At 42.4% G+C, this 116880-nt stretch overlaps 1 protein-coding gene across 1 annotated transcript; it reads right to left on the bottom strand.

Moving 5' to 3' along the window:
- Positions 1 to 1582: 1582 nt before the first annotated feature.
- LOC120032762 (phosphofurin acidic cluster sorting protein 2-like) lies at positions 1583 to 101818 on the bottom strand. The gene is made up of 24 exons (XM_038978945.1): positions 101589 to 101818; positions 49755 to 49842; positions 43817 to 43906; positions 43349 to 43474; positions 39289 to 39451; positions 38012 to 38103; positions 37571 to 37654; positions 34005 to 34064; positions 27974 to 28125; positions 27404 to 27497; positions 24718 to 24807; positions 23642 to 23793; positions 22681 to 22813; positions 22462 to 22566; positions 17493 to 17599; positions 17048 to 17202; positions 16594 to 16704; positions 12565 to 12676; positions 9426 to 9468; positions 6045 to 6087; positions 5556 to 5694; positions 4679 to 4902; positions 4208 to 4321; positions 1583 to 1938 (listed from the first exon to the last, which is right to left on the bottom strand). The coding sequence occupies exons 1-24, from the start codon at positions 101816 to 101818 to the stop codon at positions 1820 to 1822; spliced, it is 2826 nt and encodes a 941-aa protein (XP_038834873.1). The 3' UTR covers positions 1583 to 1819.
- Positions 101819 to 116880: the final 15062 nt, after the last annotated feature.

Below are 116880 nucleotides of genomic sequence, written 5' to 3'. Positions count from 1 at the left end.
TAAAAAAAAGAGAACGAAATACATCTCCATATAGCAAGAGGGGTTCCTCTGCAAATTTCACAGCAATTCCTCTCTTAGCATCCCACCCTTTCCCTTAAAAATCAGTAACACACACTGCCTCCCGGCACACACTGCGAACACACTCCAATGCACCCCTTCAGTCCTCTTGCATTATATACAGGACATTTACCAATATAGGATTTCACAGAAATAATAATACAGTAACAAAACAAAGTGCCAACAAAGCTGCCATTACCGGTGGGCATTATACGTGTCTAACCACAATATACACTATTATACTTAAAAAGGCAGCATACATTTTTTTCCTTCTTTTTTTGCTGGTGTATATAACAGTAACATTTGACGTTGACAACAACATCCATTTTATACTGGGAACACAGGTTTGTAATAGGACAGTTTCCACAGGAAAAGGACTAGGGGGTTTGTTTACGTTTTTTGCTTAGTCAGAGCAACCTCGGCTGGGTTCCAATCTGGTGGATTACTCCCAGCTTTCCCCACTACCTTCTGTAACTTGGAGAGCCCATGGAGAGTTGGATTCATTTCAAACTTAGACTTAGAAATCTATTTCTAATAATTTAATTTTGAAACATTGGGAACCAGCATATAAGGACCTATAATCTTCACTTGATGGAGCTATTACCATATTTATAGCCTCAATATCTAGTAAATACAAATATCAAAGAACAGAAAGGAGGGGAGTGATTTTTCAGAATGGAATCCAGCTTGTCTCTCTCTATGGGAGATAAGGGCTGTTCTGGGGTCAGGGTTTAGAGAGAAGGGAGTAGCTGCATACCAATATGTCGACCGGAGTATGGGCGAGTGGGTGTGTCGAAAGGAAAGTAGTGGGCGTGTGGAAAGGAGTGGGTGTGTCGAAAGCGCTCTGCTATAGGTTAGACCACTGGTTCTCAATCCTGGTCCTGGGGACCCAAAGGGGTGCACATTTAGATTTTTGCTCTAGCATTACAAACCTGATTCAAATCATCAAAGCCTCACGAGTTGATCATCTGAATCAGCTGTGTAGTGCTAGGGAAAAAACTAAAATGTGCAGCCCTTTGGGTCCCCAGAACCAGGATTGAGAACCAGTGGGTTAGACAATTTCTTTTTGTTCCGGTTCTTACCACACAACTATCGTACTGAGAGAGTTTGGACTTGAGTTTGATTCGTATTTCGCTGTTAGTTTTACACAAATAATTGTACCTTTTAAGTTGTAAAACTGACAATTATTATAATTTTTTTTAAATTAAAAGTACTGATGATGGGTGTACTATTGCTTGTATGCGTATGCTCACTGTGACTGTCACCCTGATATTGGCTACTAAATAGCTACTTCTCACGCCGGGACAGTGGTGCTTGGCAAAGCGGGAGCAAGGACACTGTGTCCAGGTGTTGTTGCCCTTCATGCCCTGCTCATTGAGTAGACTGTATGTATGTATCAAATGTGAAATCTCAATAGTTATCAATATTAGTTATTTCTTGTGTAGGCTTCTATCCTATTGGAAACAAAATCAGGGGAGAAAAAAAAAATTGCCATGTTAGCTACCGCTGGCGACAACGTGACACAGTTGCCCAGTGGGAAGCACCTCCGGTCAGCAGGCACCCGATACAAAACCGCTGCAGTGGTCGGTGGCTTATTGACTCGTATCAGCCATGCAAAACGGTCTTGAGTCGCAACAAATCTGCCCAATTAGCTGATTAGCTTTCCATACACCCACTCCTTTCGACACACCCGCTTGCCCATACTCCGGTCGCCATATTGGGCTGCAGCTACCCATACTTGGGTTTAGGTGGCAGTGATATGTCACATGGCAGGCTTGGTGTAGCCGAAGATGCCAACAGGGAAGTGCTTGACGTGAGTGGGCCACTGGGCGGCCAGCTGGAAAAACTTGACGTCATTCCACTCCACACCGTCAATGGACACTATAGAGAGAGAGAGAGAGGAGAGAGATGCAAAAGTGTTCATTTTCAACCACTTGGTGGCAATATTGCACATCTTAAAGACTCAAATTGAATTGAGGCTATTCAGAGTATTCACATGAACCTATGTGTGTGTATGTCGTCAGCACATACTCTACAGTATGTGTATAAACAGAATGAGTATGTAGTGTACATGTATTATTGAACATGTGGGTGCGTGCTTGCGTTGAAGGGATGCAGAGTGGGATGTGTGGGGAGGGCTGTGGCGGTCGTGACATTTCGTCAGCCGTTTATTGTCGAATTACTGTCGGTCTCGCGGTAATTTGCCGTTAATTAACATAAACACGTTCAGCCTCCACGCATACACGCTGCTGATGTGTACCTTTGAAACATCTACATTTAATAGACACACCATCACAATGAATCTATTATTTCTTTTAGGCAGGTCTAAGGAAACATTATTATACAAAGAAAATGTATTTCAGAAGAAGAGATATGTCATCTGGCTATGCTCCGCGCCATAGGCTGTAGGCTAGTTCATTTAGCAGACAAGATATGCTTATAAGTCCCGTGACATTATGATTTTATAATAATAAGAATATCATTTGAATTTAGCTGAATAAAATAGAAAGGATATTTGTCCTATTCCGGTGCGAGTGCACATATGAAGTGGCTTTGTTGAGTGTAAAAGTGATCATTTGAAACAGGTCCTATACGCTAGATTTTGAGTTATTTGATAACTTAAGTTGTGAATGATACAAACCTTAGAATGTCTCAGAAATCCAAACATATATGGGCTGCATGATGCGACGATAGGCTATTGATGATTTGAGAAAGTGGCAAAAAAAAGCTTGCGCTCTGTTCCTTGACTCAGGCTGCACACGCTGCTCTCTCATCAAGTGCACTCAAATAGTAAACGGAGGCCGCTTTCCACGGTTCGTTTTTCAATCACGCCGGGTAGGCTATTCCGGTTTTATAGTGGAGCATGTGCTTAATATGAGCAGCTGAGAAATAAATATAGTAGCAGCTGGGATCCTCCTCTTTTTGGTGGAAACCATAGTAACGTTTTCACAACTAAACATATTTCAGTTATATTGTTGACAGCCCCTCTCTCTGCACGCTGGAGAAAGGAATGAAGGAGAGAGAGGAGGAGATGGAGAAGCATGGTGGTGAGATTCTGTGGCTAAAGGAAATGTCAGCCTATTAGTTGTGGAAATATAAAAAATGACCAGGCTAATCAAATTCAAATAAAAATTCACTATAATTGTAGGCCAACTATGTAAGCCACCCTGCACAATCAATGAACCAACAGCATCGCCTAGGCCTACACGTTCTCTCCCAGACTCATGGATAGAACGTTTGGAGTGTAGCATAAGGTAACCAGTCCATCCAGTATGCTTAATAATACAGTCCACATTCAAAGGCGATTACTAGAACTTGTTTCATTTTGGAGTATAGGCTAGAGTAGACCAATTACTGTTTCTACAACTTAAATTATCTTGTTTTTGTAAGTTTTTATGCCGTGCGTAATAGGCCTATGCGGTAGGCTTTGTATTATATAATGGCACAATCATGATTTGAATTTCAGTTTTTTTTCTCAGACTTGGACTCATATATAGGCCTATGCGTATGCAAACGCTCTAATATGCGTATGGGTGTTTTGAATTAATCATCACCTTAGAAAGTGCTGTCAATTTCGTTATGTTAGGCTTTGAAACAACATCCACAGCGACCATGTTTTCCACTCAGTTTCAACCTACAGTTGAACTTTCTTCAAATTGATCAATCACAGTGAGGTGAGTTTTAAAAGCATCATACTGTTTTGATGAGTGTTTGACGTGATTTTTCGATTCTATTTGCATTGCTGTGAGAGTGGTTAGAGGGACAATAGAGCGCGAGTTGGGTACTACTAACACATGTCCAGAGGAGATTACCGTGACTCAACGGTCACGTGGAATTTGACTGCGGTCATGACTCATGACTGCAGGTGTGGCGGTAATACGGTCAGCAGTACTTGATTTGGACTGAAATAGATGACCGTACTCATTTTGGGTGCAGGTACTGCTTATATTTAGGTGCAGGAGCTCCACAATACTTTGAGCAAATGTTCTATTCGAGGAACAGGAGCTCAAGCAGTAGAATATGTGATGTGCCAGTACTCAGCTCTGGTGAGCTCCTGCCCAAGTCAAGCACTGACGGTCACCGCAACAGCCCTGTGTGTGGGTATGTGTGTATGCTTACGTGTGTGTGTGTGTGTTTGTCAGGCCTGTACCTCTCAGCATGGTGTGCTGGTGTTTGGCAGTGCAGATCAGCCTGCTGATGCCCTCGATCACCTGGCTCTTGGAGTCCACCTCCTTCTCCTTGGGCTTTTTACTCAGGAATATCACTGCTCATCAAAGTGTGAGAAAGTGAAGAGAGAGAGAGGACATCAGTAAAATAAAGAGATCATTTGCCTTACACGGTACAAAATAAAATATTTATTTTACAATTATTATATTTATTTTTACTAAAGATGTAAAGGTAGAAGGTAAAGACGTCTTTTTCATGACGACATAAACACAAAATCTGGTTGTTGCTGTATTTGGCCAGATAACTAGATTACAACCAGAAAAAGACGTCTTCTTCACCAGGCACACATTTTCATAAAGAAAAACCATAACATGCTATGAGTTGTAAGGTCGCATTAACGCTTAACGGGTAATAACGCATTACACTCTTCGGCTCTCAGTGAAGCGACACCCACCTTTCTTGTTCTTCTCCTTCATGACGACCGTCATGGCCATGCTGGGAGGAGGGGTCAGCTCGCCCCCGTTGGGGATGCGGGACACCTGCAGCGAGCGGAAGTTGCTTTTCAGGGTATTCTTGATGCCCACGTCTCGCTTCTCGCCTTCCTTCTTCTTGTCGACGCCGTGACATGCCCAGTAGTCCACCTGGAGCCCCATCACCTCCCCGCCCGTCACCGGAGAGCTGCACGGCGGAGGGATATGGGAGAGAAACGTCACAAGAACGTTTTGTATGCATGAAAGGGAAGAAAAAAGCCCAAACTGCAAGGTAGAGTATCATCTGAACTTGTGTGGGGCTGTAGCCAGTTTAGTTTATTATGTACAACTTACAGGTCAAGTCATAAAAAGGAAGAAGAGAAAGGGTACAGTAGAGCTCCAGTGAAAGACTGGAACACAGAAGACAAGTGGCCGTTCCCCCCTTCCCTCACCCTACCCAATATCTGGTCTCCAAAGAACATCTGGCTGGAGAAAGGTCATTCATCTGGGAGGGGCAGGAAAGTGGGGTGGGGTGTTGAAGGATGGCTATCCTTTGTCACTCACTCCAGATCGGTCCATTTATCTTTTGCCATTTAAATTAATAACATATAGTTTACAAATGCCTCATGAGCATAGTTCAACTGCCCTACCCCATCAGAACCCAAAATATAATAAGAAACTAATTCATGTGGAAGGTGTGGTCTGTACCTTCTGAAATTGTTTTATTGGCTACTGTGGCCAATGGGCCTCTGTCGGGGTTGTAGCCATTGTAGTTATAAGGTTGAACCTTCAGATCAAATAATGGTTATGAGGGAAGGAAAGAGAAATGAATTAACAAGACACCTAGGGTATATAACGTACCCGGCTCCGGCGAGGGTGGCTGAGACGGAGGGGGAGGGGGGCGGGGTGCAGGTCAGGTCCTTCATGTAGGGTGGTCCCGGCTGGGGGGGAGGGGAGGCCAGCATATTGATGCTCCCCATCACAGCATCATCAGAGTCCACTGGGGATTAGGGAGGAGGAGGTTTTGTTAACGTCTTTAAGTAACCAGAAAAATGCATCTTTATCTGGTTTATTCGGGTTATCTAACCAGTTAACAACCAATATGACGTCTTGATCTCGTCATGAAAAAGGCGCAACAGTGGTTGTAAAAGAGTTATATGATGTCTTTTAACCAGAAAACCATTTTACAAGAAAAATATTACATGATTAAGACGTCATGCATACAGTATTTTGCCTGCTGGGCCCCTTCTCTCTCAGTCTTCCCTTCTTCCTCTCATTCGAAACAACGGATTATCAGACAACACAAAGCAAACATAGGGTCAAAGGAAAATAAAGAGTAAGATGTCTTACTTGAGGTCGAAAGGTTGTGCTCAACGATGCCCACTTTCACCAGCTGTGGGGGGACAAAAACCACGATTGAGATTTACATTTTGGTAATTTAACAGACACTCTTACCCAGTCAGTACATTTAACCAAGGTACAATACATGACCAAAAGTGTGTGGACACTTGCTTGTCGAACATCTCACTCGTGCATTAGTGAGGTCGGGCACTGATGTTGTGCGATAAGGCCTGGCTCGCATTTGACGTTCCAATTCATCCCAAAGGTGTTCGATGAGGTTGGGGTCAGGGCTCTGTGCAGGCCAGTCAAGTTCTTCCACACCGATCTCGACAAACCATTTCTGTATGAACCTCGCTTTGTGCACGGGGGCAATGTCATGCTGAAATAGAAAATTAATTAAGCTCCCCACGAAGAGTTATTGTGCTGACGCTGCTACCAGAGGCAGTTTGGAACTCGGTAGTGAGTGTTGCAACAGAGGACGAAAGATTTTACACGGTACATGCTTCAGCACTCGGTTGTACCGTTCTGTGAGCTTGTATGGCCTACCACTTCGCGGCTGAGCCGTTGTTGCTCCTAGACGTTTCCACTTCACAATAACAGCACTTACAGCTGACCAGGGTTAGAAATTGACAAACGGACTCAACGTCAACAGCGAAGAGGCGACTCCGGGATGCTGGCCTTCTAGGCAGAGTTCCTCTGTCCAGTGTCTGTGTTCTTTTGCCCATCTTAATCTTTTCTTTTTATTGGCCAGTCTGAGATATGGCGTTTTCTTTGCAACTCTGCCTAGAAGGCCAGCATCCCGGAGTCGCCTCCTCACTGTTGACGTTGAGACTGGTGTTTGCGTGCACTATTTAATGAAGCTGCCAGTTGAGGACTTGTGAGGCATCTGTTTCTCTAACTAGACACTAATGTACTTGTCCTCTTGCTCAGTTGTGTGCACTGGGGCCTCCCACTCCTCTTTCTACTCTGGTTAGAGTCAGTTTGCGCTGTTCTGTGAAGGGAGTAGTACACAGTGTTGCACGAGATCTTCAGTTTCTTGGCATTTCTCACACAGAATAGCCTTCATTTCACAGAACAAGAATAGACTGACGAGTTTCAGAAGAAAGTATTTGTTTCTGGCCACTTTGAGCCTGTAATCGAACCCACAAATGCTGATGCTGTCACGCCCTGATTTGTTTCACCTGTCCTTGTTATTGTCTCCACCCCCTCCAGGTGTTGCTTATTTTCCCCAGTGTATTCATCCATGTGTTTCCTGTCTCTCTGTGCCAGTTCGCCGTTTCCAAGTCAACCAGCGTTTTCCCATTCTCCTGCTTTTTGCATTCTCCTTTTTCTAGTCCTCACGTTTTTGTCCCTTTCCTATTTCTGGACTTTGTTCCCGCCTGCCTTGACCATGAGCCTGTCTGCCATTCTGTATCTCCTGGACTCTGATCTGGTTTTGACCTTTTTTCCTGTCCACGACCACTCTCTTGCCTACCCCTTTGGATTAATAAATATTGTAAGACTCCAACCATCTGCCTCCTGTGTCTGCATTTGGGTCTCGCCTTGTGCCTTGATAGGCGCTCCAGATACTCAACTAGTCAAAAAAAAGGCCAGTTGTATTGCTTCTTGAATCAGATTTTTTTTAGCACAGTTTTCAGCTGCACTAACATAATTGCAAAAGGGTTTTCTAATGATCAATTACCCTTTTAAAATGATAAACTTGGATTAGCTAACACAACGTGCCATTGGAACACAGTGTGAGGGTTGCTGATAATGGGCCTAGTTGCTGATAATGGGCCTCTGTACGCCTTTTTTAATCTACCGTTTACAGCTACATTAGTCATTTACAACATTAACAATGTCTACACTGTATTTCTGATCAATTTGATGTTATTTTAAATGGTCAAAAAATGTACTTTCCTTTCAAAAACAAGGACATTTCTAAGTGACCCCAAATTAAAATGGAAATATCACATTTACATAAGCATTCAGACCCTTTACTTAGTACTTTGTTGAAGCTCCTTTGGCAGAGACTACAGCATTGAGACTTCTTGGGTATGATGCTACAAGCTTGGCACACCTGCATTTGGGGAGTTTCTCCCATACTTCTCTGCAGATCCTCTCAAGCCCTGTCAGGTTGGATGGTGAGCGTCACTGCACAGCTATTTTCAGGTCTCTCCAGAGATGTTCGATCTGGTTCAAGTCTGGGATCTGGCTGGGCCACTCAAGGACATTCAGAGAATTGTCCAGAAGTTTGTTTGCATAGGGTCGTTGTCCTGTTGGAAGGTGAACCTTCGCCCCAGTCTGAGGTCCTGAGTGCTCTGGAGCAGGTTTTCATCAAGGATATCTCTGTACTTTGCTCCGTTCATCTTTCCCTCAATCTTGACTAGTCTCCCAGTCCCTGCCACTGAAAAACATCCCCACAGCATGATGCTGCCACCACTATGCTTCACGGTAGGGATGATGCCAGGTTTCCTCCTGACGTGACGCTTGGTATTCAGGCCAAAGAGTTCAATCTTGTTTCTCATGGTCTGGTGCCTTTTGGCAAACTCCAAGCAGGCTGTCGTGTGCCTTTTACTGAGGAGTGGCTTCTGTCTGGCCACTCAACCTTAAAGGCCTCCTGGAAGGTTCTCCCATCTCCACAGAGGAACTCTGAAGCTTTGTCAGAGTGACCATCGGGTTCTTGGTCACCTCCCTGACCAAGGCCCTTCTCCCCTGATTGTTCAGTTTGGCCAGGCGGCCAGCTCTAGGAAAAGTCTTGGTGCTTCCAAACTTCTTCCATTTAAGAATAATGGAGGCCACTGTGTTCTTGGGGACCTTCAATGCTGCAAGAATACCCTTTCCCAGAGCTGTGCCAAAACACAATCCATTCTCGGAGCTCTACGGACAATTCATTCAACGTCATGGCTTGGTTTTTTGCTCTGACTTGCACTGTCAACTGTGGGACCTTATATAGACAGGTGTGTGCCTTTCCAAATCATGTCCAATGAATTGAATTTACCACAGGTGGACGGACTCCAATCAAGTTGTACAAACATCTCAATGCTGATAAATGGAAACAGGATGCACCGGAGCCGGATTTCGGATTTCAAAAACCTGTTTTCGCTTTGTCAGTTTGTGGTATTGTGTGGAGATTTAAGAGGAAAATGTTTTATTTAATCCATTTTAGAATGTAACATAAAAAAGTAAAGGGGCTGAATAGTTTACGAATGCACTGTAAGAGTAAAAAACAACCACATATCACAGTCATTGCAAGTAAAACTTTCCTCAAAGCAGCTATCAATAAAAATCTGTTCTCATTGTGTATTATCGTGACAGCTTCAAATAAATGACAGATAATTGCCAGTCTAACTGGAGATGAGCGCTCAAAGATAACACTCAAGTTATTTCGTTGCAAGTGAATATTCTTACCCCAATAAATGGCACAAACTTCTGACAGGAGTCCTCGTCAGGGCTGAGGGAGCGAATGGATAACATATAATAAATGTTAGTTTCGCGTTAACACAACGCTCCAGGATCAACACACTCCCTGTTTGGATGTGGTGGTGTGATGGGTCTGAAGGAAGAATGAGTTTGTGTGTGTGGCTAAGGGATGTCCAATCGGAATCGATGAGACATGGCGCCTCTCAGAAATGGTTTTCCAGTGGTTCTGGAAAACCAGGAAAATTTTGGGAATGAAGGTCACGCCGCGATGAGAATGCCAGGGAACGCTCCTTACAACCGACCCCTAAACGGGTGCGTTGTAAGCCTGCCGTGACGTGAGCAGTGGAGGAGTGAGTGAGGGGGTTAACATTGTTGGTGACATTGAACGTGAACCCAATATACAGGGTGAGTTCTGCAATCCCGCTGGTTTTGGATTCTCAGTACTTAAGAATACTGATTGGCTGAAAAAAAAATCTACATGAAAATCAACAGAACTATGACACTCAAGGACCAGAGCTGTGCACACCCGGTATACAGTGCGAGGCAAATCCTAACTTCCATTTAGGTACATTTTCACTTAGTTATTCATTGATGTCAATGGGAGACCAAGCAAAAAGTTTACTTAAGTAGAAGTTAGAATTCACCCCTGTATTTGTAAAGGGGCCTTTATAGACAGAGGGTTAAAGTATAGTTAGCATATTTCATTTGTTCGGTCCCAGTCGACTACTTCTCTGTGAAGTTGGTAGTGCTGCCGTCGTCTTCCCAAAGCTATCCTTGCCCATTTCTCACAAATCCCACCCAAATTAGCTCAAAAAGCTGGATACAGCTGGTGTAAAACCAAAATAACCTGCAAAATGAGTCCAGAGGGTGTGAATTTTTGGAGCGCATGGTGAAAAGAGCTGTGAGAAAAGCATGTTCGGACAGCAAAGAGGTAGGACAAACAGAGCTTGACAAGTTCATCTCCCTCGTGAAACACACCCGAGAGTAGCATTGACGGTTTTCTAGAGTTTTTAAAGATGGAAAAAGCATCGACTAAAATATGGAGTATACACATCTGAGACTTTGCACCCTTGCTTTTCAAAGAGAAAGACGACAAGTAGGTACAAACGTAGCACATTAAGCAAACTCAGTCGGGCCCTTGGTGTACATACAGTACAGTCTCCCCTGCCTATCTGACCAGAATATTATCTAGGACAGGGCTCTCCAACCCTGTTCCTGGAGAGCTATGATCCTGTAGATTTTCACTAACTCTAATCTAGGGCACCTGATTCTAATAAATAGCCGGTTGATGAATCGGTTTAGTTATAATTGGGGTTGGAGCAAAAACAGTCCAGGAACATTGTTGTAGAGCCCTGATCTAGGATAATCTTCAGGTGTGTCTCAATATTCTAACGCGGCTTCCTCTCCTGGTTTCCTGTTCTTCAATGGCACTGATCTGAAAACACATGATAAATGAAAGCATTACTCCTCTCTGCAGAGTTTGGACTCGATCGGCTCTCGTCATGTTCTGACAATGCTCAGTGGACTCCGTCTCTGTCACCAAGGGGAGACTGGGATTAGCCAACCAAAAGTCACCTTTCAGCACCCCTTTGTTCCTATAATACAGTGCACTGTGACTTTTATACGCCTGGTAATTGTTAAGGTGACCTTTAAATGTTTGAGTGCTCATCCTCCCTGGTGGATATAAAGTGTGTGTGTGTGTGTCATTACACTCTTACAAGGCCAACATTGTTTTCTGAGGTGGGTCAAGAGTGACATCTGAGCAGAGATTTGAAAACAACAGTCACACATGCAGGTGTGTGTGTCGAGTGTGTCACGTGGCTGGTGTTCTCTACCTCCGCACTATGCACTCCTTCCTCCCTCCTTCCCTCCCTCCCTCCTTCCATCGCTTCAAACCACCTAATTAGATCTTCACTGTCACCGCTCCTTCTTTACACTCGTCCTCCTCTCTCTGAGGTAATAGGAAAGAACACATCAATGTCAACCCTTAGATCTCATTGAGTCAACAGCCGTTCCCAACTTTAAAGAGCAATGCATGTGGGAGACCTTAAAAGGTAGAGTCAGCAATGTGACATCGTCAAACACAGCGGGGCGACTTCCCGATTACATATTTCAACAATAACAGGGTTTCAATCCACCAAGATGGCCAGTATTGGCTCTTTCCAATTTGCACGTTCCGCACTCCTTTGAGGCATGCCGACATTGGAAAGATCCAATAATGGCAGCCTTGGCAGATTCGACTTTTGTTGTTGACTTTTGTAAGCAGGAAGTCACCCCGCAGTGTATGATGATGTCATATTGCTGACTGTACCTTTAATGCGGTTGTATATTATCCAAAATCCACATATCCAAACCAAATCCAAACCAAAAGCCAACCGAGCCAGACAAGCAAACAAGTGGTTAAGACAGTAAGACGTGCAAAAACTCAAATCAATTCGGGGGTAGTCGATGCAGACCAGATATGAAGTTAAGACGAACAGCGAGTTATGTGTGGGTGGGTTAGACATTAGACAACAAGGGGTCACAGGTTATATTGGTGGACAAAATGCAACACAGCAGGGGGGGCGGGGTGAAACGGAAGGCTGCGGCCAGGTACCTGATGTAAAAATCAAAATACAAGCTTCTCTTCCTTGAAGGCAAATGAAAGAAAAAGGTAGAATAACTCAGTGTGGTAAAATGGTACGAGTCGTCGTTGGTCTTTCTTCATGAGTTGTGAGTCAACTGTCACAAAATATGTTCTGTCAAAGTGGAGTTGACATGTTGTTATTCTGTCGGTGCTAATTTAAATAAGCGAATGTGGTCGATGAATGTGATTGAATATGGTTGAAATTAGCAATACTAGTGTTGCTTTTTCCAAAGATAAATTAATGAGAATGTAGCCACTAAATTGAAAAATCTGAAATGTAGAGGGAGCACTTGCTACACAATAGATAATCCAAATATAGTTTAATAGCATAATAGAATAATAGCATACAAAAATATCTACATACATAATATCTACATTTTACCAGACATTTCATAAACACATGCACAGGCGTGCATGCGCACACACACACCCTTAAATATCACCCATTCATTCTGCACTCACACGCACGCACACGCTTGCTTGCACACACACACACCTTACCTTTTCTGTTTGTAGGTGAGCATGGCCTCAGAGATGGGACACTGGTGTGAGACGCTGGCCCCAGCCAGGTACTGAGACACGCGGCCTGCTACATCAATGTTGTCTATGGAAACTCAAAGTGGAGGGCACAACCTATCATGTTTTTGTTCTTACACTCTCTTTGTTCTTACACCCTTTTACAATCCCATTTATTATTATTCATGTATTGTATTATCATTCAACACATACAGTAATGCAACAGTAGAAGCATCAAAATATACTAATATTGTGTGGATGCGAGCATATTATACTAAAATAAATATTCTGTAAAACTTCCTGCAATGAATACCCTGTACAATAAATACTAACTTATATATTTTGTAAATGTTTTTAATAATAAATACAATATTAGAATTAACAAACTAGTACATTTTAAGAACAATTATAAAGACTTTAGCAAATTTGAAGAAAATTATGCCGAAATTCTATCAGCATATCGACTGTAGTACTCGCGCTGCTGAAACATTAGACCACTGTTACTCCAACTTCCAGGATACAAGCCCCCCCCCCCCCTCCTTTCGGACAAATCTGAGCACGACTCCATTTTGCTCCTCCCTTCCTATAGGCAGAAACTCAAACAGGAAGTACCTGTGCTAAGGACTATTCAATGCTGGTCTGACCAAATCGGAATCCACGCTTCAAGATTGTTTTAATCACGCAGACTGGGATATGTTTCGGGTAGCTTCCGGGAATAATATTGACGAATATACTGAAACGGTAATTGCCTTTATCAGGAAGTGTATAGGATATGTTGTACCACTGACTATTAAAACCTACCCTAACCAGAAACCATGGAGAGATGGCAGCATTCGTGCAAAACTGAAAGTGCAAACCACCACATTTAAACATAACAAGGTGTCTGGGAATATGGCAGAATACAAACAGAGCAGTCATTCCCTCCGCATGGCAATCAAACAGGCAAAACGTCAGTATAGAAACAAAGTGGAATCGCAATTCAACGGCTCAGGCACGAGACATATGTGTCAGGGTCTACAGACAATCACGGACTACAAAAGGAAAACCAGCCACGTCGCAGCACGCCTTGCTTTCCGGACAAGCTAAACACCTTCTTTGCCCGCTTTGAGGATAACACAGTGCCACCGACGTGACCCGCTACCAAGGACTGTGGGCTCTCCTTCGTTGCCGACGTGAGTAAGACATTTAAAAAGTGGTAACCCTCGCAAGGCTGCCGGCCCAGAAGGCTGGCTGGTGTGTTTATGGACGTATTCAATCTCTCCCTATCCCAGTCTGCTGTCCCCACATGCTTCAAGATGGGCACCATTGTTCCTGTACACAAGAATGGCAAAGATAACTGAACTAAATGACTATCGCCCCGTAGCACTCACCTCTGTCATCATGAAGTGCTTTGAGAGACTTGTCAAGGATCATATCACCTCCACCCTACCTGTCACCCTAGACCCACTTAAATTTGCATACCGCCCCAAAAGGTCAACAGATGATGCAATCGCTATCACACTGCACACTGCCCTATCCCATCTGGACAAGAGGAACACCTATGTAAGAATGCTCTTCATTGACTATAGCTCAGCATTCAACACCATAATACCCTCCAAGCTCATCATTAAGCTCGAGGCCCTGGGTCTGAACCCCGCCCTGTGCAATTGGGTCCTGGACTTCCTGACGGGCCAGCACCATGTGCTGAAGGTAGGAAACAACACCTCCACTTCGCTGATCCTCAACACTGGGGCCCCACAAGGGTGCGTCCTCAGCCCCCTCCTGAAGTCCCTGTTCACCCATGACTGCGTGGCCAAGCATGCTTCCAACTCAATCATCAAGTTTGCAAATGACACAGTAGTAGGCTTGATTACGAACGACGACGAGACAGCCTACAGGGAAGGAGGTGAGGGCACTGGGAGTGTGGTGCCAGGAAAATAACCTCTCACTCAACGTCAACAAAAAAAAGACAATTATTGTGGACTTCAGGAAACAGCAGAGGGAGCATCCCCCCATCCACATCGACGGGACAGTAGTGGAGAAGGTGGAACGTTTTAAGTTCCTCGGCGTACATATCACTGACAAACTGAAATGGTCCACCCACACAGAAAGTATGGTGAAGAAGGTGCAACACCGCCTTTTCAACCTGGTGAGGCTGAAGAAATTTGGCTTGTCACCTAAAACCCTCACAATCTTTTACAGATGCGCAATTGAGAGCATCCTGTTGGGCTGTATCACCACATGGTACGGCAACTGCACCGACCACAACCGCAGGGCTCTCCAGAGGGTGGTGAGGTCTGCACCAACGCATCACCGGGGGCAGACTATCTGCCCTTCAGGACACCTACAGCACCTGATGTCACAGAAAGGCCTAAAATATCATCAAGGACAACAACCACCCGAGCCACTGCCTGTTTCCCCGCTATCATCCAGAAGGCGAGGTCAGCCCAAGTGCATCAAAGCTGCGACCGAGAGATTGAAAAACAGATTCTAACTCAAGGCCATCAGACTGTTAAATAGCCATCACTAGCACAGAGGCTGCTGCCTATATACACAGACTTCAAATCATTGGCCACTTGAATAAATGGAACACTAGTCACTTTAATAATGGTTTACATATCTTGCATTACTCATCTCATATGTAAACTCAGCAAAAAAAGAAACGTCCTCTCAATGTCAACTGCGTTTATTTTCAGCAAACTTAACATGTGTAAATATTTGTATGAGAATAACAAGATTCAATAACTGAGACAAACTGAACAAGTTCCACAGACATGTGACTAACAGAAATGGAATAATGTGAATAATGTGCTGTGACACTCCGCCCCAGACCATGACAGACCCTCCACCTCCAAATCGATCCCACTCCAGAGTACAGGCCTCTGTGTAACGATAAATGCAAATCCAACCATCACCCCGTGTGAGACAAAATCGCGACTCGACAGTGAAGAGCACTTTTTGCCAGTCCTGTCTGGTCCAGCGACAGTGGGTTTGTGCCCATAGGCGACGTTGTTGCCGGTGATGTAAGGCAGATGCTCACCAGACAACAGGCCTACAAGCTCTCAGTCCAGCCTCTCTCAGCCTATTGGAGACAGTCTGAGCACTGATGGAGGGATTGTGCGTTCCTGGTGTAACTAGGGCAGTTGTTGTTGCCATCCTGTACCTGTCCCGCAGGTGTGGTGTTCGGATGTACCGATCCTGTGCAGGTGTTGTTACACGTGGTATGCCACTGCGAGGACCATCAGCCGTCCGTCCCGTCTCCCTGTAGCGCTGTCTTAGGCGTCTCACAGTACGGACATTGCAATTTATTTCCCTGGCCACATCTGCAGTCCTCATGCCTCCTTGCAGCATACCTAAGGCACGTTCACGCAGATGAGCAGGGACCCTGGGCATCTTTCTTTTGGTGTTTTTCAGAGTCAGTAGAAAGGCCTCTTTAGTGTCCTACGTTTTCATAACTGTGACCTTAATTACCTACCGTCTGTAAGCTGTTAGTGTCTTAACGACCGTTCCACAGGTGCATGTCCATTAATTATTTATGGTTCATTGAACAAGCATGGGAAACAGTGTTAAAAACCTTTATTTGAATTTTTACAAACTATATTTGAAAGACAGGGTCCTTTCTTTTTTTGCTGTTTATACACTGTATTCTATACTATTCTACTGCATCCTAGTCTATGCTGCTCTGACATTGCCTGTCCATATATTTATATATTTATCCTTAATTCCATTCTTTACTTAGATTGATGTGTATTGGGTATATGTTGTGAAATTGTTAGATGTTACTTGTTAGATATTGCCGCACTGTCGTAACTAGAAGCACAAGCATTTCGCGAAACCCGCAATAACATCTGCTAGACACGTGTAGGTGATCAATAACATTGTTTTGATGTGACGCATAATGCACCATAATGCTGATAGACGTTCCTAAACATCTGTCACTGCATGAAGCATTATGAGTAGATCCCTATCAGATCCCTATCATGCACGGTACTGTGGCTCATAATAAGCGTTTGCTGCTCCAGCTCTCTGCTGTACCTGATGTTGGGGCCTCCAGTCTGCCGAACAAGTCCCTCCAGCCAGCATCCATGAAGATGTTGTTGAACTTGCTGTCGAACGAAGACATGTGTTTGGCCAGAGGATGAGTGCCTGCAGAGGGAGGAGCAGACTGATTAGAAGGCCACAGGAAAACAAAACGGAGTCCAGCTTTTGTAGTCTGTGTGTTGTTAGCCTGCTATGATACCCAGGGTCCTATATGAGATCTGTTCCTGCAACTAGTGTTTTGTGTGCAGTTTTCCGTTTGACGTCAATGCATGATTTACGGGAGTCTTGCGTTATGCGTGCAGAATTGTAATTGGCCATTCTTTTCTACAGTTTATGGACTTTTCCAATGCATTAATGATATTTTCAAATTATCCCCTAAATCTACTGAATTGAAATGGAATTGACGACTAACCCGAACTCCATTGCGATTGGCTGAATTGCTGCTTACCGACAGGGATGACCAGGAAGCGGATGTAGCTGAGCCAATCAGGCGTCTTGTTGGCCAACTGCTCCACGAAGCACCTGAGGATGGTGCTGAGGTAACTCTGGTCTCCGGCCACCGCCACTTTGATGGTGGGGGGTGTCTGGGCATTGCAGTTACAGCTAGTCAGAGAAGTGGGGGGGAAAACATGAGAAACAGCAACTTGTTTCCACTTTATTCTGCGCTGTAATGGAAAGTGCCACCAAAACGTTTCACATATCAAAAATTACACGGGCCTAATCATGATCATCATAAGATCCACTCGCCTTGGTGACCACGGAATTAAAATTCACATGAAAAAGTCCACAAGAAACATTGACATTTTTACAATGAAGCAAAGACAAAGTGAAATCGATTTGTTCCTCTCAACTACAACCATTGAATTAGAAAGAGGAAGGAAGCGAGTTCTTACAATCTCTGGATCCTGGTGACTATGGTGTTGAAGGCTGCATGGACATCCGCACCAGAGATGGTGCACACGATAGGCTGGCTGTGCTCATGGAGAATCTCAGATAGATACTGCCGGGAGGGAGGGAATGAGAGACAGAGGGCAGAGAGAGAAAGGGGTTGAAAAGGGGTTTCAAGACAGAGGTGAGACGGCGCTTGGGATCAACGGGGCTTGGGATCAACGGGGCTAGTCAATCAGAAGCCGACTCAAAAGGCCTCAGGTCTGTGCATGTGTGAGTGTACAAGCGCGCACGTCTGTGTTTGTGAGCGCACATGCTTCAGAGTTGCATTATGTTTACATAAGCAATGGATTCCACGATTGTTAAGCCTTTCTCCAGCTAGGAGAAAAAAAGAAGAAGAAAAAACCTGATCTTGCACATGTTCAAAAAATGAGGATGTTTATTGAGTGCACAGCTGATGCAAATGCTACTGATTGAGTAGCATAATACACTATATGTACAGTTGAAGTCAGAAGTTTACATAAACAAGTTTTAATGACTCCAACCTAAGTGTATCAACCACTCCACAAATTTCTTGTTAACAAACTATAGTTTTGGCAAGAACATCTACTTTGGGCATGACAAGTAATTTCTCCAACAATTGTTTACAGACAGATTATTTCACTTAGAATTCACTGTATCACAATTCTAGTGGGTCAGAAGTTCACATAAACTAAGTTGACTGTGCCTTTAAACAGCTTGGAAAATTCCAGAAAATGAAGTCATGGCTTTAGAAGCTTCTGATAGACTAATTGACATCATTTGAGTCAATTGGAGGTGTACCTGTGGATGTATTCCAAGGCCTACCTTCAAACTCAGTGCCTCGTTGCTTGACATCATGGGAAAATCAAAAGAAATCAGCCAAGACCTCAGAAAAAAAATTGTAGACCTCCACAATTCTGGTTCATCCTCAGGAGCAAATTCCAAACGCCTGAAGGTACCACGTTCATCTGTACAAACAATAGTATGCAAGTATAAACACCATGAGACCACGAAGTCGTCTTACTGCTCAGGAAGGAGACGCGTTCTGTCTCCTAGAAATGAACATACTTTGGTGCGAAAAGAGCAAATCAATCCCAGAACAACAGCAAAGGACCTTGTGAAGATGCTGGAGGAAACAGGTACAAAAGTATCTATTTCCACAGTAAAACGAGTCCTCTATTGACATAACCTGAAAGGCCGCTCAGCAAGGAAGAATCCACAGGTTTGCAACTGCACATGGGGACAAAGATCGTACTTTTTGGAGAAATGTCCCCTGGTCTGATGAAACAAAAATAGAACGGTTTGGCCATAATGACCATGGTTAATAAAATAATGACCCAGGAATAGATATAGCCCTTGCTTCACTCCAGACCTGACTGCCCTTGACCAGCACAAAAAACATCCTGTGGCGTACTGCATTAGCATCGAATAGCCCCCATGATATGCAACTTTTCAGGGAAGTTAGGAACCAATATACACAGGCAGTTAGGAAAGCTAAGGCTAGCTTTTTCAAACAGAAATTCGCATCCTGTAGCACAAACTCAAAACAAGTTCTGGGACACTAAAGTCCATGGAGAATAAGAGCACCTCCTCCCAGCTGCCCACTGCACTGAGGCTAGGAAACATTGTCACCACCGATAAATCCACCATAATTGAGAATTTCTCTACGGCTGGCCATGCTTTCCACATGGCTACACCCCCCACAGAAACTCGCCCAAGCCTCCCCATGGACCCCTACAAATCAGCCGGTCTATACAAATCTGGACCCTCTCTTTCTGAAATTATCTGCCAAAATTGTTGCAACCCCTATTACTAGCCTGTTCAACCTCTCTTTCGTATCGCCTGAGATTCACAAAGATAGGAAAGCTGCAGCAATCATCCCCCTCTTCAAAGGGGGAGACACTCTAGACCCAAACTTCTACAGACCTATATCTATCCTACCCTGCCTTTCTAAGGTCTTCGAAAGCCAAGTTAACAGATTACTGACCATTTCGAATCGCACAGTACCTTCTCCGCTATGCAATCTGGTTTCAGAGCTGGTCATGGGTGCACCTCAGCCACGCTCAAGGTCCTAAACGATATCATAACCGCCATCGATAAGAGACATTACTGTGCAGCCGTATTCATCGACCTGGCCAAGGCTTTCGACTCTGTCAATCAGCACATTCATATCGGCAAAGCCTTGGTTTCTCAAATGACTGCCTCGCCTGGTTCACCAACTACTTCTCTGATAGAGTTCAGTGTGTCAAATCGGAGGGCCTGTTGTCCGGACCTCTGGCAGTCTCTATGGGGGTGCCACAGGGTTCAATTCTCGGGCCGACTCTTCTCCGTATACATCAATGATGTCGCACTTGCTGCTGGTGATTCTCTGATCCACCTCTATGAAGATGACACCATTCTGTATACTTCTGGCCCTTCTTTGGACACTGTGTTAATAAACCTCCAGACGAGCTTCAATGCCATACAACTCGCCTTCCGTGGCCTTCAACTGCTCTTAAATGCAAGTAAAACGAAATGCATGCTCTTCAACCGATCGCTGCCTGCACCTGCCCGCCCATCCAGCATCATTACTCTGGACGGTTCTGACTTAGAATATGTGGACAACTACAAATAGCTAGGTGTCTGGCTAGACTGTAAACTCTCCTTCCAGACTCACAATAAGCATCTCCAATCCAAAATTAAAATCTAGAATCGGCTTCCTATTTTGCAATAAAGCATCCTTCACTCATGCTGCCAAACTTACCCTCGTAAAACTGACCATCCTACCAATCCTCGACTTCGGCGATGTCATGTACAAAATAGCCTCCAACACTCAACAAATTGGATGCAGTCTCATCCGCTTTGTCACCAAAGCCCCATATACTACCCACCACTTCGACCGGTACGCTCTTGTTGGCTGGCCCTCGCTACATATTCGTTGCCAAACCCACTGGCTCCAGGTCATCTACAAGTTTTTTGCTAGGTAAACCCCCGCTCACTGGTCACCATAGCAGCACCCACAGGTATATCTCACTGGTCACCTCCAAAGCCAATTCCTCCTTTGGCCGCCTTTCCTTCCAGTTCTCTGCTGCCAATGACTGGAACGAACTGCAAAAATCACTGAAGTTGGAGACTCATATCTCCCTCACTAGCTTAAAGCACCAGCTGTCAGAGCATCTCAGAGATCACTGCACCTGTACATAGCCCAACTGTAAATAGCCCATCCAACTACCTCATCCCAATACTGTATTTATTTATTTATTTATCTTGCTCCTTTGCACCCCAGTATCTCTACTTGCACATTCATCTTCTGCACATCTATCACTCCAGTGTTTAATTGGTATATTGTAATTACTTTGCCACCATAGCCTATTTATTGCCTTACCTCCCTTATCCTACCTCATTTGCACACCGACTTTTCTTTTTACCCCCTTTTTCGTGGTATCCAATTGTTAGTAGTTACTGTCTTGTCTCATCGCTACAACTCCCGTACGGACTCGGGAGAGGCGAAGGTCGAGAGCCATGCGTCCTCCGAAACACAACCCAACCAAGCCGCACTGCTTTTTAACACACATCCAACCCGGAAGCCAGCCGCACCAATGTGTTGGAGGAAACACCGAAACACCTAGCGACCTGGTCAGCGTGCACTGTGCCCGGCCCGCCACAGGAGTCACTAGTGCGCGATGAGACAAGGATATCCCTACCGGCCAAACCCTCCCGGACGACGCTAGGCCAATTGTGCGCCGCCCCATGGGCCTCCCGGTCGCGGCCGGCTGCGACAGAGCCTGGACTCAAACCCAGAGTCTCTGGTGGTACAGCTAGCACTGCGATGCAGTGCCTTAGACCACTGCGCCACCCGGGAGGCCCATATATAGACTTTTTCTACTGTATTATTGACTGTATGTTTTGTTTATTCCATGTGTAACTCTGTGTTGTTGTATGTGTCGAACTGCTTTGCATTATCTTTGCCAGGTCGCAGTTGTAAATGAGAGCTTGTTCTCAACTAGCCTACCTGGTTAAATAAATGTGAAATAAATAAATAAAAATAGTTATGCTTGGAGAATAAAGGGGGAGGCTTGAAAGCCGAAGAACACCATCCCAACTGTGAAGCACGGGGGTGGCAACATGATGCTGCTTTGCTGCAGGAGGGACTGGAGCACTTCACAAAATAGATGGCATCCCGAGGTAGGAAAATTATGTGGATATATTGAAGCAACATCTCAAGACATCAGTCAGGAAGTTAAAGCTTGGTCGCAAATGGCTCTTCCAAATGGACAATGACCCCAAGCATACTTCCAAAGTTGTGGCAAAATGGCTTAAGGACAACAAAGTCAAGGTATTGGAGTGGCAATCACAAAAGCCCTGACCTCAATCCTATAGAACATCTGTGGGCAGAACTGAAAAAGCGTGTGCGAGCAAGGAGGCCTACAAACCTGACCCAGTTACACCAGCTCTGTCAGGAGGAATGGGCCAAAATTCACCCAACTTATTGTGGGAAGCTTGTGGAAGGCTGACCCAAGTTAAACAATGTAAAGGCAATGCTACCAAATACTAATTGAGTGTATGTAAACTTCTGACCCACTGGGAATGTGATGAAATAAATAAGGTGAAATAAATCATTCTCTACTATTATTCTGACATTTCACATTCTTAAAATAAAGTGGTGATCCTAACTGACCTAAGACAGGGCATTTTTACCAGGATTAGATAAATGTCAGGAATTGTGAAAAACAGAGTTTAAATGTATTTGGCTAAGATGTATGTAAACTTCAGACTTCAGCTGCATATGGTAAGAGGGTAATTTCATCGTCTTTATACAATACTGTAATGACGATTTTGTAACGTTCCAATTGATTGATTTCCAAAAAAGCGGATACCAACGGTTTTGAATGATTTTATATGACCAGATAGTAGCCTTTGTTTTTTACCACTTAATTAGTCACACTGACCAACACAAACACAAAAGTGGCCTACCTGGCCCTGCCAGTCTGTGGTGTTGATGAGGATGATGCTCTCGGGGAGCTGCTCGTCAGAGACAAGGATCTGGTTTAGCTGGTCGTACACCGACTTCCTGGGGACCTGGCGGAGGAAGAGGCAGAAGTAAAAGACATGATCTATCTGTTATACACATATGTAGATCTTGTACACACACACACTAGCTTACTGCACTATCGTGCACACACTCACACACACCTGGACAGCGATCCTGGATTCCGGGGATGTCTCGCTGTCGATGCTGCTGGTCCTGTCACTCTGGGCCTTGGAGTTCTGCCGGTCCTTCATGGACGTGCTCCTAGGACGCCTCTGCAGCTTGTTCTCGGTTTTACTGTGGACCACAAACAGGCACGGACCCAATGAAGCACTGAGCCAGGTTGAGCCACTGCTGAGAAATCTTAATAATAAAAAAAATACGTTATTCACAAATACTAAGTAGTAGATATGCCTAGAGCAGAATTCAGACAATCCTGGCCATCTAATCCTTCTCGTTGACTCTCCCCAGCAAAAGCTTTTTAAGCTTTTGTTCCGGAAGCATTTTATGAGCACAAAATGGCTGCCACACATTATATATGTGGTTGCTTTGAATTATCCTTGCACAATGGAGAAATGTACAATGACAAATGTGCAATGTCTGTACTGGGCAGATTGCTTATTCAATGGATCTGACTTCGATTCATCAGATGAGTAGAGTCGGTGGAAGTAGTGCTAGGGGACGTCCTTCTGCTGATCAGTTTGTTTATAGACGGGTGTAGCGGGGGAAATCACTGTATTGCGCTGAACAACCAAGACACCAGGTGCTCAATCAGAGAGGTAAACCTGATCTCACCCTCTCTTCCCCCCCCCCACTCTCTCTCTTCCTCCCTCTCTCTCATCAATTTTATTTTGGGCATGTGTCTTATACAACTCACGGCCTGGAGAGCTACTGGGTTTGCAGGCTTTGTTCCAGCCCAGCACTGAGACACCGGTTTCAAATAATTAACTATTCACGGTCAATCTGGATCACAGTTAGTGGTATCAGGTGTATTAGTGCTGGGTTGGAATAAAGCGAGCAGCGGTACTGTGTGTGAGACTGTGTGCGTCTGACTGTTTTTGTGCGTGTGAATGCATAAATGTCATACACACATGCAAGTGAGCGGTTATGCATGTGGGCGGCTACCTCGGCGACATGAGTGTCTGGGACTCGGTCTTGCAGAGTTTGGCCACTGGGCCGGGCAGTTTGTCCGTGCTCAGGTCCCAGCTGATGGGAGTGGGGTTGGGGTTAGCCTCCCCTGGCCCTGTGCCAGCCCTAGTCTCCTCATCCTCCGCGTCCTGTACATAATGGACATAATGGGAGAAATATAGTTCAAAATATATATACCGTTTTCAATATATAGGGATGTACAGTACATACTAGGGTATTTCACTCATTCATTGGATTTCCATCCGCTGCACCGCTGCATCGCGTTCCCGCTGGTTCATTTCTCTCCCTAGAGATTAATTAACACTTTATTTAACAGTCCTTTTCCAGTTGGTATTGTCAGTGGGAATTCACTGACACCAGAGACACGAGTCACGAAGGTTCACCCTGTGCGAGTTGAGAACACCTGTTTTACAGGTGAACTCAATTATCTGCATCCCACCCTATCCCATTTATAGTGCACTACTTTTGACCAGATCCCTATGGGCCCTAAATTAGTACACTACATTGGGAATATGGTGCCATTTGGAACGCAGCCATTGAGATCATTGTTTTCTCAATTGGATCATGCCCAAGAGGTAGCAACCGCAACCAATACGTAATATGATGAAATGCACACAGTACCTAGAAAATCAGTTTTTTATTACTTCCATAAAAATGGGTTGATGGAAACATGGTTAGTGAGAAAGAGAGAGAATGGGTAAAAAAAGACAGGTAGAGAGAACGACAGACATCAAATGAGAGAACATGAGTGAGTTGAGGCAAAGAGACAGGCAAAAAGAGAGACAGTGGAAAGAAAGAGAGAGGTACTAGGAGACAGAGAGACCAGCCCAGCCCTTGATAAAGAGAGAGAACAGCAAGAGAGACAAAGCAAGAGAGAAAGAGCACACAATATGTTAAGCCTACAGGGATCCTCCAGAGGTTGCCCGGTGTAGAATAAAGTTGTCTTTAGACACCGATCTTGGGTCAGTTTCTCCCCACTTATGGTTAAGGCCAGAATTAGGGGAAGGGAAGCTGATCCTAGAGCTGTACCTAGGGGCAGCTTGCCCACTCACCCCTGCAGGAGACTCCAATCCGGCGCTGTCGTCTATATACTTGGTCCCTATTTGGACTTTGGCCCTGTCCGGGGACAGCAGCTCTCCACCCTAAAAGGAACAGAACACAGGACGCAGTTACCAAAACCGTCAGCTAGGGGACACCCTTGAGCATATCCTAATTCCATGTATAGAAATCACATGAACTCTATTCAGTGTGTTTTCATATGCGCCAGCTGCCAGCGAAATAGGTGACTACTAACCCTTAGGTGGCTGGCTACCCCTTAACTATCTACTTTTGTCATGACACAAGCTACATCAGATTTTCAGGAACACACTGCATTCATGACATTTCTATCTGCAACGTTCCAGACGTTTGCTTACTTAAAGCTGTAATCCTTAATGGTGAAACTGTCACGCTCCTTTGTGATATTACAACAACAAAGAAGTAACTGCAAACAACAAAACACTGTTTTCTTCCCTATGACATTGCATGTGGGACAGAACAGCAGAATATTTACCACGCTCCTCACCGCTTCGTCAACAAAGCAAAAACAATAACAACGGCGGTGAGGCGGACAGTGAAACTGTTACCCCTACTGTTGATTCCATCTTTAACGTGCGCCAGGGTCCAACTCTGAAATGCCTTTATCGATACTGTCATAGCTGGTGTCTGCATATTTAGTGAGACGATCAATGTTCTATTTTTGTGGCAATGTTTGATTTGCTTGAACTAACGACAATTCCTCCTCAGTACAAATCATTTCTGCAGGCCTTAGGACAACGTGTGCGCAGAATCGATCGGGCCTTACTCAATATCTGACCCTCACACTAAGAAATCACCCACACAGTTAAAGTGTCTGGTGCAGCAGTACACGGCACTACCATACATACAATTCAGAGAATATCCAAGAATTGCCATCTAAAATTCCTGGCATATGGATGCCACACATAATTGGCTATTTAAAGGGTATAGCTACAAATGTATTAAATCTTAAATGCCTGGCATACGGATGCCAAAAATAATTAACTATTTATAGGGATAGTTCATCCAAGCTACAAATGTACCTAATCTAAAATGCCTGGCATATATATATGGATGCCACTAATCATAACTATTTAAAGGGATAGTTCACCCAAGCTATATATATATATATGGATGCCACTAATCATAACTATTTAAAGGGATAGTTCATCCTTTGAAATGCCTGGGGCTTCATTTATCAATCACGTGTAGCCACAAATCTGTGTGTAAACCATGCGTGCGATCATTTCCACACAAAGTGGGAGATTTATCACAATGAACGTTTGGTTGAGAGTGTGTATATGTATGCACAGCCATGACCATGCTTACGCACAGTGATAAGTGGTGGAATAAGGGAACTGCTTGTCAAGCTTAGAATTGGAAAAACACACCGGGTGTACCAAAACATTAAAACGCATGCCATTCTGGTGCACATTAAAGTGCTATCCACCCTCGTGTTTTTAGCAATGGCCACTTTTCAGCGGGAGCTTGCTGATCGGTATCTCACATCCCTGGATGAGCCAATGTTCTTCGGATGCAATCGCCAGCAAAACAAACCGTAACATACCACTTCCATACACCATCGCACAACAGGTTGAAGTCAAGAGGGGTTTCTTTGCCATCAATGGGTTCCCAAATACGAACGGAGCAATAGACGGCACATACGTCGTCATAAAACATAACCCTAACAAGTTCAAATAAGTGAACAGAAGAGGCTTCCACTCTCAATGTGCAGGCGATGTGACGCGTAAAAACACTGCTGAATTTCGTGGCCAGGTGGAACCCACGACTCGTTCATTCTGCAGAACAGCAATGTTGGCCTATACGTCTACAGGAGGGAACTGTTGAGGACGAATGGCTTATTGGTGAGTGTCGCTTACTCATTTGAAGTATATTTGCCATTGCTAAAGCAACTTGAATTGTCCTCTCTTTGTAGCTATGTTTTCATTTTTACTCGTCAACCCACAACTGAGCAAACCAAATAAAACATTTTGGTTGTACTCTATTTCAGTCTAGAAGCAGTTTTTTTTTCTTCTTTGCTTGTTTTGGTTGCGCCGTTGTAGGCTATTTCATGGTACGGCGTTGTATATTACATACTGGCATTAAAAAGGGATGATTTTTCTCATGTATGGTTAATTAGGGGTGTTTCGAAATGCAAATAGCCAAGGTCGTGCACAAGCACTGACGCTGAGAACATTTGGTATTCATCAACAGTTATCGCCTATGTTTATGACGCTCGTAGAATTGTTTGATAAAACACTTATTTTTCGTAATTGTTTCTATGCAATATTGATAAATGATTCCCCTGGCATATATATGGATGTCCCAAATCACCACTAAAGGGATAGCTCATCCAAGCTACAAATGTTCCTCATCTTATTGATAGCTACATAAAGAGTAAACCTGGAGATCTAAATAGACAATGGATCTGGATAGTCAGCAACCTACCCATGTTTGCATAGCTTTAGAGCATTTGAGCATTATTGGGTCAAAAAAAAACTATGGGAGCGGTAGGACCTATGTTAGCATTAGCATGCTAATCCAAATTATATTAAAAAGCTAGTTCAGCAGAGAAACAAAACAAAAAACTTTTGTGTGTGTGTGTTAGTGTGTGTGGCGGGGCTTGTTGTGGCCTTATGCTCCACTGGTAACAAAGCGGAGTGAGTGCGTGTGTGTACTTACGATGCAGGCCAGGTCCCTGGGCTGGCTCTTCTGACTGTGTAGACTCCCAATCTCAGTCTGGGAGCTCGAATGGGACATTCCCTCAAAGAAGGGCCTGGGTGACAACCACATAAAAAAAAACATATTTGATACTTTCACAAAAAGTACATACTTGAGAGACAATAACTGTGCTGAGGTGGGTAGTAGTGACACTAACTTGTGTACCCATTTAGGTGATGTTTTCATATTAGTCATTCAGCTGCAATTGTTTCTAACGTTTCTCCCCTGCAGCGACTTTCTTTTCTCTCGCGTTGATTTCATGTACAGTAACAATGCACAAATAAACTCCCCTTAAACACTGAGGAACAAATGCGGGGTCTTCACTTTGACTAGAGTGTGAGCATTATATGGGACCCTCTGAGTTTAGCTGTACTCACAACATTTGTGCGGTCATATTTGAGTGTAGGTGTACTGGCGACATGATATGGGGCCCTACTTGAGTTTGGGTTTAGCGGTCTGTATTTGGGACATTTTGTGGGGCCTTACTTCAGATAAGGTGTACAATACCGATAACATTTTGCAGAACCTTACTTGAGTTTGGGTTTGGGCGTGCTGAGGACACTCTCGTTGTCCTCCATCTCAGGGCCGCTGTCACTCTGGTTGTAAACCTCCAGACTATCATAGAGCAGGTCCAGATCCTCCTCCACCTCCTGGGTCTGGTCCACTGGGTCCGAGTCCAGAACCTAGCAACAAACAAATGGACAGTGAAATAATCAGTCAGTTAATCTATCAGTCAATCAATCAAATCAGTCAATCTCTCTATCCATCCATCAACCAATCAAATCACTTCCAAAGAGCAAGTAATAGCACACTGGCAAGGAATAACTCTTCTGGCTGATGGAGTTGGAAGTTCAGAGTAGCATTGGTGACTCAGAAAATACTTGTATACATACACCACCAGCTTATTAAATACACCACCCTGCTCACGAAAATGGTTCGCTCCTACAGACAGTGAGTCACGTGACCATGGTTTGCTATATAAAACAGTCAGACAGGCATCCGGTTACTGTTTGATTGAACGTTAGAATGGGGCAAAACGAGTGATCTTAGCGACTTTGAGCATGGTATGATCTTCGGTGCCAGGCGTGCCGGTTCCAGTGACTCAGAAACGGCCGGCCTCCTTGGCTTGTCACGCACGCCAGTGTCTAGGGTTTACCCGAAAATGAGACAAACAAATAACATCCAGTAAGTGGCAGTCCTGTGGGCGAAAACAGCTCGTTGATGAGAGAGGTCGAAGGAGAATGGCAAGAATCGTGCAAGCTAAGAGGCGGACCGCAAACAGGCAAAATAACGGCGCAGTTCAACAGTGGTGTGCAGAAAGGCATCTCGGAACGCACAACTTATATCGGTCCTTGTCACAGATGGACTTTTGCAGCAGACGACCAAACTGGGTTCTATCAGCTAAACACAAGAAGAAGCGGGTCCAACACTGGACAATTGAGGAGCGGAAAAACAGCACCTGGTCTGATGAATCCCAGTACCTGTTGCATCCTGCTGATGGCAGAGTCAGGATTTGGCGTACGCAGCATGAGTCCGTGGTCCCATCCTGCCTGGTGTCAACGGTACAGGCTGGTGGCGGTGGTGTAATGGTGTGGGGAATGTTTTCCTATCACACGTTATAGGTCCCTTGATACCAATTGAGCAACGCTTAACCTCTAACCGCATGTAGAATCCATGCCACAAAGAATTCAGGGTATTCTGGAGAAACGGGGGTCCGACCCAGTACTAGATAATAACCTGGCCACTGAGTTTATATATCTTTAGCCATACTGCTATTGTAACAACATGATGAATACATTCTCTCTACAATAGCAATTTGTTTTCTTTGGAAACATGACAGGTCTCAAAGGAGGAAATTGGGATTTTTCCATATTTCCCTTTGGAGTTAACAGCTGCCGTTATTTGGAAAACTGTAGTTAGACTTATGAAGCTATGCATACAAACACAGATAATGTTCTTTCAACTCGGAGAGTATTTATATTATTTGTCAATTAGTTCTGAAATGACTTAGAGCACATAAAATTGATTTAGAGGCACAAAACATTTTAATTAATTTCCACAGGCCATACATTACCCGACTTGGTTGCCTCATTGCCTTTTATGAATCATTACCGACCGAGATGAGACCAATTAAAAATATCGAAACATCAATTCAAAACTCACCGCTAAGTGATAATAAAATCAGCGTTCCGCTGTCTATCTTTACATTTTTTGTTGTTGCAGGAAAATGTTTTATTTCCCCTCGTATTCTCACTAGTTGAATATCTACATATATTTTGACTCAAATAGTTTGGGATTGGCTTTTACAAACTATCCCAATGTCTGGATTGGTGCGGTAATAAACTAGTGCGGCCAATCAAGGGTTCCCACACCTCTGCTACTCTCATCAATTCCAAGTGAAGTGACACTCAATGAGTCATTTATGAGTATGTCATTATGATTCAATATATTGGCAGGTGCTGAAGCACAACTTCGGCTTAGGGAAGATGAACAATGTGAAACACCGGCTGTCAAGGACAATACTTTTTCCAACCGTTTTCAATCATTTATTTCGTCCCGACGACAGGATGCATGACAAAGCCGTGACCGGGGTCAACCAATTGGTCCCTAGAACGTCCTGTCAGTAAAATAAATGTGTTGATCCAATACTGCACATAACCAACCATTAATGAACCCAGCCAGCCCTGTACACATTGAACCATGGTGTGTGTCCCAAATGGCACTCTATTCCCTACATGGTGAGAAATGGGCCCTGGTCAAAGTAGTGCACTATATAGGGAATAAGGTGCAATTTAGGACATACCAATGGTACCACAGATGCCTTTCCCATTTAGGTCACTTCCTGTTTGAAGGAGAGGTAATATTGTTAAGGACTTAGGTGATAAAGGATAGTGGCGCTCTCAGGACGAGAGTGGTAGACAACGAGCGAGGTTAGGTTAGAGACTACGGTGGTATTTGGTATTTTATTAGGATCCACATTAGCTGTTGCAAAAGTAGCAGTTACTCTTCCTGGGGTCCACACAAAACATGAAACATAATACAGAATGACATAATACTGAACATCAATAGACAAGAACAGCTCAAGGACAGAACTACATACATTTTTTTTTTTAAAGGCACTCAGCCTACATATCAATGCATACACACAAACTATCTAGGTCAAACAGGGGAGAGGCATTTGCTGTTAATTTGAGCAATATGAGATGTAAGGAAGTTCCATGCAATGAGGGCCCTATACAATACTGTACACTTTCTTGAATTTGTTCTGGATTTGGGGACTGTGAAAAGACCCCTGGTGGCATGTTTGGTGGGGTAAGTGTGTGTGTCAGAGCTGTGTGTAAGTTGACTATGCAAACAATTTGGGATTTTCAAAACATTCATGTTTCGTATAAAAAGAAGTGATGCAGTCAGTCTCTCCTCAACTCTTAGCCAAGAGAGACTGGCATGCATAGTATTTATATCTGATTACAATTAAGAGCAAAATGTGCTGCTCTGTTCTGGGCCAGCTGCAGCTTAACTAGGTCTTTCCTTGCAGCACTGGACCACACGACTGGACAATAATCAAGATTAGACAAAACTAGCGCCTGCAGAACTTGCTTTTTGGAGTGTGGTGTCAAAAAAGCAGAGCATCTCTTTATTACGGCTAGACTTCTCCCCATCTTTACAACCATTGAATCTATATGGTTTTGACCATGACAGTTTACACTCTAAGGTAACGCCAAGTAATTTAGTCTCAACTTGTTCAACAGCCACACCATTCATTACCAGATTCAGCTGAGGTCTAGCACTTAAGGAATGATTTGTGCCAAATACAATGCTCTTAGTTTTAAAGATGTTCAGGAACAGTTTATTACTGGTCACCCATTCCAAAACAGACTGCAACTCTTTGTTAAGGATTTCAGTGACTTCATTAGCTGTGGTTGCTGATGCGTATATGGTTGACTCATCAGCATACATGGACACATATGCTTTGTTTAATGCCAGTGGCAGGTCAGTGGTAAAAATAGAAGAGTAGAGGGCCCAGAGCGCTGCTCTGCGGTACACCACACTTTACATGTTTGACATTAGAGAAGTTTCCATTAAAGAAAACCCTTTGAGTTCTATTAGATATATAGCTCTGAATCCACGATATGGCAGACGTTGAAAAGCAATAGCACATACGTTTTCTCAACAACAGGTTATAGACAATAATATCAAAGGCTGCACTGAAATCTAGCAGTACAGCTCCCACAATCTTCTTATTATCAATTTATTTTCAACCAATCATCAGTCCTTTGTGTCAGTGCAGTACATGTTGAGTGCCCTTCTCTATAAGCATGCTAAAAGTCTGTTGTTAATTTGTTTAGAGAAATAGGACTGTATTTGGTCAAACACAATTTTTTCCAAAAGTTTGCTAAGAGCTGGCAGCAAGCTTATAGGTCTGCTGTTAGAACCAGTAAAGGCCGCTTTACCACTCAAAGACCTTCCTCTAGGCTCAGATAAAAAACATGATAGGAATGGCTATAGAGTCAGCTACCATCCTCAGTAGCCTTCCATCTAAGTTGTCAATGCCAGGAGGTTTGTCATTATTGATCTGTGGGCCTAGCTAACGCACTTAAATCAATTAAATTGATCTGTAAACAGAAAGGGTCAAAGTCAATAAGCTCCATATACAGTGGGGCAAAAAAGTATTTAGTCAGCCACCAATTGTGCAAGTTCTCCCACTTAAAAATATGAGAGAGGCCTGTAAATTTCATCATAGGTACACTTCAACTATGACAGACAAAATGAGAAAAATTCCAGAAAATCACATTGTAGGATTTTTTATGAATTTATTTGCAAATTATGGTGGAAAATAAGTATTTGGTCACCTACAAACAAGCAAGATTTCTGGCTCTCACAGACCTGTAACTTCTTCTTTAAGAGGCTCCTCTGTCCTCCACTCGTTACCTGTATTAATGGCACCTGTTTGAACTTGTTATCAGTATAAAAGACACCTGTCCCCAACCTCAAACAGTCACACTCCAAACTCCACTATGGCCAAGACCAAAGAGCTGACAAAGGAAACCAGAAACAAAATTGTAGACCTGCACCAGGCTGGGAAGACTGAATCTGCAATAGGTAAGCAGCTTGGTTTGAAGAAATCAACTGTGGGAGCAATTATTAGGAAATGGAAGACATACAAGACCACTGATAATCTCCCTCGATCTGGGGCTCCACGCAAGATCTCACCCCGTGGGGTCAAAATGATCACAAGAACGGTGAGCAAAAATCCCAGAACCACACGGGGGGACCTAGTGAATGACCTGCAGAGAGCTGGGACCAAAGTAACAAAGCCTACCATCAGTAACACACTACGCCGCCAGGGACTCAAATCCTGCAGTGCCAGACATGTCCCCCTGCTTAAGCCAGTACATGTCCAGGCCCGTCTGAAGTTTGCTAGAGAGCATTTGGATGATCCAGAAGAAGATTGGGAAAATGTCATATGGTCAGATGAAACCAAAATATAACTTTTTGGTAAAAACTCAACTCGTCGTGTTTGGAGGACAAAGAATGCTGAGTTGCATCCAAAGAACACCATACCTACTGTGAAGCACGGGGGTGGAAACATCATGCTTTGGGGCTGTTTTTCTGCAAAGGGACCAGGACGACTGATCCGTGTAAAGGACAGAATGAATGGGGCCATGTATCGTGAGATTTTGAGTGAAAACCTCCTTCCATCAGCAAGGGCATTGAAGATGAAACGTGGCTGGGTCTTTCAGCACACACACACCGCCCGGGCAACGAAGGAGTGGCTTCATAAGAAGCATTTCAAGGTCCTGGAGTGGCCTAGCCAGTCTCCAGATCTCAACCCTATAGAAAATCTTTGGAGGGAGTTGAAAGTCCGTGTTGCCCAGCAACAGTCCCAAAACATCACTGCTCTAGAGGAGATCTGCATGGAGGAATGGGCCGAAATACCAGCAACAGTGTGTGAAAACCTTGTGAAGACTTACAGAAAACATTTGACCTCTGTCATTGCCAACAAAGGGTATATAACAAAGTATTGAGATAAACTTTTGTTATTGACCAAATACTTATTTTCCACCATAATTTGCAAATAAATTCATTAAAAATCCTACAATGTGATTTTCTGGAATTTTTCTCATTTTGTCTGTCATAGTTGAAGTGTACCTATGATGAAAATTACAGGCCTCATCTTTTTAAGTGGGAGAACTTGCACAATTGGTGGCTGACTAAATACTTTTTTGCCCCACTGTATTTGGGACGTCATTAACAGATATAATGATATATACTTTTCGAAAAAAGAGGCTACCTAGAACAAAGGGTTCTTCAGCTGTCCCAGCACTGTAGTAGGAGAACCCTTTTTGGTTGGTATAACATTTTTCACAAAATGGTTCTTTGAGTGTTCTTCGTTGAGTGAAAGTTCTACCTGAAAACAAGAAATGGTTCTCCGACAGGGACAGATGAAGAACACTTTATGAACCTTGTAGTATTCTACAAGCACTTTGAAGCAGTGGCAGATGAATCCCTTGTAGCTTGTTATTCCTATAAAAACAGAACAGTTGAAGCATGCAATACTAACCTCATCCGTCACTTTGAATCTCTTCAACAGGGCCACAAACTTCTGTTTGAAATTGGGTTGCTGTAAACGGAAGGTGAGATAGAGGGAGAGAGAGAAAGAAAGAGTTGTGTCAACAAGACTACACAAACTACATTTTTTATTATGATCCCCATTAGCTGACGCCATGACATAAGCTAATCTTTCAGAGATGTCAGTGTAACCAACAAAGCTGTTGAGAGCGCAATAAATCACAGTGAAGTTAACACAATATACCTTGAGTCTAGTTTTCACCGCCAAATGTTATTACGCTCCGGAGTGGAGTATCCCCTAGGTAAAGATCTAGGATAAGCTTCCCTTCCTCCAATCCTAACAATATTCATTCATTGGGAAAATGCAAAACTGACCCAAAATGAATGTCTAGGGACAATTTCACCCTACTCCTATTAATATTCTTATCTGAAGAGTGGCAGCATCTCAAGTGTACTTGGCTACACCATTAAAAGTCAGTTAATGTTCACGTGGCTTAGTGGCTTCAACCTCGGTGACCTTATGTGACCGTGGCGTGTTGCATGATTCACCAAAGGCACATTAGGTCATTGGAGAGAGCCAGACGTGTCATTATTAACAACACCAAGGATTATCGTTTGAAGCAAATACCCGGGCCTAGGGAAAAGGATTTGATAGTGTGCGTTATTTGTGATTTATGTTTGTGTGTGTGTGTGTGTGTGTTACCAGCTCCCATGTGCGGGTCTCAGTTTGTGCCTGCTTAATTTGTATCCTTAGTTGGTGTTTTAGTCTGCACAGTGTTTTGGTCTAAAAGTGGATGTTGAACTCATTCCAGGACAACTCTCCTGTCACTACTGCTTAGCAAAGGATTTAGGATTTAGCAGACTGAAGACATCTTCTGTGCCATCCCAGAAAAGAACAAGACTGAGGAGCAGACCTAACACAGACACATCTTAAAGAGATTATAGTCGGCACTTGTTGACTGCACCCATTTGCACTGGCTTGGAACTTTCTAGACAGCACACACACTAAACCTAAGCATGTAGTTATCAGGAGCAAGGAATTGGGACCAAAAAACTGTATTGCATTTAAATGTATTGTACTTACAGTGCCTTCAGAAAGTATTCATACCCCTTGACATTTCCACATTTTGTTGTGCTACAAATTGGGATTCAAATGAAATTAATGGTACTTTTTTATGATCTATACAAAATATTTGGTAATATCAAAGATATATTTTTTAAAGATTCATGAAAAATAAAACTAATATATATTGATTACATAAGTATTCAACCCCCCAGTAAATACATTTTAGAATCACCTTTGGCAGTGATTACAGCTTAGACTGTAAGCAAACAGCGGGAGGCAGGGCTTTCTCCTATAGATCTCCATTTTTATGGAACAGTCTGCCTACCCATGTGAGAGACGCAGACTCGGTCTCAACCTTTAAGTCTTTACTGAAGACTTATCTCTTCAGTAGGTCATATGATTGAGTGTAGTCTGGCCCAGGAGTGTGAAGGTGAACGGAAAGGCTCTGGAGCAACGAACCGCCCTTGCTGTCTCTGCCTGGCCGGTTCCCCTCTCTCCACTGGGATTCTCTGCCTCTAACCCTATTACAGGGGCTGAGTCACTGGCTTACTGGTGCTCTTTCATGCCGTCCCTAGGAGGGGTGCGTCACTTGAGTGGGTTGAGTTACTGACGTGATCTTCCTGTCTGGGTTGGCGCCCCCCCTTGGTTTGTGCTGTGGTGGAGATCTTTGTGGGCTATACTCGGCCTTGTCTCAGGATTGTAAGTTGGTGGTTGAAGATATCCCTCTAGTGGTGCGGGGGCTGTGCTTTGGCAAAGTGGGTGGGGTTATATCCTTCCTGTTTGGCCCTGTCCGGGGGTATCTTCGGATGGGGCCACAGTGTCTCCTGACCGCTCCTGTCTCAGCCTCCAGTATTTATGCTGCAGTAGTTTATGTGTCGGGGGGCTAGGGTCAGTTGGTTATACCTGGAGTACTTCTCCTGTCTTATCCAGTGTCCTGTGTGAATTTAAGTATGCTCTCTCTAATTCTCTCGTTCTCTCTTTCTTTCTCTCTCTGAGAACCTGAGCCCTAGGACCATACGTCAGGACTACCGGGCATGATGACTCCTTGCTGTCCCCAGTCCGCCTGGCCTTGCTGCTATTCCAGTTTCAACTGTTCTGCCTGCGGTTACGGAACCCCTACCTGTCCCAGACCTGCTGTTTTCAACTCTTAATGATCGGCTATGAAAAGCCAACTGACATTTATTCCTGATTATTATTTGACCATGCTTGTCATTTATGAACATTTTGAAAATCTTGGCTCTCTCTAATTTTCTCCTTCTCTCTTTCTTTCTCTCGGAGGACCTGAGCCCTAGGACCATACGTCGGGACTACCGGGCGTGGTGACTCCTTGCTGTCCCCAGTCCGCCTGGCCTTGCTGCTATTCCAGTTTCAACTGTTCTGCCTGCGGTTATGGAACCGCCACCTGTCCCAGACCTGCTGTTTTCAACTCTTAATGATCGGCTATGAAAAGCCAACTGACATTTATTCATGATTATTATTTGACCATGCTTGTCACTTATGAACATTTTTGAACATCTTGGCATAGTTCTGTTATAATCTCCACCCGGCACAGCCAGAAGAGGACTGGCCACCCCTCATAGCCTGGTTCCTCTCTAGGTTTCTTCCTGGGTTTTGGCCTTTCTAGGGAGTTTTTCCTAGCCACCGTGCTTCTACACCTGCATTGCTTGCTGTTTGGGGTTTTAGGCTGGGTTTCTGTACAGCACTTCGAGATATTAGCTGATGTACGAAGGGCTATATAAAATAAACTTGATTGATTGATTGAGACTCTTTTTGGATAATTCTCGAAGAGCTTTGTACAACTGGATTGTACAACATTTGCCTATTATTATTTTTGTCAAGATGGTTGTTGATCATTGCTAGGCAGTCATTTTCAAGTCTTGCCATAGATTTTCATGCCGATTTAAGTCAAAACCAGGCCACTCAGGAACATTCAATGTCGTATTGGTAACTCCAGTGTATATTTGGCGTTGTGTTTTAGGTTATTGTTCTGCTGAAAGGTGAATTTGTCTCCCAGTGTCTGATGGAAAGCAGACTGAACCAGGTTTTCCTCTAAGATTTTGCCTGTGCTTAGCTCTATTCCGTTTCTGCTCGTGGGCTACCCCTGCCAATAGAATTCTACTCCGTTGTGCTCTGGCTCTGCCTAGAACAAAATCACAGACTCAATCTTGCAAAGTTAGATTTGTTTTGGTTTGTTGCATTGAAAAGGGGCTAATATAATGTTGATTCAATCACAGAAAAAGCTTGAATCTATATAACGCAAACGAATGGGACGAACTCAGTGAAGTTCAAATCTCTTACGTCTCTGCGCGGAATGGCATTTCTTCTGAGTGGCATGCATAGAGGAGAAGCGCGGCCACTCAGGGCTCTATGCTGGGGCTATTCTCATTCTAGCACTAAAATAAACTCACAAGCTAGGTTTGATGTGTATTTGAATGAATTTATCCAACCACATTGTAAAGTTGTTGATATAGAGAGGCTCCCCCCATCCTTACTCTTGTCATGGATGTCGTACGAATCATTTTCCTCCGGTTTTTCTTTGGCTTCCTTTGCACATCCTCATCCTCATCGTACAGGTCCTACAAAAGAGAGCGTTTTGTGTCATAGAGAGCAGTGTTTTTACAACCCATGGGAATGTACCTTTTTGTTCCAGCCCAGCACTAACACACCTGATCATCAAGATTAGTGGAATCAGGTATGTTAATGCTGGGCTAGAACAATAAAGTGCAGTTCTGTGAGTTATCGATTGAAAAACACACAGCCAATGACATTTTGGTCTATAACTACAACTAGAACCCAGGAGAAATAGTATGCAGGGATTTACTGTATTGGTATACAGTGTGTATTTTGGGTTGTGTGACTGCAAATATCCATTACAGATATTTAGAACTAGAGATCCATCCCAACAGCAAACTGTAAGATGTACTGTGTCTCACCACTGGTTGAACAGCATCGTCGCTAGCTTCCTGCTCCGAGGAGTAGCTGTCGTCGTCATCCTCGGAGTAGTTGTCCATATCCGGGGAGCGATCTGGGGTGAAAGACAGGAACATAAGCTACATGTCAATTCTCCATTCACTCACTGTTAAACTCTGGCAGCCGCAGGCTGTCAGTTTCAGAGGGAATTCCTTTACATTAGTGCATCTGACATCTGTATCGTTTACTGGGCATCCATTTTGGCTCTGGGAGCACGAGGATCCTAAGGGAACATCAGGTGCCAGGCTGTAAATGCCTTAAGAATCACTGAGATTAATATCCTCCATTTCCCCTCAGTAACATTAGTCCTAATGTACTTAAGCTGTCATGGTTAGGGCTATAGGCCCCGGTAGTAACGGTGGTCTGTGGACACAGGCAAATACACGGGCTATTAGTGGGTCTGTGGTGGGCTTAATGCACTTCAGTAAATAGATTTTTAAGTAGTGAATGTATAGAAATCTCTAGTGACACAAGGATGACTGAAACATTGAGACATTGAAAGGCTACACAAAATACATTTCTTTCAAAATAATTTCTTTTTTAGAAAAGTTAACCTCAGCCATTCTGTGTCATGCCCTTTGTGAAAACGAGTTGTCAATATAGAAACAAATGTCTATTAAAATGTGCAATTGCCTGGGCCTCCTGAGTGGCGCAGCGGTCTAAGGCATCACAGTGCTAGAGGCGTCACTACAGACCTGGGTTCGATCCCGGGCTGCTTCACAACCGGCCGTGATTGGGAGTCCCATAGGGCGGCACACAATTGGCCCAGCGCCGTCCGGGTTAGGGGAGGGGAGCTTTACTTGGCTCATTTATGCTCTAGCGACTCCTTATGGCGGGCCGGGCGCCTACAGGCTAGCCTCGGTCAACAGTTGAATGGTGTTTCCTCCGACAAACTGGTTGTGGCTGGCTTCCTGGTTAAGGAGGCAGGTGTTAAGAAGCGCGGAGGAAATGGTTTCACTCACGCGACTGTCAGGCTAAGTGCAATGTAAATATGCACTTATTATGCCATTAAAAGCCCTGAGATAGACTAGCGTCCAGTCCAGCATCCAGTCCAAGCTGACTCATGCGACAGAAACAAGAGATAGCCAGAACGGCCCTTAGGGCAGGAGACTCGGACAAGGATACTTTATGCAATTAAATAACATTATGGCAAAACCAACTGTTTTTCGGGATGAATAGCTTTCCTCAGCATGTGAGCCAAACACTTGTAATGACAGGCACTGGTTTCAAGGTCCCCCACCTAAGGCTTTGGCCTTGGTCCCTGGCTGCCCGCTGCCGTCCTCATGGTCAATGGGCTGACTGGACAGGGAATACACGCTGAGCTCGGCCGCACGCACCGGCACCTCCTTCACGTTGCTATGGAGACCCAGGATCTGGGCTCCATCTGTCGGATGCTGCATCACCTAAACCCAAATCAGGACAGAGAAGTGTGTGAGCGACATACAAGAGTTTTTGTGTTCATTGAAACAGAACAATGAGTACCTGAGTAAAATACATGGGCTAATGCAGACGCACACACAAACAAACACAAGCCCATGCAGGCACACACACATTCATAAATTTGCAAACACACACGCACACGCACCTTCCAACTGATGCACACAGTTTTTCTTAGAAACGGGGAAACTTAATTTTCTTCCTCATGTCTCACCAAATCGGATTTGTGCCTCTCACCTTGACAGAAACCCCATCACAGCGACGCCTCTACTCCCACCCCACTTCTCTACGTTGGCTCTAAGCTCTAGGCTGTGTACCAAATCGCATACGGTGCCATTTGAGAGGCAGCCCTGGAGTTTCATTAACCATCCATCACTGGGGCAGGTTGCATCGAAAATGAAAGCTCCAAATGTTCTCCAATCCCTGCTGTCATTCAAACCCAAGGCAAAGCCTGACGGCACTTTGTTCACACAGTCACATCTCTACTGAGTATGACATGTTCTCTGTCATTCTCCCCAGCATGCTGTATTATTCAGGCGTTTGCGGAGGCGGAATTGTGAAACTAATTGCGAGTGTATTGCGGATGGAGACCTGAGGAAATGTAGCTATGGTAGTCCTGTAATGTGATTGGAGGAATGGGGAAGCATGCCTACATCCGGGGGCATGGTTTAATGCTGGCTGGTGGCTGTTTGGAATAGTTCACGGATGTGCATATAATGACATTGGCTTGTGTTCAGTCAATTTCAAATAGTGGGTTTCTGTATATCACTTCTGTTCACTTTATGCATTCGGTTACAGTTCCCTGTTATGGCCAGTTAATAAGTTCCTTCTTGCTTTGGCAACTTTGAATTTAGCACAGACCTTGCTAAAAATGTATTCTGAATTGGAACTGGTAGAGCAGCCTGATCTCATAGACTAGACGTAACATAATATACGTAAATCAAATTAGTATGATGTGTTACATTTGGTATGGTTAAATAAGACAGAAGGTTACTTAACGCAACTTACTACTTTTAAGCTACTATGCAACTACTTAGCATGTTAGCTAACCCTTCCCCTAACCTTAACCCTTTAACTTAACTCCTAACCAACCTCCTCACCTAACCTTAACCTGTTTGGGCTGCAGGGGCAGTATTGAGTAGCCGGATAAAAGGTGCCCATTTCAAACGGCCTCGTACTCAATTCTTGCTCGTACAATATGCATATTATTATTACTATTGGATAGAAAACACTCTCTAGTTTCTAAAACCGTTTGAATTATATCTGTGAGTAAAACAGAACTCCTTTTGCAGCAAACTTCCTGACAGGAAGTGGAAAATCTGAAATCGATGCACTGTTCTAGGGCCTGCCTATTAAAGTCCTTGATATTTATTAGTTTAGATGCACTTCATACGTCTTCCACTAGATGTCGACAGGCAGTGAGAGAAGAAATGGAGTGTGTAACTTGATCTGGGGTCGCATAATAGCTTTCGGCATGACGTGTCACCAGGTTCCTGTTTTCTGGAGAGCGCGTTAAGGGACCTGGATTTGCCTTCTGATAAGCTGTCGTTATGGACGACTAATATCTCCAGCTTTGATTTTATTTGATACATGTGACAATATCATCGTAAAGTATGTTTTTTCAATATAGTTTAATCAGATTATTGAAATTTTTTCGGGAGTTTTACCGTGTTCCGTTCTCTGAGTTTGTTGACGATGGAGAGATTCGCGCCACTTGGCAAGTGTACTTGCTAAATCGAGAGGGAAAAAGGCCGTTCTAAAACCAAACAATGATTGTTCTGGACAAAGGACCCCTTGTACAACATTCTGATGGAAGATCAGCAAAAGTAGGACCCATTTTATGATGTTATTTCATATATCTGTCGTACATGTGAACTAGTAGTTTGCGGCCAGGTTTTGGGCACGCTCTCGCCATAACGTAAACTGCATATCGTAATGAAGTTCTTTTTAGAATTCTAACACAGCGATTGCATTAAGAACTAGTGTATCTATCATTTCCTATACAACATGTATTTTTTAGTTATGTTTATGAATAGTTATTTGGTCAGAATATGTGAGTGCCAGAAAAATATCCGGACGTTGTGGGAAAAAGATGCTACGTTAGCACAATGTATAACCACTGATTTCAGCTCTAAATATGCACATTGTCGAACAAAACATAAGTGTATGTATAACCTGATGTTATAGGACTGTCATCTGATGAAGCTTATCAAGGTTAGTCAAAAATTATATATCTTTTGCTGGTTTGTTACGATCGCTAACTTTTGCTGCTGGGGAATGGCTTGTGTTTCTGGCTATTGTGGTAAGCTAATATAATGCTATATTGTGTTTTCGCTGTAAAACACTTAAGAAATCGGAAATATTGGCTGGAATCACAAGATGCCTGTCTTTCATTTGCTGTACACCATGTATTTTTCAGAAATGTTTTATGATGAGTATTTAGGTATTTGACGTTGGTGTCTGTAATTACTCTGGCTGCTTCGGTGCCATTTCTGACGGTAGCTGTGATGGTAGCTGCAATGTAAAACTGATTTATAGCTCAAATATGCACATTTTTCGAACAAAACATAGATTTATTGAATAACATGTTATAAGACTGTCATCTGATGAAGTTGTTTCTTGGTTAGTTTGGTTGGTTCTTGGTTAGTTAGGTTGGCTTTGTGCATGCTACCTGTGCTGTGAAAAATGTCTGTCCTTTTTTGTATTTGGTGGTGAGCTAACATAAATATATGTGGTGTTTTCGCTGTAAAACATTTTAAAAATCGGACATGTTGGCTGGATTCACAAGATGTTTATCTTTCATATGCTGTATTGGACTTGTTAATGTGTGAAAGTTAAATATTTCAAAAAAATATATTTTGAATTTCGCGCCCTGCACTTGAAGTGGCTGTTGTCATATTGTGGCCGGCCTCGGGCTTGCAGCCAGAAGAAGTTAACCCCTAGCCTAGCTATGATAAACATTAGCATTAGCCACCTAGCCAATGTTAACCACAAAAAAATTGAATTCGGAACATATTATACGAATTGCTATTAGTAACATCAAACAAATTGTAATGCGTAACCTGTTTTGAGTGCACGCGCCTAACAATAAAGACATAATTTAAACTGTAAAAATGAATTCCCTTTTATTGTGGCATAAACACAACCAGTCATGATATTTTCATCTGATTGTCAAACAAATCTCTTCAAAAAGTAGGCGTGTTCGTCCACTCCAAAATAATTCCAGCATCCAAACTACATACTCGCGCCATTTTATGAATGGAAATAGACATCTGTTACAAAACACCAAAAAAGTGTGCCTAATGAGATTCTGCGATTGCTGACAAATTGAGCTTTTTTGTAGCCTGAAAAGTCGGGACAACTTAAATGCATTGGAATGAAGGCTATTTTTATCAAGGACGCATGGCAAACAAATAGATTTTTTTTTTGAAGTACAAAAGGAAAATCTATGCGAAAAGGAGCTCATCTGAAGCCGAAATTCAGCACTACTGGATGGACAGCGCTGCCACATGGAAACACATGGTTTAAACCATGACAAAGAGGTGGGGGTGTTCGTTTCATAGGAAGATTTTATTTTCATATTTACCACTGTAAAGCATATTTACCACTGCATTTTAAATTGATAGGAGAATGGTTAAATCAGCATTTTTTTTGAGACCTCACAAAGTTTGACTTTCGTTGCATTTAGGGGAGATAACGTCTCATTCAGCGGGGCTGAGCCCTGGGCTCCCCCGTAATTCGCACCATGGGCCTTGTTTTCCATAGTTACGGATGTATAACCCCATGATAAGCAACGTGCGTTTGACTTCATATGCCGTTGTGATTAAAAAAAATTGTCACAAATATTAAGCTGTTGTCTTTACCTCTGCCATATTGATGACGCCCACAGCTAAGGTCTTATATCCCAGGATGGTGCGGTTTTTATATCGCTTCCTCCTCTGCAGCATGATCTGCAATCGGTTGGCGTCCCTTTTGAGGAAGTGGGGATACTAGGGGGGACAGAAAAGGGCGGAACACACATTAGGTGTTACAGGAGGTTACATCACACCTTGCATCACTTCTGTAGCCATGACAACATTTTTCTTCAGTCAGTCATTTCTTTGATGCCTTCAGACCCGCCACCTCAGATGGGCTTTGAATGCCAAAATGAGGTGTGGGAAATACACTATAACTAAAAAGGGGGTATGATGTTTACATAGGCACTACCATTACTTTAGCAAAAAGCGCTGTACATCAACCGTTGGCTATTGAAAATATGTATTTCAGTCACATAACGGATCACTCTTTGACACTATATAATAGTTTTGAAAGCCGTGTTAACCTGGCCCTACCTGGAGTGAGAAGGTTAGCTCAAGGTCAGTCTCCATCAGTCCATCTGGAGGAAGGACATACTCGTTGGACCTCAAGATGCGCTTGGAGCCCTGTGGAGGAACATTTAAAGAGAGGCACAGAGAGAATTAGGGATGTAATGGTGACTGAAATAAAGACATTTAGTGGTAACACTTCGACTTTGCAATGCTCCTTTCCCTGAGAAACGTGTATAGAAACTCAAATCTAAAACTCACACATCCCCGTGTCAAAGAAGGGGCGTTTGCCAATGATGCTTCGGGCTTAAGGGTTGTTTCCGGACAGGGTCTTGGAGCTGCGTGTTACCTCAGTAACCGACTGATCCAGCCAATTTAAAAGGAAGACTCAGCGATGTGATGTAGATACAGAACGCAAACAGCATAATTGATACATTTCCCGCAACAACTTAGAACGCTGAGGCACAAGGAATTTCTTTGGTGCCCTCGCTACCACGCTGTGAACAGCGTGATGCGAACACGTGCACAGATACTGTGTGTGTGACTGTGAGAGAGCATCTCGCTCATTTCAATATATCTGGTTCTGCTCGTGGCAACGTCATTTCTTTCCTAGCATGCTCTATCATCTCACCCAATACTAGTTCGCTTTCGTTGTGTATCAGTGGCCGTGTCTGAAACCCATACTTGAGTCCGGGAAAAATGACATTTTATGGTATGTGACATTTCGAAAAATGTAGTATACTTTAAAATGCCTGGATGTCATACTAATTTCGGTTTTGACAACAGCTGATCAATTAGATATATTGGGGATGCGCTACCAAAAGCAATGAATATATGAAGAACGCCAAGAGTGTGCAAAGCTGTCATCAAGGCAAAGGGTAGCTACTTTGAAGAATCTCAAATAAAATACATTTTGATTTGTTTAACTTTTTTTTTTGGTTACTACATGATTCCATATGTGTTATTTCATAGTTTTGATGTCTTCTCTATTATTCTACAATGTAGAAAATAGTAAAAAATAAAAACCCTTGAATGAGTAGGTGTTCTAAAACTTTGGATATGCGACTTTACGTCGTCACTGAAGAGAAAGAAAATTAAGATGTGTAATTTCAGTTAATTTAATGAGATTGTGTTAGATTACATTTTTCCCCATGCATCTTTTTTAAATGTAAACATTTTTGTAAAATGTTCTCTTTTTACTGAAACCTATTTTAGTGAACACTCGTCTTTCATTTAACTTTGATACTGTCCCAAGATGCACAGAAATGCAACAACAATACATCACAAAATGACAAAAACAGGGTGTCTTTCACAAAACATTTAGCTAGTATCTTAATATTGGTCATTTCATATCGATTATACATGCAAAAATGCTACATTATGCAATTTATGTGGTTACTCATGTTCATCGCTGAAATCTTTTAGTATGCTGTAAGTTTACCCCTGCACTTCCACTTTGGAAGGGCCTGTAGAATTTGTACTTACCATTTACAGTTTTAATAGATAATGTTTTGTCGAACTGAAATACTGTTGTTACTGCATATTCTTTGATATCCTGCAATAACTGGCTATTGAGACTGGGAATTCACTACAGAGCTTTCTTTATTGCTTGGCTTAGATATGGGGTTGCCCTACAGAAATCAATGAATATCGAGAAACAACGCGATCGCGCATGACGCAAAATATAACATTTTATAGTACGTGCATTTTCAGACTGACATAGCTCGTTCTGATATTTCTTAATTTCTTTCTTTTTGGATTATGTGTGTATTGTTTTGTATTGCAAAGTATTACTGCACTGTTGAAGCTAGAAACACAAGCATTTGGCAGCACCTGCGATAACATTTGCAAGTCTGTGTACGGGACCAAGACAATTTGATTTGATTAAGCAGTAGATTTATGTATATATTTTATTTATAGATATTCATTTATTCATTTTGTAGCATTTTTGGTGATGTCCTTTTTATAAACCCAAAGTGGATTTCTGTTCTCATTTAAAAGTGTTTCTTGTTTGTAATAATACAAAATCAGTACATCTACTGTTATACTTTCAACATAAAAGGATGCCCTCGCACATCTGAGCTATGTTATTGCAGGTGCAATACATTATCATTAGTAGCCTAGCTATAGTTGGCTAGATCAACTAATAGAGGCCAAGTCTTTGAGTGCTGGCTTGATCAGACGAAGGTGGTTAGGGATATGGCTGATGAAGACGGAGTCTGGTGATGATCTTGTAGAGGGCTACTCCGGGAACCAGCCCGAGTCGTGTACCCACTGGACTTCTCCGTCACAATGTCTGACATCCACTTGCGTGATTCCTCAGCAGCTCTGGGCACCAGAAAGCTCACCACACACAGTTCAGAGTAGTAGCTAGCCAGTTGCCCTCATTACGAGCTCTCTGCATCATTCCTCTAATGCATCTCCCCATTCCTCTCAAGCTTCAGGTGACTTCAATTGATGCATGCTTAGGCCTACGGTTAACTCGAGTTTACTCCAAATTAGTGATGCACCGATATTACGTACCGATATTTCCTTGCCCCAAAAAAATGATACAGATAACCGAAATAAAAACATTTTGCGGCCTTTTAAGCATTCTAGTACATTTAAATAGTTCACACACACACACACACACACACACACAGCGGTCTAAGGCACTGCATTTCAGTGCAAGAGGCGTCACTACAGTCCCTGGTTCGAATCCAGGCTGTAACACATTCGGCCGTGATTGGGAGTCCCGTAGGGCGGCGTACAATTGGCCCAGCGTCGTCTGGGATTGGCCGTCATTGTAAATAAGAAGTTGTTCTTAACTGACTTGCCTCATTAAATAAAGTTTACACACACACACACACACACACACACCACACTGACCAAAAAGTTATTTTGTTTGGCATTTACGTATGTCCCCATTACCAGTAAAACATTATCAAAACCTATTTCTTTCACTTATTTACTGTGCTGTTTTGTTGTTCATTTGTTCAGTCGTTTCATTCTCAACCCGGATTTCCTCACACAGGTCAAGCAGTGAAGTTTCAGCTCGTTTGTCCGTGGCCTCTTCCTCGGTGCACACTGTTTCCATATTGTCCAGCTGTGTATGCAACATTTCACGTAAACCCTGTTTCTTGTCTGCATCGAAGTAGCGGTCCTTGTACATGGCATCGAGCATGGTGGCGACACAGTAAAGAGAATGCCACCGAATCGCTTGTTCAGAGCCTGTGTCGGCAGTTCTGTTGAGTAGGCGTTTCAATGCCATGACAGAGGGTATCACGCCTGCTGCAGGAGCAGTCGATGAGCATATTTTTTGAGTTAGTTGTTCGACTGGAGCTAGCTAGTGTGTTCATGTTTCAAACATGTTCTCAAATGCCATTGAAATGGCAGCAGCGGTATGACAACCAGCACATTCATGAGCATGCAATACGACTTTCCTCAGTACGAAATCCTCGACGACCCACTGTGCTGTCAGACTCAGCATGCTCATGCGGCTGATATCGCTGGTCCAAATGTCAGTCGTGAAGCTAATTGCAGTGACGCCATCACTGTGTAACTGCGGTAGGGCAACATCTGAAAAATAGCGCACCGTGTGTACCGGTGTTCGACCAGTCGGCAAAAGCCAACATCCCCCACGACAGAGAACGGTTGATTGTCAAGGGCAATGAATTCCATTATCTTGGCTTTAATGGATTTCCCATTTGAGTTGTCTCGCTGAAATGTTCTTACTCTTTCAAATGACTGCTTGACTTGTTGACCGCTCGATCCACAGCAGACATTCTGGGCTAGGTTAGGAATGCTGTGTTGCACGTGTAGCTCTACATGCACGCCATGTACCTACGTTTATATAGGTATGCACGTCAGCTTTGACATCAGTTTTGCACTTTGGGGTCAAACTAGACATCGGGCCGATACAAATGTTGGCATTTTTTGCCAATATCGGCCAATTACGATATGTTCACCGATATATGGTGCATCCTTACTCCAAAAACGTTTTTCCAAATGCTACTTAGTTAACAACACTCTGGCACTCCGCTGTTAGTGAAAGATCACTGGGTGGAGCTACAGACAATCCTTTCCGGTTCATATGCGAAGCCATAACTGTTGGTGCATTCAAGACAACAGGGAAATCTGAAGAAAAAACATGCTCCGACTGGGAAAAATATTTTTGAACAGTCATCCAACTCAGATGAAACTCGGCATCCTACTAGAGCTGAAGATCACCAATGTCACGATTTTCCCCAGTCTGAGCTCATTTTGTTTCCGAGTTCCCAGGTGCACTTGCGGCCGTGGCATACTACAGCATTCTAAACAGTACGTGCTAAATAGTACGTAGTACGATTAATATGTATGCAGTTTAAGTAAGTAGTAGGCAAGCCAGAATTAGGACACGGCTAGTGACATGCAGGAAAAAAATTGTGGCAAAAGCTTATTTTCTTTCTATCACGGTCAGTTAGCGCTTCACTAACTCTCCATGCGTCTGCAACCAAAGCTATTGGCTAGCTCAATGACCATAGAATTAACTCATTTCTGAAGGTGTTCAAAAAACTGAAAGGTCCTAAAACAATTACGCATTATCGTGTTTTAACATACGGAACAAAACCGCCACAATCTTCTGAGTTCAGTAGCTAGAGATACAGAGTGACCCAAGAACAAACATTTTTCACACTCTTTTCCCTCCTGTCAAATGGGGAATACAGAGCAGTCGAGACCCGTCTTAACTCCTGCCTACGCCGCAACTTTCGGTTCTTTTGTGTTGCTGCTCAACATGCTGTCATCAGAGGATCAGATGTGGCCATTTAAGTCCCTTTTCTGACAAGTGGCAGGTAGGCGGCTGAGACAGGCGCTAGCTAGCCATCACAATCAACACAGGAAGAAAGGAATAGTTTCTGAATAGTACAGAGTTACTTGAGGACAGCGCAGCGGTGGGCAATATTGACTGACACTTCAGGGTCTGATAGGGAACAGCCACCGAAGGTTTTCTACCACCTGATGAACTGTAACTGTCATGCTGACAAGTTTAAAATCTCTTGAGGTTTGTCTTCCTTCACAAACACCAGTGACCATGTCAAAAATGTTCAGACCTGTTGGGCCCCTCTTAGATTAAAGTGCAATTTATTTATGTATTGACAAATCAATCCAACCAATGTAGTAAAATGTCAGATCTCTGTGTGTATCTGAAAGTTAAGCTTGCCATTTACAGTATATAAAATTATTGCAAAGATTTTTGATAATCTACCTCTCAATACTCATGTAGTGCATAGTGAAAATGACCAGTGAATTTACCACCAGTAATTAGAGAGAACAGAAAGAACACAGTTCAACCACACAATGCTCTCTCTCTCTCTCTCTCTCTCTCAGATTGCACAGAACCCTGAGCAATACGCGAGCACTGGGCAGTACCGCGGGCCAAAGCGACTACTTTAGAATGCACAGTGCCCCAAGTAACGGTCGGACATAACTGTATTATTTTTCCATTTTCTCTCTGTACCTATTGAACAAGCCGTCACCTTGGTAACCGCTCGGGCAGTCCTCAGACTATTGAGCTTAGTGGAAGGAGAGATTCTGGGGGAGGTTGTCAGGTGTGAAAGGAAAAGTATGTCGCAATTCTGCCAAGATGCATGAAATAAAGGACGTACAAAATATATGCCATGGCTTCAGAAATAGCTTGTAAGGAGGACCACAGAGAAGTGGAAAATATTTCCGATGTTGGCCATTAGCTTTTGTTAGTTATTTCCATATTTGAGTAAATTGACTATTAGTATTGACCTTGATATAGTCCTTTGATTTTGTTGTTTATTTCAGAATATATTATCAGTCAAGTGATGCAAACAGTTGTTACCAAACCATCCCTTAACACAAGACTTCAATGGTCAACAGCAATCCAACTTCCTGTGTTTTTATGGACACTCCATTTGATACTAATACAATCCGAAGGGCGTTACTTAAAATCGCCATAATCTTCTTAACCTGGACTCACCTGTATTTTGACAGCTATCACCACTGAGCTAAGCTCCCGGTCCAATTCTTTGAGGACAATCAGCTTCTTGAGGGTCAGGCTGCACAATCTGTGGTCAACAGGGGAGACATGGAAGGGATTTCGTTTAGTTTTATTCATTTAGATCAGTGGTTCCCAAACTTTTTATAGTCCCGTACCCCTTCAAAACGTTCAACCTCCAGCTGCGTACTCTAGCACCAGGGTCAGCGCACTCTCAACTGTTGTTTTTTGCCATCATTGTTAGCCTGCCACACACACACACACACACACACACACACACACACACACTATTCGATACATTTATTAAACATAAGAATGAGTGTGAGTTTGTCACAAACCGGCTCGTGGGAAGCGACAAAGAGCTCTTATAGGACCAGGGCACAAATAATAATAATCAATCATTTTGCTCTTTATTTTGCCATCTTACATCTTATTTGTTCATCAAAAATTGTGAATAACTCCCCACAGGTTAATGAGATGGGTGTGCTTGAAAGGATGCACACAACTCTGCAATGTTGGGTTGTAAAGGAGAGAGTCTCAGTCTTAAATCATTTTCAACACAGTCTGGATTATAATTTAATGCATAGACATTAAAACCAGGCAATTTAAACAGTCCACAGCTGTATTTTTTTTTAAGAAGCCAATGATCATCTGTGGCCAAATCATGCTTTTTGATCTAGTAGCATATTTTGAATTATTTTTTGTATAGACAGGAGGGGCTAATTAGGCTATATAATTTTGGCAATTTAATTCAATTACTTTAGGGGAAGCTTAGCTCGTGGACACGGTGCCTATGTCTGTAGTACACTTATGAAGGAGTTTTCCAAACAAATGGCCACTGGATTGAAGCAAATAATCACGATCCTGCCAGGTAGCTACCTTGTAGTTACCTTTTAATTGCATTTCCATCTACTCTAAGACGTTTAGGCGATCATTAGCGTCGCTAAAGGCTACACAAAGTGGTAGACATAGGCCCTACCCGCGCTGAACACACAGACAGGGGTTATTCCCACGCTGTTGTTTCCTCTTCAGAAAGAAAAAATGTTTCTGATAAATTGCACATTACTGTTTGAATAAATCATCATAATCAAAAATAAAAAAGCTAATTATGAGCCGTAAACTAACGTGGCCAAGTCCATTTTTTGCCCTGGCACCCTTGCAATCAATTAAAAATGTGTGTCGCACTGCCAAGTCAAACAATGCGACTGTTTTAGCAGTGTCGAACACTGTATTGAGACCTAATTAGTTCTCCGTCATTAATCTAACGGCTCAAGGAGAGGATATGCTCTTGGATCGTTGGCTTACATAGGCTTATTACAATATAATACTGTTCGTTAATGAATGGTTATGAATCCCTATTTTGAATTTACAAATGATAAAAAAATGCCTATAATGTGTAGGATTTTGAATGTTTTATATTGCTAATAAATCTTTTCAGGCTTTATTAAAAGTGGGTACTGGCAAAATTTGGAGGACTTAACTTGTGTGAACATGACTCATCCAATAGACTGAGGCGCTCATGCCTGATTGTTGATTATTGGTTGAAAAGCCCTATCCATGAGGAAATAAAAAAAGACATTGTTGGCGAGTCTAACATTAACACGACCCCCCAAAAAAACTAAACCTCAAACGTATGAAAACAAGGTAGCAAATCAAATCAAAAAATCTGCAAACATGCTCCGAAGAGAGATCTTTTGAATAATCACAACATTTCAAAACACAATAGGTCTTCGGTCAGGAGACCGTGAAACCAATGTACGCAGGCAGAACATGAAAACATGACAGGAAAGTAGGTTAACAAAACAGATAGTCAGTTCAGACCTGAATACCAGTGCTGCTGTGAGCTTCATTCAAATCCCACAGTGGCCCTGAGCTCTTCCTTTTCCCCTCAGACTGTAACTTTCCCCAAATGGCACCCTATTCTCTACAGTGCACCGTGGGCCCTGGTCAAAAGTAGTGCACTAAATAGGGAATAGGGTGTCATAGGGCTCTGGTCTAAAGTAGTGCACTAAATAGGGAATAGGGTGCCATAGGGCTCTGGTCTAAAGTAGTGCACTAAATAGGGAATAGGGTGCCATAGGGCTCTGGTCTAAAGTAGTGCACTAAATAGGGGAAAAGGTGCCATTTGGGATGTAGCCTTTATGGAAGTACTGCATTGCCAGAGTGCGAGTCATACAGGAAGCTAGAGACGGCTCCTATTCTTCCATTCTAGTGCATTTGGAGGAGAAAGTAGAGCTGGGGTTGAATGAATGTGTTCTCTCTCTCCCCTTTTCACACTCACACTCTCTGTGATGGGGTGGCAACCTTGGTCAGCAGAGTAGAAACACATTCACGTTCCAATTCCCCATGACTACAGACCCTTACTCCAACACATACACATGCACAAAAACAATACAATGGAAATGCAAGCACTTTCAACAGACTTACACTAAAATAAACACACATCCTCTGACCCACACACAGCTACCCCCCCCCCACACACACAAACACACACAACCGAGGGGAAGTTGGGGTCACAGTCTGTCTTTGAGAATTCTGACTTGTCTGGAGTGTTAGTTGACAGGCAAACACAAACAGGCCGATTCAACATCCAGTACTGACAGCGCAGGCACACGCACAGACCATACAAAACACAAATACACAAACGCACCAAAAGAGATGCACACAAACACACTTGGACACAAAGGGTCTGGAATGTTCAGACGCAGTGACGGAAGAAACTTTGCGCTAACTCAGCACAAAGCCAGACCACCTGATTGAATGCATTCTATACTGGCCATTCATCAGAAGGACAGAGGCAGAGAGAGAGAGGCAGAGAGAGAGAGCGAGAGAGAGAGAGGCAGAGAGCGACGAGAGGGGTGGATGGACAGAGAGATGAAAAGAGAGGGCTAGGTGGAGGGAGATTGAAATGACTGGACATTCAAAGAGAGGCCATGTGAAAGAGATTCAGTATATTTACAGGAAATACTCACTCACTGCAGTACACTAAAACTATCACAGTACCATAGAGGCACAGAATAAGTTAGAGGAAAATCAAAAAGAAATGGAGGAACATATTCGAGAAAGATCAAGTGAAGTATATTATTAAATAAAGCGAACTGGATGGAATATAGGGGGAAAATTCATCAAATAGAAATGCTACCAAAATAATTTGCGATGATTCACTAAACAACATTTTGAAAGAGGAAGCAAAGTACTTAAAATAAAAAATCTATCAAATAAAAAGCTATCACAGTGCAGTAGAGCAATGCTTATGTTGAAAGCCTCAAAGCTGATCTGCTAAAATGGCATATTTGCTGGGGATATTGTGCGAACAAAATAGTTCTTGTTGGATTAAACACACAGGGAACACACTTAATGTGTTGTGAAAAGTGTTATGAAATTTAATGTAATATTTTAATCTGCATTTTAATCTCTGGAAAAAATTAAGAGACCACTGCAAAATTATCAGTTTCTCTGGTTTTACTATTTATAGGCATGTGTAAACTACTGAACATTTCTCCCTAATTCCAAATAAAAAATATTGTAATTTAGAGCATTTATTTGCAGAAAATGACAACTGGTCAAAATAACAAAAAATATGCAGTGTTGTCAGACCTCGAATAATGCAAAGAAAATAAGTTCATATTCATTTTTAAACACAATACTAATGGTTTAACTTAGAAAGAGTTCAGAAATCCATATTTGGTGGAATAACCCTTTCATGGCTTTCATGCGTCTTGAAAGCTCCTCCACCAAATGTCACAGTGGGTGCGAGACACTGTGGCTTGTAGGCCTCTCCAGGTCTCGCACCCACTGTGACATTTGGTGGAGGATCGGTGATGATTTGGGGGTGCGTCAGTAAGGCTGGGATCGGGCAGATGTCTTTGTGAAGGACGCATGAACCAAGCCACGTACAAAAACTTGCTCCCTCCTGCTCTGACAACATTCCCCAACTCTGAGGATTGGTTTTTCCAGCAGGACAATGCTCCATGACACACAGCCAGGTCAATCAAGGTGTGGATGGAGGACCACCAGATCAAGACCTTGGTCATGGCCAGGCCAATCTCCAGACCTGATCCCCATTGAAAATGGAATGTGATCAAGAGGAAGATGAATGGTCACAAGCCATCAAACAAAGCCGAGCTACTTGAATTTTTGTGCCAGTAGTGGCATAAAGTCACCCAACATCAATGTGAAAGACTGGTCAAATAAAATAAAATGTTATTGGTCACATACACAAGGTAAGCAGATGTTAATGTGAGTGTAGCGAAATGCTTGTGCTTCTAGTTCCGACCATGCAGTAATATCTAACAAGTAATCTAACAATTTCCCAACAACTATCTTATACACACACACAAGTGTAAAGTAATGAATAAGAATATGTACATATAAATGTATGGATGAGCGATGGCCGTGCGGCATAGGCAAGATGCAGTAGATGGTCTAGAGTACAGTATATACACGAGATGAGTAACGTAGGGTATGTAATCATTATATAAAAGTGGCATTGTTTAAAGTGACTCGTGATACATTTATTACATCCAATTATTAAAGTGGCTAGAGATTTGAGTCAGTATGTTGGCAGCAGCCACTCAATGTTAGTGATGGCTGTTAAACAGTCTGATGGCCTTGAGATTGAAAAACAGCTTCGGTCTCTCGGTCCCAGCTTTGATGCACCTGTACTGACCTCGTCTTCTGGATGATAGCGGGGTGAACAGGCAGCGGCTCGGGTGGTTGTTGTCCTTGATCTTTTTCGCCTTCCTCTGACATCGGGTGGTGTAGGTGTCCAGGGGGGCAGGTAGTTTGCGCCCGGTGATGCGTTGCGCAGACCGCACTACCCTCTGGAGAGGCTTACGGTTGTGGGCGTAGCATTTGCCGTACCAGGCGGTGATACAGCCTGACAAGATGCTCTCGATTGTGCATCTGTAAAAGTTTGTGAGTGTTTTCGGTGACAAGCCAAATTTCTTCAGCCTCATGAGGTTGAAGAGGCGCTGTTGCGCCTTCTTCACCACGCTGTCTGTGTGGGTGGACCAATTCAGTTTGTCTGTGATGTGTACGCCGAGGAACTTAAAACTTTCCGCCTTCTCCACTACTGTCTCGTCGATGTGGATAGGGGGGTGCTCCCTCTGCTGTTTCCTGAAGTCCACGATCATCTCCTTTGTTTTGTTGACGTTGAGTGAGAGGTTATTTTCCTGACACCACACCCCGAGGGACCTCACCTCCTCCCTGTAGGCCGTCTCGTCGTTGTTGGTAATCAAGCCTACCACTGCAGTGTCGTCTGCAAACTTGATGATTGAGTTGGAGGCATGCATGGCCACGCAGTCATGGGTGAAGAGGGAGTACAGGAGAGGGCTGAGAACGCACCCTTGTGGGGCCCTAGTGTTGAGGATCAGCGGGGGGAGATGTTTCCTACCCTCACCACCTGGGGACAGACCGTCAGAAAGTCCAGGACCCAGTTGCACAGGGCGGGGTCGAGACCCAGGGTCTCAAGCTTAATGACGAGTTTGGAAGGTACTATGGTGTTAAATGCTGAGCTATAGTCAATGAACAGCATTCTTACATAGGTATTCCTCTTGTCCAGAGGCAGTGGAGAGCATGCCAAGACGCATGAAAGCTGTGATTGAAATTCAGGGTTATTCCACCAAATATTGATTTCTGAACAATTCCTAAGTTACAACATTAGTATTGTATCGTTTAAAAATGAATATGAACTTATTTTATTTGCATTATTCGAGGTCTGACAACACTGCATCTATTTGGTTATTTTGACCAGTTGTCATTTTCTGCCAATAAATGCTCTAAATGACAATATTTTTATTTAGAATTTGGGAGAAAGGTTTTCAGTAGTTTATAGAATAAAACAACAATGTTAATTTTACCCAAACACATACCTACAAAGAGTGAAACTGATCATTTTGCAGTTGTCTCTTAATTTTTTCCGGAGCTGTATCTCTGCCTTAATATTTCTGGACCCCAGGAAGTGTAGCCACTGCCTTGGGGATGAGGATACTTAATGATACTTAATAAATACAAAATACAGTATCTTTTGTTATGGTTTCTCTTCTCCAAACACTTTGACTTCAGCAGTTGCCCAATACAAGACTAGAAATAGTCCATTGCTACATCCTACATATCCAAAACCAACCTTGGGCAACACTTTTGCATTATTTACGGGTTAGTAACTACACTGTAAAATTAAAGTTAAAGTTGTTAAAGTGTGTTCCAATTTGGATATAGCAAATTCCGTTATGTCAAATGCTTCTTTGGGCAAGCGGCCAATAATCTGCAGCCTATAACATGGACACAACTGTGTGACAGGGGCTACTAGTCTTCAATACATCCCCCCTGTGTTAGTAATGACGAACTGTATCGAGAAGCGTTTTATTCATGCCAAACCCATTTTCTCAGAACACCATTAGGCACACTGCCTGACAGTGCCCAAAGACAAACAGGGGGAGTGTAACGGTAAACTGCACCTCAGACGAATTGTGTTTCATTAGCATGACAGGAAGAGCATGTGCTCCTAAACCCCAATTCCCTGGAGACGAGGGGAAACGCGTTGAGGTAAAATGACGGATTATGCGTAACCGTTAAGCAATCAGCTACAGGGAACACGTTGCATTTGTCAAAAGAATGATTCATGCACTTGGGACTATTAACATGGCAGCTGGTGGAGCCCTACAATAGGCTTGGGCAGTATCCAAATTGTCATACCGACCTTGCCACATTTGGTAATACCGACACTGAACACAAGGGAAGCTATTTTCAAACTAAATGCTAACAAGCACATTGCGAACATTTTATACAGTCTCTGACTGAAAACATTTCAGGACAGACATCTCAGATAATAAAGTTACACACAACTCAAAAATGCTACTCACAGATGGCTGAACACACAACATGTTATATTAGACAGCAAGGCTCTTGATCCAAGGACAACAACCTCTCCCTCAATGTGATCAAGACAAAGGAGATGATTGTGGGCCACAGGAAAAGGAGGACCGAGCACATCCCCATTCTCATCGACGGGGCTGTAGTGGAGCAGGTTGAGAGCTTCAAGTTCCTTGGCATCCACATCCCCAACAAACTAAGATGGTTCGAGCATACCAAGACAGTCGTGAAGAGGGCACGACAAAACCTATTCCCCCTCGGGAGACTGAAAAGATTTGGCATGGGTCCTCAGATACTCAAAGGGCCAAGCTTCCTGCCATCCAGGAAGTCTATACCAGGCGGTGTCAGAGGAAGGCCCTAAAATTGTCAGACTTCAGCCACCCTTGTCATAGACTGCTCTCTCTGCTACCGCATGGCAAGTGGTACCGGAGTCTAGTTCCAAGAGGCTTCTAAACAGCTTCTACCACCAAGCCATAAAACTCCTGAACATCAATGGCTTCCCAGACTATTTGTGTGGCCACAACTTGGGAGGACTGAGATTGAGGCCAATGCTGACCCCACATCTGTCACGCCCTGACCTTAGAGAGCATTTTTATGTCTCTATTTGGTTTGGTCAGGGTGTGATTTGGGGTGGGCATTCTATGTTTTCTATGATTTTGTGTTTCTACGTTTTGGCCGGGTATGGTTCTCAAATCAGGGACAGCTGTCTATCATTGTCTCTGATTGGGAACCATACTTAGGTAGCCCTTTTTCCCTCCTTTCGTGGTGGGTAGTTGTCTTTGTTTGTGGCACTATAGCCCTTAAGCTTCACGGTCGTGTTTCTTGTGTTTGTTGGCGACATTTTAAATAAAGAGGAAAATGTACGCACACCACGCTGCACCTTGGGTCTTCTTCCAGCATCGGCCGTGACAACATCAGTAGTTTGTAGCCCTTTCCTGCAGTCAAATGACCTCGTGGCCTCATGGGTGGAATGTTATTCATATTTTTCATTATTTCCTAATTAATAAAAACAATACAAATCCGGTGTTTGTGTCAAACTGTTTCATTTCAGTTTTCTGTGATGTATTTAAAGTGTAATATCGGGATGCAAACTCAAAATTGTATGCATTTCATCTCTATATGTTACACGTGTCTTCTTTTTGTTAAGCCCATAACCATGTGTGTGAGGTGTATACTTTTGTTTCAAAGGAGATTTGTTTAAGACGACCAAGAAACACAGTGTGACCCTGATTTAGCCCACTGCAGTAGAAGGTTAAGACTGAACAACTCAAAGGTAAATAATTAGGGTAGGGAGAGGTGATCCCACATCAGTTATTGGCAGAACTACTAATAATGCTTAACATCAGTTATTAAAGGTAGAAGGTTGTTAACGGGGGATAAAGGTGTGGCATCAGGGCAGAAAGAAGGCCAGATATTAGGGCTTAACATCAGTTATTAAAGGTAGAAGGTTGTTAACGGGGGATAAAGGTGTGGCATCAGGGCAGAAAGAAGGCCAGACATTAGGGCTTAACATCAGTTATTAAAAGGTAGAAGGTTGTTAACGGTGGATAAGGTGTGGCATCAGGGCAGAAAGAAGGCCAGATATTAGGGCTTAACATCAGTTATTAAAAGGTAGAAGGTTGTTAACGGGGGATAAGGTGTGGCATCAGGGCAGAAAGAAGGCCAGACATTAGGGCTTAACATCAGTTATTAAAAGGTAGAAGGTTGTTAACGGGGGATAAGGTGTGGCATCAGGGCAGAAAGAAGGCCAGATATTAGGGCTTATCCCGGGTAGTGATAGTGTCTCTGTCCCCGGTGAAAAGTTTGTGGGTTAACGGGAAAACTAAAAGCTGTACTTAATTACTGTGTGTGTGTGTGTGTGTGTGTGTGTGTGTGTGTGTGTGTCATATGCGGGTGAGAGAAATAATGGATTGAGAAACGCTGCTGTATTGAATCTTTTCCGTCTGAAGCGCAAGGTTCTGTATCGACCCATCTTAGTTCTGCATTATACTGCACTGTAGTCTCATCTACCCTTTCTTATGCTATTATGTTGTACTCTCACCGTATCGTAACAGTAACAACACATTATCTAGGCTTCCTCTTTGGAAAACGTCAATTACAGCTAAAGTGAAAGATAAGGTAAATGCAGCAGGCTTGAACTCAGCCCTTATGTTTCTGTGCAGTAATGGCTGCACAGAGACAGTGACCCTACCATAAAACCCAATACACACAGATAAAGTCATGTGTTTCTGAATATATGGACTTGTATGAAGCCATTAATGGAGTTCTATAGTATTTAATTTTACAATGCATTATATGTGGTTCTTGTCAATGTAGTATTTCCCCCAGCATTTGGCTCAGTGAATGAGTGATATCTCTGACCTTGTGCAAACACATACTACCACAAGTATACCACAGACACACACACACACACTAATGAAAAACACCCCTGACCCTTAAAATCACCGCGATGCTCTTGGATTAACCGAGCCGTGTGTGACATTGAAGGACCGTGGCAGAATTGCTCCTCACTACTGTATTCCCCCAAGTCGCACCACAGAGTTACAGAAAAGAGAAAGGGCGTTCAGAGCAGTCGGAACACAAGGTACTGGTTGAAGTGATGTGTCACCCACGTACACATATCCATCCTCTATGAAATAGAACACAAATGCGTGCACACACACACACACTCTCTTTGTGGCCCATTCATACATTGTGCCCATATGTCTTTTTACTAGAGGGGGGTGCTATAAATAATGGAAGGATGTGAGGAGGTTTGTGATTGGCTGATGACATGGGGAGGAGGTTTGTGATTGGCTAATAATACTGGAAGGATGTGGGAGGAGGGTTTTGATTGGCTGAAAAAGCAGCTCAGAGTGTGTTTGCTGACTCTTCTCTGTACCCCAAGGGAGTCTCAAGGAGAAATAAAACAGAGTTAGAATATACTGTATTAAGCTTACGCATGGTCAGAATATGGAGTAAAACACACACACAGACACTTGTATAGGCAATCATTTGACAAAATTAAGAACACAAATCATCACACAACTGTGCTCATATGTAAGTTTGACCTGAAATCATAGCTCCCAAAATATTCTATGCATGGTGAGAATATGGAGTAAAATACACACACGTACAGGCAATGATGTGACAGAATGAAGCACACACATCACCCAACTGTACTGAAGAAGAGGGGACAAATGTCAAGAGGACATTTCTGCAATCCTCTCATAGGTTTGACCTGAAAATCGTAGCTACCAAAATATTCTATAATTTCTTTCTGCCTTTGATCATGACCCAATATATTGACTGTAAAGTTGCTAATCTCTCTAAGGGTCTTGACACACAAAGAGAGAAGCAGGTTGCCTCCTGACCGAGTTGTTCAAGGCTTTAAGAAGATTAACTATGATTGGTCTAGCTCGTCCCATTTCAGCATCAAAACAGGGACACAAAAACACACGGCTCCTAATCTCCTCGCCTCCCGCCAGGAAGAGAATTGGACGTCGAATTGGTAGAATTCTACTTTTGGATGTCGGTGAAATCTGCAGCCAAGGTTGTGTTATTGTTCTGCCTTTATATTATGTTGTGGCTGTAATCAACCTACCCTGTGAGTAACAATTGCCTCAGTGTTTCCCAAGGCTTTACCATTGATCGCCTCCCACTTGCTGTGATTTCAAGTGGTCACATTTAAATATTTCAAAGTGGGAAGCCGTCTAAGACGATTGGCTATAGTATGTCAATAGATTGACTACCTCCGATGACGCAGCATAAAACTAAATTAGGATTTTGCACCATATCCATTTTGATTACAAACTACTTTTGTATGTACAGTACCAGCAAAAGTTTGGTACTCTGCATCTCACAAAGACAAGGCGGTTGGAACCAAAAATCTCAAATGTGGACTCATTAGACCAAAAGGACAGATTTCCACCGCTCTAATGTCCATTTCTCGTGTTTCTTGGCCCAACCAAGTCTTCTTCTTATTGGTGTCCTTTAGTAGTGGCTTCTTTGCAGCAATTCGACCATGAAGCTTCTGAACAGTTGATGTTGAGATGTGTCTGTTACTTGAACTCTGTGAAGCATTTATTTGGGCTGCAGTTTCTGAGGCTGGTAACTCTAATGAACTTATCCTCTGCAGCAGAGGTAACTCTGGGTCTTCCTTTCCTGTGGGGGTCCTCATGAGAGCCAGTTTCATCATAGCGCTTGATGGTTTTTGCAACTGCACTTGAAGAAACTTTCAAAGTTCTTGAAATGTTCCATATTGACTGACCTTCATGTCTTAAAGTAATGATAGACTGTCATTTCTCTTTGCTTGTTTGAGCTGTTTTCTACCTTCCTTGCCACAACACAACTGATTGGTTCAAACGCATTAAAAAGGAAAGAAATTCCACAAATTAACAAGGCACACCTGTTAATTGAAATGAATTCCAGGTGACTACCTCATGAAGCTGGTTGAGAGAATGCCAAGAGTGTGCAAAGCTGTCATCAAGGCAAAGGGTGGCTACTTTGAAGAATCTCAAATATATTTTGATTTAACACTTTTTTGATTACTACATGATTCCATCCATGCATTTCCTAGTTTTGATGTCTTCACTATTATTCTACAATGTAGAAAATAGTAAAAATTAAGAAAAACCCTTTAATGAGTAGGTGTGTCCACACTTTTGACTGGTCCTGTATACTCTCTCTCTCTCTGCTGTGCCCTACATTATGCCCACAGCCTCGGGGGTTGCGTAATCCTGTGGTCGTGACACACAGGCATGGCACAATATCAACAATCCTCAGCTTGTGACATTTACAGGGGGTGGCCATGACTCTTCAGGCTTTACAGGCTACTGTACCATTCAAATCCTTCCAAAGCAAGTCCAAACATGCTAGCTCTGACATATTAAAAGCAGTGATGGCTTCATCACCTTTATTGTTGTGGTTCGGTTGAATGACAGTGTTGGTTGCACTTTACTATTGCAGTAATATGATGCAATTGCTTGTTACTTACAAATGCCCAGTTCTGTTGTGAATGGGATGGCTATTTGCTTTGACTAACACTGTTGGACTGAGCCGCCTGCCTATGTCTGTTGGAACTGAGCAATCAACAGGAAATGCCTGTGCCGAGTGCCAAGAAAAGGTGGGAAAACTTTCTTCCTTATTGAGACATACAGAACAATAGCTGGGAGGGATATTACAGCCAACAATTGTTTTTACTACTAAACCTACAACATTACTTTACAAATATATATAGTTAACTAGGCAAGTCGGTTAAGAACAAATTCTTATTTACAATGACGGCCTAGGAACAGTGGGTTAACTGCCCTGTTCAGGGGTAGAACGACAGATTTTTACCTTGTCAGCTCGGGGATTCGATCGAGCAACCTTTCGGTTACTGGACCAATGCTCTAACCACTAGGCTACCTGCCTCCCCATACTTGCTGCTGGCCACAAGAAAGTCTTGACAATATAGTTTCTATGGGGTATTAATTCAAGGGATACTTGAGCTATACTTAAAAATGTTAACAGCTAAACCACAGGCATTACTGCAATAAAAAACAGGTTATCCGCTAAAGCTACTAGCCTAGCTTTGCACGTGAGAACAACAGTCGTTAACAACAGAACCAATCAATTCCTTCCATTACAGTAACACTAGCGCTTAGCAATGACAGAGATAAACACGAGCCACACAAACCAAGAGAATGTGGTTCTGTGTGGCTCACTTAAGAGCACGTCATTAGCAACGCCACAGTCATGGGTTCAAATCCTGCAGGGATCACATATGCTGAAATGTATGCACTCAATGTATTGTAAGTCACTTTGGATAAAAGTGTCTGCTAAATGGGATTTTAAGAAATCGTATTATGAATGGGGGGGGATGCTAATCATTTGCTAATGATGAATGCTAATGGATAAAAAGCGTAAATGATCTGCATTAGGGAGTGCAAATGGGGAGGCTGATAGAATAGTTTTTGTCTACTGCTGAAACCACAACAACCCTCGGCTAGATTTAAATACATCTGGGATATTGGAGTCAAAACAATGATGAAAAGTGCCATCGGAAAGTATTCATACCACTTCACCTTTTCCACATCTTGTTGGCTGACAGCCTGAATTTAACCTTTTCACGCGCGAGTTCCAAATATCTCGAACAGTCGCACCAGCGTGAGTTTTTTTATGTGCATGATGTCAGAATGTACTCACTGTTCTAAAATGTGATTGTTACGCAACACGACACTGCCCTCAAATCAAGGCACGCTGCCTGCTAATTATCTATAGGATATGTCTCAACTTGTCAAGTTCTAATTATTTTCTAACAGTTTGAATGTGTGTTCCACCTCCTCATTATTCACATAAGTAGTAGCCTATTTCAATGTTAGACAATTTATGTTTGAGGATTTACTGAGCAGCACAAACTTCTCTCTTTGAGAGCCCTGTGTTTCCCCTGATCAAGTATGAAGACATTGTGCATCTATAGTCAGATGCAAACTTTTCCCCACTGGCAAATTTTCTGTCTGGTGACCGCATTGTCTTCATTGTTGTTTTCCTCACAAACAATAACTTTGGACATGTGTGCGTTCCTATCAAAGTAAATGCATTATTTTCACTATAGCGTGTTGTCGCTTCAACTGTAGCATACCGTATGTATGTATGTATGGAGCATAATGTATTTACTGTTTTATTCACGTTTTCAAGTACTGTTGACAAATCATGTATTCCGATTCTTGCATAGATTGTAATGGACACGTGTGTAAAATACTTTCTTGAAAGTTGTACTCATTATGATGAGCTAATGCTAAGCTATTTGCCAGATGTGTGGCACCATGTTTGTTGACATATCTGTCAGACCAAAGATGTTATAAAAATGAGGTGAAGGGATATTTCACTTGATTGACTTATGGTGCTTTAAAGACAACTGGGAACTCTGAAGAATATGAGGTCAAAATCATGACATCAGTAATCTTCGGGTCGGAAATACGGAGCTCTAGAAACAGGCCCGAGTTGGATGACTGTTGAAAAAGATTTTTCCAAGTCGGAGCAATTTTTCTAAAAGGTCAGAGATTTCCGAGTGATTTGTCAAAAACGGTAAACGACTTATCATTTGTGTGTTCCGGTTCTTGTATACACTAACAAGTACATCAAAGATGTGTATGATGAAGCGGCCAAACTTCATATTTTTCAGAAAAATGGGCGCAGCCATCTTTGACTATTTGCGTCTTATAGTGAATGGCATTCTGGGATATGGGTGTTTTCGCTTGTCAAAAATAAACAAATATCATAAAGAATTTAGCTGCTGTTAGCTTAGCTGACACACATCTCTTCTGAACAATATTACAATATTATTTCTCCCTTGTTTACAATATACCACAACTCCGGTGAGCACAAGTCTAGCTGTTAGGTCACTAACTTATGTTTTGTTTTTTTGTCAGCGCAATCTGTTATTTAGACTGGTTTATGGAATGAGTTTGGCTGTGGATATGTTGTGTGATGTTTGGATTAGTGATGCACCTATATGACATTTTTGGCCGATACCGATATCCAATATTTTCCTTGCAAAAAAAACCGATACCGATAATAAAATGTTTAGCGGCCTTTAAAGCATTCTAGTACAGTTAAATAGTTAAAACACACGGACACAGCGGTCTAAAGCACTGCATCTCAGTGCAAGAGGCATCACTACAGTCCCTGGTTCGAATCACTATGGAGTCCCATAGGGCGGCGCACAATCGGCCCAGCGTCGCCCAGGTTTGGCCGTCATTGTAAATAAGAATTTGTTCTTAAAACTGACTTGCCTAGTTAAATAAAGGTTACACACACACACACAACATTGAAGTATGTCGCCATTACCAGTAAAACATAAATTAAAACCTATTTCTTTCACTTACTTGCTGTGCTGTTTCGTTGCTCATTTGTTCAGTCGTTTCATTCTCAACCAGGGTTTCATTATACATGTCAAGCAGTGAAGTTTCAGCTCTGTCTGTCCTTGGCCTCTCTTCCTCGGTGCGCACTGTCACTGTATCCGTTTCCATCTTGTCCAGCTGTGTATGTAACATTTCACGTAAATCCCGTTTCTTGTCTGCATCGATATAGCGGCCCTTGTACCTAGCATCGAGCATGGTGGCAACACAGTAAAGAGAGAATGCCACCGAATCGCTTGTTCACAGCCTGTGTCGGCAGTTTTGTTGAGCGGGCGTTTCAATGCCATGACAGAGGGTATCACGCCTGCTGCAGGCACAGTTGATGAGCTTAATTAGAGTCAGTTGTTCGAATGGAGCAAGCGAGTGTGTTCATGTTTTAAACATGTTCTCAAATGCCATTGAAATGGCAGCAGCGGTATGACAACCAGCACATTCATGAGCATGCAATACAACTTTCCTCAGTACGAAATCCTCGACGACCCACTGTGCTGTCAGACTCAGCATGCTCATGGGACTGATATTGCTGTTCCACATGTCAGTCGTGAAGATAATAGCAGTGACGCTATTACTGTGTAACTCCGGTAGGGCAACATCTGAAAAATAGCGCACTTGGTAGTGTGTACCGGTGCTCGACCAGTCGGCGAAAGCCAACATTACCCACGACAGAGAACGGTTGATTGTCAGGGGCAATTAATTAAAATTATCTTTGCGTTAATGGATTTCGCCTTTTGAGTTGAAATGCTGAAATGTTCTTACTCTTTCAAATGACTGCTCGACTTGTTGACTGCTCGAGCCACACAGCAGACGTTGTATGGGCTAGGTTAGGAATGCTGTGTTGCACATGTAGCGCAAAATTCTACGTGGCGTCATGTACCTATATAGGCACGTCAGCTTTGACATCGGTTTTGCACTTCGGCGTTAAACTAGATATTGGGCCGATGCCGGCATTTTTAGCTAATATCGTCCGATTCCGATATATCGTGCATCCCTAGTTTGGATGATGAAGTTCGCATTTATCTTTTACAATAAAATGTCAAATTGAGGAAGTGTTGTTTAGACCTTTATTTCCCATCAGTACAAAACATTGTTTAGATGCTTTTCAGACAACAATGCTGTTTAGACACGTTTGTTGTATCATACGTTCTGTTGCTACTGTTCCAATCACATATTTGCAATGGTACGCTGCATGGTCCACTCAACAATGATCACAAATATGTGCTCGTACGCGTCAAAGGGTTAAAATGTTAGAAATTGAGATTTTGTGTCACTGATCAATACACAATACCCCATAATGTAGAAGCGGTATAAGTATTTAACCCCTTTTGTTATGGCAAGCCTAAATAAGTTCAGGAGTAAAAATGTGCTTTACAAGTCACATAGTAAGTCTCATTCTGTGTTCAATAATAGTGGTTAACGTGATTTTTGAAAGACTACCGCATCTCTGTACCACACATATACAATGATCTGTAAGGTCCCTCAATCGAGTAGTACATTTCAAGCACAGATTCAACCACAAAGGCCAGGGAGGTTTTTCAATACCTCGCAAAGAAGGGCACAGATTGGTAGATGTGTACAAATAAAAAAAGCTGACGCTAAATATACCTTTGAGCATGGTACAGTTATTTATTAGGCTTTGGATGGTGTATCAATACACCCAGTCACTACAAAAATAACTCAGTTTCCAGAAAGATAGGAAACTGCTCAGGGATTTCACCATGAGGCCAATGTAGAGTTTATTTATCTGTGATAGGAAAAAACTGAGGATGTATCAACAACATTGTAGTTTCCACAATACTAAACTAATTGATAGAGGGAAAAGAAGGAAGCCTTTACGGAATAAAAATATTCCCCCCTAAAAATGCATCCTGTTTGCAAGAAATTGACTTTTAGCCCTGAATACAAAGCGTTATGTTTGGGGCAAATCTAACACAATACATCACTGAGTACAACACTTCATATTTTCAAGAATGGTGGAGGCTGCATCATGTTATGGGTATGCTTGTGATTGGCAAGGACTAAGGAGTTTTTTGGATAAAAATAAATGGAATACAGCTAAGCACAGAAAAAAATCCTAGAGGAAAACATGGTTCAGTCTTCTTTCCATCAGACACTGGGAAACGAATTCACCTTTCAGCAGGACAATAAACACAAGGCCAAATCTACACTGGAGTGCAAAGGGTGGCTACTCATCAAGGCAAAGGGTGGCTACTTGAAGAATCTCAAATATATTTTGATTTATTTAACACTTTTTTGGTTACTACATGATTCCATACGTGTTACTTGACAGATTTCAGGTGTCTTCACAATGTAAAACATAGTACAAATGAAGAAAAACCCTTGAATGTGTAGATATTCTAAAACTTTTAACCGGTAGTGTATTTTTTATTTAGCTCACATAATAGAATTTAAAAGTATGCATTAAGATGTCGGTAATAGAATAAAACACGGCAAAAACAAATGTAAACAGTAATAAATGCATTTCTATAGCTTCCAAATATATATATATATTTTTTTTTTACAATGGTGGGGGAGTGCCAAGATGGAAGCTCGGTGGCTACAAAACAGCCCCCCCCCCACCCACCCATCTAATGTATATACAGCGCCTCCGGAAAGTATTCGGACCCATTGATTTTTTCCACATTTTGTTACGTTACAGCCTTTTTCTAAAATGTATTAAATAAATAAAAAATACTCAGCAATCTTCACACAATACCCCATGATGGCAAAGCAAAACAGGGATTGAAATTTTTGCAAATATATAAATAAATAAAACAGAAATACCTTATTTACATAAGTATTCAGACCCTTTGCTATGATAATGGGAATGGCGCTCAGGTGTATCTCGTGTTTCCATTGATCATCCTCAAGATGTTTCTACAACTTGATTGGTCCACCTGTGGTCAATTCAATTGATTGGACATGATTTGGGAAGGCCACACCTGTCTATATAAGGACCCACAGTTGACAGTGCATGTCAGAGCAAAAACCAAGCCATGAGGTCGAAGGGTACCAAAACATTTCTGCAGCATTGAAGGTTCCCAAGAACCCAGTGGCCTCCATCACTCTTTAATGGAAGAAGTTTGGAACCACCAAGACACTTTCTAGAGCTGGTCGCCAGCCAAACTGAGAAATCGGGGGAGAAGAGCCTTGGTCAGGCCGATGGTCACTCTGACAGAGCTCTATAGTTCCTCTGTGGAGATGGGAGAACCTTCCAGAAGGACAACCATCTCTGCAGCACTCCACCAATAAGGCCTTTATGGTAGAGTGGCCAGACGAGAAGCCACTCCTCAGTAAAAGGGCACATGACAGCCTGCTTGGAGTTTGCCAAAAGGCACCTAAAGACTCTCAGACCATGAGAAACTAGATTGAACTCTTTGGCCTGAATGCCAAGCCTGGCACCATCCCTACGGTGAAGCATGGTGGTGGCAGCATCATGCTGTGGGGATGTTTTTCAGCGGCAGGGACTGGGAGACTAGTCAAGATCGAGGGAAAGATGAACGGATCAAAGTACAGAGAGATCCTTGATGAAAACCTGCTTCAGAAAGCTCAGGACCTCAGAATGAGGCAAAGATTCACCTTCCAACAGGACAACAAACCTAAGCACACAGCCAAGACAACGCAGGAGTGGCTTCGGGACAAGTCTCTGAATGTCCTTGAGTGGCCCTGCCAGAGCCCGGACATTAACCTGATCGAACATCTCTGGAAATAGCTGTGCAGCGACACAGCTCTTCATCCAACCTGACAGAGCTTGAGAAGGTCTGCAGAGAAGAATGGGAGAAACTTGTAGCGTCAAACCCAAGAAGACTCCAGGCTGTAATAGCTGCCAAAGGTGCTTCAACAAATTACTGAGGAAAGGGTCTGAATACTTATGTTAATGTGATATTTCAGGGGGAAAAAATATTGAATAAATTTTGGAATAAGTCTGTAACCTAACAAAATAAGGAAAATGTCAAGGAGTCTAAATGCTTTCCGAAAGCACTGTATATAAAATCATTGGTCAGAACAAAGAAGGGGGGTTTGTTGGGTTCATAGTAAGAGAGAGTTATCTGAATGCATGAGAGGAATCTGTGCTTTCAGGGGGAAACTTTGCAATGCTTCCTCCAGCATTGTATATAGTCACAGCAGCCTACCGAAGGACAAAGCACATGCAATGGAAGAAAATGCATTTTGTGGTATCGTAAATTGGTGGTACCTGCGACAACCAAACTGTATGGACAATGTTGATTGGCAGGTGAAATGATGCGGTTACAAGGTTCAAAAGTTGGAGTCGGGATCAGGTCAGCACCGTATTGTCCAATAAGGTTGTGGGGTGAGCCCAACATACACATCACAGAGCGTTTTTTTCCCTCTTCAGGCACACGCTACAGAGGCTAAAAATCAATGGCGTGATGACGTTGGACACAACTGTGCACAACTTTCAGGGACCCGCATTGGCTTGTTAGTGCTAATTTCAAAACTACTGGCTGAAATTATACAAATCCTTTATAAAACAGATCTTTAACATTCCCCTTGCAACATCGAATCCCAGTTGAACAAATAAAAGAGATGCATAAGTGACATCAGTCACACTTGCATTGCAATATCAGTGAGTATTTACGGTAATGATTATTTTGATATGGTTATCATTCTGTGGAAAAATCGAACAGGATTTACGGTAAGGTAGGTCAACAATGTAGTGTCCAGCCAAGTGCCCTGAGACTTTACCTGACCCTTCTAACTGAGCCAGCCTTTACTGGCCCCTATTCCTGCGGCAGTGAAACATTGTGCTCTGCACCTTACCAACAAGTCCAGCTAAATGTGAATGAGACAACAAGACAACAAGAGTCATCACAGACACAGACTGGGTGTGTGTACGTGTGTGTTTAGTGGCTGAGAGAGAGAGAGAGTTGATGCCACAGCCACTCTCTGTCGGACCCATTCACTTCTAACTCGTGCCACCCCGAATGCAGGAAGTGAGTCAAACAGGAAGTGACACAAGCTAGGTCAAACTGTAGAGTAGCAGTCTTGGGTGTATTTGAATAGGGTTGGACTAAAACTAATTTCAAGCACAATAGCAGCTGTGATGACATTACTTATAGTGTTTGGTTGGGGGAGGAAGATCGCAGCAGTTGAGTTCAGGTTTTATATAAAGTCCTACAAGTCTGCTGCAGCACAGGAAATGCTTGAATGAACATCTTCAAGTAACTGACTGCCAGGCTTGATGGCTGGTTTTGTGGTGAGATAGATAAGATGGTGGCACTTCCCACTCCAAGTCTGTGGTTTCCTCCCTGCCTTCGTGCTCCATAAACACGCAATGAAGACTGGACTCTGGACCCGATCACATTAGGGCCCATAACCCAGCACGAAATCAACAGTGCCGTTTTCATTAGGCACCAAATGGAAGACAACAGACTGAAACAGGACGGAACGACCCAGACTCCTACAAGCAGCGATAATTTGTATTGTCCGTTGCATATCTTTTCAAAAGCGTTATGCCCCAAAGAATACGGCCCTGGCTCTAATGGCTTGGATGGAATGATAACAAAAATGGAGAGGCTTTGTATCTGTGGCCTTAGCCACAGGACCAGACTAAGCACATCAATTCCACACTGCTGCTTCAGAACAATGACATGAGTCTTGACAGCCCAGGCCTAAAACAAGAGCCAAGCGTTTGTATCGATCTGTCTGTCTCTGTCCCTTCGTATAGGCATCCAAAACTGATTGGAGGCCATTTCTTAAAACAAGAGCCAAGCATTCATATAAATTTGTCTGTCTTGGGACTCTTCATATAGGCATCCAAACTGAACAGGGGCCAGTTTTTAGTCAACAGATGTTAGTATTTATCACTCAGCACTTCTAGACTGACAATGTTTGACAGCTGGGAAAGTCTGTGTAGCTGTGTTGGTTGGGAACAGCAGACAAGGATTTGGGGAGTGACACACACACACCCTAATGCCACTAAAGGCTGGTTGGAACTCAAGAGTAAGTAAGCCCGGGATCCTGGAATGCACTATTTCCCCATGCTTATCCTGCTTCCTGCCATCAGCGCAGTGAGACAGAGAATTCCGTAAGTCAGGTTCACTCCCCTGCAGCCCCCAATGGACCTCTCACCCTGCCCACTGATCCAATAAAAACATGGACGACAGGATGTTTCATCCTGAATGGAGATGGGGGGGGGTTCCTTTACTTCCCTCTATTTTGGGGGGGGGTTCTTTCTCTCCCTCCATTTCAGAGCAACGTCAGATCACAGCTCCGCTATCTGCTGTGCCCTGTGCTGCCGCTAACATGAAAAGCTAGGGAGCCGATGGGGAAACTCAGAGGAAGCTGATGCTACCGAATGCTAATGCACATTATGGGGAGGAATCCTCTTTGAGTGGCACAGGGCTCAATCTTAAAGAAAAATTCCACCCAAAAACTTTTCTTTTGGTATTTGTTTCATTAGTCCATTGTTGATATAGTCCCAAAATGTTTTGCATGTCAGATACATGTTACAATACTGTATCTCCCCCTATTGCTCTATATCCCCTGTCTCCATCGTCATTGTTAAATTGAAATAAAATTGTATTAGTCACATGCGCCGAATACAACAGGTGTAGACCTCACAGTGAAATGCTTACTTACAAGCCCCTAACCAACAATGCAGTTTAAAAAAAATATGGATAAGAATAAGAAATAAAAATAACAAGTAATTAAAGAGACCTTGCTTGATGTACAGTATCGATCAATGCGGAACAATCTAATATTCTCAGGGATAACGGAGAATGACAACAGCAGAGGCTGTGAGGACACAGTCCGAGACTTCATGTCAACTCAACTAAAACTGCCCACTGATGTTGTGTGTAATGTCACTTTCTCCAGAGTCCATAGAATAGGTAAGGCCTCTGGAAATAGGCCACGGGCTATTATTGCATGTTTTGATCAATTTAAGCAAAAGGAAATGACGACGAACATGGGGAGAGAACTCAGAAACACTGATTTTGGAATGAATTATCATTTCCCCACCGAGATCAATGAAAGGAGAAAAAAAACTATATCCCATCATGAAGGAAAAGCGTTGCCTGAATCAACGAGTCTCCATGGTGATGGATAAACTTTATATCAACGGGCAATTGTATCAGGACTCTAGAGTAACTCTGGCTATTTTAATTTAATGTTCAAATTTGAGTTTGTGTGTTGTAGTGTATCATGACAACTTCAACTATAACGAATACATGCTCTATTGATCTCCACTTGATAAGGAAAGGGCTGCATATAGCTCTGGTTAATGTATGTAGCCTTCCTAACAAAATACATGAGGTTTTTAACTTGGTCAACATAAATAATATTCATATTTTGGCTTGACCGAAACGCATTTAGATGCATCTGTAAATGATGGGCAAATTAGCATTCAAGGATATAGTCTACTGAGAAGAGACAGGAATCATAGATATAGTCTACTGAGAAGGGACAGGAATCATAGATATAGTCTACTGAGAAGGGACAGGAATCATAGATATAGTCTGTTTAGAAGGGACAGGAATCATAGATATAGTCTACTGAGAAGGGACAGGAATCATAGATATAGTCTACTGAGAAGGGACAGGAATCATAGATATAGTCTACTGAGAAGGGACAGGAATCATAGATATAGTCTACTGAGAAGGGACAGGAATCATAGATATAGTCTACTGAGAAGGGACAGGAATCATAGATATAGTCTACTGAGAAGAGACAGGAATCATAGATATAGTCTACTGAGAAGGGACAGGAATCATAGATATAGTCTACTGAGAAGAGACAGGAATCATAGATATAGTCTACTGAGAAGGGACAGGAATCATAGATATAGTCTACTGAGAAGAGACAGGAATCATAGATATAGTCTACTGAGAAGAGACAGGAATCATAGATATAGTCTACTGAGAAGGGACAGGAATGGTTGGGGTGTAGCACTGTATATTCAGAATCATATACCTTTTAAGAGGAGGGATGACCTTAATGTATGTCAAATAGAGGCACTATGGGCTCAGGTACATCTATATTGGCACCCATATTGGTAGGATGTGTGTATAGACCTCCTAGCTCTACGGTGTCCTATCTGGATGACTTATGCACTGGGTTTGACCAGGCCACAGATCGCAACAGAGATGTATTTATCTTGGGTGATTTTCATATAAATTGGAAGGATCACAATAATTCAAATAAAACTAAATTGATGAGATATGCCCGAGAACTGTGGTTTGAAACAAATGGATAATGATACTACTAGATCTTCAATTAAGTTGTGTCATCGTTCAGACACATGCATTGATCTGATTGTCTGTAATATACCATTGCAATGCTTAAAAGCCAGATCAATGCCAGTGGGCTGGACAGACCATAATATTGTGACCATAACCATGAAGACCAAGGTTCCAAAGAAACCCCCTATGATTGTGGTCAAAATTAATTTTAAAACATTTAATCATGAGCTATTTCTAAATGATTTGGCTGCTGTACCCTGGGAGCTGATTTATCTAGAGGATGATTTAAATCACGCTACAGAATGTTTTATTGATTTGCTCACTGAGGTAATGGACCATCATGCCCCTATAAGAAAGAGTTCAGTTGGTGCCCGTCCATCTCTATGGATTGATGATGAACTGGGTAAGGCTTTTTCTCAAAGAAATATGGCAAAAGTCTTAGCAGCCAAGTCAAAATTAGAAATTGATGAACATAATTATAGAACATTACGTAATTATGCAGTTAAATTTAATCGAAAGAAGAAAAAGTTATTTTACAACAATGCTTTTATTGATTGTAAAAATGATTCTAAAAAGGTCTGGAACACAGTTAAGGGCTTCCTTGGTACATCTCTCATCATGCCCATCTAGTGTGGAGGTTGACGGGAGAATCATAACAAAACCAGTTGATATTTTTTACACAGAAAATGTTATTACTGAGCAACAATGTAGACATACCTTCTTCCAAACAAGCTATTGCCCAATGGATTGATGATCATATTATGAGCAACAAGATCCGCTCTTTTAGTCTGCAAACGGTGTCAGTGGAGGAGGTTTTAAACCTATTGAAGTCGTTACCTGATGGTAAATCTACAGGTTATGGTCTTATGGACAATTTTTTGCTTCGCTGTGCTGCTCCCCAGATTGCAGTTCCACTGAGATACATATTTAATTGGTCACTGGAAAAGGGGATGTTTGCAAATGTATGGACGCATGCGAAACTGTGTCCTATTCCGAAAGACTGCAAAGAACCCATTACTCCTGCCAATAGTCAACCAATTAGTCTACTCCCTACACTCAGTAAGATATTGGAGGGTATTGTGAGTAGACAAATGTGGGAGTACATGGAAAAGAATGATCTGATTACAGCCAATCAGCATGCTTATCGCAAAAACCGTTCCACTACCACTGCATTGGTTGACATGACTGACCAGTGGCTCAATGCTATGGATAATGGCAGGTTTGTGGGTGTACTATTTTTAGATTTCAGTGCAGCATTTGATTTGGTGGATCATGAAATAATTGACTAAATTAATGCATTATGGTTTTAAGGAGGGAGCATTGAATTGGGTACAGTCATATCTAACTGACAGGAAACAGTCCACCTATGTCAATGGTTCATTTTCTTCCCCTCGTGCTTTAAACTGTGGAATACCGCAGGGCAGCTGCCTTGGGACACTTCTTTATTTAATATATACCAACGACCTTCCCTATGCCTTAGTTGAAACTCAAGCTACTATATTTGCAGATGATACTACAATTTATGCAGCAAGACAATCGGTTCAACAGGTACAGCAGGCTTTACAAGGAGATTTGGAGAATATCAGGGAGTGGGTTTGCCAAAACAAACGTGTTTTAAACACCAAGAAAACCAAAGTTATGTTGGTCTGTTCAACTAGGAAAAGGCCAAAACAGCATGGGATACAATTAAGTATGGGAGGAGTACAAATTTAAGAAGTGGCAGAAACCAAACTATTGGGAGTGCAGCTAGACAACTGCTTATCAGGGTCGTCTCAAATAACTAATCTATGTAAAAAAAAAACACACAAAAAACAGCATGCATAGCTAAATATTTACCAGGACAAATTCTTCAGCAAATAACACAAGCATTAATTGAGAGTCAGGTGAACTACTGTTCGGTGGTCTGGGGAAATGCATCAAGTGAAGTTAGGAGGCTGCAGAATGCACAGAATAAAGCAGCAAGGATTGTTTTAAGGTGGAGATGTGGTTCTTCTGTTGCAGTCATGCGCAGTGTTCTTGGTTGGTCATCAATCGACAAGATAATTGAAAAAAACATGCTTATTTTATATCATAATATACATAATTTAAAACGGCCAAGTTCTATTCACAACGGTATTCAGTTGGTAAGAGACAGACATTCCGTAAATACTAGGAATAGATTGTCCACCATCTATGTGTTATCCAGACAGAAAAGAGAAATAGGCAAAAGAACATTTCGATTTAGAGTGATGAAGAAATTGAATAAATTAACTGAGCAAACTAGAAACCTTTCAATATATAAATTTAAACATTATTTTAAAACAATTTAAATATAATACATAGAAATATTGTGGGACTGTAGTAGATGAAGAATCAATATTTTTTAGATTGAATATTTATTGGGTCATTATGTTAGTATATTATTATTATGTTAGTTTGTAATAGTGTGTTATATGTGAAAATGTGTTTGTATTATAAATTGTATTTTAATGTTTAAGGACTCTTGGAAGATTAGTCCAAATGGGGACTAAAAGAGATCCAAATTAAAAAATTAAAAATCAAATCAAAGAGCAGCAGTAAAATAACAATAGCGAGACTATATACAGGGGGAGTACCAGTAGAGAGTCAATGTGCGGGGGCACCGGAAAGTTGAGGTTATATGTACATGTTGGTAGAGTTATTAAAGTGATGATAACAGAGAGTAGCAACGGTGTAAGGGGGGGGGGGGGGGGGGGGGCAATGCAAATGGTCTGGAGTCTTATGGCTTGGGGGTAGAAGCTGTTGCTCCAGTTTCAACTGTTCTGCCTGCGGCTATGGAACCCTGACCTCTTCACCGGACGTGCTACCTGTCCCAGACCTGCTGTTTTCAACTCTCTAGAGACAGCAGGAGCGGTAGAGATACTCTCAATGATTGGCTATGAAAAGCCAACTGACATTTACTCCTGAGGTGCTGACTTGTTGCAACCTCGACAACTACTGTGATTATTATTATTTGACCATGCTGGTCATTTATGAACATTTGAACATCTTGGCCATGTTCTGTTATAATCTCCACCCCTCATAGCCTGGTTCCTCTCTAGGTTTCTTCCTAGGTTTTGGCCTTTCTATGCAGTTTTTCCTAGCCACCGTGTTTCTACACCTGCATTGCTTGCCGTTTGGGGTTTTATGCTGGGTTTCTGTACAGCACTTTGAGATATCAGCTAATGTAAGAAGGGCTATATAAATAAATTTGATTTGATTTGATTAAGAAGCCTCTTGGACCTAGACTTGGCGCTCCGGTACCGCTTGCCGTGCGGTAGCAGAGAGAAGAGTCTATGACTAGGGTGGCTGGAGTCTGACAATTTTCAGGGCCTTCCTCTGATACCGCCTGGTATAGAGGTCCTGGATGGCAGGAAGCTTGGACCCAGTGATGTACTGCGCCGATCACACTACCCTCTGTAGTGCCTTGCGGTCAGAGGCCAAGCAGTTGCCATACCAGGCAGTGATGCAACCAGTAGGATGCTCTCGATGGTGCAGCTGTAGAACCTTGAGGATCTGAGGACCCATGCCAAATATTTTCAGTCTCCTGAGGGGGAATAGGTTTTGTTGTGACCTCTTCACGACTGTCTTAGTGTGCTTGGACCATGTTAGTTTGTTGGTGATGTGAACACCAAGGAACTTGAATCTCTCAACCTGCTCCACTACAGCTCCGTTGATGAGAATGGGGGCATGCTCGGTCCTCCTTTTCCTGTAGTCCACAATCATCTCCTTTGTCTTGATCAAGTTGAGGGAGAGGTTGTTCTCCTGATACCACACGGCCAGGTCTCTGACCTCCTCCCTATAGGCTATCTCGTCGTTGTCGGCGATCAGGCCTACCACTATTGTGTCATCGGCAAACTTAACGATGGTGCAGTCATGAGTGGCCATGCAGTCATGAGTGAACAGGGAGTACAGGAGGGGACTAAGCACCCACCCGAGGGGCCCCTGTGTTGAGGATCAGCATGGCAGATGTGTTGTTACCTACCCTTACCACCTGGGGGCGGCCGGTCGGGAAGTCCAGGATCCAGTTACAGAGGGAGGTGTTTAGTCCCAGGGTCCTGAGATTAGTGATGAGCTTTGAGGACATTACGGTGTTGAACGCTGAGCTGTAGTCAATTAATAGAATTCTCACATAGGTGTTCCTTTTGTCCAGGTGGGAAAGGGCAGTGTGGAGTGCAATAGAGATGCATCATCTGTGGAGCTGTTGGGGCGGTATGCAAATTGATGGGTCTAGAGATTCTGGGATAATTGTGTTGATGTGAGCCATGACCAGCCTTTCAAAGCACTTCGTGGCTACACATGTGAGTGCTACGGGTCGATAGTAATTTGGGCAGGTTACCTTGGTGTTCTTGGGCACAGGGACGAGCAAAACCTTGAGACTTCCTTCGATATCGTGCACCAGCTGTTATTTACAAAAATACTGCCCGTGCAGCGTATAACCAGCCAGATGTATGTTGATAGTGTCGTGGTTCAGCCACGACTCCGTGAAGAATAAGATATTACAGTTTTGTATGTCCCGTTGGTAGAACCCCGTTCCGCTAGCGGAACCCCTCGCCAACAGCCCATGAAATTGCAGGGCGCCAAATTCAATCAACAGAAATCTCATAATTCAATTTTCTTAAACATACAAGTATTAGACACGATTTTAAAGATAAAATTCTCGTTAATCCAACTACAGTGTCCGATTTCAAAAAAGCTTTTCGGCAACTAGTCACAGAAAGCATACAGCGATTTTCCAACCAAAGAGAGGAGTCACAAAAATCAGAAATATTGATAGAATTAAACACCAACCTTTGATATTCTTCATCAGATGACACTCCCAGGACAACATGTTACACAATACATGTATGTTTTGTTCGATCAAGTTCATATTTATATCCAAAAAACCTACATTTGGCTTTGCCTACAAAACATCCCGTGAATTTGCGCAGAGCCATAATAAACATTAATAAAAGATACAAGTGTTATTCCCAGATTTAAAGATATACTTAATGCAACTGCTGTGTCAGATTTTTTTTTAAACGTTACGGAAAAAGCAAACCATGCAATAATCTGAGTACGGCGCTCAAAGATCAACACAACCCAAGAAGATATCCGCCATGTTGGAGTCAACATAAGTCAGAAATAGCATTATAAATATTCACTTACCTTTGATGATCTTCGTCAGAATGCACTCCCAGGAATCCCAGTTCCACAATAAATGTTTGATTTGTTCCATAAAGTCCATCATTTATTTCCACATTCCTCCTCGTTGTTTGCGCGTTCAGTACACAATCTAAACTCACAACGAGCGGGCAGGTCCAGGCAAAAGTTCAGACGAAAAGTCATATTACAGTCCGTAGAAACATGTCAAACGAAGTATAGAATCAATCTTTAGGATGTTTTTAACATTCAATAATGTTCCAACCGGAGAATTCCTTTGTCTGTAGAAAAGCTATGGAACAGAGCTAGCTCTCACGTGAACGAGCGTCACGAGCTCGAAGCATTCTGCCAGACCTCTGACTCATTCCCCTCTCATTCGGCCGCACTTCACAGTAGAAGCATCAGACAAGGTTCTAAAGACTGTTGGCATCTAGTGGAAGCCTTAGGAAGTGCAACATGACCCATATCCCACTGTATCTTCAATAGGGAATGAGTTGAAAAACAACCAACCTCAGATTTCCCACTTCCTGGTTGGATTTTTCTCAGGTTTTTGCATGCCATATGAGTTCTGTTATACTCACAGACATCATTCAAACAGTTTTAGAAACCTTTGAGTGTTTTCTATCCAAAGCTACTAATAATATGCATATATTAGCAACTGGGACTGAGTAGCAGGCAGTTTACTCTGGGCACGCTTTTCATCCAAATGTGAAAATGCTGCCCCCTATCCATAACAAGTTAATCTTCCGGGTTGGTCATATATTTTATTGTCCAAAGATTGCACGTTTGCTAGCAGAATGGAAGGAAGTGGGGGTTTATTCGATCACCTTCGAATTCTCAGAAGGCAGCCCGCCCTCCGGACCCTTTTTCTCTGCCTCACACAAATCATGGGGATCTGGACCTGTTCGCAAGAAAGCAGAATATCGTTCGCGTCGGGCTCGTCAGACTCATTAAAGGAAAAAAAGGATTCTACCAGTCCGTGGTGAGTAATCGCAGTCCTGACGTTCAGAAGTTCTTTTCGGTCATAAGAGACGGTAGCGGCAACATTATGTACAAAATAAGTTACAAACAATGCAAATAAATGAAAAAAACACAATCGGTTGGGGGCACATACAACGTCTGCCTTCTTCTCCGGCGCCATTTTAGTGTTTTACAAAGATGGTAGTAGAGATTTCTGAGTCTTTAGCTGACACTCCAGAATTCTTCTTAACCTTATTGAGCATTCTGCACTGTGCTCTTGCAGTCATCTTTGCAGGACGGCCACTCCTAGGGAGAGTAACAACAGTGCAGAACTTTCTCCATTTTATAGACAATTTTTCTTACAGTGGACTGATAAACATCAAGGATTTTCAAGATACTTGTGTAACCCTTTCCAGCTTTATGCAATTATTATGTAGAATGCTTTATGCTATTATTATGTAGAATAATAGTGAAGACATCAAAACTAGGAAATAACACATATGGAATAATGTAGTAACCAAAAAAAAGAGCCAATCAGTTGTGTTGTGACAAGGTAGGGGGGGTATACAGAAGATAGCCCTATTTGGTAAAAGACCAAGTCCATATTATGGCAAGAACAGCTCAAATAAATAAAGAGAAATGACAATCCATCATTAATTTAAGACATGAAGGGAAGTCAATATGCAACATCAAGAACTTTGAAAGTTTCTTCAAGTGCAGTCGCAAAAACCATCAAGTGCTATGATGAAACTGGCTCTCATGAGGACCGCCACAAGAATGGAAGACCCTGAGTTACATCTGCTGCAGAGGATAAGTTCATTAGAGTTACCAGCCTCAGAAACTGCAGCCCAAATAAATGCTTCAGAGAGTTCAACAGACACATCAACGTCAACTGTTCAGAGGAGACTGCATGAATCAGGCCTTCGTGGTCGAATTGCTGCAAAGAAACCACTACTAAATGACACCAATAAGAAGAAGAGACTTGCTTGGGCCAAGAAACACGAGCAATGGACATTAGACTGGTGGATCATTTGTTTTTCAACAGGACAATGACCCAACACACCTCCAGGCTGTGTAAGGGCTATTTGACCAAGAAGGAGAGAGATGTTTGGGATGAGTCAGACCGCAGAGTGAAGGAAAAGCAGCCAACAGGTGCTCAGCATATGTGGGAACTCCTTCAAGACTGTTGGAAAAGCATTCCAAGTGAAGCTGGTTGGGAGAATGCCAAGATTGCAACGCTGTCATCAAGGCACAAAGTGCCTACTGTAAGAATCTCAAATATAAAATATATTTTAATTTGTTAAACACTTTATTGGTGACTACATGATTCCATATGTGTTATTTAATAGTATTGATGTCGTCACTATTATTCTACAATGTAGAAAATAGTAAAAATGAAGAAAAACCCTTAAATGAGTAGGTGTTCTAAAACTTTTGACCGGTAGTGTGTACACACACACACACACGGCCAAAATTATGTGGACACCCCTTCAAATTAGTGGATTTGGCTATTTCATTCACACCCGTTGCTGACAGGTGTATAAAATTGAGTACACAGCCATGCCATCTCCATAGACAAACATTGGCAGTAGAATGGCCCGTACTGAAGAGCTCTGACTTTCAACGTGGCACCGTCATAGGATACCACCTTTCCATCAAGTCAGTTCTTAAGAAGTCTGACCTGCTAGAGCTGCCCCGCACAACTGTAAGTGCTGTTATTGTGAAGTGGAAACGTCCAAGAGCAACAACGGCTCAGCCGCGAAGTGGTAGGCCACACAAGCTCACAGAACGGGACAGGCGAGTGCTGAAGCGCGTAGCGAGTAACAATCGTCTGTCCTCGGTTGCAACACTCAATACAGAGTTCCAAACTGCCTCTAGAAGCAACGTCAGCACAAGAACTGTTAGTCTGGAACTTCATGAAATGGGTTTCCAACACAAGCCTAAGATCACGATGAGTAATGCCAAGCGTCGGCTGGAGTGGTGCCATTGGACTCTGGAGCAGTGGAAACGCGTTTGGCAAATGCCAAGAGAACGCTATCTGCCCTAATGCATAGTGCCAACTGTAAAGTTTGGAGGAGGAGGAATAATGGTCTGAGGCTGTTTTTCATGGTTCGGGCTAGGCCCCTTAGTTCCAGTGAAGGGAAATCTTAACTTCTTGCCGCACGGATCCCTTTTACGGGATCATTTTCGTAAACAACCGCTGAATTGCAGTGCGCCAAATTCAAAAATAATACTAAAAATATTTATAATCATGAAATCACAAGTGAAATAAACCAAAACACAGCTTAGCTTGTTGTTAATCCACCTATCGTGTCAGATTTTGAAAATATGCTTTACAGCGAAAGCAATCCAAGTGTTTGTGAGTGTATCAATCACTGCTAGAACAGCTAGCCTTAAATTAGCTTCGTCATGAAAGTCAGAAAAGCAATAAAATGAATTGCTTACCTTTGATAATCTTTGGATGTTTGCACTCAGGAGACTCCCAGTTACACAATAAATGTTCTTTTTGTTCGATAAAGATTAATTTTATAACCCAAAACCGTCATTTGGTTTGCACGTTATGTTCAGAAAACCACAAGCTTGTTCCGGTCCTGAAGGGCAGACGAAAATTCCAAAAAGTATCTGTAATGTTCGTAGAAACATGTCAAAGGTTTTTTATAAATCAATCCTCAGGTTGTTTTTAACATACATAATCGATAATATTTCAACCGGACGGTAAACTGTTCAATACTACAGAGAAAGACAATGTCAAGCCACATCTCTCCTGCGCAGGAACCAATCAAAGGACACCTGACGCCTTTTGATAAATCTCGCTCATTTTTCAAAATAAAAGCTTGAAACTATGTCTAAAGCCTGGTCACAGCCCGAGGAAGCCATTGGAAAATGAATCTGGTTGATACCCCTTTAAATGGAGGAGGGGCAAGCAATGGAACAGGGATTTTGTTTTTTTAAATAATGCACTTCCGGGTTGGAGTTCCTCAGGTTTTCGCCTGCAAAATCAGTTCTGTTTTAGAAATTTTAGAGTGTTTTCTATCCTAATCTGTCAATTATATGCATATTCTAATATCTGAGCCTGAGAAATAGTCAGTTCACCTTGAGAACGTTATTTTTCCAAATATAAACATTCTGCCCCCTAGCTGAAAGAAGTTAACGCTACAGTATACAATGACTTTCTAGACAATTACAACATCGTGGCAACAGCTTGGGGAAGGCCCTTTCCTGTGCACAAAGCGAGGTCTATACAGAAATGGTTTGTTGAGACCCATGTGGAAGAACGTGACTGGCCTGCAAGAGCCCTGACCTTAACCCCATCAAACACCTTTGGGATGAATTGTAACGCCGACTGCGAGCCAGGCCTGATCACTCAATATCAGTGCCCGACCTCACTAATGCTCTTGTGGTTGAATGGAAGCAAGTCCCCGCAGCAATGTTCCAACATCTAGTGGAAAGCCTTCCCAGGAGAGTGGATGCTGTTACAGCAGCAATGTTCCAACATCTAGTGGAAAGCCTTCCCAGGAGAGTGGATGCTGTTACAGCAGCAATGTTCCAACATCTAGTGGAAAGCCTTCCCAGAAGAGTGGATGCTGTTACAGCAGCAATGTTCCAACATCTAGTGGAAAGCCTTCCCAGAAGAGTGGAGGCTGTTATAGCAGCAATGTTCCAACATCTAGTGGAAAGCCTTCCCAGGAGAGTGGATGCTGTTACAGCAGCAATGTTCCAACATCTAGTGGAAAGCCTTCCCAGGAGAGTGGATGCTGTTACAGCAGCAATGTTCCAACATCTAGTGGAAAGCCTTCCCAGGAGAGTGGATGCTGTTATAGCAGCAAAGGGGGGACCAACTCCATATTAAATGCCCATGATGAACAGGTGTCCATATACATTACATAGCCAAAAGTGTATTTCAAAATACAGAAATACAGCCGGTATGATACATTTTGAATCACATGATACAGAATGCCTCATATGATGCTGCGTTTTTAAAAGTTATACATCTTGAAAACTTGATTGCTGACATGCAAAACATTTTGGGACTATATCAGCAATGGACTAATGAAACAAATACTAATTGATCATTTTTGGGTGGAGTTTTCCTTTAATGGCGGAAATCAGCCAAAACTGTCTCAACCCTGGCAGAAATTGGTTGAGTCAACGTAGTTTCCTTGCGTCGTTCAACAAACATTTTAATGCCTGATTTTCTTGTGTTAACGTGACTAGTTGATTGAATTTGCAATGAGTCATAACCATTCATAGGTTGACTCATTGTAAGCCATTTTTTCAATTCTGTATATTTTTTGGTGTAGTAGGACAACAAAATATCTGTGAACTGAAACAGTCAATTTTACTACAGAAAGTCCAACTTTATAGCGTTGAGCGGCTGGTGCTCTATTGCTCTGCTGTAGCGGCATCTCACGCTCTGGTTTCACATCGCACCCAAATGTTAGCTTAGCTGGCTAGCACTCTGGCGTCGAAACAGCTGCAGAAAGAAACACATGCTACAGCAGGTGTTGTGAACCTCAGCTAATCCACACTAGACCAGATTATTTTCCTGACACACACACACCTCCACATTCTAAACCACAACAAAGATCCTGTAGGTGCTTGCCATAGTTTTTGGAAAAGAGAGCATGTGCTTCTGATTTGGGGTGAAGTCTTTTTGGTAATTCCTCCAATAACAATATGAAGCTGGGCCTCTTTGACTTGGACACACATGCCCCCACACACACACATGCCCCCAAAAGCAGATTTGAAAAAAAATACACAAGCGATTGTCCACTATAGCGCAGACGGCATAACATACAACAGCATAACAACAACTGCATAATATATGTTGACATTTCTGTTGACCAAGGAACAGATTCGGAAATATTCACCACTAAAAACAGGCCACAAATAACAACAAAATGTAAAAAGCATTGGCATTCAACAACGTATGTGTATCGAATGCTAACCAGGTTAGCAACAGGAGGGCGAATGCTAACCAGGTTAGCAACAGGAGGGCGAATGCTAACCAGGTTAGCAACAGGAGGGCGAATGCTAACCAGGTTAGCAACAGGAGGGCGAATGCTAACCAGGTTAGCAACAGGAGGGCGAATGCTAACCAGGTTAGCAACAGGAGGGCGAATGCTAACCAGGTTAGCAACAGGAGGGCGAATGCTAACCAGGTTAGCAACAGGAGGGCGAATGCTAACCAGGTTAGCAACAGGAGGGCGAATGCTAACCAGGTTAGCAACAGGAGGGCGAATGCTAACCAGGTTAGCAACAGGAGGGCGAATGCTCTGACCATGATCCATTCCACACATTAAAAAGGGGCCTGAGGCAGTGACATCAGAAACTTGCAATTTAGTCAAACCATGGGGTTCGGTTATCTGCTTTCAAGCCAGTAGTAGGCCTTCGGAGAGCACGGTATGAAAAACGAGCAGTCGGGGTCCGTAAGCTGTCCTTTTCCAATTGCAATTAATTCCGAACGACGTCTGCCTACCATAGTAGTTTTAAAATATTAAAGAGTCAGAGCGAGACAGAGAAAGACTTCACTTTTTTTTCATTTTCTACTAGCACTGACTTTGCTGATAGCTACCTTATTGAGGAATAATGTACTTACTATGACTAGTCGCTCTGAATAGGAGCGTCTGTTAAATGACAGAAATGTTGAGAGAGATAAAGAGAGAGAGATAGACCAGCTGAATAAAGACATCAAATCCACTGACAGGGGATAAGAAAACGGGATCTTTAATCAAGGATTTGCTCTCAGCGGCAGATCAAGTATTGAAGAGGTTTTTCCTTTGGTGACAAAAGTGCCATGCTTCATTACTGAACTAAGTGGATTCTATAGGTTGATGTTTGAAGCATTAAAATATAAGATACAAATATTAAAGCTAAAGGGCATCGTCTACAAAGTTCAATCACGTTTTGGGGCAATGCTTTACAAAGACCTCCTTGCAGGGTAACTCATGGGTGGTGACTCAAATGACACCCTATTCCCTAGTAAGGCCCTGCTCAAAAGTAGTTCACTATATAGGGTATAGGGTGCCATTTGGGATCACCCCTGCTGTTTGTAGGGTAAATGTATGGGTAGAACTTTTGACTTTAACCAAAAAGCAAGTATGCAACAGTGGGGATGTTGGTTTTGATGAGCACCTTACAAAGGATGTACCATATTCAACTCAGTTAATACCTCACCACCATTAGAAACTCATTCCATTTTCCATAGGTAGCCATTGAGAATCACTAGATGTCGTACTATACATTAGACAATATAGGTCTAGGATGTTGTATTAGTTGAGAAACCCATTCCATTTTCCATATAGGACGCATTTGAGAATCGCTGGTTGTCGTACTATACATTAGCCTATATGGTGTTTGTCATTTCCAATATTAAATAGGTCACTCCCTATCCCACAGCACATTCAGTCAAGTCAACCCCATCACTCTTCAACACAGCTAGCCCACTCCATCAGGAATAATGGGTCCTGCACCAATTAAACACCAATGAAACAGCATGAATAACAGAGGCGCTATTGGTTGGCTAACCTGATTCCAGTGCACACGTTTAATTACTGTGGGTCCATCTATTCCTAGGTGGGTTCGCCATCACTTATCTCTCCCTTCTGAGGAGAAACCGGGGTTGGGGTGTGTGTGTGAGTGGTATATCAGAGACATTGTTTACAATATATATCATGTGTGTGTGTATTAGGGCTGGGCGATATATTGAATTAATTTGATTCATTTAAATGTATGTTTTAGCGCAATGCTTCAAAAGCCTGTATCGCGAGAATCGCGAGTTCCGTCTTTTTGGTCTTGTCTCCTTTGCTCCTTCTATGCCGTGTTCACCTTCCCGTTCACTATTTCAGCCACAACCATTGCTGACAGGTGTATAAAAATCGAGCACACAGCCATGCAATCTCCATAGACAAACATTGGCAGTAGAATGGCCTTACTGAAAAGCTCAGTGACTTGTGAATTGCCCATAACTTTGATAATGAGATATGATTTTTAGGCCATATCTCCAAGCCTTCGTGTGTATGTGTGCGATGCACATGTGCACGCAAGTGCATGTGGAGGTCCCTGACCTCCCATCTGATCTTAAATAGGCTACCCTTTCTGTTCCCTTTGCCTGAGACGAAAGGGCGGATTAGACTGAGATATGTGACAGAAGACACACTGAGCTCTTCCTTTTCAAAATGTCTGGAATGCCCTTTTATGGATGTACAGATACTAGTCCCCACAGATGGAGGAAACAGGGTTGGGTGAAGGTGCCCCTAGATGCTGATCTTGGGTCAGTTTAGCATTTTCCCCACTAATGGTTAATGTTAGGATTGGGGGAGGGGAAGCTGATCCTTGATCTGTCCCTATGGGAAACTCCACCACGAAGGTCACAACTAACAGTTTCTATATGAGAAAAGGCTACATTGATTCCACGATTGATCCAAACTAAAATGCCCACTTCTTCATATAAAATGGAGTAAAAATATACCTACTCACGCTATTATCTGTGTCAGTTACTACCACAACTATTATGTTTTTTGACTTGACACAAAAATGACAATGTACTACTACAATGCCTACATTCACCAATGTTAACATATCTACCTACATGTACATATTACCTCGACTAACCGGTGCCCCCGCACATTTACTCTGTACCGGTACCCCCTGTATATAGCCTCGCTATAGTTATTTTACTGCTGCTCTTTGATTATTTGTTACTTTTATTTATTTATTTTTTGGTATTTTTCTTAAAACTGCATTGTTGGTTAAGGGCTTGTAAGTAAGCATTTCACTGTAAGGTCTACACCTGTTGTATTATTTATTATTATTATTTATTTATTCACCCATTTGGCACATGTGACAAGTAAAATTATTTCATATACGTATACTACATACAGTGGGGAGAATAAGTATTTGATACACTGCCGATTTTGCAGGTGTTCCTACTTACAAAGCATGTAGAGGTCTGTAATTTTTTATCATAGTTTTTTTCATCATCTTCAACTGTGAGAGACGGAATCTAAAACAAAAATCCAGAAAATCACATTGTATGATTTTTAAGTAATTAATTTGCATTTTATTGCATGACATAAGTATTTGATACATCAGAAAAGCAGAACTTAATATTTGGTACAGAAACCTTTGTTTGCAATTACAGAGATCATACGTTTCCTGTAGTTCTTGACCAGGTTTGCACACACTGCAGCAGGGATTTTGGCCCACTCCTCCATACAGACCTTCTCCAGATCCTTCAGGTGTCGGGGCTGTCGCTGGGCAATACGGACTTTCAGCTCCCTCCAAAGATTTTCTATTGGGTTCAGGTCTGGAGACTGGTTAGGCCACTCCAGGACCTTGAGATGCTTCTTACGGAGCCACTCCTTAGTTGCCCTGGCTGTGTGTTTTGGGTCGTTGTCATGCTGGAAGACCCAGCCACGACCCATCTTCAATGCTCTTACTGAGGGAAGGAGGTTGTTGGCCAAGATCTCGCGATACATGGCCCCATCCATCCTCCCCTCAATACAGTGCAGTCGTCCTGTCCCCTTTGCAGAAAAGCATCCCCAAAGAATGATGTTTCCACCGCCATGCTTCACGGTTGGGATGGTGTTCTTGGGGTTGTACTCATCCTTCTTCTTCCTCCAAACACAGCAAGTGGAGTTTAGACCAAAAAGCTCTATTTTTGTCTCATCAGACCACATGACCTTCTCCCATTCCTCCTCTGGATCATCCAGATGGTCATTGGCAAACTTCAGACGGGCCTGGACATGCGCTGGCTTGAGCAGGGGGACCTTGCGTGCGTTGCATGATTTTAATCCATGACGGCGTAGTGTGTTACTAATGGTTTTCTTTGAAACTGTGGTCCCAGCTCTCTTCAGGTCATTGACCAGGTCCTGCCGTGTAGTTCTGGGCTGATCCCTCACCTTCCTCATTATCATTGATGCCCCACGAGGTGAGATCTTGCATGGAGCCCCAGACCGAGGGTGATTGACCGTCATCTTGAACTTCTTCCATTTTCTAATAATTGCGCCAACAGTTGTTGCCTTCTCACCAAGCTGCTTGCCTATTGTCCTGTAGCCCATCCCAGCCTTGTGCAGGTCTACAATTATATCCCTGATGTCCTTACACAGCTCTCTGGTCTTGGCCATTGTGGAGAGGTTGGAGTCTGTTTGATTGAGTGTGTGGACAGGTGTCTTTTATACAGGTAACGAGTTCAAACAGGTGCAGTTAATACAGGTAATGAGTGGAGAACAGGAGGGCTTCTTAAAGAAAAACTAACAGGTCTGTGAGCCGGAATTCTTACTGGTTGGTAGGTGATCAAATAGTTATGTCATGCCATAAGATGCAAATTAAATACTTAAAAATCATACAATGTGATTTTCTGGATTTTTGTTTTAGATTCCATCTCACAGTTGAAGTGTCCCTATGATAAGAATTACAGACCTCTACATGCTTTGTAAGTAGGAAAACCTGCAAGATCGGCAGTGTATCAAATACTTGTTCTCCCCACTGTATGTTTTTTGCAGGTATCTTAATGTGTGAAGAGATTGTCAAAGCCCACCCAAATGTAATTTGAGTAAACAGAACTATTCCTTTAAAAACGCACAACGCATCACCAGGGGCAAACTACCTGCCCTCCAGGACACCTAGAACACCCGATGTCACAGGAAGGCCAAAAAGATCATCAAGGACAACAACCACCCGAGCCGCTGCCTGTTCACCCCGCTATCATCCAGAAGGCGAGGTCAGTACAGGTGCATCATAGTTGGGACCGAGAGACAGCTTCTATCTCAAGGCCATCAGACTGTTAAACAGCCATCACTAACACAGTGAGACTACTGCCTATATACATTTACATTACATTTACATTTAAGTCATTTAGCAGACGCTCTTATCCAGAGCGACTTACAAATTGGTGCATTCACCTTATGATATCCAGTGGAACAACCACTTTACAATAGTGCATCTAACTCTTTTAAGGGGGGGGGGGGGGGGGGGGGGGGGGGGGTTAGAAGGATTACTTTATCCTATCCTAGGTATTCCTTAAAGAGGTGGGGTTTCAGGTGTCTCCGGAAGGTGGTGATTGACTCCGCTGACCTGGCGTCGTGAGGGAGTTTGTTCCACCATTGGGGTGCCAGAGCAGCGAACAGTTTTGACTGAGCTGAGCGGGAACTGTACTTCCTCAGAGGTAGGGAGGCGAGCAGGCCAGAGGTGGATGAACGCAGTGTCCTTGTTTGGGTGTAGGGCCTGATCAGAGCCTGAAGGTACGGAGGTGCCGTTCCCCTCACAGCTCCGTAGGCAAGCACCATGGTCTTGTAGCGGATGCGAGCTTCAACTGGAAGCCAGTGGAGAGAGCGGAGGAGCGGGGTGACGTGAGAGAACTTGGGAAAGTTGAACACCAGACGGGCTGCGGCGTTCTGGATGAGTTGTAGGGGTTTAATGGCACAGGCAGGGAGCCCAGCCAACAGCGAGTTGCAGTAATCCAGACGGGAGATGACAAGTGCCTGGATTAGGACCTGCGCCGCTTCCTGCGTGAGGCAGGGTCGTACTCTGCGAATGTTGTAGAGCATGAACCTACAGGAACGGGTCACCGCCTTGATGTTAGTTGAGAACGACAGGGTGTTGTCCAGGATCACGCCAAGGTTCTTAGCACTCTGGGAGGAGGACACAATGGAGTTGTCAACCGTGATGGCGAGATCATGGAACGGGCAGTCCTTCCCCGGGAGGAAGAGCAGCTCCGTCTTGCCGAGGTTCAGCTTGAGGTGGTGATCCGTCATCCACACTGATATGTCTGCCAGACATGCAGAGATGCGATTCACCACCTGGTTATCAGAGGGGGGAAAGGAGAAGATTAATTGTGTGTCGTCTGCATAGCAATGATAGGAGAGACCATGTGAGGATATGACAGAGCCAAGTGACTTGGTGTATAGCGAGAATAGGAGAGGGCCTAGAACAGAGCCCTGGGGGACACCAGTGGTGAGAGCACGTGGTGCGGAGACAGATTCTCGCCACGCCACCTGGTAGGAGCGACCTGTCAGGTAGGACGCAATCCAAGCGTGGACCTTGCCGGAGATGCCCAGCTCGGAGAGGGTGGAGAGGAGGATCTGATGGTTCACAGTATCAAAGGCAACCGATAGGTCTAGAAGGATGAGAGCAGAGGAGAGAGAGTTAGCTTTAGCAGTGCGGAGCGCCTCCGTGACACAGAGAAGAGCAGTCTCAGTTGAATGACTAGTCTTGAAACCTGACTGATTTGGATCAAGAAGGTCATTCTGAGAGAGATAGCAGGAGAGCTGGCCAAGGACGGCACGTTCAAGAGTTTTGGAGAGAAAAGAAAGAAGGGATACTGGTCTGTAGTTATTGACATCAGAGGGATCGAGTGTAGGTTTTTTCATATACAGACTTGAAATCACTGGCCACTTTAATAAATGGATCACTAGTCACTTTAATAATGTTTACATATCTTGCATTACTCATCTCATCTCACATCTTGCCTACGCCGCTCTGTCATTGGTCATCCATATATTTATGTGTGTATACTCTTGTTCCATTCCTTTACTTAGATTTGTGTATTAGGTAGTTGTTGTGGAATTGTTAGATTACTTGTTAGATATTGCTGCACTGTCGGAACTAGAACTATGTGTATGGGACCAATAACATTTGATTTGATTTTGATTAAAAGGGAAATCTGGGATTCAAACAACAACAGGTAGCCCCCTACCACTTTTTGGATAAAGAGCTGAGGGATGGAGCTGGAGAAATGTAACCACTCTCAAATGTAACTCTCTCTCTGCATTCTCAGCCACTGTTCAATCCCTAAGGAGAGCTCCATAGCCTTGGCTCAGGAAGCCAACATCCCCGCTCTCGTTACCCAGAGATAGAGGACACATCTGGGCCAGCAATGAGGGATCTCCCCTGGGTCACCAGGCTGGCTCCCGCTGTGAATGTGCACAGGTGCAAAAATGGTGCTGGGTACCGTATTCATTAAAGGAATAGTGGGTTATTTTGGCAATTTTGTCATTTTTATACACACCCAGAGTCAGATGAACTCATGGATACCATTGTTATGTCTTTGCGTGCAATTTGAAGGAAGGTAGTTTTGCGAGAACTCCACCGCCCATCTACCTCAGCTATAAATGGGGGCCAACTAAAGAAATAGATGATAATGAAATTATGAAGTTGCAAAAGCAGCTACTGGTTTGTTAGAAACGTATGTGAATGTAACAGAGTCCATGTCTGCCACCAAATGATTCTTACATTCAAATTGGCACAATAGACAAACAAACCATGCAAACTTCTGGAACAAAAACCAAGAAGCTAGCTTGTCACACCAGGCATGTAGATCTCAGGTTCGGTGACGTCCTTGTGGGATGCTAACGCAGCTATCCGCTACATTCACACATTGAGGTAATAATAGGCATTGCCAAAATGTTTTAACACGTGTTGTCTGAGGTGTTGGGGAGTAAAATCGTTGTTGAAAAAACTATTGTTTTGAACAAATAACGAAATTACTGCCCGTAGAAGTTTATAAAATATGACATGTTGCTCAAGGACAATGCGAACGAGACATACAATTGAAGTCGGAAGTTTACATACACTTAGGTTGGTCATTAAAACTCGTTTTTCAACCACTCCACAAATTTCTTGTTAACCTTTTACGGGGGCAGCCCGACACCGGTACACTTATGACAACATCCAGCTCAAAGTGCAGGGCGCGAAATTCAAAATCTATTTTTTTTTTAAATATTTAACTTTCACACATTAACAAGTCCAAGACACCAGATGAAAGGTGCACATCTTGTGAATCAAGCCAACATGTCCGATTTTTAAAATGTTTTACAGGGAAGACAAAATATGTAAATCTATTAGCTAACCACGTTAGCAAAAGACACCACTTTTCTAACTCCATCAGTTTCTTACTCCATCAGGTGCTATCACAAATTCGACCAAATAAAGATATAAATAGCCACTAACCAAGAAACAAATTCATCAGATGACAGTCTGATAACATATTTATTGTATAGCATATGTTTTGTTCGAAAAATTTGCATATTTCATGTATAAACCATAGTTTACATTTCAGCTACAATCCGAAATTGCACCGAAAGCAGCCATAATATTTACAGACACCAACGTCAAATAGCTAATTACTCATCATAAAACATTTCTGAAAAATACATAGTCTGCAGCAATTGAAAGACAGGCATCTTGTGATTCCAAACAATATTTCCGATTTATTAAATGTTTTACAGCGAAAACAAAATGTATCGCTATATTAGCGTAGCTACAATAGACAGACACAATTGGGCGCCCACGGCCAGTTCAAATGCACGACAGATATATGAAATAACATCATAAAATGGGTCTTACTTTTGCTGATCTTTCATCAGAATGTTGAAGAAGGTGTCTGTCCAGATGAGTCGTTGTTTCGATTCAGAATGGCAAATTTCCCTCTTCAATTAACATTGGCACGAGCCGAGTGGCATAAATTTCTCCAACGTAAACACAGTCAGAGGACGGAACACGGCAAAACTCCCGAATAAAGTTTCAATAATCTGATTAAACTATATTGAAAAAACATACATTACGATGATATGGTCACATGTATCAAAAAAAATTCGAGCCGGAGATGTTAGCCGTTCGTTACGAAGGCAAAACAGAAGTCAATCCCACTTCCTTCAGAGTACCGGAAGTGGACGGTCACGTCAAAGAAATAGTTTTTTTTCCACCACAGAACAAGATGAGCACAAAAATTTCTTCTCTGACATCCTCTTTACACCAATAGGAAGGCGTATAGAGTGTCAGCAGACTCCTAAGTGTCAAGACCATGTATAGGCATCAAGTTGAAAAGAGCATCGATTTCTGACATTTCACTTCCTGGTCAGGAAAAGTGCTGCAGAAGGACTTCTGTTTCACTCAGAGAAATAATTCCAACTGTTTTAGAAACTAGAAAGTGTTTTCTATCCAAAAAGAATAATAATATTCATATTGTACGAGCAAGATTTGAGTAGGAGGCCGTTTGAAATGGGCACGATTTCACTGGCTACTCAACACTTTGCCTTGCAGCCATAAGAAGTTAACAAACTATAGTCTTGGCAAGTCGGTTAGGACATCTACTTTGTGCATGACACAAGTCATTTATCCAACAATTGTTTACACAGATTATTTCACTGTATCACAATTCCAGTGGGTCAGAAGTTTACATACACTAAGTTGACTGTTCCTTTAAACAGCTTGGAAAATTCCAGAAAATGATGTCATGGCTTTAGAAGCTTCTGATATGCTAATTGAGTCAATTGGAGGTGTACCAGTGGATGTATTTCAAGGCCTACCTTCAAACTCAGTGCCTCTTTGCTTGACATCATGGGAAAATCAAAAGAAATCAGCCAAGACCTCAGAAAAAAAATGTAGACCTCCACAAGTCTGGTTCATCCTTGGGAGTAATTTCCAAATGCCTGAAGGTACCACGTTCATCTGTACAAACAATAGTACGCAAGTATAAACACCATGGGACCACGCAGGCGTCATACCGCTCAGAAAGGAGACGCGTTCTGTCTCCTAGAAATGAACGTACTGTGGTGCGAAAAGAGCAAATCAATCCCAGAACAGCAGCAAAGGACCTTGTGAAGATGCTGGAGGAAACAGGTACAAAAGTATCTATATCCACAGTAAAACGAGTCCTATACCGGCATAACCTGAAAGGCCACTCAGCAAGGAAGAAGAAAGACACTGCTCCAAAACCGCCATAAAAAAAACAGACTACGGTTTGCAACTGCACATGGGGACAAAGCTCATACTTTTTGGAGAAATGTCCTCTGGTCTGATGAAACAAAAATAGAACTGTTTGGCCATAATGACCATCGTTATGTTTGGAGGAAAAGGGGGGAGGCTTGCAAGCCATAGAACACCATCCCAACCGTGAAGCACGGGGATGGCATGTTGTGGGGGTGCTTTGCTACAGGAGGGAATAATGCACTCCATAAAATAGATGGCATCATGAGCAAAATTATGTGGATATATTGAAGCAACATCCCAAGACATCAGTCAGGAAGTTAAAGCTTGGTCGCAAATGGCTCTTCCAAATGGACAATGATCCCAAGCATACTTCCAAAGTTGTGGCAAAATGGCTTAAGGACAACAAAGGCAAGGTATTGAGTGGCCATCACAAAACCCTGACCTCAATCCTATGGAAAATTTGTGGGCAGAACTGAAAAAGCGTGGGCGAGCAAGGAGACCTACAAACCTGACTCAGTTACACCAGCTCTGTCAGGAGGAATGGGCCAAAATTCACCCAACTTATTGTGGGAAGGTTGTGGAAGGCTACCCGAAACGTTTGGCCCAAGTTAAACAATTTAAAGGCAATGCTACCAAATACTAATTGAGTGTATGTAAACTTCTGACCCACTGGGACGGTGATGAAAGAAATAAAAGCTGAAATAAATCACTCTACTATTATTCTGACATTTCACAATCTTAAAATAAAGTGGTGATCCTAACTGACCTAAGACAGGGAATTTTTACCAGGATTAAATGTCAGGTATTGTGAAAAAACTGAGTTTAAATGTATTTGGCTAAGGTGTATGTAAACTTCCGACTTCAACTGTATAAGACACGCTTCAAATGACCTGTCCACCTTGGCAAGCAAAAGTAACAACAACAACAACAAAGATGGCGGTGAAAAAAACAGTGCTTCGGCCTAGGAGTGTGAACGTTTAAACAAAGTTGGTATCCTTTACATTAAGAAAATCCATAACCCAATTTATTTTGTTTGTTTTTTCCCCTAACAAAATTACAATCACAGTACAGTTATGAAAAAAACATTATTTTCCATGTTAAAGTCTAACTAGATTTCAGCCTGTAAAGGTTAAAATAGTATAAGGTAGTTTAAATAAACCCAGAAAGCTAAAAGCAAACAATTTGCTAGGCCTGCAAGACAAGATATAGCGAGAAATAGATTACCAAGACATTCTTTCTGCCTGCCCCCTCCTCTCTCCTTCACGCTGGTTTGCCTGCTCTTGTTCTTCACCAGAGATCTGTATTTAATAATAAGATGCTCATGTCTCCGCCCTAACAATGGGAGTCATTGTCCCAAAGGCGGGAAGGCAGGTGACAAGCTTAGTTCCAAAATAAGCCGATAGAAACGCATTGGGTTAATTTTGGACAGATTTGAGTGAGACAGACCTCTTGCTTCGCCTCTTCCTCTCGGTCTTCACTAACGATGCGAGTGTGTGTTCAGTCTTCGGTCTGTTGCGTGTAGAATATCCTAGCCTATTCATTTGATAATAGGCCCTGCTTTACTGAAGTTGCTAGACATTGTAAGCCAAGAAATGGCAAGATACAGCTTTCCATTGCGAGATACAGCATTTGATTGCTGATAGATAGGCCTATTGCATGGTTCTGACTGGTGGCCGACCTGCCTATACTGTGCCACTCCCCTTTCTCTCTGTCCCTCGCTATGAAAAATGCAAGTGGTTGTGTTCTCGGAAGTACAACAACTAATCTCTTTAAGGAATACCTAGGATAGGATAAAGTAATCCTTCTAACCCCCCCCCCCTTAAAAGATTTAGATGCACTATTGTAAAGTGGTTGTTCCACTGGATATCATAAGGTGAATGCACCAATTTGTAAGTCGCTCTGGATAAGAGCGTCTGCTAAATGACTTAAATGTAAATGTAAATGTAATCAGTCTCATCCGTTCTAAAAAATACTGAATCTTAGGCATCTTGACACTCATAAATGACAGTTGGCACAGGAAGTTGACGTTCAAGGAGTCAAGGAATCAATTATTTTGGAGTCGACTCTCCACCACTACGTCATTGTCGTTAACTTTGGAAAATGGCAGAGAAAAGCAAGCGACAGCAGGGAAGTCCTGTATGTAAATACTTTGAGAAGTTACATGAGAAGGAAATGCAAACTTTGCGAGGTGGAATTGAGGTACAGTACAGGTGCAATGCTTAACCATCTTAAAAGGGACACACCGTGAGATCCAAATCTTTGCTGGCAGCAGCACAGCTGCATTGTGAATTTAGGTGGAATTTCTCTTTAACAGGAATCAATTTTAAAAAAGTACAGTTTAAACATTATATTTTTTAAATTAATTTGTCACATCCCTACTTAGGCCTACTCTTTAATTAAGTATGTGAAAATGCTAATGATTCTGTCAGGTAGATAAGCACTAACCATTTTTTATATGCAGGTAACTTGAAAAATGTATCTCTAAAAAACATAAAATAAAGAAAAATTGGATCTAGAAAAAATGCTCAGACAATCTTAATGGACAATAGCCTATATTAGAATTTCAATTTCAATTAAAATCCATCCATTTTCACACTCCGTTAATTTTTTGCCCCTCCAGCTGAATATCTTTGCTAGATCCCATTTGTCTTTCATTTCATGCACCTTGGTTTAGGCGTAGGCTACTGTGTATTACTGTGGAGTGGGTAGCGAGTCGCGACTGTACGAAAAATGTACCCACAAGCCTGTAAGGTGTTATAGAATGAATTCTGAAAATGAGAAAAATGGCAGTGTGGATATTGGAGTGTGTTGAAGGACACTGGAGAAGAAAAAAAAATATTTCCATAAACACAATTATTTCCTTTCCTTTTCACTGTCTGCGGGGAACTTTCCGGCTTAGCCACTGAAAATGTATGTGTACATGTGTTAGGCGAGTACGAGAACATCTGTCACTGAGGGATCCCGCAAGACAAAGCTAATATGATACGATGTTATGATATATACATTTTTTAAATAACTTTCAACTCTGCTCTGCCAAAGTAAAGATTTTTTTTTTTTTATTAAATAAACATGAAGAATTTGTGTGTGTTACATGGGGCTTGCATTTCACGATTTCAAGTTAAAGGGGATAGATTGAAAAAGATGATAAAGAACATCGAGAAAAAGGACATCAAATCTATGAGAATGTATTTATGTATGAAGCATGAAGTATTTCTAAAACTCAGTCACTGCTGTAATGACAGAAAGCGTGCCAATTATCAACAGGTAAAACCTGGCAAGCCTGTTACCTCATACAATATACATATGGCTAAGAGCAAAGACAGGCACAATGTGTTCAAAGGTTAGGGATATTGAAATTGTCTTCACTTAGCCTGCAGAGCATAAATAATTTTCAGTTTCTAATCGCAAAATGTGGCAATGAAGCATATAGAGAGTTATGACAGTGGTTAGACCTACTGTATGTGTGTTCTGTACAATATTACTTGACATTCGGTGATATAAGAATGTTATGACATGTTTATGACACCATTGTGACACTTATGATATACAGTTCAAGTAAAGTGTTGTCAAATATTGAGTGAATAGGCCTAAGCCTACTTACTGTAAGTGGGTTGGACTGAAAAACAATGCTAAGTAGCCTATAAATACAAGAAGAGAGACATTGGAGGTAATCATTAGCATATTCTACTGTCATCATTGAACCCGTGATTTCTGGGTTATTAGAGCAATTAGATTAGGCTGGCATACTGTATACAGGTAACTGCCAAAATAAAGGAAACACCAACATAAAGTGTATTAAAGGTCCAATGCAACCATTTTTATCTCAATATCAAGTCATTTCTGGGTAACAATGAAGTACCTTGATGTCTTATCAATTAAAAATTGTCAAAAATAAACAAAAATAGCATCTTAGCAAAGACCCATTTCTCAAGCAAGAATTATGCTAGGACTGTCTGGGAGCGGTCTGAGGGGAAAACTGAAAATTAGCTGTTAACAGCAGAGAGATTTGGAACTCTGTCTGCGGTCCAAACACTTAAAAGACACACCCTATCCCCTCAGCCCTCAAATTAAGTGGACACTTCTGATGACATATCATGACGTCTGACGAGTATACACTTGCAGGGCGAGGGAGGAAGGAATGATTTCTTACTGGACCACCCTTGGCCGGAAATTCGTCACTCGTTGATCCCGCGATGATTGTGTTTTCAGCCACCGGTAGCTTGTGGGTGCTTTATATGCGCAACAGTCAATTATGATTGCATGTCCACTTCTATTAAATATATAATTATTAATATACGCCTACTGTAAGATAGCTAGCAAATTAATTAGCTAACTGACGTTAGCCTGCCTAGCTGGAACTTCTGACTTAAAATTTCTAACTTATTTGCATCCGTTTTTACTTACACTTGTATGTTGACTTCTCAATTGATGTTGTTTTTAAGTTTTCGCTGACGTTTCTTAGCGGATGTACAATCGTCGCAAATGTAATTATGGGGAGTTTCAGGCCCCGGAGTGAACATAATTGTACACTCGTAAAGCTGACTAAAAACGTGGGCTGAGGGGTTCCCTTGCTTGGCTAATCATTTGGACCACCCTCCAAGATGGCGACGAGAGAAACTGGAGTTTCCATTGGCCAAATTCAGGTAGGTCCCTCCCAGTTTCTTAAGTTTAAGAAACGTTTTGCAACAGAATGGACATAATGAAAACATCAATGAGTGCATCGATGACGTTATCCCTACAGTGACTGTATGTACATACCCCAACCAGAAGCTATCCACACTGAGCTAAAGGGTAGAGCTGCCGCTTTCAAGGAGCGGGACTCTAAACCGGAAGCTTATAAGAAATACCCCTATGCCCTCCGACGAACCATCAAACAGGCAAAGCATCAATACAGGACTAAGATCGAATCGTACTACACCAGCTTCGACGCTCGTCGAATGAGGCAGGGCTTGCAAACCATTACAGACTACAGAGGGAAGCCCAGCCGAGAGCAGCCCAGTGACACAAGCCTACTGGACGAGCTAAATTACTTCTATGCTCTCTTCAAGGCAAGTAACACTGAAACATGCATGAGAGCATCAGCTGTTCCGGACGACTGCGTGATCACGCTCTCCGTAGCAAGACCTTTAAATTGGTCAACATTCACAAGGGCCAGACGGATTACCAGGACGTGTACTCTGAGAATGCGCTGACCAACTGGCAAGTGTCTTCACTGACATTTTCGACCTCTCCCTGTCTGAGTCTTGCAGCTTCATTAAATAGTACCCGCAAAACACCAGTCTCAACGTCAACAGTGAAGAGGTGACTCCGGATTACTGGCCTTATAGGCATAGTTGCAAAGAAAAGGCCATATCTCAGACCGGACAATAAAAAGAAAATATTAAGATGGGCAAAAGAACACAGACATTGGACAAAAGAACTCTGCCAGGCATCCCGGAGTCGCCTCTTCGCTGTTGGAGTTGAGACTGGTGTTCTGCGGGTACTATTTAATGAAGCTGCCAGTTGAGGACTTGTGAGGCATCTGTTTCTCAAACTAGGCAATCTAATGTACTTGTCCTCTTGCTCAGTTGTGCACCGGGGCCTTCCACTCCTCTTTCTATTCTGGTAGAGCCAGTTCGCGCTGTTCTGTGAAGGGAGTAGTACACAGCGTTTTACGAGATCTTCAGTTTCTTGGCCATTTCTCCAATAGAATAGCCTTCATTCCTCAGAACAAGAATAGACTGACGAGTTTCAGAAGAATGTTCTTTGTTTCTGGCCATTTTGAGCGCCTGTAATCAAATCCACAAATGCTGATGCTCCAGATACTCAACTAGTCTATAGGACAGTTTTATAGCTTCTTTAACCAGGACAACAGTTTTCAGCTGTGATAACATAATTGCAAATGGGTTTTATAATGATCAATTAGCCTTTTAAAATGATCAACTTGGATTAGCTAACACAATGTGCCATTGGAACACAGGAGTGATGGTTGCTGATAAATGGGCCTCTGTACACCTATGTAGATATTCCATTAAAAATCAGCTGTTTCCAGCTACAATAGTCATTTACAACATTAACCATGTCTACACTGTATTTCTGATCAATGTGATGTTTTAATGGAAAACAATGTGCTTTTCTTTCAAAAACATCGACATTTCTAAGTGACCCCAAACTTTTGAACGGTAGTGTACATATTACCTCAATTACGTTGACTAACCGGTGGCCCCGCACATTGACTCTGTACCGGTACCCCCTATATATAGCCTCGCTATTGTTATTTTACTGCTGCTCTTGGTACTTTTATTTTTTTTAAATGTATTTTTCTTAACTGCATTGTCAGTTAAGGGCTTGTAAAGTAAGCATTTCACCTGTTGTATTCGGCGCATGTGACAAATACAATTTTATTTTATTATAGGGAAAGCCATCCATCCCACCAAAACAGGCTTAAATGTCAGGTAGTCTTTTCAAACAACTCTTACACTAAAAGGGTGGAAAAATATATAAAACACAGCCAAATCATGTTTTTGACTGCGCTGGGCCTTTAATATGGTATTGGGACACCATGCAGCTGCCGGAACAGGCTCAATGCGCCTTGGCATAGATTCTGCAAGTGTCTGGAACTCTACTGGAGGGATGCGACACCATTCTTCCACGTGAAAATCCATAATTTGTGTTTTGTTGGTGGAAAAATCTGTCTCAGGCAAAAGTCCAGAATCTCCCAATAACGGAGGCGCATAAAGATGGCGGCCCCCGTACACTTACAACAAATTCCTTGTTTTGATAAATTTACCGTATTGTACATTGCTCTCTGTCGCTCTTTTTTGGTATGGTCATTAGTAAAGTATAGCCTACATGATCCACCTTTAGCTTCAAGACGCAGGCAATTTGAAAAAAACTAAAAAGTAGATTGTTCTGATTTATTGGCACATTGAACCATATCGCCCGCTGTTGTTACACTCAGTGGATACGGCTAAAATGTTGTGAAATTGTTAAGTTATATTACTTGTTAGATATTACTACATGGTCGGAACTAGAAGCATAAGCATTTCGCTACACTTGAATTAACACCTGCTAACCATGTGTATGTGACAAATACATTTGATTTGAAATAATTACGTCATATCTGAATTATGCCAGCTTTACGCACGTTCGCCATTGGGTTGAGATCCAGTGACAGACACACACACACACATTGCCTATGCTCCTTTGAGACACCTCTTTCAAAGTCACTGAAATCTCTTCTTCTAGCCATGGTAGCCAACATAATGGGCAATGGGTATTTTTATACATGACCCTAAGCATGATGGGATGTTAATTGCTTAATTAACTCAGGGACCACACCTGTGTGGAAGCACATGCTTTCAATATACTTTGTATCCATCATTTACTCAAGCCTTTCCTTTATTTTGGCAGTTCCCTGTAGATACCCTATGCAGTTTCATTGACTGGCAAACATTTTCTAGCTACATATCAAGTATGTTTTACCATGCAGTTCTGGAATGTAGGCTATGGGTGGATGGAATTCATAACAAACGGTTTAACTCGGTGAAAATAGCTCCATGTAGAATAACGGTTATCTGCTTCAAATAACGGGAAAGTGTCTCTTTGAAAATCAAGAGGGGTCTATGGCAAGGCAACCCCTTTCTATGGGGGGCAAAACATTAATAAATGTAGACTTATTAACAAAGTAGTTATTTAGCCAATGCAATTGTAGATTTTTTGGGTTGTTCAGAATGCGTATAGCCTAACCTTCTTTGGCATTAAGATAGCTTTATCGTCATATTGTTCTTTGTTGGCGTACATTCTTCAAATAAACAAAAAAGGAGACTACGAGGGCAGACTTTGATTTGATAAATCCAGAGAAATTGACTGTCTAGTCCGAGTGACCTACAACAAACAACCAAATGTCATTGAATTATGGGTGTGTGAGGTTGCTGCTACGGACCATGGAACAGCTCTCAAAATGTAGCCTAGCTGTCTTGTAACAACCACTCCGAATTGTTAACATTACTACAGACGCCCACTCGCAAAGAAAACGGATTACATGCAATGTAAGTAGCTTACCCTACCTTGGAACACAACTCGGAGAAGAACGGTCGATTTCCCATGTTGCAAAAATATTCATAGGCACGGGCATGGGCCCATCCGACCCACCAGAAATCGAACCCATGCCTCCTGCTCCAACCGCGGCTCCGGGAGCAGTGGGCATAGGTGCCGGGGGTGGTCCACCGATCCCGCCGCCGCTACCTGGATTCAGGAAAGCGGCCCGCACTCCTCCTCTCTCTACGGCCGCCGCCATCATCGCCTCTCCTGGGGTAGCAGCAGGCTATCAGGCTGTGATGCTCGCTCGCGTAGCCACTCTCGGCTATATCGCAGAAACTTGTCAGTGTAGCAGGCAGCTCAAGGCTAGCATATCGAGATAGTGCTGAAACAGAAGCGTTCAAACACAAATCTGGGCGGGGCGCTATTAAGCACGCACACACAAAAACGAGGTACTATTGGACGCTAGGGGTGCCAGCAAAGGGGCGGGTCGTTGGTTGATTGTAAATAAAAAATCAGAGCTGAATATTATTGGATTATAATAACATTGTTAAATGTAATTAACCGCAATGTGATTATAGCTAGTTGACAATTATTAGTCTATACATAATTATTTATTGGACATTTTATGACCATAGTAAGAAACGTTATATATAGACTAATGATACAATATATCAGGGATCATGAGGCATCATAATCAGGGTTCATAATAAAAATTGCTGCAACAACCAATGAAATATCCCTTAATATAAAATCCTACTCCTCTACTAGCCCACAATCCATTCCTGAGAAAGAAATGGCAAGTCATATTAAAATGTTATTTTTTATATACAATCAAAATCCACTGTGTCGCTTGCACATTCCATTAAGAGTTGGAGAAAATATGTTTCTGTAACACTTCATTTGATGTTCTGCTTGTAATGTGTTTATTACATCGTTTATTTTGTGTGTGTTTAATTTAGGTTGGTATTTGCACTTTTGGGACTATTCCATTGTACTGGGCAAACTAAATTACTTCACATATAGGCCTATTTGACCCAGGTTTGATCTCCAACTGTAATTTCTGTCAGTATTGGTGCTAATGACTAGTGAACAGACTGAGTACTGACTAGGACAGGGCTTGACTTGGACCCAACCAATAAGGAGCACCCACACCTTGTTTACTGGGATGTAGTGCCTTCCAGTGGCAATCAAAGATACATTTACTGCTTCTATTACTGTATTTATATGTGATTCTAGCTTGTACAGGGACATTGCATGCATATCTTCTCTTCTGCTCATATCTGAGATTAACAGGAGTAAAGCATTCTAGTGTAGTTATAATGCATTGTAAGACTTGTCATGAGCATGTGTATTTATTAGAGATCCCCATTTAGCTTCTGCCAAGGCAGCAGCTACTCTTCCTGATGTCCAAACACATTAAGGCACTTATATTACATATAAAACAAAATGTAAAACAGTACATCATATAACATTATTACACCACTACATATCTGCAATACAAAATGTATAATACCACCATACAACAATAATACAATGTACGTGTGAGCAGAGTGCGTGTGCTAGCGCTTGTGTGCATATGCGTGTTTCTGTCTCTTCACAGTTTTTACCTGTTTTTTTTTAAATCTGATTCTTCTGCTTACATCAGTTACCTGATGTGGAAGAGAGTTCCATGTAGTCATGGCTCTATGTAGTACTGTGCGCCTCGGAAGCAATACTGTTACATTGGTGCCGTGACCCGGATCACTGGTTGCTGCGGAAAAGGAGGAGGTCAAAAGGGGGATGAGTGTAACCGATGTGAAATGGCTAGCTAGTTTGCGGGGTGCGCGCTAATAGCGTTTCAATCAGTGACGTCACTCGCACTGAGACCTTGAAGTAGTTGTTCCCCTTGCTCTTCAAGGGCCGCGGCTTTTGTGGAGCGATGGGTAACGATGCTTCGTGGGAGGCAGTTGTTGATGTGTGCAGAGGGTCCCTGGTTCGAGCCCAGGTATGGGCGAGGAGAGGGACGGAAGCAATACTGTTACACATGGGTGTCCGAGCTGTGTGCTAGTAGTCTAAAGAGACAGCTCGGTACATTTAGCTTGTCAACACCTCTTACAAAACAAGTAGTGAAGAAGTCAATCTCTCTTCCACTTTGAGCCATGACAGATTAGATTGACATGCATATAATTAATGTTAACTCTCCGTGTACTTTTAAGGGCCAGCTGTGCTGCCCTGTTCTGAGCCAATTGTAATTTTCCTAAGTCCCTCTTTGTGGCTCCTGACCACACTACTGAACAGCAGTCCAGGTGTGACAAAACTAGGGCCTGTAGGACCTGCCTTGTTGATAGTGTTGTTAAGCAGGCAGAGCAGCGCTTTATTATGGACAGACTTCTCCCCATCTTAGCTACTGTTGTATCAATATGTTTTGACCATGACAGTTTACAATCCAGGGTTACTCCAAGCAGTTTTTGAAATAATTAGGACGAACTTATTCCTTGCCACCCATTCTGAAACTAACCGCAGCTCTTTGTTAAGTGTTGCAGTCATTTCAGTCGCTGTAGTAGCTGACGTGTATAGTGTTGAGTCATCCACATACATAGAACACACTGGCTTTACTCAAAGCCAGTGGCATAAAGATTGAAAAATGTATATGACAACCTCAGAATGTCTTATTATCCTCTTATAATGATCCTGACTAAAATAACAAACATTTTAAGTCAGTTGAACATGTGCTACACAGATCCATATTATAAGCCATGTGATAAAACATAAACATTACAAGGGCTCATACATGGTTATGTCAAGTAATAAAGCATACGACCTGATGGCTTTATGTCAAGTGTTACTGCAGTTCTCAAAGGAAATCCTATTTCTAAACCAAAGATACTGGGTAGACAAGTGCACCAGATCAGACAGTTCGCCATCACTAATTGAATGAGAGGCAACAACTGCCCTCTTACTTTAGGTGGCGTAACATTTTCTGGCCTAAGAATAAATGACAAAGAATAAATGATCTCTTCCTCTGAGCGAGCGAGTCCAGGGCTGCGTCCAGTCCTGGAACGTTCAATTGAACGGAAACGGCGCTGTACCAAAGATTGTCTATTATATTTAGAAGATAGTCAATTGACCACTCTAACAATGGAAATGTATGTCCTCAAAGATGGAAGGCAGGCGGGAGGAGGCGAGATCAGATGGGACCATTCTAGACAATGAGAGGGCAGATACGCGTGTGAACAACAGGCCATAGAGATAGATAGTGGACTCATCTTTGTAGCTGTGCCATTATAGCGTCTGTGACAGAATGGTAAGCGCCATTGATGCTATCTCCATTTTAAAGTAGTACTTAATTAGTCAAAGACTCAGCTTATGCAAAAAGATAGTAACGTTTATTCAGAGAACGTTCTCAAGTCAAGAATACAAAAACATCCATTTTATAGCTGCGCACATACTTCCACACAAACAGTAGGTATCCTACGCACATACATACACACAAACAGTAGGTGAGTTTTATCCTTCTCCACAGTTCGCACCACTTTGTATCACTACCCAGCCGACAGTTCCATTCCCCCGAGATTAGGGAGACCTTGAGAAGTACTCCCTGTCCTCTCCCAAGTCTCTCAGAGGCCAAGTCTCTCAGAAGCCTAGACCTAGGTCGGTCCAAACACAGTTTTAATTGTGTATTCAGTATTGTGTGCCTATTTTACTAGGCACACACACACACAAGTTCAAATCCTAAGCTACGCCTTGCTCAGACAGTCTGTGTTTTTCCACTATACAGATACCTTGTTTAACCTAATTCCGGCTAAAACTTCACACATCATCAGATTATAATTTTATGATTATAATCAATTTCACACAGTTATAAGGTTTCAGAGTGGAATTATTTTATCATTATCTTTCAACATTTAAATTATTTTATCACAAGGTCCATGTTAAAATGGGTTATGTCCATGAGTCCTCTATCTCTATGACAACAAGCACAACACCAAAGTTAGTCTTTTTTTTTCAAAGTTTCCGAAAATGCCACGTGCGTCCACTTATATCAGTTTATTCGTAACAACCTTACCATTACGACACTTCTATTCAATCAAATAAGCCTCATGTAGTAAATTAGCAATTACATTTTTTGTTGACCAAATTCGACACGATCTCATTGACCTCCATACAAAAATTATTCACTTCGTGGGTTTATTTTTGGTTGACAGATCTTGAGTAAAACCTCTCACTTCGCCTCTTCTTCTCTGGCTGTACTGAACGACCAGTTGAAAAACGGGGATGAGTTGGGTTGTGGGTTGGGTAACGCTGTCAGCATGGCCACTTCCCTTTAAATACGTAACTCATGGCTTCAAACCACACCTGACCAAACGGGAGCTAACATACCTCAAAGTCTGTTCAAGAACGTACAAGAGCATTTTGGGGAAACGAGTCGTTCAGTACAAACCGTTCCACCGCGTACCAAACATTCAAGTGAACTGAACCCACCTCAGCTTGGGAGACGGAAAATGAACGGTGACTGTCTAGCGAGTCCAGGCATTGTGGTGTCACCTCGCTGTAATATTCTCAGTCAGATTTAGAGCGCTCAACATGATAAAATAATCAAACAAAATAATTTAATAGAACTGAATGAAGACCCTTTTCTCTTGGTCACAGACGGATGAAATCACTCCGTGCTAAAGCTGAAGTTGTAACGAGTGTGCACACATTTTAATGTTGTCTGCGCTGCTCAGTGGACGTTTAGGATAAAATTATCTGTTGATAGTTAAATGAAATAGTGCCAATATTGTACTGTCACTAAGTATGATCATAATTATTTTAAAGTTTTAAGAAATGTCAAATTGTATAGTAAGCAGTGGCGATCCATCCACCTGTTTTGAGCCAGCTCCAAAATGCAGGTGTTTCAACCTAGCTCAGTGCTTTCTGTGGTGGTGGGGCAGCCAGTGGAAAATACAGAGCGTAAGAGTTGGTAATGTTCTCTAGTTGCGCCATGATTGGCTCAGTATTCTGTCACTCACGGGGACACTACTACCGCAAAATCTACGGTGAGAGCTCGAAAAAGTAATCCCCTTTGGTGATTTACATTTGAAGTGCCCATCCAAGAAGGCTCAAGGTCATTGGCCACAGATAAAATGTCAAATCACATATCTAGAGGCGAAAGAAACGCACACCTATTTAGGCGAGGTGCTGGCTAGCGTAGTGGAACACTCAAAAATATTTATGTCCAACGTTTCGACAGACAAGCTGTCTTCATCAGGGTATAATGACAAACACTGCAGGATAAAGGTCTTTAAATTAGAGATTCAAGCAGCCTCTCGTTTTAACAATAAATGGTCGAGGTCACCCCCTCTCCTAGGGAGGGTGACATGTTCGATGCCAATATAACGTAGAGACGAAATCGAGTGGTTTTCTTCCAAAAAGTGGGTCGCAACTGTCGAGTTTTTGCACCTAATGGTGCTACGATGCTCCGAGAAACGTACTTTTAATTTGTTTTTGTTTTACCCACATAATTTTTACCACAAGGACAAGTTATAAAATAAATAACTGCCTTATTGGAGCACGTGATAACACCTTTGATTGGGATCTGTTTCCCTGTTTGGGGGTGTTTGAAGGATCTACATTTATAAGTGCTATTGCATTGAGCACAGTCATTACACTTGTAGTTTCCATCCAGTAGGGGCGCAAATACACGTTGTGCAGGGATATCTTGGGGTGGTAAATCAGAGTTTACCAGTTGATCTCTGAGGTTTCTGCCCCGCGAGAATACGACCAAGGGAAGGTCCGAAAACACATTATCGATACTATCATCGGATCTTAGAATGTGCCAATGTTTGTAAACGATTCCCTTAATTTGTTCAGAGCACTTTGAATAGCGGGTAGTTGGAACGCAAAAATGCTTATTTTTGAGAGACTGACCTTGAAAAAGGTAATGTCTCGTTTTTTTTCCTTTCTCAATGGCAGTATTAATCTGACCATTTTTGTACCCCCTCTGCTTGAATTTTCTTTGCGTCTCAGCCATATTTCTGTTGAAATCTGATCGTTTTTACAAATTCTTTTGATTCGACAGAATTGGCTGTAGGGCAAACTATTTTTCAAGGGAAGTGGGTGACAACTATCAGCCCTCAACAAACTGTTACGATCAGTAGGTTTCCTGTAAAGATCAGTGTATAGAACATTATCTTCACACAAGATCAGAAGATCAAGAAAACTGATTTGACGTGTATCAGATTACATAGTAAATCTCAGATGCTCAGAACAGGAGTTACAGTGGGGCAAAAAAAGTATTTAGTCAGCCACCAATTGTGCAAGTTCTCCCACTTAAAAAGATGAGAGAGGCCTGTAATTTTCATCATAGGTACACTTCAACTATGACAGATAAAATGAGAAAAAAAATCCAGAAAATCACATTGTAGGATTTTTAATTAATTTATTTGCAAATTATGGTGGAAAATAAGTATTTGGTCAATAACAAAAGTTTATCTCAATACTTTGTTATATACCCTTTGTTGGCAATGACAGAGGTCAAACGTTTTCTGTAAGTCTTCACAAGGTTTTCACACACTGTTGCTGATATTTTGGCCCATTCCTCCATGTAGATCTCCTCTAGAGCAGTGATGTTTTGGGGCTGTTGCTGGGCAACACGGACTTTCAACTCCCTCCAAAGATTTTCTATGGGGTTGAGATCTGGAGACTGGCTAGGCCACTCCAGGACCTTGAAATGCTTCTTACGAAGCCACTCCTTCGTTGCCCGGCCGGTGTGTTTGGGATCATTGTCATGCTGAAAGACCCAGCCACGTTTCATCTTCAATGCCCTTGCTGATGATAGGCTTTGTTACTTTGGTCCCAGCTCTCTGCAGGTCATTCACTAGGTCCCCCCGTGTTTTTCTGGGATTTTTGCTCACCGTTCTTGTGATCATTTTGACCCCACGGGGTGAGATCTTGCGTGGAGCCCCAGATCGAGGGAGATTATCAGTGGTCTTGTATGTCTTCCATTTCCTAATAATTGCTCCCACAGTTGATTTCTTCAAACCAAGCTGCTTACCTATTGCAGATTCAGTCTTCCCAGCCTGGTGCAGGTCTACAATTTTGTTTCTGGTGTCCTTTGACAGCTCTTTGGTCTTGGCCATAGTGGAGTTTGGAGTGTGACTGTTTGAGGTTGTGGACAGGTGTCTTTTATACTGATAACAAGTTCAAACAGGTGCCATTAATACAGGTAACGAGTGGAGGACAGAGGAGCCTCTTAAAGAAGAAGTTACAGGTCTGTGAGAGCCAGAAATCTTGCTTGTTTGTAGGTGACCAAATACTTATTTTCCACCATAATTTGCAAATAAATTCATGAAAAATCCTACAATGTGATTTTCTGGATTTTTTTTCTCATTTTGTCTGTCATGGTTGAAGTGTACCTATGATGAAAATTACAGGCCTCTCTCATCTTTTTAAGTGGGAGAACTTGCACAATTGGTGGCTGACTAAATACTTTTTTGCCCCACTGTAAGAAAAGCATGGAAAGCCTGGAGCTGTTTTGCATCACCCCTCCACAGAACAAAAAATATCATCAATATACCGTTTCCAAATAATGATGTTATGCAAGAAAACATTTTTGAGAGGATTGAAAATAGACTGTTTTTCTATGTAACCCACATACAAATCAGCATAGTTAGGAGCCATGGGGGATCCCATAGCAGTACCCTTCGTCTGAATAAAGAAATAATTTAGAAACATGGAATAGTTGTGTGTGAGTACTATTTCAGCCAATGTTAAATTACAAAGGAGGGGAGCTGTTCTGCGAGTGGTCTAATAAAAAAGTCAACAAAAGTAGATAGAGGGGCCGTTACTGCATCGATGCCCGCTACAATAGGGCGCCCTGGAGGTTTTGTAACATTCTTGTGTGATTTCGGCAAAGTATAGAGTATGGCAATTTTAGGGTATTGAATAGCCAAAAAGTTGTGTTCTTTTTTGGTTATCTGACCAGAACTTAAATACCCATTTATATCTACCATAGCTTTGATTGGACTGATCATGTCAACATATGGCAACATATACTTCAACATTTTAGCTAGCAAGCTAGACAAGCAGTCATCATCATGAATCAAGTGGATAATCTACTAGCAAATCCTTTTCAATCCTTGTCATATGATAGATAAAACGTATTGGTGCTCATCAGCCATTGGACATAAACATTACACAACAAGTTGGAAATCGCAAATTCAACATTGAGGGGTTTGGAAGGAGTCAATGGCTAACTGCAAGCATTGCAAAGCAATCACTAGCCTGCTATTTAGTGGAGTAGGTGTGTGGTCCTAGTCTGGGTTTAAGGGTCTCTTTTCCAAGCTTAAAAGGATAGACATTCACATGCAACACCATGGGCCAGAAAAAAGTTCAATACATTGGCCATGCTGTTAATCCAGCATGACTTCTGCCACGTTCAAAACAACTAGAAACTCAGAAATCTCAGACTTCAGTGAGTTCAAGACAACTGGGAACTCTGGGAAAAAACTAGCTCCGACTGGGAAACAGGAATTCCAAGTCGGGAACTTGGGCCTCTTTCTAGAGCTCCGACCTGAAGATCTCTGATGTCATGATTCAAACTTGTTTTTTATGAGTTCCCAGTTGTCTTGAAAGCACCATAAATCCAGAGAATGCCGGACTTTGATGACAAATTTTGATGACGAAATTTTCCCAAAAGAAGGCCCACCACCACCTTCCTGTTCAAGTGATTACAGCACAACAAGGTGAGTCCAAAAATGTCTTGTATGCTGTTGCATATATAATGTAATATGCCATCGAGATATGTGTACTAAGTGTATGTTGTGTAGTAAGCTGTTAGTAGCCCATGTTCCTCACCCTAATCATTTCTCACCCTGAAATTTCCCAGTTGCGAGTTTCCAGTTGTTTTGAAAGTGGCAGAAGTCATGCTGGATTGACAGCATGGCCAATGTTGAATGTTGATCCTTTTAAACTTGGAAAAGAGACAATTAAACCCAGACTTGGACCACACATCCACTCCACTGAATAACAGGCTTACCGTTAGCCACTGATTTCTTCCAAACCACTCATTGTTGAATTTGCTATTTCTAACTTGCTGTGTAATGTTTATGTCCAATGGCCAATGAGTACCGATAGGTTTTATCTATAATTTCTCTTCATAATTTCTCTTCATATGAAAACGATTGAAAAGGATTTGCAAGTAGATTGTCGACTTGATTCATGATGATGACTGCTAGCTTGCTAGCAAAATTTTTGAAAGTATGACGTTGAAATGATCAGTCCAATCAAAGCTACTAAAGATATAACGGGGTTTGACGTAATTTTATCTGTGGCCAATGACCTTGAGCATTCTTGGATGGGCACTTCTAATGCAACTCTACGGCAGCACCCAAGGGGCTTCTGACAGAACACTGAGCCGATCACGGCGCAACTAGAGAACATTACCAACCCCTATGCTCCGTAATTTTCGCTGGCTGCCCTACCACCACAGAAAGCCCAGAGCTAGGCTGAAACACCTGCATTTTGGAGCTGCCTTACTCAAGAAAGCAAAAACGAGACCATCTTTGTATGCGGCTTTATGAACTCAATATTATATTTTTTTTTTTTTACATTGTTTGCAAACTGATATGTGACACGTATTAATGACAAAATAACATGCAAAACAGGCCCAAAAATAAATAAATAAATAATATATATCCAGTGCATTCGGAAAGTATTCAGACCCTTTTTCCACATTTTGTTACGTTAAAGACTTATTCTAAAACTGATTACATAGTTTTTTCCCCTCATCAATCTACCCACAATACCCAATATTACATAGTTTTTTAGAAATGTTTGCTAATTTATAAAAAATAAAAAACTGAAATATTGCATTTACACAAGTATTCAGACCCTTTGCTATGAGACTCTAAATTGAGCTCAGGTGCATCCTGTTTCCATTGATCATCCTTGAGATGTTTCCACAACTTCATTGGAGTTCCACCTGTGGTCAATTCGATTAATTGGACATGATTTGGAAAGGCACACACCTGTCTATATAAGGTCCCACAGTCGACAGTGCATGTCAGAGCAAAAACCAAGCCATGAGGTCGAAGGAATTGTCCGTTGAGCTCAGAGACAGGATTGTGTCGAGGCACAGACGTGGGGAAGGGTACCAAAAAATGTCTGCAGCATTAAAGGACCCCAAGAACACAGGGGCCTCCATAATTCTTAAATGGAAGAAGTTTAAACCACCAAGACTCTTCCTAGAGCTGAGCAATCGGGGGAGAAGGGCCTTGGTCAGGGAGATGATCATGAACCTGATGGTCACTCTGACAGAGCTCCAGAGTTCCTCTGTGGAGATGGAAGAACCTTCCAGTAGGACAACCATCTCTGCAGCACTCCACCAATCAGGCCTTTATTGTAGAGTGGCCAGACGGAAGCCAGTCCTCAGAGAAAGGCACATGATACCCCGCTTGGAGTTTGCCAAAAGGCACCTAAAGATTCTCAAACCATGAGAAACAAGATTCTCTGGTCTGATGAAACCAAGCTTGAACTCTTTGGCCTGAATGCCATGCGTCACATCTGGAGGAAACCTGGAACCATCCTTACGGTGAAGCATGGTGGTGGCAGCATCATACTGTGGGGATGTTTTTCATCGGCAGGGACTGGGAGACTAGTCAGGATCGAGGCAAAGATGAACGGAGCAAGGTACAGAGAGATCCTTGATGAAAACCTGCTCCAGAGCATTCAGGACCTCAGACTGGGGCGAAGGTTCCATCTTCCAACAGGACAACGACCCTAAGCACACAGCCAAGACAACGCAGGAGTGTCTTCGGGACAAGTCTCTGAATGTCCTTGAGCCCGGACTTGAACCCGATATAACATCTCTGGAGAGACCTGAAAATAGCTGTGCAGTGACGCTCCCCATCCAACCTGACAGAGCTTGATAGGATCTGCAGAGAATAATGGGAGAAACTCCCCAACTACAGGTGTGCCAAGCTTGTAGCGTCATACCCAAGAAAACTCAAGGCTGTAATCGCTGCCAAAGGTGATTCAACAAAGTACAGAGTAAAGGATCTGATTACTTATGTAAATATGTTTCTGTTTTTAAAATAAATTTGCAACAATTTCTAAAAACCTGTCTTTGCAGGTGTGTGTAGTTTGATGAGGAATTTTTTTTTTTGAATCCATTTGAGAATAAGGCTGTAACGTAACAAAATGTGGAAAAAGTCAAGGGGTCTGAATTCTTTCCGAATGCAATTATGTGTGCAATTTTTGGGTGTAATTCATACGTTTGTGTAATTCATATATTTATCTCAATGTATGATTAAGATTTTAGTTTGATTAAGAGCACATTTAATTCATATATATAATCAAGTAAATTCACAGCCAGGGTACCATAAGTTGTGTTGTGTGAAGTTAAAGCTAGAATCCTTAGTTGCATCCATAGCTATGTCTATGAATTTGAGATTGGTTAAACATTTCTCCAGACCCATCACTCAGCTTTTAAAGTATTTATTTATTATATCATGCTGTATGCTCTCTCGTTCTCTCGCTGAAGTATTATCAATAGGGACTTGCTTCATAAAGTACTGTAGGTCAAATTTATCCTCAGGTAGACTCCCTTCCCAGGTAGTGTGTGCATGCGTGCATGTTTACATACCTGCAGTAGCTGGGAACAAGGTGGTTCCTGAACACTACTAGGACGGCTGGAATTGAATTGAATTCTCATGGTCTACCAAAAGATGGCAGAATTGTCCAGCAGTTGTGCTTTGCTGATTGAAGTTACAACATAGAGGTCCATAGAGGGGCCTTCTTTGCATACATGCCATAATGGCTTCTGTGACCGCATGGGCAGTGCCATTGAGGGCTTTCTTCATTTCAAAGTAATCCATTTCTTTTACTCCAACTTCTATTAGTCGGAGAAACTGAAAGGATGCATACTGCCACCTGGAGTGAGTTGTCTGAACAGGTGTAAAGACAAGGTTGGTGATTTACTGCCACCTGCAGTTATTTAATGTTTGCTCAGGAGTAACATTTATTTGTTTATACCTCCTTTCCGTAACCCATAGGAAGTCCCACCCAGTTGACTACTTCAAAATGGTTAAAGTCCTCAGGCTTTGGGGCACTAGCACTGTCTATCTAAGTCTATGAGTTACACTCACAGCTTTACTATAGCACCACCAGTAGAGAGCACCCTTTTACTTTTTGAATGACAGATCATCTACTTAACACTGTGCTCAAACACTTGCATTTCTGTCCCAGTTCATCGAATCATCTTTTTCTCAGGTCAATGGAAATGACTATGGCCTAGCACACCAGGGGCCTAATTTCTAAACGTTGTGTACACACAAAATATACCCCAAAACATGCGTGCACCAGTTCTCACTCCAAAGGTTTTGCATTTATCAAAACTGAACTTGATGTGAGAATGTGCACACGCGTGCGTTGAAGTCTTGCGTTGCAAGAAGGCAAAAGTAGCCTCGTGTTAGCCTTATACAAATGGGGAACATACAATGACACTTATTCAAAACAAAAGAACAGGTAAGCCTAGTGAAATATAATAACAAGATGCAATCATCTAAAATAATTAGGAATAGGCATGTATTTCCATGATCATTGCAGAATAAATTCCTCAACTTTTATGACTGTGATAGGCTACTCGCAAAATAGCCTATAGGCAGGCACAACAACAAGGTAGAATAGGCTATCATTCGTCCCATCTCTCATTTAATTGGACCCACTTCCATGTAGTAAATAAAGTAGAATAGCTATTTCAAGCAGCCTATTTTGCTATATATTTTCCAGTCCGAAACGAAATTTAATGGTATAACAGACAGTTCACCTTTTCCATTGATGTTTGTAGGCCACGTCGGGAATACTGTAATGTGAAATGTGTTGCCTAGCAAAATATTTAATTTAAAAATATAATACATAACACACAATGTTCGGCACTGAGCAAATTTCAGTTCTGCTGAGCGCAAACTTGAATGTTGTGAAAATTCTGTGAAGCATTATTATTCCCATACCAATATAAGAGAGAATCAGACAAATTATGTTATCCTCTGCCTATTGGCTACTTAGCTTATTCAAGCCTGTTTCAAAATACAACACTGCCCCTTTAAGACAAAAAAAGCTCTTTATTTGACTCGCTTTTCAAAGATTTCTACAAAAGTACACGTTTTGTGTATCTTGTAGGAAGCAATCACTCCCCTATTGCTGAATGGAATAATGGTCTGGGGCTGTTTTTCATGGTTCCAGTGAATGGAAATCTTAACGCTACAGCATACAATGACATTCTAGATGATTCTGTGCTTCCAACTTTGTGGCAACAGTTTTGGAAAGGCCCTTTCCTGTTTCAGCATAACAATGCCCCCGTGCACAAGGCGAGGTCCATACGAAATGATTTGTCGAGATCGGTGTGGAAGAACTTTACTGGCCTGGACAGAGCCCTGACCACAACCACCTCGAACACCTTCGGGATGAATTGGAACGCCGACTGCGAGCCAGGCCGAATCGCCCGACCTCACTAATGCTCTTGTGGCTGAATGGAAGCAAGTCCCCACAGCATTGTTCCAACATGTAGTAGAATGCCTTCCCAGAAGAGTGGAGGCTGTTATAGCAGAAAAGAGGGAACAAACTCCATATTAATGCCCGTGATTTTGGAATAAGATGTGCGACGAGCAGGTGTCCACATACATTTGGTCATGTAGTGTATTTCCTTTAGATACTGTCTTGGCCTAATTCCACTACTTAATAAGGGCATTATTGTCACCATAAAAGGTGTATGATGGGTGTTTTTCAGGCGGAGATATAATGCTCGTTCACGCGCACACCGTTTTATGAGAGATCCGATTTAGTGTTACATTTACTGTATGCAACAGTTAGAAATGAGGCCCCAGGCCTTTGGCTTTCTGCAAGATGCTGGATGGGTGCATAAACAAAAACAGCTGCCCAATTCGAGTGCCAGAGGGAATGTGTTAAATGTACAATCTGCTATATTTAATTCATTCTAATAATATTTCAATAAGGATATATAATCCATTGATTTTGGAAGACCATCACTTATAAATCCCGAATGAGCTTAGTACGACTGTCTTACCCCATCATAACCCAAAAATCTAAGGTTGTTTTTCTCTGTTACTTGTAGGGGAGAGTGGGGTAAGTTGAGCTAAAGGGGTAAGTTGAGCCAAAGGGGTAAGTTGAGCCACCCTTGTTTCAAAATTAATAATTTGACCAAATATTTCGGAAGAGGTCATCATTTCATGGAGTCTTTGAAGGAAGAAACCACATGGAATAAAAATGGTAAGTTAGGTCCAAAAAAAAGTCAAGTTCATTTGTGGTAAGAGGTTTCAAGATGCTTTAATCAAAACCAAAGTGGATAATTTTTTAGATTGTTCTATACATCAGTTGGGGTCTCTTTTTTTAATTGAACCTTTATTTAACTAGGCAAGTCAGTTAAGAACAAATTCTTATTTACAATGACGGCCTACCCCAGACAAACCCAAACCTGGACGACGCTGGGCCAATTGTGCGCCGACCTATGGGACTCCAAATCACGGCCGGTTGTTATACAGCCTGGAATCAAACCAGGGTCTGTTGTGACACCTCTAGCACTGAGATGCAGTGCCTTAGACCGCTGCGTCACTCGGGAGCCCAGGAGTCTCTATGAGCTTCAATATGAAGTTCTAAACCTAGCATGAAAGTGCATCCTTGTGGCAATGGTTGAGCCAATGGCTAGTTGAGCAAATTGAAGTGTTTTCTTCCCAGGCGTAATACAAAGCATTATCGCTGGGATATGAGGTGACAACAGGGCCTATGTTAAAAGTGTTTAAAAAAGGGGTTAAGCATGTTTTAAAAGATGCTTAAATTGATTCCAACATACAAAAAAAAACAATTGTGATTGTGTTTAATTGTCTTTGGGAAATAAAGATTGACATGGTTTAAAAAAAGTAGTGGGCTATATTTCATTCAGTACAAACATTTTTGTCTGCTTAACTTACCCTGTCCTGTGGGTCAATTTACCCCATACCAGTGGTAAGTTGTGCCAAGATAACTTTTTTTGGACAAGCTATATTTTCAAAATGGATTATTTCCAGGGATACACAACATCCTGAAATATATGTAGATATCTTTGTAAGAACAAATACCATATTTCTTTTGAACGATTAATGCTTAATGTAAAAAATGGCTCAACTTACCCCACTCTCCCCTAAAGCTTAAAAACATGTTTATAACTAACATTTTGCTCTCAAAGACTCACAGTTCTATGAATTGGAGAGTGGTTATATTTCTCCAGCATCTACCAAAACAAGTGATGGCATATCTGCCATTTTACTGAAAAATAAATGAAGGACAGTGTCTTTAATGTCATGG

This window comes from Salvelinus namaycush, chromosome 39 (genome assembly GCF_016432855.1).
Source record: "Salvelinus namaycush isolate Seneca chromosome 39, SaNama_1.0, whole genome shotgun sequence".
Lineage (NCBI taxonomy): Eukaryota > Metazoa > Chordata > Actinopteri > Salmoniformes > Salmonidae > Salvelinus > Salvelinus namaycush.
This window is presented reverse-complemented; position numbering and strand designations above follow the sequence as displayed.

Excerpts from the sequence above, each read along its gene's own strand:
- LOC120032762 (XM_038978945.1), bottom strand. The coding sequence starts at position 101,818 with ATGGCGGCGGCCGTAGAGAGAGGAGGAGTGCGGGCCGCTTTCCTGAAT. Across the intron at positions 34,065-37,570 it reads GTACGACATCCATGACAAGA|CAACCCAATTTCAAACAGAA; the intron begins GTAAGGATGGGG and ends TTCCGTTTACAG. Across the intron at positions 27,498-27,973 it reads ACGCCCAAACCCAAACTCAA|GCCCTTCTTTGAGGGAATGT; the intron begins GTAAGGTTCTGC and ends GTTGTCACCCAG.